This window comes from Rhineura floridana, chromosome 11 (assembly GCF_030035675.1).
Source record: "Rhineura floridana isolate rRhiFlo1 chromosome 11, rRhiFlo1.hap2, whole genome shotgun sequence".
Lineage (NCBI taxonomy): Eukaryota > Metazoa > Chordata > Lepidosauria > Squamata > Rhineuridae > Rhineura > Rhineura floridana.
In genome coordinates this window covers 45,611,646-45,721,186 of record NC_084490.1, presented here as the reverse complement: position 1 = coordinate 45,721,186, position 109,541 = coordinate 45,611,646, and the positions used below count along the sequence as shown (strand labels likewise).

Sequence of the window (109,541 nt, the reverse complement as noted above, 5' to 3'; positions counted from 1 at the left end):
TGCTTTGTGACCTTCCAAACCATCAGCCATGAATTGTAGCCTGCCAGGTGCTTTGAGGTTGAGGTGAGCTTGTAGACTCTTAATGTATAGGTTGTACACATCAGTCTCTAGAGAAGCTAGTGGGAGATATCCACGTGCATGCTTTGTTTAGAGCTCATACACTTTTACCAAACTTTAAATGCAAGCTTATTGTGAGTGGCTTCAAAAAGGCTTCTATATGCGTGATATGTCTGCTGCATTAATGTTTAGTGTAGGAACTGGGAATGAAGAAATCTGGCCTCTTTATTTAAAAGATTTGTGTCCAAGTTGCTCACCAAACTGGTGAGCAATCAAACTTGTTTCCTTCATTTAATATAGCATTAATACATTACTAAAAAGTGTTCCTGGGAAGAGTGCTTAAGGTTTTGACACTTAGCAGAATTTGTCTGCAAGTTTGCAGGATTCCTTTTGTGGCTAAGGCCTCGGAATCTTTCCTTACATAAAAAGTGGCATTTGTTGCAAGTGTGTTTTCAGATTCTTCTTGATAGAATTCTTCCTGGTTTCTAGTGGTATGAAAAAGGCTTGCACAAATTATCTTGAAATAAACCTTTAGCCTAAGTTTGAGCAGATCTTTAAAGTCTCCCAGGCTGTGGTCTGAAAGCACAAAAGGCTGTTGTCTTGCTGGATCAAGAGAGTCTGAGTCAGAGCCACACTGTACACCGCCTTGGGTTTCATGATAGAAAGGTGGAATATATTAAAATGTAAATACATGTAATTTATTAGGAGAATGTTAAATTATACCAGAATAAACAAAGGTCTTTTGGCTCAGTAAATTTGGGATAAACAACAGCTAAGATGTTATGCCTTACAAAAGCTTGCACACATACTTTCCTATCTGCATGGATATATATTCAGGCTGAGCAAGTTGATGCCACTGTATAAATCTTTTAACATTGCAGGATTCTTCCTCAATTCTAGAGGGGTAGCCATTTAGTTTATTGCAGAAACTTTTGGGGCACATTAAAAAGTATTTTGGCATAAGCTCTCATAGACTAGAGCCCACTTCATCAGATATATGAAGTGTATCACTGGTTGGCAAATATACTTCAACGCCCAAAGCATTTCTCCCAGGAACACTTTACTGGCCAAAGGTCCATGAAATGGCAAACAGCAAAAAATGCTTATTAATTGTGGGACTGTATATGGCCATAAGTACTGGAGTTCTTTTCTCTAAATAGAGTAGGCTGTTGTAGGAAACCCACTATCTCAATTCCCACACGCCAGCCAGAGCAGAGTGAGCAAGTGCTGTTCTCAACAGTTCAAGGTACCCATGCTTAATTTCTAAAAAGAGGTATCTGGGCTCAAACCTTCCTGGAAGTACTGCTGTTCAAATTCATTTGATTTATATCCTGCCCTTCCAGCAGGAGTCCAGTATGGGAGTATGTAGAGAACATGTGATGCCTCAGTAGTGAGGGAAAGGTGCGCTGCACGTGCTCAGGGTTTTTTGTTTTGCTTCACATTCCAGGTTTTACAAGTTGGATTGAACTCCTACTACAAATGCTTAGCTCTGCAGGTGGATTGTAAAGGCTTAGGTTATAGTGCCATGCCAGGTGCTTGTGTTCAGAAACAGAGCTTGGTTGTTGCTTCCCAGGCTTGGTATATAGAACTTCTATAAAACTATGGCCTGCGTAACACAACAACCAAATATAACCCACACTTGGCTGTAATAGACTCCTTTTTTCAAGCCTAATTTCAGTGGAGCGGGGACTAGGGCAGGCTCCAGGGTAGGCCTCTGTAAGCACCACGCTGGTAACCTCTGCCTTAGGTTATAGAAAAGAGTGGCCCAAAGTCATCTACTGAGCTTTCTTACTTGATTACATGTTATACCTTTTCAAGGAGTTTCCCCTCCCCCCCAAAAAAATCTTCACAATTCTGTGAGGTAGGATGTTGCTGGCTGAGCTATAGCCCAGTGCGTAGAGACCTTATTCACATGCAGAAGGTCCCGGGTTCAGTCCCTTGGTAGAACTAAGTAAGATATCTGGCTGAAACCCTGGTGAGTTGCTGCCAGTGAGGGCAGACTATATGGAGCTAAATGGGCCAATAGCATAACAAGGCAGCTTCCTATCTTCTTAATGAGCTTCATACATGAATGGGGGTCTCCCCTGTTCCATTCTGATACTAACCGCTTCATGGCACTTGCTGTCCTCCTGAATGAGTGGGGATTCAAAAGCAAGATCAATGCTGCTTATCCACAACACATCACTGGCTCTTACCTGGGATCCTTCAGAAAGGTTGCATTCAGACTTCAAAGTCAAGAGAGCTCTCACCATTATATAATTCACTCTGTATTGGTCTTCATGGGCGGGGAGAGTTAATGCTCAAGTGGCCACTCTGGTTAAACTAGTTAAGTGAAATGCTGAGGACTAGTCTACCCCATGCAGCAGAATGAGATAGAAAAATGGGCTGTACCTGTCAGCTGCAGGGAGAAGATACCAGATTTAATGCTTGGTTGTGCCCCGCTCATACGGCGGGTTATGTTCCAGACCTCCACCGAAAAGCAAAACCCACCAAAAAGCGGAACTCCATCAATAAAATGGTGCCCGAAGCCCGAAAAACGCTGTAAAAGTGGAACAAGCACCGTATAAGTGGGGCCTTACTCTAATTTTAGCCACCGTATTTGCGGAACGCCAAAAAGGAGGCCGCCAAAAAGCAGGGCCCTGCTGTATTAAGAAAAACCCTGTGGGGAAAAAAAAGCCAGGGTATAGGGGAAAGAGGTTCTAGCCTACCTGCTGTGCTAATTGTGTTGCAGCAAGTATGCTATGGAAGGGGTTCTATCACATAACCATACTAATTTGGCAAGGAGAGATACTAAATTATAAAAGAGAGGATAGGAAGAAGGGAAAATGTTTAAATATGAAATTACTTTGGCATGAAGTTGGGAAAGAATTTCTACCTCCTCAGGTTGGTTCCATGAGTATTAAATGTATTTTTATATACAAAAGTTATTTCTATCCTGCCTTTTGGCTCCCAAATTAGCATACCTCATCAATTAGAAAAAAATAATAATCTAAACCAGCGTTTCCCAACCTGGTGTCGTCCAGATATTTTGGACTACAGCTTCTTGTTAGCCCCAGCTAGCACAGTGGGGTCATGGGTGGACCTGCGAGACCAGAGTTCAAATCCCCACACAGCCTTGAAGCCCTGTGGGTGATCTTGGGGCAGTTGTTATTTCTCAGCCTATCCTATCTCACAGGGCTGTGAGGATAAAATGAAGAGGGAGATAACCACCTTTCAAGGAGGAAATTTGGAATATAAATATAATAGCAATAAATAAATAAACTGGAATTTGTAGCATTGAAAAGAGTATTTAGAGACAAGACCCTGACAGAAATGAAGACTTGAGCTCTACAGGCTTGTATGTGTTCAAATGTGTTTTGAACACTGCAGCATTGGAAGACTGCCCGTTAAGGGTTACCACTAGCCAGTAAATAGGTCTAAGTTGTATCAGGATACACAAAGACAAAGTACTAAAATTGGACCCACCTCTTGATCCTGTAGGTGTAAGAAGTGCTGAATCTAGAGTACAGTAGGGCTCCACTCATACAGCGGGTTACTTTCCAGACCCTCGATGCCTGAAAAATGCCATAAAAGCTGAACAAGCACCGTATGAGTGGGGCCTTTAATTACTCTAATTGAAAGCTGCCGTATTAGAGGGCCACCGAAAAGCAGGGCCCTACTGTACTGATTTTGGGTCCCAAAGGTAATGGTAACATAACATACAACCATCTACCACTAGAACTCTTTTGTTACTGATTTTTTTAGTGTCATGATCTACATTTTGGTTAACTACATATCTGTGTCTGGTTTTAGTGTAAATGGGTTTGGGAGGCTATAAAGCATCATAGGAGTGCTTAATATAAACAAGCCTCAACATATACAGCCACAACATGAAGGCTGCGGGGTTCTCCTAGGCCAGGAGTGGGGAGCCTTTGGCCCTCCAGCTGTTAAACTGCAGCTCTCACCAGTCCTAGCAAGCATAGTCAAAGGCCAGGGATTATGGGCAATATAATTAGCAAGGTCTGGAGGACCAAAAGTTTCCTATACCTGTCCCAGGCCAAGAAAGTGAGCTTGCTGCATTGTATGTCAAGAGATTGTATACCAAGTTGCCAACACATTAGGTTTGATCCTATTCCACCTGTCTCTCACTCCCACCTCTTTCCAGAGGCCAGTGTTATTACAATTAAAAGTTGATAGTATATCTCTGTGTTTCTCACCTTCCCCTGGAAGATGATAGGAAATCTAAAGTAGAGCTAAGTCTATGGCATTCCAGGTAGCTATAGTTGAAAAAGGCTTAGTTGAATCAGTACACTTGTATTTGGTTTGTACCATTTCAGACTGCAGATGGGGGAGTCCCATGTTTGCATGCTACTCCATGCAAAATATTCCTTGCACATAGAAAACCAACATGTCAAGGACAGGAATAGGTTATAACTTCCCCCCCTTCACATGCTAGTGTACTGCACAGAGAGACACTCAAACATGCAATTCCCCCCACCTGTCTCTGAAGGTAGTATAGCTCAGACACAGGGTTGCCACCTCAGTGAGGTATAGTAGGCCCCAAAAAGTAGGGCTAAGTGGAGTTTCCCTCCTTGCTTCTTGAGAAGAGGATGTTGTTTTCTGTATAGCTCCAGATGTTATGTTTTGCCTGATAATAGAACGCTTCTCTAGCTTCGTACAATAAAGCAAGGTAGGCTGGAGAAGTGCTCTCTCTGTGTGTGGTTTCTTTGTACATTTCATCTTGATTTTTTGCTTCCTTTCCATCAACTTTAATAGCAGAGCTGAAGGTGAATCCTAATTTGTACTTCAAAGTATTCTTCAGCAAATTGGAAAAACTTAGCAAAAAAAATCCTGGAAATAATGTCTGCCTCTCTTTCTTCTCGTTCCTTTCAGTTCCAACTTCTGTAGACCAATTTGTGAGGAAGAAATCTTACTTTTTAAATCCTGGGGGCAGAAAGGATTTCCCTTCCCCCACTCCTTGCTTGTTTGCATTAACATTTACTAGTGTACAACAATAGGGTGCCTGTCTCCCTCTACCAAAGGGCAAGAAATTGAAGGTTTAACAATCCAGAAATCTGAATTCTGCAAATCCAGACTTAATCATGGCCAATATGCTATTTTTGCTATTGTTAATTCAAAAGTTGTCTGCTCAAACCATCCCTAAAATATCTCTCATTTAACACCTCCTCTTCATTCTTTCCTTTATTTGATGCATCTTTATATAAAAGTGGGACATGAGGGGTACATCCCCAAGACAGGAATGTAAGTGGTATGGAATTTGGGGTTGGTTTTTCCCCCCCTTGAGCTCACATTCCAATTAAGCATGGCATGATTAAAGATTTTTGGAGGAACATCAAGGAGGAAATTAAATAATTCACACCAATTTACATTAGACCCCTCAACAATGCTTTTAGTTAATGTTGACCATCAGGTTCTGCAAAGCTTTTTTTGTTCTGGTTTTGCATATGCTTATACCTGTTTGAGTTCTAGCAGCAAAAATGTGGAAAACAGATACGGTACCAACAATAGCCTTCTTGAAGAAGAAAACTTGGGAAACAATGATGAATAAAATAAGATACAAGCAGTTATGGGAGGGAAGGATCCCTTCAGTGGAGATTTTTTAGGGGGGGGAAATACTTTTCTGTTTCGTTGGAATCAATATAAAACAAATAAGGCAGTAAATATGGATGCACTAAGTATGATTTAATTCAACTGGATGTTTTATGACTATTGTTTATTGTGGAACTAGAAAATCAAAGGATAAATACAAAAGAAAAAAAAGCAGCAAGACAGCCCCTAACAATAGGATTATAGTCTAATAGACATGACATAAAAGGACAAGGAAAGGGGAGAGGAATGCAAGAAAATTCCAGCACTAGTTCTTAAGGTTATATGCATTATTCTGTTTGGGCTGTATTCAACAAAGTCATACTCAGAGATGACCCAATGAAATCAACAAACTTGAATAACTTAAGTTACTGATTTCAGTGGGTCCATTCTGCGTATGACTAAGTTGGATACAACCCTAAATGGAGATAATTCAGGATGGAGAGAGCCAAATGGCAGCTGACCTCTCAGCTGAGCCTATGGGTTGGGCCCTGCTTTGTTATCTCTCCCTCCAGGTGGGATGGCTGCTAATAGATGTGTTCAAATCTCAACATAGTTCCATTAAATCTTCTAATACCAAAAAAGTCAGCGTCTCCTCTGTCCATATGATCTCCACAATGCTTTAAAAGTTTTTTTGGCAGGCCTTTCTTTTTGTTTCCATCTGAAGCTGGGCTAGAGGAAGGAAAGGAAGATCCAGAGAAGGGGCTCTCCTGAATTTAAGATATGCAGACGATACCATACTACTAGCAGAAAGGCTAGGACTGGGGAGGGCAGCTATGAGAGAACTAGAATTCAGACCATGGTATTCCCCATCTCTATGTATGGATGTGAAAGTTGGACAGTGAAAAAAGCAGATAAGAGAAAAATCTACTCATTTGAAATGTGGTGCTGGAGGAGAGCTTTGCGCATACCATGGGCTGCGAAAAAGACAAATAATTGGGTGTTAGAACAAATTAAACCAGAACTATCACTAGAAGCTAAAATGGTGAAACTGAGGTTATCATACTTTGGACACATAATGAGAAGACATGATTCACTAGAAAAGACAGTAACGCTGGGAACAACAGAAGGGAGTAGAAAAAGAGGAAGGCCAAACAAGAGATGGATTGATTCCATAAAGGAAGACACAGAGCTGAACAGGGTGGTTCACAACGGATGCTCTTGGAGGTCGCTGATTCATAGGGTCACCATAAGTCGAAATCAACTTGAAGGCAACATAACAACAACAACAAATATAAGTGCTCCTTTAGGTGCTTGGTAAAAAATATAGTTGGTTAGTTTGCCATTTGAGATACAGGTTTGTTTGTTTTATTGTCGCCTTGAACAGTTTCAATTGTGGTGTTACAATATCAGGGTTTATATGTGACTTTTTATTGTTAAAAGAAATCTAAAATATTATCATATAGTACTCATTACATATGAAAGAGAACATGGTGTAAGACTGTGTGTTATCTTGAAAATTAACATTCTGATAAGTATGATTGACATTTGAGGTTGAATTATTTTAATTTTGTTTATTAAATTTATATCCTGCCCTTCCCACAACGTGTCTAAGATGGCTAACAACATAAAATCTGATAAAACCATATCCAATATCTAGTTATTAAAATGACAGTGACTAAAACCTAAAGCCAACCTTTTTAGGCTCATGAGTACATTTGGATTCTTGAGTGAGTGTCGTGGGTGCCACACCCTCTGGTCACTTTCCCTCCTCCCACTTCCAGAGAGAGAGAGAAAGTGCACAAGCATATACAAACTTCACTTTAACAAGGAATCTGGGTAAAAGTCAGATCCAGTAGAATTAATGTGAGCATCCGAAAGAACTTAGAGCTGAAAGAGGACGTGGGAAAGAGTGTCCCTCTTCCAACTTCCTCCTCCAGTTTTCAAGGGGGAAAAGGTAACCACCCTCAGGACCAACAGGGCAGTAGGTGGGTAGGGCAGACTTCAAGGGCACCACTCTACCCACAAAGCCCTGTTGGTGGCATGTAGCCTAAATGAACCTATCCCCATCCAACGGCCTGGGGCGGCAAATAAAAGTGCTTTCAAATTCTGTCTGACCATGGCCAGGGAAGGGGCCTGTGTGATCTCACCTAGGAAGAAGTCCCTGATCGGGCTGAGGAGGGGCCTCTCTCGTAATTGCATCCTCCTTGCCATCCACAGCAGTGGTGCTGTAGGAAGGGCCTCTCCCTCTGATTATAAATGCCATCTTGGGGTGGCACAAATGGAGAAAAGTGCTCCTTTTAGGCATCATGTCCCACACTATTTAAAGCTTTGTATGCTAGTACCATTGCTTTTATGGCTGCCTTGAACAGTTTTAATTGTGGAATTACATGCATTTAGATTTCTTGTTCCTTTTATTTTGAACCATGCTGAAGTCCAGGTGTTTTAGTAGCCCTGTTTGTTATTTGATTTCTTACCCACTGAATTCAGAAATGCCAAAGCAGCTGTGATGAACTAAAATGGATGACATGTTTCTGTAGATGTTCTTAATGTTTTTAAATGTTTTAAATTCTTACTATTATCTTTTAAATAATGAGGAGAAAGATAACAGTTAGTTACTATGCAATAAGGGAAACCTTGCCATCCTGACACTTCTGCTTTCCCAAAGACAATGCAAAAGGGAGATAATAAAAGGAAATAATAAAAAGAGAACAAGTGAGTACCAAAAAAGATAATAATACTACAAATAAGCTCTTTTTAACCAAAACACAGATAGCTACATATAACTGTGGAACTCCAAGTCAACACCCCTCTAATGTTTTAAATATGCTTTTGTTTCATTTTTAATTGCATTGCTTTACCACTTGGGTGTTTGCTGCTTTCTGGACTCCTTTGGGAGGAAGGGCAGGATAGAAATTTCATAAATAATAATTGCAATGGCAGCAACAGAAAAAGTCTGGCTCAGTCCAAGTTGCTGGGAACATTTGCTGAAGCGAAATGCTGAGTGTGAAGACCTCGGCAGCTGGGCCAAATGATAAGGAGAAGAAAAGCATACCTGATAAGAGACAGAGAAGATCAATGGCACCCAGGTGGTGAAATCATAATGTACTGGAATGTTTTGGCAAGATGGTGATATGAAATGTGTCTGTGTGATTTCTGTGACAGCTGAAGGTGATGGCAAATGCCAGGAAAGCTGATGTTTACCCCTCCTCCCACCAGGAAGATTCTGAGTGTATGGAAAGTGGGAAAGTTCTAATGTCCACCACTGGGCCCAGTTACAAAATGACAAAAGGTTCTGGACTGATTCAGTCTCTGACCATTGAAAAGAGGAATTCACTCATTGTACTTGTGTGCTTTTTTACCTTAGTAGTATGTGAGGTAGATAAAGGGTCTCAGCTTTCCAAACCATGTGTTTAATGGTGTACAGTTCATACTTCTATAGGCTAGGGCATTGTTTTTTAAATTGAGATGGTGGGCAGCAACCACAGATGGGAGCCAACTTTAGCTTTCATTCAAAAGCAGCTCACTACTGAAATGCTGCCCAGGGAGTTATGGGTACAGCTGGGGAAGGGCCCCTCTGAACCCCTGGGGCTCTCAGCTAGTGCCCGACCCGACCAATCACTAGGGCTGGGTTTGTTCCTAGTCTGATGCTGTAATCACAACACCACATTGGCTCTTTTAACTTAATAACTTGGCTAGGAGGAAAATGGCATAACTTGCTCCTGTGCCCTTAACAAAGTTTTGATATACAGAGATTGGCAGATGTAAGATTTCATGGGATGGAGCTAGTCTCATCTAATAATTTCCACAGGGCAATCTGCTGGCAGAGGAGCAGCATCCCTTTAAAAGTCGGCAACCCTAGAGCTTGTGCACTGAGCTATAGGACCCCTCCAGGCTCACAGCCAGCTGAAAAGGTCAAGGGGGGCCACCAAAAAAGTAAGGGGCAGAAAAAATTTAGGGAGGCACCTCCCACCCCAGTCTATGGGTCTGGACCCCTCTCCCTCCCTTCTCTTATCTGGGCTCCTGCTGGAGGAAGGGCGGGATATAAAGCAAATAATAAATAAATAAGAACAGCTCTGTTGGATCAGGCCAATGGCCCATTTAGTCAGGCATCCTGTTTTCACAGTGGTCAACTAGATGCCTCTGGGAAGCCCACAAGTAGGACACGAGTGTAACAGTTCTATTCCCACTTGTGATTCCCAGGAACTGGCGACTGTAGCTAGTAGCCACTGATAGCCTAATCCTTCATTAATTTGTCTAATTCCCTCTTTAAAGCCATCTAAGTGGATAGCCATGGCTGCATCTTATAAGAGCAAATTCCACAGTATAACTATGTGCTGTGTGCAGAAGTATTTCCTCTGACTCTCCCACCATTCAGCTTAGTTGAATGCCTTTACAACCAACACCTTCGGGACCAGAAGGGAAGTCAATGGGAAACCTATCGTACTGGCCCTTAAGCAGGGCTGCATGTACCTCATGGTTAAAATTAAGAAACAAAAACTTTGCTAAGGAACTGGCAAACCTGGTTTGGAAGAGCTGCATAGGCCACCAAGCACCCAGTATTGCAAGATGGGGGGGGAACCCCCCCAACAATGGATAGTAGAATGACTAGTCTTTGCAGCAAAGGAAAGTCTCCCACTGCAGAAGAGGGATTGAAGCCATTTTGCTGCCATTTCATGAGCATTTTACACAAGATCACATTGCCCAGAGCATATCCTGGACAATCTTCAGGCTTTCCCCCTTTTTTCTTTTTAATTTCCATTTTCTTGTCTTTTCTTTTTCACTGAAACTGAAAGCAGATGCAGAAATTCTGCATCCTGCTGATCTCATCTCTCCCCCCCCCCTTTTTAAAGGACCAGTTTACAGTCCTTGAATAAGGATCAGCTTGCAAGTGTATGGGCAGTGCACTGCCTACTCACAATCTCAGAAGCAGCCAATTGAGGAGCAGGGTCACAATTTATCCTCAATGCTGGTGGCATTTTTCAGGTCACATGTGCTTATTACAAAGGACCATGTATTATTCTGGCTAATTCATCTTTTACAACACAACAGTCTGCTGCAAGATAGCTTAGCGCCTGTGAGAGGTTGTAAGTTGTGCAAGGCCACTGTAGCTAGGCAAAGATTTGAACCAGGCTGGCTCTATGACCCTATCCAAGGCAGTTTCTATGCTGCACAAATAATGACAAAAATTAGGAAGGACAGGAGCAAAAAGATCAAAGAGTCTTTTGTGAACCAGAGCCCCTTTGAAGTTCACATAAAAAATGAAAGCATCATGTTGGTCCATAAGAAAAATAAAAGATCTACAGTTGGCCAGTACAGTATTTGTTATTAAGACCAACAAAATGTCAAAATAGAGAACAAGCTTTTGTGTTCTCCAAAATTCTTCAACAGGCTACATATTTTACAAAGCAGAGGGTGAGGGACAAGGGAATAATAATAATAATAATAATAATAATAGGCAAAATTAGTTTGAATGTTGGAGCTGGGATGGAATCTACAGTCAGAGGAAGATTATTTTCTGCCACCTGAAGAGAGGGACTTTGCATTTTGAGAGTTACTGGAACTACTAATTAATACAATACAATTTGGCTTCAATTGACTCTTTTTACTGGTACACCATCCAAAATTAAATCTCCAGCTTTGCTAATATATAGGCTGCCATGTTTCTATTTATTTTTTTTTACTGTTATCTGCCTAACTAGGAACCCAAGTTTGCTTAAGCTTAAACATGAGACAGATCTGAGTAAAAAGCCGGACTTGGGTGTTTTTAAACATGGGGATCAGCCATTGCTTCTTTATCACAGAATCCTGGAAGTAACCTGACCTGCAGCACCTAGCAGAGAAGACTCATTAAATCACTCTGCCATCTCCATCTTGAGACTGAGTCTAAAATAAATGCAGATGTCATGGCTGTAACATCCACCTTAATTTTTGCACTTCATCATCATCATTATTATTATTATTATTATTATTCCTACTTCCTGCTTTGTTTAATATCCAGCCTGATGAAGAGTTCTCGTGAACTTGAAAGCTTGCTCACTGTTTTGTGACTTTTGGTTGGGTTTTGAAGCACAGAGTTAGTGCTTCCAATATTTTTATATGTTATGTATTTGCTGCTTTAGCAGTTAAACTTACAGTCTTCTCTATTGCCCTCTATACGATGATCCTAGGGGCAAATTCTTATCCCCTGTTCTTGCCCCCTTTACATCTTGCCCCACAGAGCAACAGGTGCTCATGTTACTGGCAAATAATTATAAAGTGATAACCCTAGCGGTGGCTAATTTTGCATTAGCAGCACAAAAACTCAGAGTGAAATTCTCTAATGAAATTTTCCAGTAGGTTTTTAAAATAGAGCTTGGGCTTAAATGGTTTTTAAATGACATTTGGTTTTTGTATGTTTGTATTCATTGTTTTTGCACATGGCCTATGGCTTCGATTGCAATAAAATTTTACTTACTTAGTTAAACTTACAGCTTTGTGGACAAGTGTGTAGCAGATGTTAGGGATAATAATAAGAAAATCCAAATGTTTCTCTCCCTGCTCCCTTCTCTAGGCATTTGATGTTAGTTTGTCATGACTGAATGATGTATATTTTATATGTTGTATGTCACGAAGGCTTCTAGCTTTACAATAAATTACTTACACACTTACTTTATAAATTCTGTTTAATCTCTGTGGCATCAAATACCACATATAGAATTTGTAGAAGGCTTCTTTCAGATTTCAACATAAAATATATAAATTGCTTGCAAAATAACTTTCCACCTCTTGAATAGATCATGTCTGATGTTCTGCCACTGAACTTTAAAATTAGCTTCTTCACCCTGAGCCATATCCAATAATATGCCAAAATTTTCTTAGCAGCGTCCATTAGTATTTTCAATGCCTTCAGTGAGTTTTTTTAATTGGATGTATGTATGTGTGTTTTAAAATTGTAATGGGAGCTGAGACAAGTTTAAATTTTGCATGCATTCAAAATGAGGCAATTTTTCAGAATTTGAATTCGTTTTTTAGCATTTGGGTATTTTCCTGTTTTTTGTTTTAAATTCATGTCTTCAAATGTTTTTCAAAAGTGGCTTTGAGGGACCCTTTCGAATCTGTAACTCATGCTGATGAATTTAACAGAATCCACTGCTTTCACATTTTCTTTTTTTCTGCCAGTAATAAACCCCACAAATCCAACAGCATCCAGAAATGGGAAATATTGGGAATGGGCTGGGGGTTAAGAAGAATGGGATGGAGCAAAGCTTCCGAGTCAGTGACAGCCTGTCTCCTGGCAAGGCTGAGCCTCTCGTTTGAAAAAGCAACCATTGGCTTGAAACCAGAAATTAACGTCCAGAATAGAAACGAGCCTTGCCCCCTGCATACCATTGTCTTTGTTATTTAGTTTGTGCTGTGATCAGTTTGATTTGAAGGACAGGAGGACGGGAGAGACGATTGTTATTGCAGGTTCTCTTTAAAAAAAAATCGCACAGGTACCTCTTTTGCTCAGTGACTGTTTCCTGCTTCTGGTATGTGAGTGTGTGTGTGCGCGCGCCTGTGTGTTATCAGGAGCAGGAAACAGGAGCTGGAAGAGCAAGTAAGGGGGAGGGGGGAGGCAATACCAGGCCAGCCAGCAACGGCGGAGGAGGGGGAAGAGGAACAGTTACAAACATTTCCTCCTCTTACCGAATTGTGAGCGCCCCCCCCTTTTTTAGGGGGGGGACGTGGAGGTGTGGCAAAGCTGCCTTAGGCCACAGAAGGTTATGCCACCACGTGGGGCGCGTTGTGGTTTTGCTAGCCTGATGATGGCACACTTTGTGGCGTGAGCCTGAGGAAGCGGGGGGAGAAGACAGAGATCGAGATCAGCTGGAGATCGAGGAGGGGCAGCGGGCTGAAGAAGCAAAAAAAAGAGAGGGAAACCCCTGAAGACTGCCTCCTCCTCCCCCCCACCCCCCAGCAAGCACCTCCCAAAGCTTCCACTTCTCCAGGCTCTTCAGCTGTCAAGGATGGATTATCATTCCCGATCCAGCTGGGAGGCAATGTAAGTCCAACCCCCGCACCCTAACCTCATCTCTCCCCTGCAAAAATGAGCTGGGAGGGGAAAGGACCGGGGGCGGAAGGGGTGGCATAAGGGCGGAGGGGAGCATCTGTGGGGGCAGCAAGGTGGTGCCTCTCTGGGAATGCGCTCCGATTGCTGTGCCCTGGGGGAGATGACGAGGCTGTTCCCGGACGAAGGGAGAAGGTCCACCCACATGGCTCTCCCGCCCCGTGTGTGTGTGTGCGTGCGGGGGGGACATCACAGGGCAGCCAGCCCAGCTGTGAGCTCTGTGGCCTCCTCGGCCCAGCGCCTGGCCGGGGGAGGCGCTTTCTTCCTCAGCAGCACACCGGATCGCCTTCCCTGAGCCAGGCTTTCCAGCCCAGTTATTCGTATGATGTACCCCCCGCCCCATCTAATGGTATGGTGGTGATCTCCCGTTGCTCCCTTCCTGAGATCTGCCCCTTTTAGCAGCCGCTCCGCCGCCGACCCCCGCCATCCTTGTGGCTTTCTCTCCAATTGCACGCTGACCACTATTAGCCCCCTAAAGGTCCGATGCCCCCCTCCCCCCACTCGGGCAATTCCCCAGATATGCTGAGTGACCAGCCTATCCCCGACTGCAGGTTCCCCGGTTAACGTCGCTCTCCACCTAATGTTTACGCTGCTTTCCGTACAAGCCAGACCTCCCTCTCACTCATCCCCCGGTCAGCCCCCATTGAACACTGAGAAGTGCATGCTGCCCCTTGGCCCAGATCCACATTGACTCTACTCTGGATTTCCTTCCCAACATATTGCTATTGTCCCACACTCAGACACGCAGAGCTCTTCCCCTTGCTCATTGTCCACCTGCTACCTTACTGTTTTCATAGGAAGCTGCCTTTACTGAGGCAGACCGTTGGTCCATCTAGCTCAGTATTGTCTACACTGACTGGCAGCAGCACTGCCGAGTTCAGACAGGGAACATTCCCAGCTCTTCCTGGAGATGCTGGGGGTTGAACCTGGGACCTTCAGATGCTCTGCCACTGAGCTAGGGCCCTTCCCTTTGCCTGACCCTCAGGATTTCTTACCTTCCCCCCACCTAGACTTTCCTTTCCACTTGCATTTCCTGGTCTCTGGATCTGTGCCCCCCTCAAAATTGAACAGTATTCTGCTCACTTTGTCCAACGCTTTCCCAATCTCTTACCATACCGACAACTAGGAATTATGTTCCCACATTCTGACAGTATTTGCTGACCATCTGCTCCCATTTCCTCCACTCTTAAACTGGGCACAATATCTTGGATCAGTGCCTCCTCCAGTCTCCTACCCTTATTTTCCATCCCTGGAGATGTTTTCTTTTCCAGCTCTACACCCGCATCCAAATCTAATTGCATTCTCTGTGACTCCCCACCCTTGCTGTATGCTGGCTGCCATCCTGTTTTGTCCCATAAACTGTATGTTAACCCCCCAACCCCAAATTGTTAATTGCTTGCTATTCTCCTGGCCCTAGAGACCCTTCTGGTCCCATGGGATTTCAGGGATCTTGTTGCCACTCCCCTCCCCCCCCCATGTAATTGCATGATGAATTGCAGGCTTGGTTGCTTCCATTGTCCCCTATCCTGCTGAATTGCTTCACTCCTAGGAACTTCCTACACTTCTCTTTTTAAAAAAATATTGACACTAGCCATATTCTCCACCTCTGACTAATTAGCTTATGCAAAATCTGAGTTTGAGGCTCACCTTTTTAAATCTGATTTGTGAAGCAGTATCTGAGAATAATGCATACATGCGAAATGCGTTTTCCTCACCAGTGAGTAGCCACTCCTTGCCTGTATGTATGTGGGATTATGAAATGGGGTCTCCCTTCCCAGCCCAAGTCAATTGGCCCGCTAGGTCCATGATGTTCTGTTTCTCTGTGGTTTTGCATTTGTTCCTTACTCTGACATATTGTTCAGCAGAGGTTATATTGCCTTGTAACAGAAATGGGAGGGGGAACTGAGCTAGCGTGGTCAAGGTCTGAGTGTTTTGTGTCTGGATTCTTCATACCTGTTTTCTCCCATTCCCAATCACCCAACTTCCTCTTCATATTCAACCTGAATTAAGATGTCTGTGATTCCCTTCACTTGCACTATGGCCTCTTGCTGGGTTTTAAGGTCAATGCCCCTTTCTCAGGAGGTGGCCTTACTATGAGGGTGCATTAGCCGCCTTGAGCCTCCTTGGATGGAAAGCCAGGATGCAAATTTAAAAAGAAAGAAAGAAATGGTTTATGAAAGCTTTTATGAAATGGTGGTGGTTCATTTATGTTCGCTACTCTGTTGCTGTTAAAGTTTGGCCAGAGAGGTCTGGCATTTGGGGCACAATCCACCAGGAACTTCTCTAGTGGAAGCCCCATTGAAAGGAACAGGAACTGTGCAAGAGCATCCCGTGGAATCTCTTTGCAGTGTCGGGTCTGTGCAACATGTAAAGCAATAGATGAGAATGCCTGTGTACATGTGCAGAGTGCCCAGGGAAGGCCTGGGGGACATCCTCCATGCACCTGCAGTCAAAGGGCAGCCATTCTAGATTGTAGGCATGACTCCCTCCTAAACTTTCAACATTGTCATTTTTTCTACGTTATATGTGAATGGATTCTTACCAGTTCGTTGGTTCCCAAACTGTGGCCTGAGGTGACCAGTGGGTTTCTTCCACATGCTTTCAGGGACCACTTGAAAGTGTTCCAAATAACAGAGGAAAATTTAGAAGGGTAAGAGGTGTCAGTTTTAATGTTTCTCTCGCATGCTTAAGAGGCAATCCACTTCCTGGTTTATATGTTTAAACTGAAAGACGGCTTGGTTCTTCAGCAGTGCAAGTGGTTGCGCTGGAAATGTTAATAGTTCTTACCCATGCACACATTGTGTTAACTTCATTAATCAGAAGGAAAATGAAGCATTTATGATTTAACATGGAATTCTCTTAAATGTATTCCCGCTTAGTGGCTATTAGTGGGATCTGCACCACAATGTTGCAGAGTATCCTCATCCCACAACAGGAGAGCTCCTGTTCTGGGTTCCAGTCAGCCAGACATGCCCTTGTCCGTTCCAGGACATTAAGCCATAATAGGCTCAAACAGGCCAATTCCCTTTCCCCCCATCCCCTTCAGTTTTCCTGTTTCCAGCTGACATTCAACATTACATGGCTCCTGGCTACACTGAGTTTTCTCAGTCCTCATTAGGCTTTTTGTTGGATTGCCTTCTTTGGGGCATTTTTCTTTGCACCTTTGCAAAACTTGTGGTTCCTCTGGAGATGCTGATACTACCCTATTGTTTCTCAGTGTCCCATTACAGATCCGTTCCTGTTGGCATGGGGGGCGGGGCGGGGCATGGAGTTTGCAGAATACTGATCCTCAGTGTAGCTGAACTGGTGCATGCAAAGAGGCAGCTGCCTTGCGTGATTTCAGATCACCTTCTCTTCTCTGTCCCAGTCTGATCTTCAATCTCTACCTTTTGACTGTGCCATCTGTGTACTGAGTTTGTACAATGGCATGCAGAAGAGGAATTCTCAGCACTTTTCTCTACAGTTGTGGAACTTCACATGTTGTACACTAGCAAATGCCTATTTGGTGCTGTGTAGACATGTGGATGGAGAGCTGTGGCCAGTCAAGACTCCCTGGCATGTGTGCATTGTGTGGGTTTGCAAAAACATTCCTTGCATAGTCTTTGTATATAGCTCGAAGTGCATAGTGCATATTTTTTGTACATAGCACATGATATATCCCTGAGTACAGACAGGTCTGTATGGTCCCTTCCATCACATTGCGCAAACTTGGAGTGTGATATTGACTGCACAAGCTAGCATTCTGAGAAAGCTAGTTCTCCTCTCTTTCTCTAATTGTAAAAATGTGACGTTTCTGAATCTTATGATTGCCGAGATAAACTTGAAGTATGAACAAAGCTTAGTGAAATCTTAGAAATATATGAAAATGGGACGGGGTGGTGTTCAGCTATTAGTAAAGCTCTTTTAATCTCTTTCTGGCAAGTAGAAGTAGAAGAAATTATGAAAAACTGGGCATATATATGCAGAAATGCTTTTTGTGTACTTTTATTTGAGGTTTCAGAATCCAGCTTTTCTTGGTGCAGAATTTTGCCCTGCCAAATTTCTGGGTACAGGACATCCTTTCTGGGCAAGGATTTTGGGGTTAGTCTAAATGGCCCCATGGGATCCTTTTCAATTCAATGATTCTAGGTAACATTATGTACCAGCTGCTCTTTAGAAAACAGTGCCCCTTCTGGCTCTGTTTCTTCCTGAAGGATCTAGAGCCTCGCTTTCCTGCTGCCAGTTACTTGGCTGTGACAAGGAAGGTTTTTGCCTAATTGCTTTCAATTTCCTGGCCACTTTTCTTTTCCATTCCATGACTGAATCAGCATTGGGCAGAAGGAATGGTGCCAATTCTGGGGGCAAGAGAAAACAGAAGCAAAAAAAAAAAAAAAGGATTTCACAGCCTCTAGGTGCCGATGTCACCTTCCCAGGTCTACTAGGAGGATTTATTGGCCACAGAGCAGACAAAGAAAAATGTCTGATTTTTTGCCCATCTAGTTTAATATTGTCTCCCTCCAGGAATAGGGTACCACCTGTGGCCCTCCAGTTGTTGCTGGACTATAAATCCAATCATTTGAGAACAGAGTGGTGCAGTGGTTAGAGCATTGGGCTAGGACCTGGGAGACCAGGGTTTAAATTCCCGGTCAGCCATGAAGCTAACTGGATGACTGGGCCAGCCACAGTTTCTCAGCCTAACCTACCTCACAGGGTTGGTGTGAGGATAAAGGGGGAGGATACAACCAAGTACGCTAACTTGAGCTCATTGGAGGAGAGGTGGGAAAGAAATGTAGCAAATAAATCATTCTTGACCATTGACCTGATGGCTGGTGTCAATGGGAGTTGGAGTCCTACAACATCTGGGGGGGCCATAGGTTCCTCATCTCTGGTCTGCTCTGACTGGCAGCAGCTCAGGAAAAAGGGAGGCCTTTCCTATCACCTGCTACCTGATTCTTTTAACTGGAGATGCAAAGCAGGTGGGCTTCTCCTGAGCTGTGATCACTCCCTGTCATATTTTGAAACAAGCTGGTAGTGTTTTGTGTCTGTCCTGGCTAGGAGCTTTTTATCACCGTCTGGCCTTTCCCGGATGTCTTGGTTCTATGCTTCCAACCCAATAGCAGTGGGCATGTTCATATTGGCAGTGCTAGTGTGCTGTAGTGGTTAGAGAATTGTAGTGGGACCTGGGAGATCAGGGTTCAAATCCCCACTCAGCCATGAAGTTCACTGGGTGATCTTGGGCTAGTCACTGCCTCTCAGCCTAACCTACCTCACAGGGTGGTTGTGAGGATACCATGTACACCATTTTGAGCTCCTTAGGGGAAAGGTGGTATATAAATGTAATAAATAATAATAATAATAATTTTACATTTGAAAACAGGGTGTGGGAGGATAGGGGACTTCTCTGTACTTTTAATATGCCTATATAGCACAGTGGGGAGGAGAACCTGGCTGGGAGTCCAGAGTCTGTGAGTTCAAATCCCCGCTCGTGTCTCCTGGGTGTCAAGGGCCAGCTAAAGATCACCCCACAGTGAGTGGCTCAGGGGTTACATGCCCTGCCACCTGTGCAGCCGTGGGCAAGCTGCATAGTCCCAAGGAGCCCAGTTGCCCCCCAGCTGGCAGTTGCGGACAAGGAAGGGGCTGGCTTGTGCAGCTGTGGCAAGCTGAGAAGGCCTTAGCCAGCTGGGGAGGACTAGCATCAGAGGGAGGCAATGGTAAACCCCCTCTGAATACCGCTTACCATGAAAACCCTATTCATAGGGTAGCCATAGGTCAGGATCGACTTGAAGGCAGTCAATTTCCATTTTCATTCTGCTGCAAAAGATCATGCCTTGATGCTGATGGCAGGCTATGCACCTCGTGTTACCTTATCCACCCAGACTTCAGAGATTTAACTTCCAGAGACCCCGAAGGGGGGACTGAAACCTTTGGTGACATGGGTACTCTTACAAGAGTTTCACAAGGTGTCCTCGAAAAGGGGGACTAATTTACCAGAAAATTTAGGAGTCTCCCTAGTAAACAGGAAGCTGTCACTGAGTCAGACCATTGGTCATCCAGCACGGTATGACCAACACCAGCCTTCCCCAACCTGGTGCTCTGGAGATATTTTGCACTACAACTCTCATCAGCCCCAGCCAGGACAGCTGTGCTGGCTGGGGCTGATGGGAGAGTCGCAGTCCCAAGTATATGGAGGGCACCAGCTTGGAGAAGACTGATCTACACTGAATGGCACAGAGAAAAAAGAGTTTGAGAGAGCGAGAGAGAGACACTATATATAGAGAGAAATAGGCCATAACTACAGTAAAGATCAAGGTAAAAATATTTAAAATGTTGTGATGTCACACATACATATGAAAATAAGAAGCGGCCGTATACATTGTATCCATCTAGCCTAGTATTTGTTGTCTCTGACAGACTTGGGCAGTGGCTGTTCAGGGTTCCCGGCAGAAGTCCTTCCTATCATTCTACCACCTGATCTTTTTCACTGGAGGTGCCAGGGATTGAAGCTGGCGCCTTTTGTAGGCAAAGCAGATGCTCTATTACTAGGGATGGATGGATCAGTCTGTTTATGCCTTTACTCATAAATTTGCTGTGTCCTGTTTCCACATTAATTTGCAATTTGAAAAAAAACATCTGCACAAAAATTTGCATTTCAGTATACAGTTTTGAGCATGGATTGTCTTAATATCCACATTTCTGAACATGTATCACATAATTAACATTTTAAATGCATTTTGATGTGATTTTTGAGATGAGAATTGCAAAATCTGATGAACAGCTGTACTCAGTTCTGCACATTAGTCTCTGGGAAGTGTGGATCAGGTCAGTTCCTTCTTTCTTTCCTTCCCTCGCTCCCTCCTTCCCTCCCAATTTAGATTTGAGCAAGCATCTTGTTCTGCTTTGTTCCTACTTCTTATTCCCCCATCTCCCTGTTTAGTGTTTTGTCTTCCACTTCCATGGGTGGTGTTCCTTTTTTGTGTTGTTAATGATGTGTTTCTCATATATGTACATGTGTGTGCTGTTATTTAATTGAATGCATTTAAATACTAATTCTTTTAGTAAGCACAAACCCCCCTAAAAAAAAAAAAGACACTAGTGAAAAGAAACAATGGGCTCCTACCGGGAGAAAGGGTGGGATATAAATCTAATAAATAAAATAATGGAATGTAGAAGGAAATAAGAATTTATCTGCAACAAGAAATTGTGTAGTGGGGAAACTCTCAAAACAAAGCAAAAAAATCCTCTTGTTTATCTGAATTTCATGTTTTCTTGCCTGGGATTAGCTGGGGAAAGTAGCTCATTATGATCTCGGGTTGTCAGGCATGCACGAGCTAGTTGGCCAATGGTTGGCTGTTGATTTAATTTGAACAGATTTAGTTTTTAGCATTAAGGCTTCTCACAGTTCACACCAGCCAGCCACCCATCCCTTGTATTTTGCCCATACCAGGAAGGAAGCCATGTGAATTGCAAGTGCTAAAGAGTTGGGCTGGGATCTGGGAAATGGGTGCATCTAAGACCTGTCTCTGCCGTGGAGTTGCAGGAGGGCCTTAGGCAAGTCACTTGGCCTTAGTCCCACTCCCCCCCCCAACAAAAGGCCATTTGTAACATGGTCATATTAGCAAACCAGCCCAAGTGATAATGAGAGCTGTAGACTAATTTGCCTTTTTATGGATTATTACAGTGGTTCCCCAACTTTTTTTCCCCCATGGACTACTTAAAAATTTGCTGATGGTCTTGGTGGACCACTAAATGATTTTTTTCTGTCTGTTGTAACAATTGTAAAGTGCTAAACACTGTATGATTTTTAACTGTATTTGCATTGTTTCTTTTATTTCTTATATTGCGTTTTATTGTATTTGCATTCCATAGAATTCAGATTGTCATAAAATAAAATGCGATAATAAGGAATAAGAGAAGTAATACAAATACAATTAAAAAACGATATGAATGTTTAATGCAGACATGCCATGGACCAGCTGAATGTAGCTCACAGACCACTGGTGGTCCAAGGACCACAGTTTGGGAACCCCTGGACTAATACATTTGCGGATAAGGATATCTACATATGAGGTGCCTTTAGAAATATTGAAAAGAAATGTTAAGATAATTTTCTATTGAAATCATGATGTATTTATAAATATATCAAGTAATATGCCCCCTTTCAGAATAGACATCTATCCAAGGTGGCTTAGAAGCAACACAGAAATATATATTTTAAAACCTGCAACAAACAGTATCAACTTAGAAAAAGGAATCTGGATCCTTCCTGCAGGGCGGTTGTTGGCAGATGCCCCTGTGATGATGGAGTGGGAAGAGAACAATCCACCTGGAACAGACTCTGGTGTCCTCTTCGCCTGCCTCCCTCGCTCTCCGTGAATCCTTCCCACAGAGGCAAATGGTGGTAGCTTTAATAAACAAAATGTACCACTCATAATTTAAAAGAAAAGGCCATTCTGATTTTTTGAAAAACCATTCCCTATTTACAGGGGTTGTCAGCCTTTTTAGGCACACTGGTACATATGGATTTTTGAGCAAGTGCTGTGATGCCACCCTCTCTGGTCACTTCTCTCCCCTCTGTCCTCCCCCCACCCCCTGCCAAGAGACAGAAAGAAGGGGCTCTCTCACAGACTTTGCTTTTCCAAGGGATGCAGTAGAATTAATCTGGGCCTTCAGAAACACACAGACCTGAAAGAGAAAGTGGGAAAGAGTGTCACTCTTCCAGCTTCCTCTTCCAGCTCTGTATACTTTGTAAGGGAGAAAAAGAGAACTACTGTCACGACTTCATGACCCTTGCCCTTTTACAATAACTGCAACTGAACTAAGAGTTAAGATTAGCTGTGATGCTAAGGGCCATCTCTGAAGCTTGTGCTTGGGACTCTCTCCTCCTCCTCCTAACTAACAGCAGCTGTGGGGGACATGGGGTGGGGAGCATTTATTCCTTTCTCCTGCTGAAAATCCCCCTCCCCACAAAACTGCTATTAGCAGCAAACAAAACGTGTGCCTTTCAACTCACTGCCCCTGTATGGTTGCCAGGAGAAGATGGATTTATTTGTTTGTTTGTTATTTGATTTATATCCCACCCTTCCTCCCAGCAGGAGCCCAGGGTGGCAAACAAAAGCACTAAAAACACTTTAAACATCATAAAAACAGACCTTAAAATACATTAAAACAAAACTTTAAAAACATTTTTTTTTAAGTTTTGAAGATTTTTTTAAAAGGTTAAAAAAACATATTGTTTTTTAAAAAAGGTTTAAACGCATATTGAAAAGCAAATCCAACACAGAAGCAGACTACCTTTAACCAAGCCATTACAAAGGGAGACCAGGATGTTTCTCCCATCCGCTCGTCTTAGGACCTTCTGCCTGCCTTCCCTGTCCTGTAGCAGTGAGCAGGACTCCGCATTTGCCCTGACAGCAGCAGTGCAGGCTAGTCCATTAGGGCAAATAGGGCACTGCCCCACCAACCTCAGTCTGCCCTCAGCCTTCTTACTTTTAACCAGCCCAGGGGATGGCACTGGCTGTTCGCTGCCTCCTCCTTAGTCTCAGTGTTGCCCTTGTAGAACTCAGCAGGGAGGAGGATGGGGACAAAGTAGAATGAGTGAGCTCCACCTGTCATTGGCTCCGGCTCCACCTACTCTTGGGCTCCCTGCCTTCCGCCCTACCAGTTCCAGTGGTCACCAACCGTCAGTGGACAGTGGTGGGAAAGGAGGGCTGACAAAATGGCTAGAAAAGAAACAGCTGTGAATAACCGAGGCTGGCTACTCATCTGTGCCAGTTGGGGCACTTACAAACTGTTGTTATTTTGCAAGGGGGATTCAGTCAAATACCGGCAAATTCAGGTTGTGCCATTAAACTGGATTTGGCACTCTTGCGCAACAAACCTGTTTCCAAAAACAAAAATAAAAAGCCACAGACTTTCTTGCAGGAAATGAAGTGATTGGAAAGTGTGGGATTAGAACTACTTGATGCGCTGTCATGTAACTTCCCTGCAAGCTTTGTATAACAAGTTAGGATGGAAGCTCAATAAACAGGTGGTTAGCAACCTTGTTTGTGGATTTAAAGCAGAGATCTCCAACTCCAGTCATCTCTGACCGCTGGCCATCCTAGTTGGGGCTGGTGTGTGCGTGTGCGTGCGCATGTGTGTGCAGTTTTCCTCCACTCAGGGAAGCAAGAAGCAGTATGTGAATTCAAGGAGACATTCAAGGTGTTGCCTGGAGAGAATTCCAAGAGCCGGATAGAGAGGCCTGGAGGGCCACATTCAATCCTTGAGCTTGAGTTTCCCCCCTTCTGATGCATCATAATTCCTTTCCTTCTCTGTTCCAAGGATTTAAGGAATCCTTAAATTGATCCTTATCTGATTTTCATTCTGTGAGGCTAGGTTTAGGCTTCAAGATAGTGACGTGATAGCAGCTCAGCCATCTGGTTAGTTTTGGAATTAATTTCAGATTTTTCTTTTTAATCCTGACCCTCTGTCCGTTTCAGGTGGCCAGTTTTTAACTGGCCCTATGCTTCTGCCTTCACTGGCTGCCTGACATGGAGGAATTTAGCAGGAGAAGCTGAACTACTGAAGTCCAGGATTAATTTCTACATTTCAGGTTGCTAAGGGCACAAGAGAGAGTGTGGCTACCAAACAGTTACAATGGAGTTGGCAACCCAATGTACCCTTGTTATGATGGGATGTGTGGCTCCTCTGCCCTGTGATTCTGGAGCTGGTGGGCATCTCTCTTTGTCCTGTGTTTGAGGCCTGCTTCAGATCGAACACACACCCTTTATCGTGCCCACAGCCCTTTCAGCTAAACGACCCCACTTATCCTTGCTTATTGCTCACCTCTTGGGCATCATGGGGACAGCAGTCTGCCTGGCCGTCCTGCCTTCTGACTTGGGAGGAAGTTGGTTTCATTTACTCATTGGAGAGGGAACAGAACCCTGCACATGCTCAGAGGCACTTTAGTTTTGTGATGTCATATATTTGTGGACTGAGTGCTGCCCATAAACCTGAATCAAACTCCTATTTAGCCAGCTCTGTCTCCCACCCCGCTGGACTCCTCAGCTGCCCCCACTTGCTGCCTTTTGAACCCCTTGCCCATCTCACTCTCAAACTCCCAAAGCTTCCAAGCAGTAAAAGCTTTGATATCAAAGTGTCACTGGATAGGGGAAGTCCTCTTTCCTCTTTGGAAAAGTCTGTAACTCAGAGGCCAAGCGCATCCTTTGTGTGAAGAAGGCCCCAGATTCAATCCTGGCAGTGGAGGCTGGACACCTTGGATAGCTCCTTGAAAGTTTGGGCTAAAACCCAGAGCGAATTCACTGCCCCGCTGACAGAGCCACCAGCCTCCGCTGATCCATGGGGTCCTCAGGAAGAGATGGGAAAGACCTCCATCTGAAACCCTGAGGCACCAATACCAGTCAGTGTAGGCACTGATGAACATAAGAAGAGCCCTGCTGGATCCAGCCAAAGGCCCATCTAGTCTAGCACTCTGTTCTCACAGTGACCGGCCAGTTGCCCATGGGAAGCCTGCAAGCAGAACCTGAGCACAGCAGCACCCTCCCCACCTGCAGTTCCCAGCAGCTGCTATTCAGAGGCATACAGCTTCCGACAGTGGGGGTAGAACATAGCCATCTTGGCTAACAGACACAGATCACCTGTGTTCCATGAATTTTTCTAATTCCTCTTTTAAAGCCATCCAGTTTGATGGCCAGCACTACCTCTTGTGGAGTGGATTTTGTAGTTTCACTGTGTGCTGTGTGAAGAAGTACTTTTTCACAAAATGTGCACGTTAGATGTGGCGCTGATTTGCTCTCAGTCGTGGACTGCATGTGGATAGTCCCAGGTTCAACCCCCAGTATCTCTAGGTAGGGAAAGACCCCCGCTTGAAACCCTGGAGAACCACTGCTAGTCAGTATGAACGAACAGCACTGAGCTAGAGGGAGCCATGCTCTGATTTGGTATAAGGCAGTTTCCCACCCTCCTGTCTGCCTTGATCAGGAGAACCCAGCCAGTAGCTGTCAGTTACTCTAAATTTTGTTTCACAGGTAACGAGGGGGTGTTATTGTGCATGCAGCCCAAAATTCATTCATTCATTCATCACTGATTGCAAAAATGTTCCAGCCTTTTCTGTTTTTTTGAGTGGCATCAGCAGCCTCATTTTTCTAACAAATACACCCACATCAGCCACCTTAAATGCGCTGCTACGCTGGCCAAGTTGCTGCGACACAGTTTGGACTCCCACTTTTTTCCTGTGTTTGGTGCTTTTCCCTAATACCAGATTTCCTTTTCTTTGCTGTTGAGCTTTTTTTAAAAAAAAAAAATTTAAACATGTCTGCGTGGTGTTTTGTTTTCCCATTTTGTAGCCATGACTGTTAAACTCTACGGTTCTCTGAGCTCGCCATCTGTGTGTTGGGTTGATTGATCCACCTTCTCCCTCAGTGTCGGATAGCTGGGAAGTCTCACTCAGCTGTCTCTTGTTTTAGCAGGAGGCAGACGGCGAAGGGTTATGTGTATATAAGAAAGTGTACAGAGGCAGTTCCCTGTCTCCCCATCCGGGAAAACAAGAGGCATTGCCATAGTCCAAAGACACATTCCAGCCAGGCAAAAACACTTGGGGAGGGTGCCAAGTAGAGGCAGTGAGGGGTGTGGCCTCGGGAGAATCCTGAGGGCCAGACAGACAGGCCTGGATGGCCATGTTCAGCCTCTGGACTTGAGGTTCCCCACCCCTGTGTTAAAGGCAGTATTAACTGTATTAACAGGGATTATTTACCAGTATTAACTGGTCTGGAAGCACAGCCTATGAGGAAGTTCTCTTGCATCAGCCTTTAGTGTAGTGGCACCAACCAACTCTTTGGAATTCCCTTCCCTTAACATTAGACAGGCGCCCTCTCTTGTCTTTTTGGTGCTTAATGAAGACCTTCGTTTTTCAACAAGCCATTTAAGTAGAGACCGACTTTATCCCAGTCTGCTTCTTTGTTGGAATTGCTTTTTAAGATGTTTTTAAAGATGTCTTGTTTTTAAGATGTTTTATAGATATGTTAGTGTTTTGTGTTTTATTGCCTGTTTGCTGCCTTGGGCTCCTTCTAGGAGGAGGGGTGGGATATAAATATAATAGTGGTGGTGACGATGATGATGAAATGTGGAAGAGCAATGTTTTCCAGGATGGGTTCTGGCTACCTTCTTGCATGTTGAAAGCGTGTGTGTGTGTGTATGGTTCATGCAATCACTCCAGCTAGCCCTGCCCCTGGCTGTGTGAGGGGGCCCTACATATACAATGATGTGTGCACACAGGACTCTTCCACATTAAGGGGAATCTTGATTGGGCCCGTATTCCCTCCCCTCATATGTGACGAATACATGCTCAGGCCCTTTCATGTAGCCATCAAGTGCAGCACTTAGGGACTTGGTACATTTGACAGGGGGACTAGCCAGTGCAAATCTTGCACATATTTTCAGTGTGAGAGGGGGCTTGGTGTGGAACCCCCCCTTCTGTCTGTGGCATCAATTTGTACAGGAGCAGGCTTTTAAGAGGTAGCTCAGGTGAGGCCTCCAGAAGAAAGAGGTTGTACTCCCACCAACAGAACAGGTATGCCGCTTGGTGATGATCCATCTCTGTTGCTGGAAGCCCAAGCAGTTGTAGTGGCACCAGCTGTGCCTGTTCCTGGACAGGGGTATAGCTTTGCCACTGCGACGTATGCATTGGTAACCTCAAGACTGGGCTACTGTAATATGCTTTATGTGGGACTGTCCTTAAGGCTGGTCTGGAAGCAGCAGCTAATGCAAAATGCAGCACCTAGGCTACTCAGTGGGGTATTCTATTGTGTCCACTGTACATCACTCTTAAAGGAGCTGCAGTGCCCGCTAATAAGCTATTGTTTATGGTTTATGCTGATGTTTATTTTATTATTTATTTATTAAAATATTTCTAAGCTGCACTTTTCATAAATGTATACCAAGGTGGCATTGCAACATACAAAAACATAGCAGAATTAAAAACATCATTAAAAACCATAATAAAAGCATGCATAAGTACTGCATTGGTTGGAAAATAAAATTTGTATTCAAAGGCCTGTTTAAAAAGTCCAGTTTTCTGAAAGAAAGAGGGGATGGTTCCTTTTTTTTTTTTTTTTTTTTCAATAATTTTTATTCAGATTTTCATAAAACATACAAGACAAAATCATAAAACATTCAAAGACAAAAAACAAAATCAAAAATAGTTAAACAAAAAGAAAAAAAGAAAAAAAAAACAAAAATAAAAAATAAAGAGTAAAATATTGACTTCCCATTTGTCAAAGATCAAATCAGTTATAAGTCTATAATATATAACAATCCTGTCTCTTAAGTCATATTATAAAATCACTTTCCTCCAGTAGTTATCTTACTTAATCATCAAATCTCATAAACATTACTTTATTCTTTCCACAAAAAGTCAAAGAGAGGTTTCAATTCTTTAAGAAATATATCTATCATTTTTTTTTTCCAGATAAGCATATCGATTAATCCATCTCATTACTAATTATGATAATCTTATTGTCATAACCATAGTCAAAATAAACATTTCAATTAATCCATCACATCAGAATCTGTTAGGTTCAATAATTTCAGTAGCCATTGTTCTATTATCTCTATTAGTTCCATTTTCCATCTTCCATCTTCAGTAGTCTTGTTAAGTCCAGTAATTTCAATATCCAATCTTCCATTATCAGTATTCCATAATAATCTTGCTGTCAAAGCCATAGTCATATAGTAAGAGTCTGATGGGGATTACCTCTATCCCAAATATTTTCTTGCCATCCATTCTGAATAGGTTGCTGAAATACTGCTGTAAAATCATATCTCTGTTCTTTTTTTCAAAATACACTGGGTCATCTCTTAAAAGTTTTTCCATTGTCACATGGCTGCAGTTAATTCCATAGATTTTCTCTATATTGGGCTCCATCACATCATTCCAGTCCAGAAGATTATCCATGCCATTGATAACTTTATCTCTAGAATCTTCATTCATTTCTTCAGAGATAACATTGAGTTCCAAACAATAGATTTTATTTCTAAAGTCCATAGACTCCAAATCTTGTTCCTGTTCCACGTTGGTTCCAATCTCCGGGATCTCCTCTCTCACAGGGACCCCTATTCCAGTCTCCAGGGTCACCTCTCTCACAGGGACCCCTGTTCCAATCTCCGGGATCTCCTCTCTCACAGGGACCAGAAAGAGGGGATGGTTCCTGATGAACCTCTATTGGTAGAGAGCTCCACAGAGAAGTGCCTGCCACACTAAAGGCTCAATCTCTGGTGGAGGCCAACTGAACCTCAGGGGCAGTGACGACCACGAAGAGTGCCCCATCAGAAGATCTCAGGGATTGAGATGGAACACAGGGAGTCAAGCAGTCTTTAAGGTACTTTGGGCCCCAGTTTTTCAGGGCTTTGTGAATTAACACAAGTACCTTGAACCTGGCCTGGTAGCAAAATGGCACCCAGTGCAGGTCTTTCAGCAGTGGGGTAACATGTTGCCAATAATCTGCTCCTGTGATCAGTCCGGCCACTACATTCTGCACTAGTTGCAACTTCTGGACTAGATACAAAGGGAGCCCCACATAAAGTGTGTTACAGTAATAATGTGTTCAGGTAACCAAGGCATGGACCACTGTGGTCAAGCTATCACAGTCCAGAAATGGTCACAGCTGGTATACCAGCTTAAGTTGACAGAAAACACTCCAGGCCACAGAGCTCACTTGAGCCCTAGTGACAAAGATGGATCAAGGAGCACCCCCAGACTGCATACCTGCTACTTCAGAGACAGTGCAACCACATCCAGGGCAGGCAGTTGACCTATCTCCTGGACACAGGAACCACCCACCCACAAAGCCTCCATCTTTCCAGAACTCAAGCTCAGTTTATTGACCCTCATTCAGTCCACCACTGCATCCAGGCACCGCTCCAGGACTTGCACAGCCTCTCCTGATTCAGATGTAATTGAGAAATAGAGCTGAGTATCATCACCGTACTGATTGCATCATGCTCCAAAGCTCCTGATGACTTCTCCCAATGGCTTCATGTTGCTGTTGAAAAGTACTGGGGACAAGGTAGTATCCTGTGGCACTCCACAGAGTAAACATCAGGGAGCCAAGTAATATTGTTCCAGTACTACTCTTTGGATATGACCCTGTAGGTATGAACAGAGCCACCACAGCACAGTGCCACCAGTGCCCATCAGAGCCAATCCAGAAGGATACCATGGTAAATGGTAAAGAAAAATTGCCATTGAGCAGGAGGAGCAGGGTTACACTCTCCTTGTCCTTCTCTCTGTAAAGGTCATTGTCCAATCAGTGACCAAGGCAGATTCGGCCCCAAACTAAGGCCTGAACCCAGACTGAAATGGATCCAGATAATCAGTCTCATCCAGGAATCTCATGCAGGAATGCCTACAGCTGTTCCTCCACAACCCTCTCCGTCACCTTTCCCAGGGAGTTGTTACAATCCATTGGGTCCACGGCTGTTTTTTCAGTAGTGGCCACACTACCGCCACTTTTAAGGCAGCAGGCACCCACCGCTCACGCAAAGAGGCGTTTACCACTACCTGGATCCACTCAGTCAGTCTTCCTTGGCTCAATATCAGTAGCCATGATGAGGATTGAGAGGGCATGTAGTTAGACGCATTTCTGCAAGCATCCAGTCCACATCATCAAGCCTTATAAACTGAAAGTGATTCCGCAAAGTCAGAGAAGACGTAGCATTGGACACCTCAGCTGGAACTGTAGTCATAATGGTAGCATCTAAATTGCTGCAGAGTCAAGCAACTTTATCCTCGAAATGATGGGCCAAATGTTTATAGGAGGTTTCTATTGCCTCCACAGACCCATCCCCACCAGCAGTTGAGACCAGATTCTGGGTGACCCAGAAGAGCTCTACTGGATGATTACTTGGGGATGCAATAGAGGCTGAGAAGTAAGCCTTTGCTTCGCTGCCCCTATTGCCACATGGTAGGTGTGATTATGCTTTCTGACCAGTGTTTGGTCAGCCTCAGAGTGAGTTCTACGCCATTGGTTTGGGTATTAACCTACAAAGCCCTAAACTTGGGGTCAGGAGTGCCTGAAGGAATGCCCCTTTCCTTATAGCCCTACTCAGTCATCACCATCAGCTGCTGAGGCCCTCTTGGTTGTGCCGCACCCTATGGAAGTTCGGTTAGTGGCGAGACCAGGGGGAGGGCCTTTTCTGCAGTGGGGCCCTCGTTATGGAAACAGTGAAACACCTCCCCTCTGACCTTAGCTGACCACCAACATTAACGAAGTTTTGGCACCTATTAAAAACACACCTGTTTTTAATCTGTTTTAAGCACAGGTCTTTGCCAGTGCTTAATTCCTGTTGGTTGATTATATCTTTATACTTTTGTATTTTTAAGTGTGCTCTGGATCAGCTACAGCTTATTCTTTATTGTTATTTTAATGCTGATCCTTATTTTAAAATTATTGTGTGCTGCCTTGAGATTTCATGTGGAAGGTAGTACAAAAATATATTTATTTATAAGTTTGGCTTACCCGCCCTTCAACTGCCCCTTCAAAACTTTCAGAGCAGACATACTGCTTCAATTCCAGTGCAAGTCCCATATCTTCCTGCTGAAACCCCATAACTTTTTATACCACGAACGTTATTTGCCGGGGGGGGCTGTCTCATCTTTGTTATGCTATAGCCCCTCCAGGCAGCAATAATGGGGCAGCACTGAGGAAGCACTAATAAATTAGTTGTTTATTAGAACAAGTAATAAAGCAAGAAAAAAAATCCACCACTAATGTACTAATATTGTGTCAAGAATATGTGGCGGAATACACACCGCCACAAAACACCAGTCTGGAGGGGCCCAAATCAAACAATTACAACTATAAGAACAAGTAAAACACATAAAACCTTTATAACAGAATGGTTTAGATTCACCAAAAGAGCTGGATTCCGCAGACCAATTGGTCCCACCTCTATGTTTACAAAGAAAGAAAGAAAGAAAGAAAGAAAGAAAGAAAGAAAGAAAGAAAGAAAGAAAGAAAAGCTGATTCTATGATAGCAACTTGAGGGACAGATGCATTTGGCCAAGGTATCCTTGGTATTGACTGGAGAAAGGAGAAAACTGGGGCATGGGCAAAAGTCTTGAGATGATGAGGCATCCTCCTTGGTACAACTGACTTAGCAGTGTTTCTTCCTTGTTTTGTTTTGTTTAATTTACTTGCAGCCACGTACCTGGCATTGCTCAGGAACTCTAAAAAACCAAAAACATCAGTGGCTGTTTTGATCTCAGGTTAAAATCAGTGCAATTTTGAAAAGTTCAGCCCACCATCTTGATTCAAAATGGCATCCAGTTGTATCCAAACATAGACGTGAACCATCATGCAGAATTTGGTTAAAATCAGTGCAGGTTTGAAAGGTTCAGTCTGCCATCTTGATTCAAAATGGCATCCAGTTGTATCCAAACATAGAGGAATAGCTGTCCAAACACATACAGAAAAGACAAAACAGCTTTCCAAAATGTATAATAGATTGAGTTGAATTCAACTAAATTCTGCTCAGAGTAGACCCTTTAAAATTAATGCGCCTAAGTTAGTCATGTTAATTAACTTCAGGGTAGTGGGTCTACCCTGAGTAGAACTAGCATTGAATACAACCCTATATTTTTATTCTCCTGCATTCCGGGTGACAAATGTCCCCAAAGGTGGCTCACAGCAGTTCACAGTGCCACTGGCAGAGGCTGTGCATAAGTGAAAATAAGGCACAGGCCTTTCATCTAGGCTTATAAACAAAAAACCCAAAGACTCCCAGGGGAGGGGGGGAAGGAAGGGAAAAGGCAGAGGAAGGAGGTATACTGTGCTATCTCTTTCTCCTGTTTCTTGCCATCTCCTACAGCTGGAGTTTGTCAGGCACTGGCGTTTCCTGCTAAATGCCCACCGGTTCCAGACTGCCATGGACTCCATGTTTGAGGATGACATCAGCATCCTTACCCAAGATGCTCTGGTCCAGGATGATGACTGGTTGGACAGCCCCAATACCGACCTTTCCAGTGAGATGTGCTCTGCCTCTCACTTTGCTCTCATCACAGCCTATGATGACATCAAGAACCGCCTGACAGGCCTGGAGCGGGAGAATGCCAGCCTCAAGCGGAAGCTGAAGATGTATGAGATCAAGGTGAGTGACAGTTTTTGGATGCATTTGCTCCCATTTGTAAGGATGAGATGGGATTTTCTGGTGATCTGTCAAGGGGAAGGCCTGGCCAAACCCAAACAGGTAGCACAAGTAGCAGAATTCAAGAATGAAACTAACCTGCCCTAAAAAAGTTCTGCTGTGGAAACTTGAAACAACAGAGTCAGTGTGGTGCAGGATATGGGAGACCAGGGTTCAAATGGCTACTTAGCTCTAAAGCTCACTGGATGACCTTGAGCCTGTGATAGTCTCTCAGTGTAACGTACCTCACAGGGTTGTTGTGAAGAGGCTTTTAGGAAAGGTGTCAAGACCCAACTTTTCAATTTGGTCTTTAAAATTGTGTTTAGTAGTGCTGTTGTTGGTAATGTTTTTATTATTGGTTTTAATGTTTTTATGATGTTGCTGTTTCTATTGTTTTGGTCTGTTGTACATTGCCATGGGGGGTTGCAGAAAAATAATATAAAATATTAAAATAAAATAAACATAAAATTGAAGAGGGTGGGGCCATGTATGCTATTTTAAGTTCCTTGGAGGAAATGTGGGATATCAATACATAAATACAATTTAACACTTTCTGTTGTGAGAGCCAGTGCAATGTAGTGGTTAGAATGTCAGATTTAGACCTGGGAGACCCAGGTTCAAATCCCCGCTCAGCCATGATGCTCTCTGGACAACCTTGGGCTGCTCACTATCTCTCAGCCTAATCTACCTCACAGGGTTGTTGTGAAAATGTTGGGTGAGTGTAGAAGAACCAAGTACACTGCCCTGAGCTCCTTGGTGGAAAGGAAGGATATCAGCGTAATATTAAACAGTTGTATTTTAGACTGTGCTATTCTTGTTCTGCCTGATATTTGGCCTGTGAACTCTCGTGCCACAGCATGTCATTTAGTCTTTAATGCTAACCCCCTAGTATTTAAGACCTCTACTTTCCATTTTGCATGCTCATCTTTCTATTGTTCCTCAAATTGCAGAAATATTTGGAAAAGCAAGCTAATTCATCACTTTTTAAAAATAAAAAGGAGTAAATGTTTGGTTTTCTTGTGCTCCTGCCCTGCAGTTCCCACTGATTAGTGAATTTGGAGAGGAGTGCATCTTCCCATCCTATGACTCCAAGGAGACTTCTCTTCTGAAGAGCGAGAAAGCCAACCTCCAGCAGCAGTTGAATCAATTCCAGCGCGAGGTGAGCGTGGCTTTCCAACGTGCTCAGAAGGAGCTTTTACAGAGCGAAGGCACTTGACTTGATCATCTTCGCTCATGGGTTTTTTGGTCTGCAGTAGGTAAGGTGTATTGAACTAATGCCTCATGAATTGTGGCACATTGCTCAAGAGCCAGGTGTCTACAATTTTTTTTTTTTGGCTGAATTGGTAGCTTAGCCAAAAGCTGGGTTTGGCAGGGTGCTACCCCTGCCCCATCCAGCAGCATCAATGGCTGGGAAGGCCCTCCCCCATAACCCTTTCATACAGAAAAGAGAGGTGGAAAGTGTGCCAGATTTGGCTGCTGGTGTGTGCAGGGACTCGGCACCTCTGCAGCAAAGGCCAAGGAAGCCTTCCAACTCTAAAGGAGAAGTCTTTTCTTTACTATGGCAGCCCCTGTGCTCTAGAACTCCTTGCCTGTTGACACTAGGCAGGTGCCTTCACTATACTGTTTTAGATGCCTGCTGAAAACTGTTCTCTTTCAGCAAGTCCATCCAGACATGTGGCTAGGACCACATCTGCACCATACATTTATAGCATTATTCCACTTTAACAGTCATGGCTTCCCCCAAAGAATCCTGAGGAGTATTGTTTGTTAAGGATGCTAAGGCTACATTGGACCATACATTTATTCCACTATTATTCCACTTTCAATAGTCATGGCTTGCCCCAAAGAATCCTGGGAAGTGTAGTTTGTATGGATACCAAGAGTTATTAGGAGACCCCTATTCCCCTCACAGAGTGACAGTTCCTTGAGTTCTCTGGGAATAGGACTGACTGTTAAACCATTCAGAGAATTGTAGCTCTGGGAGGGGAATAAGGGTCTCCTAATGACTCCCAGTACTCTTCACAAACTACACTTCCCAGGAGTCTGTGGGGGAAGCCATGACTGTTGAAAGTGGAATAATAGTGGAATAAATATGTAGTGTGAATGTTGCCTATGAGTTGTTAGGGGACCCCTATTCCCTTCACAGAGTGACAATTCTCAGAGTAGTTTACCATCAGTCCTTCTTTCTAGGGAACTCTGGGAATTGTAGCTCTGTGTGTGGAATAGGGGTCTCTTAACAACTCTCAGCACCCTTCATAAACTACAGTTCCCATTATTATTTGAGGAAGCCATGAGTGTTAAAGTGGCATAAGTACTTTAAATGTATGGTGTGGATTTGGCCTTGATTACATTTGTTTTAAATGTTTTATGAAGTTTATCTTTGTTTTTAATTAGGGTTTTATGTATATTTGTTTTTAATTGGTTTGTGTATTCTAGTCATGTTTTATATATAATTGGACTTGTACAACGCTTTGAGAATTTATTTTTAGCAAGTGGTTTATCCATTTTCTAAATAAAATGAATTAAAACTCCCTTTGCTGTTCTGGAGCAGAAAAAGCTAGGCATGCCAGTTTGGCCCTGCATGGCAGAAGTGTACCAGGTGTAGAGATGAAACTTGATTCAGTTTACATTTAAAGGTGGATCTGCTGGACGTGCACTTTCTAAAACTGCGCACAAACTGGAACACGCTCCTTCAAAATTTTCGCTTCTCTGAATTTTGCACTGCAGTTCTTCAGCCAAGTAATGTGTACAAAAATGCATCTACTAGGGTAATTAGTGAAAATAACATACAAAATACATTATAATAGGGGAAATTGCTTTGCAAAAATGTGTATATTAGGCAAAATTGCCTATTAAAATGTATATATAAGAAAAAATTCAAACTAAAATGCTGATGCATTTTCATGAGGACTTAAAACAATCGCAAACTGATGTGGAAATGTGGAGAACTGACCTTCTGGTTTGAAAAATGAGAAATGGAGGGAAATGGAAATTGCCAAGCCTTCCTCCCAAGCTTGGATCTGGGGAGGGGGCAGGATTATTGGGGAACTGGTAACAGCCCCTACCCACTTCTGCAACTTCAGGCTTGGGAGGAACGCTCCTCAGTAGCCAACGTGCCCTGGGATGCCTGAGGATCTTGTCTCATCCTTATTCTTTACGCTGATCAAACTGGCCTGATTCACACTACCCAGATTAATATGCAGATCAAAATGCAGTTATCATTTGGTTTTTACACATCTCCAAATTTTGCAATTCTGTTCTCAGCTCAAAATAAAGTACAAAAGTGTGTATTTTAGGATAAAATACAAAAAATTGGTATTTTAGGGTAAACTGCATAGAAAAAAATGTTAGGTTAAAAAAATATATGAATCATAGGCTGGTGTGGAAATGAGATGGAATGAACACATACAAAACTGACACAGCCCAGAAATAGACTGATCTGTCCACTACAAAATGTATGGTGAGCAAAATGGTTGGGGCTTGTTCAAGAGTAACTTTGATTATGGGAAAGCCCCCCAGTTTAAGTAAATTCCCTGGTGCTACTGCTAAGGGGATGTCACTTGCCTGTTGCTTCATCCCTTTCCCCAAGGAAAGCAGCCATTTCTGATGCTTTTCAGAGCAGGGAGTTTGCAGGTGTTTGTATGTATGCATCAGTGCCAGCGTGAGGCAGTGCACCCTACATACTTACAGTTTGTTAAAAGGTGAAATGGACAAAGCTTTGCCAACTGTACCTCTGTAGTTCCACTGCGTTTCAAGGCAAAATGAGGTGAAGGTGGGAAGTCTATAGTTTCAGCTTCAGAAATTCTGTAGCACAGAGCTGGCAATGGAGAACGGGTCATGGTAGCAAAGGGCAGGCAGGAAGATAGGGTTGCACTCGTCTCAAATCACACCTTCAAACTAGGCAAGACTGGCCTGGCTTGCACAATGAGTTCCTGGCTTATATGTATGAGTTGAGTGCAGATGCACAAAGATCCTTTGCAGCAGCTTTTCTCCACCCTTTGAGTGAGCAACTGAACAATGTAGGATTTAGCTCTTAATTGTAGATTCCCTTTATGTGCAAACCCAGAAACTATGGTTGATGGCTTATAAACAACAAATTATCCATAGTTTCGCAGTGTGCAAATAACAGGAAGCTATGGGTAAGAGCCGAATCCTGGCTTGTTCAGCCTCTTGCATGAAAGGTGGAGTAAAGCAGCAGGAAAAGGGCTGTGTGTGAGTGCACGCTATTTGATCAGGAAGGCCATAGCAAAGTGGCAGAGTCCCTGCTTTGTATGCAGAAGATCCCAGGGCCAATCCCCAGTATCTCTAGGTATGGCTGGGAGATACCCCCTCTGAAATCCTGGAGAGCTGCTGTGAGTCAGTGTAGTGAAAATACTGAACTAGAAGGAATGTTGGCCTGACACAGTATAAGGCAGCATCCTCTCTCCCTAACATATAGATTTGTTCACTGTAGTGCAACATAAGGTTAGATCTCGACAGTTTGTTTTGCATTTGCACTGGCAACTCCGCAAATTACAAAAATAATATTTAAGAATTCTAAATAAAAATACAGCATAAAAATCGGGGGGAATGGGAATGTAGCAACTTGAGAGAAGCTTGCCTGGATCCCTAGCTATTTAGGGAATTCACACTATGCTAGCAACAGTATACTACACTAGCCACACTATACTAGCTACTGGCTTGGGGGTCCTTCTTCCCACCCCCAGAATGACATCAGGTGCTAGAGAAGTGCCTACTGGACTCTGGCTTTATTTTTATTTGCTTTATGTTCTTATTTTTGTAGTGAAGGAGTATTTCGTGTACAAATAGAGATTCATTCTTCCTGTTCCCAAACCCTAGCATGCTAGCTGTCTTGTTCAAATCCACCAAGAAGGCAGCAAAAGAGTTTGACAGTTGACATTGCAACTGTCTCCTCCAGACAAACCTCACGCTGTAAACCAAAGAACAATCATGGTTACAGCTTGTGGTTTGTCTGGAGTGAGACAAACCACAAGCTTGGGTTGGACGATGCACTAAGCCAAACCAGGTGCAGAAGCATAAAAGTGGTCATGATCTTGGTCATGTCCACACACTATGGCTCCCTCCAAAGAATCCTGGGAACTGTAGTTTACCCCTCACTGAGCTACCATTCCCAACACCATTAACAAACTACAATTCCCAGGATTCTTTAGGGGAAGCCATGTGTTTTAAATATATGGTGTGGATATTATTCTCTGAGAATCCTCACATTTAGCATTATGTGTGAACCAAGTCACTGTCTCCTTATCTCTTTCTCTAAAGTTGTAGTAAAACAGGTGTCGAATATGCTTTAAGTTGGATTCCTGCATTGAGCAGGGGGTTGGACTCAATGGCCTTATAGGCCCCTTCCAACTCTACTATTCTGTGATTCTATGAAAACCAACACGGCTGCTTTACAAGTGTTTCTAAAGCCATTCTTTCAAGAATACTTTAAATTACCACAGATTTCTTTCTGAGTCTTGACTTGCAGATGAAGATATAAACCTGAGTCAGACCATTAGTCTGTGTAGGCCAGCATTATTTGACTGTGGCTCTCACAAGCTTCAGGAATTTCCTGTTTATACTGACATGTTTCCTGATAAGAATAGTTAATGGATAAATCCCCACTTCAGTCCTGAGCATTTTGGAACATTTGAGTAAGGGTTGAAAAATTCAGCAACTTTGTTGTTGCTGAATTTAATTTAAGTTTTAAAAAAACAAGAAAAGACTAAGTGATATTGTCACAAAATTGAAGGTGATTCACCAATTTTATCAAAACAGTAATAGATCTGTGTTTATATTTTGTCCATGCCTTTTTTCTGAAAATCTTCAGTTACTCTACTATTGAAAATGATTTTTTCTCTGCATTCCCTAAATCTAACTAGACGAGTTCACTTTATTACTGTTATTATATTTTATAAGCAATTTCAGAAATTCAGTTCCTTGGCAGAAATCAGAACTGCTTTAGAATTTAAGGGGGTGGCAGAGGACCAACTTTGGCTGGGAACAGTCAGTCATATATGTTTTTCAGGAGCTGAAGGCAGTTTGAAAAGAGGTATTTGATGCTTACAGAGTGAACATCCATCCCACCTTTCAACTCTGGTAAATAAGCTTGGCAGGTTTTTTTGTATTGTGTCAAAACCTGCAAGACCTATTAGATCAGAAGTAACAATGATAAAAAAAATCTATGTGGGAAAATGAAGCCTCTCTCACATGAAAACAGGCACATCTGTGGGCATTCTTTCACCTTGAGGCAAGCTCTGCTTTCCACTTCACTTTTCAAATGACACATGTACCTGGCTCTAAATTCAGTGTAGATTGTTGCCCCTTCTCCTCATGCTTCACGTGGGCTGTCCACCTTGTTTTGTTTTTAACTATCCACACAGTTATCTGCTCAAATGTTTGGCTCTTTTTAAAAAAAAACTATTTTAAAATTTTTAATCTATTCTGAGGAAGGATGTGCATGCACTCGTGGCTTCCTGATTGACACAAGGGTCAGGCAGTTTAGCCTTGCTCTAAGAAAGTAGCTTCATGATTTATTCAAGGGCTGGCAAATCAGGGCTGTTCAAATCAGATTTGATCCAAACTAAAAGAAAGGTTTCCCCTTGAGCTTAATCTGGGAGAGAAGATGGCATGAGTATCTAAAAATGGAGTGAGCATTTGAGATCAGGTAATCCCAGGATCAGATATTGCTTGCTCTTGCTGAGCCATGATTTTTGGGTTTTGCCTTTTTCTCTTTCCCGGCTCACCAGCTGCAGAAAAGCAAGGAGAGAGAAGAACAGCTGGGTGAGATGATCCAAGCCTATGAGAAGCTGTGTGTGGAGAAGACTGACCTTGAGTCGGAGCTGGGGCAGATGGTGGGTTTTGCTTATCATTCTTGCTCTGAGGCTGCGAGGCATGCTGCAGCCCCTGTTGCATGTACCTGTTTGCATGAGGAGTCTGTAAAATGAGATGATGCCCAGGTGTGCAGCTGCCCTGGCTTTCCGTGCAGCACACTTTGATCTAAAATGAACATTTGGACAGTTGGCAGAAAGTCCCGCCCGGGGGATTCACTTTCTGAATCACACAGAACATTTTTCTCATTTCAGCTGGGCTGGCGTTGCATGGCATGGTTAAAGCTTCGTAGGGAGTAAGAAAGTCTTTTGCCTTGTCTGATTTTACAGCATGTTTTTAATTGGTGTCCCCCCCCTAAAAACATCTGCCATGATTCCTAGGGGTGGAGAAGCCCCAAATAATTATAAAAACTTTAACTTCGGGTCACATTAATAATCCGTTTAGCCTCACCTCCTGTCCTCCAACCATGGTCAACCAGATGTTGCTGGGTTGTTTTAGGAGGGGTGTAATCTTTTGAGGGGAATGCAAAAGCAACCAGTTAAAACTGATTTCCACCCCTTTCACAAACCAGTTTATGAGTCAAAGGCCTGTGGAAATAAAAATGTATTTGCCTGCCTGCAGAAGATCATCAGAAACAAGGTTAGCCAGGTCTCCCTTAGCAAGGTGTTCCAGCGACTAGGAGTAGCCACTGAGACGGCACTGTCTTGAGTTTCTGCCATATGTACTTCAGATGTTAGCAGGCTTCCAAGAATCTTAACACCTGAGCAGGTTGGTATGGGAGAATGTGACTTCAGATAACTTGATCCTGTGGGGCTTTGTAATTCATAGCCAGCGCTTTGAATTGTACCTGGAAATAGACTGGTAGCCAGTGAAACTGTTGGCTGCAATCCTAACCCCACTTACCTGAGAATAAGCCCCATTGATTGCATTAGGACTTACTTCTGAGTAGACATGGTTTGGATTGCATTGTTAGGGGCCACATATTCCCTATAGCCAGCACCACTCAATACTCTAGTTGCATTACTTTGAACCAGACTTTCATGCAGTTGTTCAAGATGCAGAGGCCCTGCCAGAAGAAAAGTGGGAACTCCCCCTAACTCTGAGGTTGCAGCTTGGGGAGTTGACCCATAAGAGTCAGACCAATGATTACAATAGTGGCTCAGTATTGTTGACACTGACTGGCTGTAGCTCTCCATGGTTTCAGACAGGGCCCTGTCCTAGCTCTACTTGGAGAAGCTGGGGATCGAAACTGGGATCTTCTGCTCTGCCACTGAGTTCCAGGCTTTGGCCTGAAAGGAGGCAAATGCATTTTTGAGACAGATTCTTGACCTCTGGGAGTAAGACATCTTGTCCCTATGCAGAGCTTGTGCTTCTGGCTATTGTTGCTCACAAGCGCGCACACACACATCTTTAACATCACAATGATTTATTATTTGTAAAAGTGCTCTAGTGAAGAACATAACAATTGCCCTTGCTAGGTCAGGATCATCTAGTTTCCAAAAGCTCACAAGCAAGATGTAACTGAGGTAACTGTCCCCTAATGTGTATTAATCAAGGTAAACTGCTTCTGAATAAGAAGATTCAATCAGTGTTTTCCCATCTTGGCTAACATCCATGAATGTGTCTCATTTACTAGGCTCTGTACAATAGTAAAAATCATGAAGATGAAAGGGCAGAATAGGGAAGGGAAATTGAAGCTTGTTTAAAAAAAAAAAAAACCCATTCAGAAGAACAGGAAAAAGTAAGCTTGAGAGCAAGAGTCGGGGTAAAAAAAGAGAATCTGGTTATACAGAATGAATGAGAAAGACAAAGAGGCTGAAACAGAGAAGGAGAGAAAAGAGGCAACCTGGTAGATAAAATAACTGGGTTTTGCTTTGAACTGATTAGCTAAACTCTAGGAAAGTCAGTGACATGTTTAGGATCCCAGAGTGAAGAAGAAGCTGATCATGATCAAAGGATGTGAAGATTTCAGAGTGGGAGGACGGAAAATAGGCCTTAAATTCAGGAGCTGTCTAACGGCAGTTCGTTGACAAGACTTCAGGGCTGCAAAGTGCACGATTACTTCTTGCTATCTCTCTCTCTCCATCCTTTGTTGCCCTTTCCCTTCTGCAGAGAGCTCTGGTTGAGACGCATCTGAGTCGGATCCGAAGCTTGGAGCAGCAGCTGAGGCAGAGAGATGGCAACTCGTTCCAGAACCTCAACTCTCAGCTGCAAAATCAAGAAGTCCAGTACCTGTCGCTTCACGGCAGCCATGGTGAATCTTTTGATTTCTGGTCTCGGGACAGGGGCTGTCCCCCCCCCAACTCTTCCAATTCCCACTTTTGACAGGACATTTGTTCCATATATTGTCTAGATTGAGAGGAGGGTTGCAACTTTCACTCTTGAGAGAAGGGCTTGAATATGCTAAGGATACAGTGCAGTACACTGACAAAGATCCTAAATTGGGAGGGCTCCACTCAAATCTCATCTCAACCATGAATTTACTGGCTGCTTTTAGGTCATGTGCCATCTCTCAGCCATAGCTCCTCATCTACAAAATGAGTAATAAATAGCAGGAATTAGGGCCATAATGTTTAAATTAGGGGTAACCTTTTGAAATTTGTTTGCTGGTGTAGTAGTAGTAAGCAAAATCTGGTGCTAAGTTTGGCTAAGGTCTGAGAGTTATAGTAAGCAAAATATGATGCCATACTGGTATTCTGGAACTGCAACTTCCATCGTCCCCAGCCACCATAATAAATGGTCAGGGATGATGGGAGTTGTAGTCCTACAACATCTAGAAAGCACCAAGTTGGCTGCCCATGGTTTAATTGGTTAATTGGTTGGATTAATCAATTTAGCAACATTTTAGTTGACTAAAAAGGTGCCCAAAATAATTGAGCGACAGATTTAGTTAAAAATACAGATAGCAAGCATCATTGTAAAAGAGGGATCCCCTCTTTTCCCTCACACAGAATGGGAATAACCCTGGTAAGCCTTTGCCTGTCTATGACCTTTCGGGATTAGCCAAACTCTGATGCAGGCCACAGTTGAGGGGTCCTGGCTCCAGCAAACAAGGTTCAGAGTCGGTTGATATGGTTGAAGGCAGGCTGGTGATCAGGTTCTGGAGGAAGGGGCAGACCAGACCAAACAAGTTGCTCACACTGAGGAACTGACTCGGATCTGAAGATATTATACAGCCTGGTGTGCCCCCATTGGTCTGTGAAGTTACTTGCTCATGTTCAGGTTGGAACTGCAGCCTAAAGGGTATCCTAAGTACATAGGCCCAAATCTACCTATGGAATGGTCTTGCTAATTGAGGTTTGCTAGGGCCTGTTGCTTTGTTGTTTTAGGAGGCTAGGAACATCCTGGTTATTAACAAGGGATTTGGCTGAATATTTCCCTGTTTATCCCCCCCCCCCACATTTTAATTTTAAATTTTTTGACTGCTGTTGCTAGGTATTTATGATTGTTGTTGCTGTGCTATTGTGGTGACTTTTATTATTGTTTTAGCTTTTATTGATAGCTGCCTTGGATTTATTTTGTAAGTCAGGAAAATGATAACCTAAATAAAATAAATAATAATGTAACTCCAGTTACAATGACAAAGATATACATCATCTAAAAACAAAGCGAGTATGCTCTTTTCCCTCAGAGTGGTTTTTTTAGTCCTATGCAATTTTATTTATTTATTTATGGATTAGCTAAAACTAAACTGACACTGGGCTGTAGCTCAGTGGTAGAGCATCTATCTTGTATGCGGAAGGTCCCAGGTCCAAGTTCAATTCCCATCATCTCCAGGTAGGACTGGGAGAGACTCCCTGTCTGAAACCCTGCAGAGCTCCTAGTAGCCCTAGGAAGAATACTGGCCTATTACAAGGATGCCTACTCTACAGATCAGTCCTATACATACTTACCTGGGAGTAAGTCCCATTGAACTACCCACTGAGTAGTCATGCATAGGATTCTGCTGCCAAATAATATATGAGAAATGGCTTGAAATATGCTCTATAAATGCTTAGTGTCATTATTTATAGTAATTAAGGAGGATGGCTTCTGTGCAAATACCCCTAGCTGAATGGGAAATTGTGTGAGCAAATGAGTGTTATGCATGCAGCTCTCCTCCTGAATCCTGGAGCTAGGATTGCCCATGTTAGTTGAAAAACAATAAAACTGGATTCCTGCTGATTAACAGTCAAAGATGATCCCTAATCAGGAATAACGGGCTGGCTGAAATGATGACTGCATTAACTGTTTCCAAGGTGTCCTGGGGTATATTTCCAGGGGATTGGAAAAATGGGGTACATTTACATTCAGAGACAAGAACCTAATTAATCAGATTGGCATAATCCAGTTTGTCAATTTTCTATGAGTTTGATTGGGGATTGTCTGTGTTGAGGCACTGTTTTTTTTTCACCCAGTAGATGGCGCTGTGACTCTCTGTCTCTCTTTTTTTGTATGTGCAACATGGTTTATTTTCAGAAGGTTGCAGAAAAAACTCTTTGACCCTTATTTCCCTAGAATTCCCAAAATAAACTTTCTCCCTTTAAAAGAAAAAAAAAAAAACAGGCTGGAATGGTGGGAAATTTAAAAAATGAATATCCTATGACGGACCAAGATTACAAGGTTATTCTTTAGTGAAGGTACTGCACATTGACACCTTTTAGCAAGGTGAGTGGTTTTGCAGAGGCTCCCAAATTTGCTGTGATGGCAGCTTGCCAACTCCTGGGAGCATTGAAATGCATGTTGGCCTAGGTCAGGAGATACGGAGTCAAGTTCTTGTGGGTACATCAGAAGGGATGCTTAGTTTGTTAAATGAAAGATGCTGGAGCTCAAGCCTACTTAGCAGTGACACACCCTGGCTTGAATGCCCTATCCTCTAATCCAGCCTTTCTCAACCTTGTTGGGCTACAACTCCCATCAGCCCCAGCTAGCATCGCCAATGGTCAGGAATTATGGGAATTGTGGTCCATCAACATCTGGGAACCAAAAGGTTGGGAAAGGCTGCTCTAATCCACAGGTGAGGAAACAATCAGTGGTTACTTTGTGGCTGGAGAGGTTTTGAGGGACAGCGGAGAACAACCTTGCGGTATGTACCTTCTATAATGCAAGCAGCCACCTGTGCATGCAGGGCTAGTGTCAGCACCTGGCATACTTGGACAGCTGCCAGGACCTCAGTGTCCTTGCAGGGCGCACTGTTTAGGTCTGCCTTGGGCCCTCTTTTAAAAACAGATATTCCGCAGCATTCTGAGCAGTGCCAGGAGCTGGACCTCGCCATCCTTTTCATTTCCCAGAAAGCCTCTAACTTCCCTTCATTCTGGAGCACTGTCAGAAATGAAAGGGGTGGCTAGACCAAGCTGCCTATGGTCCCTTAAAATCTGGAGCTGGACTTGTTCACATTCCTTTTGATGTGGCAACACAGTGTGCCAGCTATATTCCAAGTGCAGTTCTCCCTCCATCACCAGCCTCCATGTGATCAAAACCAGACGAATTTTTCTCAGCATGGCACAGCTTTACGTTTTTCAACAAAAAAAGTAGACTCTGCCAGACCACCTCACCCATCTCAATCAAAGGATACACACATTTGTAGCAATGTCTTGTAAAGACTGAACATGGCAAGCATCCATGAACTCAGGTCTCCTCGTCCAATAATATCTCACAATGATAATGTGACGATTTTATCCTGTATGCCCCATTTTGACAATTAATGATGATTCTGTTAGTTTTGTTAATGTTTGTTTATTTTGTGGTATTTGTATGCTGCCCCATAACATAAAGTTCTCTGGCTGGCCTACAAATAAATAAGTTAAAAAAACAAAAACAAATTAAAGGCAAAACCTAAAACCATCAAATCAAAAGCAATGTAAATACAACAAAAACAAAAGTCACTGCACCTCCCCCAAAGATAAAACTCAGATTTAATAATTGAGAGTCCAAGATTACTTATTTAAAAGGCCTGGGTGAACAGAAAGTCTCCACCTGGCCCCAACAATATTACAAAAATGGTGCCAGGTGACCCTCTCTGGGAAGACTGTTCTTTAACTGGGGTGCCACTCCGGAAAAAGCCCTGTCCCTAGCAGTTACCCGCTTCACTTTATTTGACAGGAGCACCCACTAGGGCTTCCAAAGAGGATCCTAAGGCCCACGTAGGTTCATATGGGAGTGGCAGGATACATAGTGTAACACAGTTACAATGGAGTTTGTAACTATTTAGTTATTTCTATATTAATAATAATAATAATAATAATAAACTTTATTTCTACCCCGCCCTTTTTCCAATAGGACTCAGAGCGGCTTACAGCTAAAAGATAACACACCATTAAAACATAGAAATGTATAGAATTAAAAATAGAATTAAACTATGAGAAAAATTAAAAACTATAAAACGTACGTTTAAGAACAGCAGATAATTTAAAATAATAAGATCATAATGTAGTCACCCATCCTATGACACATAATCCTGGCCGTTCTCTATCCCAAATGCGCGTTGAAATAAAACAGTCTTTACTTGTCGCCGGAAAGACGACAAGGAGGGAGCTAATCGCACCTCACTCGGAAGGGAGTTCCATAGCCTAGGGGCGGCCACTGAAAAGGCCCTATCTCGTGTCCCTGTCATATGTACTTGTGAAGGTGTGGGGAGCACAAGAAGGGCCTCACCTGAAGATCTCAAATCCCGGGCAGATTCACATAGGGATATACGATCTGCCAAATAGCCTGGACCTGAGCCGTATAGGGCTTTGTAGGTCAAAACCAGCACTTTGAATTGTGACCGGAAACAAACTGGCAGCCAGTGGAGCTGTTGTAACAGGGGAGTTGTATGGTCCCTGTAACCAGCTCCGGTTAGCACTCTGGCTGCAGCTCTTTGTACCAATTTAAGTTTCTGAACAGTCTTCAAAGGCAGCCCCATGTAGAGCACATTACAGTAGTCTAAGCTGGATGTAACCAAGGTATGCATCACCCTAGTCAGATCAGGCAGCTCCAGGAATGGGTGCAGCTGGTGCACCAGTTTTAATTGGGCAAATGCACTCCTGGACACAGCAGTAATCTGGGCCTCCAAATTCAAAGCTGAGTCCAGTAGTACACCTAAACTGCGAACCTGAGACTTCAGGGGGAGTGCGACCCCATCCAGCACTGGTTGAATCCCTATTCCCTGATCTGCCCTCCGAATGACCAGGAGTACCTCTGTTTTATCAGGATTTAATCTCATGATACACCAGAGGGTCCACACAGGAGAGAAACCAAATAAATGCATAGAGTGTGGGAAATGTTTTTCTTTGAAATCGGCCCTTCTCAGACACCAAAGAGCCCATGTGGATAAGAAACCTTCTGAATGTTCCAAGACTTTTCCTATGCAGTAGAGAATGAAGCTTATACTCTTGATATCTGAGAATGTGCATGTGCAAGGTCTTTTAACTGTATAATATTAGCCCTCAGAAGACATATTTACTCATTTGTGGGCCCCAGATACTAAGCTAAAATAGGGGTGGGTGATGGATTGCAGGAGCCCACAAACAAGAATGGTGCACTCAATCTGTCTCTGGCTTCAGGAATGTTATAATTAATATGTAACTTTTTAAATTTAAAATATTTATATACTGTCTTCATGCCTGTAAAATACCTTCTTCCCACACCTTTGGGATGTTTCTGTTGGTGCTCTAACTACAAATTAAGGGCTTTACAATGCCACAGGAAAAAATATATTTTCTCCAGTCTTTTAATACTTCTGTTAAATTGGCTCCTCAGATGCCCAAGAGGCTATCCTAAGGCAGGAATGTTTAAAACATCTAAAAACAATGTAAAACATCTTAATTGCTGTAAACTGCCCAGAGAGCTTCGGCTATGAGGAGGTATATAAATGTAATCAATCAGTCAATCAATCAATCAATCAACTTGTTTGCCCTCATCCAGTCCATCACTGATGTCAGGCACTGGTTTAGGACCTGTACGGCTTCCTTGGCTTCAGGTGGAAAAGAGAAACAGAGTTGAGTGTCATCGGCATACTGATGGTACCGAACCCCAAAACCCCGGACAACCTCTCCCAGCGGTTTCATGTAGATGTTAAATAGCATAGGGGACAAAACTGAGCCCTGAGGGACCCCATAGGTCAATGGCCAAGGGGTCGAGCAGGAGTCCCCCAGTACCACCTTCTGGGTTCGGTCCTCCAAGAAGGACTGAAGCCACTGTAACACAGTGTCCCCAAGTCCCGTCTCAGCAAGGCGGCCCAGAAGGATACCATGATCGATGGTATCGAAAGCCACACACACCAAAATGGCTGCTTCATGATTTTCAAAATAGCATCAACTTAGATCTGAATGCCTGTCCTCCACTCTGTACATGCCCATTAACTTCATTTGTCTCCCCTCCCCCCGCATCTTTGTTTCCCTGTTCCTAGTACTGGATCGCTCAATGAACTGGCAGAGCCCCAGGGGCCTGGAACAGGTGGAAGGCTTGGAGGTGCAGAGGCTGGAAGTGGAGCTGGAGGAGACAAGGCAGGAAGTCCAAAACTCCCAGCACCGGGAAGAGCAGCTGAAGGCTGAATGTGAGAGACTGCAGGCAGAGGTGAAGCAGCTGCAGGAAACTCGGGCTCAGGTAACTTTCAAGCCATTTTTCTTGGGAGAAGGCAACGCGGTGGGAATATAAACAATGAAAATTATATAGTGGCCTCCTCAGCTCCATAGCCACTTGTCACATGGAGGATTGGAGAAAACAAAGGGGCCACAAAGTACTTCTGGAAAAAAAAACCCTGGGAGTGATGATGACAGCACTCCTAGCTTTTAAGAAGTGGACAGTCTTGGGAAGCATCTGCACTACCAACTTCGACCTCTTTTAGATTGACGCGGATGTTTTGGGCTCAGTGGAGAATCTGGGAGATTTGTGGTTTTGTGCGGGTGACTTCTCTGTTGGAAATGTTCAAGCCCTTGTAGAACCACAAATCCCAGAGTGCTGTTGGGAACATCAAGGCCAGATAACTCGGTGTAAGTCTGTTGCGCACATGTGGTTTTTGAGAAGGCTGTGAGACCCAGGACATCGGAAGCTTACTTTTACACCTTTCAGCTATATATACAGCTAACTTGTGATAAAGATCAGTTCACTGCAGCATAGTATTTTGTATGTATTATATATAAATTATTAAGAATGCGGGTTATAGTTTCAAGAGTGAAAACTGTTGCTTTGACTACAAAACAAGAATAAGCTAATGTATTAATAGACAGAGGCTTTCATTTAACAGATTCTAGAAATACAGATTATTGTCAGGTTATATTCTAATATGTGAGCTCCAAGTTGAAGTTGGGATGTTATTAATTTGAATAAAATACATGCTGTGGTTGAAATAATGCATTTCTGGATTAATTGCCCAATACTCATGCAAAACAGGTGATTGGTAAAATTAAAGCTGCTCTTGTTTAGTAGCTTTGCTTCTTTCTCAGGAATTAATGCCTAATATATCTAATCTGGGATATACCTGCAAGTGAATGTTTGGTGAGAGATGATATACTTCAGGGATGGGGAACCTGTGGCCCTGCAGGTGTTCTGGACTATAGCTCCCATTGTCCCTGACCCTTGGCCATGCTGTCTAGAGCTGATGGGAGTTGCAGGCCAGCAACATGGGGAATAAAAATGGATTCCTGCTGAATACAAGGGAGATTGTTGAAAAGCAGGTGAAGCCAACACTTCATCTGTCTGAAGAAGACTTTGGATTCAAAAAGCCCCCAGCTACACCCTAGCCAAGGACAAATTTAGACTGGAAATCAGAATATTTGATTGGCAGTTAAATTATGGAATAATCTCTTTGCAGATTCTGGTTTTCCCAAGCCTCTTTGCTAAGAAGGACCAGAAGATGGCATATTCTCAGCAAATTAATATAAGTATAAAAATATCAGAATGGTCTCTTTGGCGGGGGGGGGGGAGCACCCTAGGATTGAAGACATTTTCATCAATTGATTAAGGATATATTTGTGCATCTCAAATCTGGTGGAGTCGGGGACTTCCGGGAAGGGTGACTTAGCCTGTGCCTGCTTTTGGGACGGGCTCCCGCCGCAAAAGAAGCTTATTCAGATATAAATCAGTCAAAACTTTTTTTTTTTGACTGATGAAACTTCTCCCGGGCAGGGAGAAACGAAGAGATTAACCTCAAAGCCTATTTTTGTTGGGAGGACTAGATTTCATTGATTTATGAGACGAAGTCCAGCCGACAAAGAAGGACGGATTTTCAACAAGCTCTATCTGATAAAGCGACACGTTCATCTTTTCTTTAGAGAGAGAACGGACTAACAGGCAAGCACCCTTCTTTCTATATTTTTTTATTTGACTTAAACTGTTGCAGTAAAAGGAGATTTGCCAGATTGATCGGCTTTGGACATCTTTTCGGTGAGCTATAACTCTTCTCTGCTATGCACTAATTAACAGCTTATCTCTGTTTTTGTTGCAAAAAGCTGTCCTGGATTTGCATTCTAAAGATATACACAGAAGAGAGATTTCTATTCCTGATTTCTATTCTGAAGAATATTATATTGTCTGAGACTACTCTCTTTTTGGTTTATTTTATTTTGACGAATCTGTTTCCTGACGACGCCATTAATTGTTTCGATCCTGGGAACTACATTTTGTTTTCCTAAGCATAGTGAGATAAGGCTGGCTGCTCTGTTTATACTGTGATGTCATCAAGTTTGGAGTATTAACCCAATTGTTGCTGAAATAAGAAGTGGGTCTCTTATATTTTTCTTTTAAAATGGCAATCAAGAAAGTGGCTGAGAATCGGGAAGTAACTAGGTTTCAGAAAATAATGGATGAGATTGAGATAACGAAACGAACCCTGCGACAGGGTTGTAAGGAGCTGAAAATTGAATTGTGCAAAATGATCCAGGAGTTTAAAGAAATAGGGGTCCCTGTGAGAGAGGAGACCCTGGAGCCTGGAACAAACGTGGAACAGGAAAAAGATTTGGAATTTATGGATTTTAGAAATAAAATCTACTGTTTGGAATTCAATGTTATCTCTGAAGAAATTAATGAAGATATTAGAGATAAAGTTATCAATGGCATGGACAATCTTCTGGACTGGAATGATGTGATGGAGCCTAATATAGAGAAAACCTATGGAATTAACTGCAGCCATGTGACAAGGGAAAAACTTTCAAGAGATGAGCCAGTACATTTTGTAAAAAAGAACAGAGATATGATTTTACTGCAGTATTCCAGCAACCTATTCAGAATGGATGGCAAGAAAATATTTGGGATAGAGGGAATTCCCATTAGACTCTTACTATATGACTATGGTTATGACAGCAAGATTATTACGGAATACTGATAATGGAAGATTGGACACTGAAATTACTGGAGTTAACAAGACTATTGAAGATGGAAGATGGAAGATGGAACTAATAGGGATAATAGAATAATGGCTATTGAAATTATTGAACCTAACAGATTCTGATGAGATGGATTAATCGAAATGTTTATTTTGACTATGGTTATGACAATAAGATTATTATAATTATTAATGAGATGGATTAATCGACATGCTTATCTGGAGAAAAATTGATAGATATATTTCTTAAAGAATTGAAACCTCTCTTTGACTTTTTGTGGAAAGAATAAAGTAATGTTTATGAGATTTGATGATTAAGTAAGATAACTACTGGAGGAAAGTGATTTTATAATATGATTTAAGAGACAGGATTGTTATACATTGTAGACCTATAACTGATTTGATCTGTGACAAATGGGAAGTTAATATTTCTATGGTTATGACAGCAAGATTATTACGGAATACTGATAATGGAAGATTGGACACTGAAATTACTGGACTTAACAAGACTATTGAAGATGGAAGATGGAAGATGGAACTAATAGGGATAATAGAATAATGGCTATTGAAATTATTGAACCTAACAGATTCTGATGAGATGGATTAATCGAAATGTTTATTTTGACTATGGTTATGACAATAAGATTATTATAATTATTAATGAGATGGATTAATCGACATGCTTTTCTGGAGAAAAATTGATAGATATATTTCTTAAAGAATTGAAACCTCTCTTTGACTTTTTGTGGAAAGAATAAAGTAATGTTTATGAGATTTGATGATTAAGTAAGATAACTACTGGAGGAAAGTGATTTTATAATATGATTTAAGAGACAGGATTGTTATACATTGTAGACCTATAACTGATTTGATCTGTGACAAATGGGAAGTCAATATTTTACTTTTTATTTTTTTTTTGTCTAACTATTTTTGATTTTGTTTTTTGTCTTTGAATGTTTTATGGTTTTGTTTTGTATGTTTTATGAAATCTGAATAAAAATTATTGTAAAAAAAAAAAAATCTGGTGGAGTCAAAATTGCCCCCATGCAATGTGTTCTGATTATCACAGGGAGCACAGTCACATAAAGTACATAATATATGATTGGTTTGTCCATGGATATTGCTAAAACAACCCAGAACTAATTCTGGTGGCGATGGTAACTTAAAATATGCTACTGTAATTGAGGAGCTAGCTGTCAGATCACTGTGGCTGTATCCATCCATGAAAGACCCAGGTCACATCTTCCATCTTCCAAATAATCACTAGATTGTGTGGTGGCTGAGGATGGCTTGGGAGCCGATATAACCACATGAACTGTTGTGGCTTGGTTGAAGCTGGAGTGAGATGATAGTTCTGGCATGGTATTTTTTTCAAAAGAACTAGAGATGGACACTCACACAGTATACTCATTCTGTATTTCAACAATCTGTATTGCTGCCCGGGGCTCCTGCTGGGAGGAAGGGCAGGGTATAAATCAAATAATAAATAAATAAATTCCTGTTTCACCTCTGGTAAATAGGTTTCACAGGTTTGTATTTCAAAAACCTGTTTGATGAAAGTTGACTCTGTGGCCCCATCTGCACTATACATTTAAAGCAATATCATACCACTTTAAACAGTCATGGCTTCCCCCAAAGAATCTTGGGAATTGTAGTTTGTTAAAGGTGCTGAGAATTGTTAGGAGACCTCCCTATTCCCCTCACACAGCTGCAGCTCCCAGAGTTCCCTGGAAAGGGGTTGACTTTTAAACCACTCTGCAAATTGTAGTTCTGTGAGGTGGAAAGGGGGGTCTCCTTACAACTCTCAGCACCCTTAACAAACTACAGTTCCCAGGATACTTTGGAGGGAGCCATGATGGTTTAAAGTATTTGATATTGCTTTAAATGTATAGTGCAGATGGGGCTTTGGTTAAAAGAAATAAGTGCGTGTACACTAGGGGGTATAAAGCTTCTCTCAAGGTGCTTTCAGTACTGTTGTCTGTCTCCAGCCCAAGATTGTTTTGGCTTTCTTTGGGGAATTGGGTCCTGTCACAACTTGAGATTGGATATGGGATGGTGTTGACTCATGCCCCTGTGCAATTTCTATGATAAGAGTTGATAGGTTTGTGGACATTGAGGGTCTGAGCCAGTCAGGGCCAGCGCCAGACCACTGTGAGCCCGTGGGCACCAGACTGCCATGGCTCCCCCCGCACATGCATGTGTGCACTTTAAAAACCCAGTCGCATTACCTCTTGCGTCACCATGTCAGTGTGCATGCCTGCCATCACCTAAGTTGGCAGCAGGGGTGTCAACACCACCTCATTGCCATTTTCAGTGACGACAAGTACGCATGCTGACATGTTGCCGCCCCCGATACCGTCTTGGGTGATGGCAGGCGTGCAATGATGCAAAAGGTGATGCGGCTAGGCATAATTAAGCACACGCTGGGGTGGTATCGCCTGGGAGAGTGGACCTCCTGCTCTGCGATCCGTGCTACTGTCTGGTTGTGACTTGCAACCCGATGCTGGTGGAGATTGCAGAGCGGAAGCTCCACCCTCCGAGCCACAAGGGCCCTCATCCAGTCCACCTGGCTGGCACCGGGCCGGAGCCAAATGTGACTGGCACCTGTTGGGACTGGTAGGGCAGAAGACAGAGAAACCAACAGTAGGTGGGGTTAGAGCCAATGACAGGCAGGGCCAACAAATTCTAGTTCTGCCCCCATCCTCCTCCCTGCTGTATTCTACACGGGCAACACTGAGACTAAGGAGGAGGCAGCTGATAACCAGTGCCACCCCCTGGTCAGTCTGTAGGCAGGGAGGCAGGCAGGCAGGCAGGGGCTGGCTGAGAACAGACTGAGGGTGGTGGGGCTATGCACCATGTGCCCTAAAGGACTGGCTTCCACTGCACTGAGCGCTGTATGTGTGGAGTCAAGAAGGAATCTCCCCCTTCAAAGTTTTGTTTCCCCTTACATTGGCCTGATTCATGAACTTGAGTCATTCAGACAATGCTGTGCAGGCACTGTTTATTCAGGGCACCAGGTCTCTGCTTATTGGTCTGAGCTGAACAGCTCAGAGCCAGTGTGGTGTAGTGGTTAAGGTGTTGGACTACGACCTGGGAGACCAGGGTTTGAATCCCCACATAGCCATGAAGCTCACTGGGTGACCTTGGGCCAGTCACTGCCTCTCAGCCTCGTGAAAACCCTAGTCATAGGGTCCCCATAAGTCAGAATCGACTTGAAGGCAGTACATTTACGTTTTGAATGGCTTGATCAGTGAGGGGCTAGTGTGGACAAGCCTCCCTGAGGCCTCAGAGATATACTGGATAGCTTTGCAGTATATCCTGCTGGAAACCCACATCATCTGGCTCTGCTTGCTGTTATGCTCCATATCTTTGTATTGCCCTCTATGGTGATTTTGTATTTTACTTTCTGTTGTGAGCCACCTTTCAGGCCTTATGGGCAATTGGCAGGATGGAGATGGCTTAACTAAATAATACATTCCAGTTGCAGAACTGATCTTCCTTCTGATGGGCTTCCCTTGTTGAATTGGGGGATTATGGAAATATGGGATTGTGCTTCCTTCTTCTTCCCACTGCTCCCACCCCATTATAACAGGGACTGTCTTAATGTTTCATAGGACCTCGCAACTAGTCAGTCGGAGAGGGATATGGCCTGGGTGAAGAAAGTTGGAGATGACCAGTAAGTGTCCATCCATATAAATGGATGTTCATGTTTGGTGGGGATGAATTACGTGTGTGTGTGTGTGTGTGTGTGTGTGTGTGTGCATGTGTGCATGTGCATGCAGCGCTGTGAGCCTGTGAGATGCAGTGTAGTGAGATCTTGTGGAGGTGGTGTAACCTGTGGAGAAAGTTTGACTGTTGCAGGCAGATGCCTTTTGGAATTAGTATCATCTAATCTGAAATGGAAGGATATCTGGAAAAATAGCAGTTGTGCAACTTGTGGTGTAGGAATTTTTTTTGGGGGGGAGGAGTTAAATAAGGTGGAAGGAACAGCAGATTAAGATAATCTGTACTTTAAGAACTGACGGAAGGATATCTCATAGGATGAGGGTTATGGGATGTGGCAATGGAAGAATATCTCCTTGAACGGGTTGTCATTTTGCCTGTGGTGTAAAGTTACCTTGGATGGATGGGATGTCACAGAAGGATGCCTCATTCAAAAAGGGTCAAGAAGTCTGGTGTAATACTGGATGACTTAGAAAAGCTGTGGACTTTGTGGAAGGATATAATCCGTTGTGTTTTTTAGGTACTCACAATGCATACACGTGACAACGATGTGGAGGGTGAGAAAGGCCCAGCTTGGATTTGCTATTAGAGCAGCAGGGTGCTCTCATTCAGCCGAGAGTTGCAGGAAGTCCTCAAAGAAGATGCTTGTACTCCTTGGGGTCATGTGCCCTGCTTTATAAATGACAATGCTTTATTTGAAGGAATGTCCAATCCAAGTTCAGTGTAAAGATAAAAAAACATAAGAAGGGAGGACAAAAGCTGAGGCTAGCACCAGACTTCAGAGACCATGCCACCAACTGGCCTTCACACCCCATCCCATGGCCATGTCCGCAATCTCCTGCTGCCCCCCCACAACATTTTAGTTGCGTGGTGGTGCCAATTTTGAGTGGAAGTGAGACAAAGTTCCCATCTATGGTGGCCACCCACCATCTTCGTTTATCTAAATTCCAATCCCCCACCCCATAGAACTATGATGGCTATAGATTTTATAGATCTGTAGTTTTAATAGGTGTATAGGCTGGGTTTTATAGGTTGTATTGATCAATAGGCCAGGGCATTGCATTTTGGATAAATTAGGACGGGAAACGGCTAGCATAGATGGGAGCCAAGCTTTGGTTCCATTCTAAAGCATCACCACCACCATCTGCCCACTGCTGAGACAGCCATCTGGTGCCCTGTTGGGGAGGGCAGTGAGTGGCAGCGCAGCCAGGTCAGGCCAGTGTGGGGCCCTTCTGAGCCTCTGGGACCAATGCCCGACCTGGCTGACCACTGTCCTGGGCTTGGCAGAGGCCTTGAAGTTAACCTCATCCACAGCACCTGCACAGCAAACTGAGCAGGCTCAACGCAGGTCACCTGGTTCCAGTCTTCCCCACTATGGTGAGATGCATTGTATTTCTATTGAAATTATAGTAACAACGTCTATATGTGTGCCTATGCATATAAATTACTACATGCAAATTTTATGCAAATCTATGCCCTCTTTTGACCTCTCTTTTGGAGACTTGTTTCCTTTTTTTTTTTGGCTATGCATAAGCGACCACCCTACTTGTACCCGAGCACCAGAGCTTTCTATGAGAAGCTGGCTGCGTGCCTATGTACGCGTGTATATATTTGGAATGTTTTTAATTTCACATTTCTGCTTGACAATACACCTCCAAGGTGGCTGAGAATAAGGACACATTAATACATAACAAGAATTTGTGTAAGTAGAGACAGATGAAGGCTCATTCTGTGGGGGGGGGAGGAGGGGAGGGAATGAGGCTGTAAAATGTGCTCCCCAGGCCATAAACTCTGGGCTTAATGGTCTTACAGGGCCCCCCTCTTTAGATGGTAATGTGCATTACTTTACCAACTTCAAAAGGTGATAAGTTACTGCTTTTGAGGACACTCTTGCTTGTTCTGCTGAATGGGGCCCTGGACTTCTGCCCCCAAGTCCTACCCTGATGGCACTACTGATTGCAAAGCAAACTCTGGTTCTACCCTAGTTTCTCTAAGATTCCCATATGTGTCCAGATTCATCATCCTCTGTTCCCAGAATTAAATCTGCTTGGACAATTTGTAGCAAGACAACAAAAAGTCCTTTAGCAACTTAAAGACTGACTGATTTTATATATATATATATATATATATATATATATATATATATATATATATATATATATATATAGCATAAGCTTTGTGGACTACAGCCTGCTACATCAGATGCATCCAATGAGGTAGACATTAATCCATGAAAGCTTCTACCATATTAAACTTCTTAAAGATGCTACATGTCTGTGTTGTTTTTGCTGCAGCAGACTAACACAAGGCTATCCTTCTGGAAATTTGGACAACTTGGCGAGATTTGTTTCGATTTGCTAGACAATGGCCCCCTGTTAGATGCTACCTTCTGTGGCCAGAGAATCACACAAAATGGAAAAGGGGGGTGCATATCTAGAGAGTGGCAGAGCAGTTTGCATTGTGTTTTTATACTAGGCATGCACATTAGCAGCTCATATGATAAACCCCTGATAAAGGAGGTTTGGGGAGAGGTGAAGTTTTGGCTTTTGATTCTTTTTAAAAATCTGGCATTTCGGTTTGCATGTTCTTTTTAATTAGTTGAGGTTTAAGGAAGGAGGGGGAAGAAGGATTGCAGAAAGGGGTGTGAAGTGTGAATTTAAAATGTGTCGGAGGGAGCTGATGTGACACCTACCTCGCTCTTTATTTGTGCTGAGTGAGAAAAGAAGCCTCTGAGCCATAGATCTTTGAACTCTGCACAGAGGCAAGAAGGGAGAAGAGGGGCCATGGTTTGGAATGAACAGTAAGTATCTTGCTTCCACTGATCACCTCTTTTGTAAAACAAGAACTACTTAGTCATCATCCTGACTCAGCTGAAATCCAACTAAGGCTGTTATCTGCTGACCAAAAATCATTTTCGATTCTCCCTCTTCCGGTCATTCTCCTTTACTGGTCTGTGCAGTGAGATATGGTTCACTTCATAAGGTTCCCTTGGTGCATTAGCATTTATGACCTCTGGCTTGCTAACAAGCACATTAACGGGTAATTGGTTGATGATGCTTGTTTTGAGCTTGCTGTCTCAGAATTTACAACTCTGTCCTTACCCCCCAAATTAATTCAGCCACTCAAGGGAACCTCTCTCCACCCCACCCAAGGCAGGTCTTCTTAGCAGGTTGCAGTCTAGTCTGTCACTGCCTTGGCAGTCCTGCAGCTTCCTTTCTGTCCCCCTCCAAGAAAAAATAAAACAGCAGTAGAGAAGTGGCAAGGCAGCTAGAGTGGCAGCTTTCTTTGCTCTCAAATGATAAAGAGGAGGGTGGCAAGAGGTAATTGAATGAGAGGAGAGAACAAGGGGGCAGTGGAATTGTGGGTGTGTGAGGGAGGGGACAATGGGAGGACAAATGTCATAAGAGCATAGTATAAAAGGGCAAGAGGAAAGAGGAAAGGAGGAGTGAGGGAAATGGATGGTGCTGCCTTCTGATCATAGTTGCTCTCCTTCCCTGCCTATGTCAAATTTCACAAGCCTTCATCTAAGAAACAAATTATATTTGTATAGCTCTGATTTCCTTTTTTTTTTGTAAATAAAGTGTTTTGCTTATGTTATTACCTCAGCAATCCTTACAGTTGTCTGAGGCAAGACAGAATTTATAAAGCTATATAATTTATGTACATAGTGAACCAATGGAATCTACTTCCATGAGAAGTAGCGATGGTCCTCAGCTTGGATGACTTTAAAAAAGGATTAGACAAATTCATGAGGGATAAGGTTATAATTGGCTACTCAACACAATGGCTGTGTTCTACCATCACTGTCAGAGGCAGCTGCTGGGAATCACGAGTGAGGAGAGAGTGCTGTTGCATTTAGGTCCTGCTTTTGGGCTAACTATGGTTGGCCACTGTGAGAACAGGATGCTGAACTAGATGGGCCTTTTGTCTTTTCTTATGTTCCTTATTATATGCAGATCGGGGGGGGTGCCAACTGGGAAGGAGGGAGCTGAAACTGAGATAACAATTTGTCATAATTTGAACTAGGGACTTTCAGCTCAAAGCACACAAGATTATCCACAATGGTATGTAAGGCCAGGATTTGTGGACCTGTTCTAACTCTCCTTGTCTTACTTGTTTTAATCCCTTTTCCCTCTCCCTACCTCCCAGTTCTATATTAAACTTCACATATGATGAGAACATATATCTGTTGGACATTTATATTCGCAAGATGGAACAAGTATTGGTTATCCAGTAGCCTTGTTTTTACAAATTTCACTCCAGCATTTGTTTCACTCTGCAAAATCCTTCAAAAGAGATGGAACCTTTACATTGAACTCAAGCCAGTCTAAAACCATTTAAGGAGTCAAATCTTTTGCTGGGTTGCACACTGCTCTCGTGGTTTGCAGACTGCCGTTTCTTTCATTACAGTTGCTACTTGAGAGGTTGTTGTGCCAGGCACCTGAATGAAAACTCAGTTCCCTCCAAACTGATGCAGCTGTACCAGACTCATTGTACCAGCTGTACCAGACTCATCCAGAAAACTGGAGGCCTTAGCAAGCACATATTGTTAAATTTATGTATGCTCCGTATCACTGTGAACAGTGAAAGATGTTTGTTTTCAGGGAACAAGTACTTTGGCTGAGAAATATCTCAGTGACATGGCAAGTGCCCAGACAAAACAATGCCTACCCACTTCTCCTTTCCCCTGCGCATTTAGGACAGTTGCATAGTAATGATGATGATGATTTATTACATTTATACCCCGCCTTTCTTTTCATGATAGAAACCCAAGGCGGCTTACATATGGTTCCCAGGCGGTCTCCTGTCCAGGCACTGACCAGACCTGACCCTGCTTAGCTTCAGCAGGGAGCTGGCCTCATGTGACTTCAGATCATAGGCTGGGAGTGATATGATGATGATGATGAAAATAATAGTAAAAATACAGTTAAAAGGTAAAGTAGTCCCTACTTGCAAGCTCACAATCTAATACACATGATGCAATAGAATGAATGGGGAGGAAAGAAAAAAGCTAGCAGTGGAGCAGCTGCTCCTTCATTGGCCTCACTCTTGCCACTATGTTCTTCCTTGAAGGCAGAGGGTGCAGCTTTCCAGGTGCCATAAGTCACTTCACAGTGGCAGAGGCCAGAATGTGCTTCCCTTCACATCAGGACAGCTTGCAAAACTAAATGGAAAATACAATAAAAAACACGTTTTAAAAACACTACTGATTAAAAGCAGCAGGATCCAAAATCTTAAAAAGAACAGTGTAAAAACCGCATGAAGATCAAAACAATTTAGATGGAAAAGCTTGATAAAGTACAAGTTCTTTCACTGGTGAATGGTCTGTCTTTCTTCAGATGGCAAGGGAATGCAGAAAAGGGCCTCTGATCTTATTGATCACTGAGAGAACCACTTCTGAAAGTCTGACACAGCCTTCAGTTTGCCCAGTTTCAATTCTGCACAGCAACTGGGAACATAGGAAGCTGCCTTAAATAGAGTCAGACCATTAGTCCATCTTGCTTACTGACTGGCAGCGGCTTTCCATGATTTCACACTGGATTCTTTCCTGGCTGTACCTGGAGATGCCAGGGATTGAACCTAGGACCACCTTCTGCATGTAAAACACATGCTCTACCATTGAGCTACAGCCCTTCCCCTGTAGGTAGTTGATTACCTAACATACTGGGAGAATTTGACAGTGTAGATACGTTCTCTTCCCCCCTCCCCTTTTGACCCTGAAGACACAAAGGATCCCATCAGTCTTAACTCAAGCCAAGTTGGGTTTCACACTTTGTGTCTGGGTGTTTGTTTGTTTGTTTGTTTCTTGATTGCCAGCACATCAAATTTGGCCTTGTTTAGATTACTCACAAGTTGTGAGACGGTCCTTGACAACCACGTGTTATTCAAAGAGAACACAATGACTTTTCATCAAACTGGATCAAATGTGCCACACTGTGTGTAGCAAAATAAAACAAAATGAAGGAGGCAAAGACATCTCTAGCCTGTGGACAGACAGATGACATAGCGTGGAGGGGCTCATGCAGAAGTGTTGGAGTGTAGATGACAGAGAGGTGCTAGAGGGCTTAAGGGGGTTCTGATTCTCTTTGTTTCTGTTTTCACCAACAAGGAGACAGCAGTCCGTATGGCGATCCATTGATTTAATGGAGATTTACAAAAAGATGACAGCTGCAGAGTCATATAATGCAACTTAGGGGAAATGAGGTCACTTGCTGTACTGTTGTAAGAACTAGATCCATCAGCTGTAAAAAAAAGGGGGGGGGAGTGCTCCAACAAGGTCTACACTTAATCTTCTAGCACTAGCCAGCCAGAGGAACCTTTGTAAGTAAGCAAGGGTAGCTTTTGAGTCAGAGTGCAACAGAATGTGGTCCCAGAATGTGTTTGGTCTCCCAGATTGCCCCAAGAATATGTGAAGTAATAACAGTCTGTTATGAAGCATGAGAAGAGTGTGTTTCCCTCACCACTGAATAGCCACAGCTTACCTGCCATGTACTGTGAGACAATACATAATAAAGAGGTTAATACATGGGTTTTCTTGATCACGTAGTGTTGCAAGTGAAAATGCAAATGATATAAGACACAGAGCTCAGTAAGTATCAGGCTGACATAGGACTAAAGCACAATATTTAGGGACTCTTTCTGACATTAAAAAGTGGAGTGTTTAACTGGAGGACAATATCAGGTACTGGTTACTTACAACTAGCAAACATCAGTTTATTGGACTTCTGGTGTGATAAGTCACTATAATTTGGCCAGTGCCACGGTTGTTAGGGAATAGCGCAGAGGATGGGAAACAGCAGCCTAGTTTTGATATTTGTTAGGATTGTATTTGTTTTATCTGGTTAGTTTGAATAGAGACTTGTGGAGTCCATTGGATTTCCCGGTGTTTTTGGGTGGTGGTGGGGAAGGTTCCACTAATATTGATAACTGTGCAGTAGCTGACCCAGGGAAAAACTGGTTTAACCAGAGCCATTGACATACAACAACCTCTCTCCCCCCTTTGTGTTACTCTGTTTTATTCTTCCCAGGTCCTGGAGTCTGTTTTTTTAACAGTTTGTTTATATTTTGTGGTTGGCCAATCTTGCCATGGTAGGGAATGGGATATGGGTGAGGGGTAATCTTTTTAAGATTCCATTGCTCCCTGCATATTTTTACCAGGAGTCCATGGTATGCTTTGATTCAGCATGACTGCTAAATCATAAAACCTTCGATCAGGAAGCATGTTTAGTCCTTGGGGGCAGAACCCTTGTAATGCACACAGTTAGAGGCTAATTGGTTTAGGAAACTTGTTATTGATATTAAATTTGCTTCTACAGTATCTAAAGTTTACTTGATGTTATACAACAGCAAAATCAAAGGCCACCTGTGCTGTCAGGCATACAGTCTAAAAAAATTGCACAAAGATATTAGGAGTTGTGGATTGTACTGTGGGACTTGAACCAAGAGCCCTTCAGGGCAGGCATTGATTCCTTATTCCCTGCCGCCACCAAGGCTATTTATTAGAGTTAAGCAGTTTGAGCCAGAACACTAGTACCACAACCCAGAGTCCTAATCCCGGGAATCTGATGATCGCAGAGAGCCAGTCCTGTGACAATGCAGGGTCAAAGTGGATGTATTATACAGCCACAAGAGTGGCTGTTTACCATAGTAAGCATGGATTTTTTGCGTTCCACAAAGTTAAATTGAAAATACCTCCCATGCCATTCTGATGCTTCCTATAAGCTCATTTCAAAACAAAACCTTACAAAATTTATCATCCTGAACTCAGAAATGCTTGCTTAACAACCCTCTAAATTTTCATGGTGATACACAAAACAGTCAGAGAGAATTGAGAGTTCAAAGTGTAAAAAGAGAGAAAAAAACCAGATCCCTTTTGGACTTTTTTCTGTCAGAGTTCTCATAATCTGTTGAAATTTGGACTTTTTTCTGTCAGAGTTCTCATAATCTGTTGAAATTAATTAAAAATTAACCATGTTCACAGAGTACTTGTAATCCTATTACTGACCTTGCCCCCAAAAATGCCTGGCTGATTTTTAATTAATTTAAGAAATTTTGGCTTGAACTCAGTGATAATGTCGGGCATGCTCAGTAAGAACCAACTGTCAATGTTCTAAAAGCCAGACTCACAGCTGCTTGGCTTGGCTAATCAGGGGGCCACACCCACACCAGACCTTGATTTCACTTTAGACAGTCATGGCTTCCCCCAAAGAATCCTGGGAAGTGTAGTTTGTGAAGCGGACTGAGAGGAGACTTCTATTCCCCTGACAGAGCTCCAGTGGCCAGAGTAGTTTAACAGTCTGATTGAAGGTCTGTGAGGGGAACAGGGCATCTCCTAGCAACTCTCAGCACCCTTCACTAACTACACTTCCCAGGATTCTTTGGGAGAAGCCATGACTGTCTAAAGTGGAATAAAGGTCTGGTGTGGATGTGGCCAGGGACAGCTTTGGTTTAAATTTGGGTGGGAGAATACATATCCCTGTTGTAGAATAAAAAGATGGGGACAACCCTGAAAAAGAATGATACTGTTCACAATGTTTTCCTTTTGGAATGGAAAGGGGCTTCCCCTCTGCCCAGTGCCCACCCACCCACCCACCCTCCTCCCCTTCCCTTCCTCCCTTCCTCATCCCCCCTGCCTCTCCCGCAGGTCAGTTTCACCTATCCTGAGCATGATTGCACAGGGGTAAATCCCACTGAACTCAAAAAGCATGCAAATGATCAAGCCTGCCCTCCCCTCCTCCTCCCTCCTATCCCCTCCCTCTTGCCCCTTTCTCTCCCTACCTTCACCCCTTCCTTTCCCTCCCCCATCCCCTTCCAATCGCCTCCTTCCCCCTCCTCCTCCTCCCCTCCCCCTCCCCCCATCCTAGAACTATGACCTGGGAGACCAGGGTTCAAATCCCCACACAGCCATGAAGCTCACTAGGCGACCTTGGGCCAGTCACTGCCTCTCAGCCTCAGAGGAAGGCAATGGTAAACTACCTCTGAATACAGCTTACCATGAAAACCCTATTCAAAGGCTCACCATAAGTCGGGATCGACTTGAAGGCAGTCCATTTTATTTTCAAGCATGATTGCACAGGAGTAAATCTCATTGAACTCAATAAGTATTCAAATGATCAAACCTGCCCTTCTCCTCCCTCCCATCACCTCCCTTTTGCCCCTTCCCTCCCCTCCTCTGTCTATTCCCTCCTTCCCCCTCCCACTCTTGCTCCCTTCTCCCCCCTTCTTCCTTTCCCCTACTCTCCCCTCCCCCTCCCCCATGGTCAGGTTTTACCTATCCTAGCCATGATTGTACAGGAGTAAATCCCATTGAGCTCAATAAGCATGCAAATGATCCGACCTGCCTTTCCCCTCTCCTCCCCTCCCCTCCCCTCTTCCTCCTCCCCTGCCCATTCCAGGCTTACCTCCCCATGGTCAGTTTCACCTATCCTAAGCATGACTGCAGGGGAGTAAATCCCACTGAACTCAATAAGCATGCCAATGATCAATCCATTCTCAGCAAACTTGCATAGGATCCTACTTCTTACCTCCCGGATTAAAAAGCAGGGAAATTAATTAATAGGCAAAAAACCTTGCGGTTTAAGAACGTACCTATAGCCCACAGATATTTCTATCAAACTTTAAAAAGCAGGGAAATTGGACAGCTATAGTGAATATACCAGGGGAGCAGGCCTCCTCTCTGAGATATTGGACTGCCCTACAAATTTGTCAAAATGCAAACACAATTTGGGTTGGTCTTTCACAGTCCTATCCACTTGCTGTGTAGCTTGAAAGAATTTGGTAACATGTGCCTCTGAGCATATGGTGAGTGGTGGCAACACCTGCAATCAGCCCAAATAACAGAAACAAGACATTATTATTGTTATTATTATTATCTTTATTTATTTATTTATTTATTTATTTAATTTGTATCCCACCCTTCCTCCCAGCAGGAGCCCAGGGCGGCAAACAAGGCACTAAAAACACTTTAAAACATCATAAAAACAAATCTTAAAATACATTAAGACAAAACAGCGTTAAAACATTTTAAAAACTTTTTTAAAAAAGGGTTAAAACATTATTAAATATTAAGCAATTCTGACACAGACATGTGCTGTGCTGATCTTGTTTTAGCAGGGAGGAAGCAACAATATTAAGACAGTTGATATAGTTCAGATAGTCACTTTAAATATGTTTGATTTAATTTGCAATTTTAGTGAAGCTTCCTGTATTAAATCATTTTATTTTGCTTCTGTTTCTGTGAGTATGTGAAGTACAGCAACACTTTGCAACACTAAAAAAAAAAAGCTCCAAACACAATTGTGGAATAATGGCACTGACTGTTCTGCAGAATAGTTTCCAATGGACATGAGGTGTGTCTCAGTTTGCACAAGATAAAACAATGGGAGGTGAAATATATTATAGCAAAATTCTAGGTGTGCTCTATGTTTCTAACTGACCATGTCCACCTTTCCTTAAGAGGTTTAAGCATAGCAGGCTGAAAACATGCATCTTGGGCAGGCCAAGATTGTTTTTTCCAACAGCTAGAGTTATTGCTTAAATAGCAACATATTGTAATCAGTCTGATTTTACATCAAACTGCAGTTTCCAATTCAACTGTTAATGCGCCCAAAATAGAAATCACCTCCAGAGCATAACCTCCAGTTTGAAACACAAAAGACTGTCTTCACCATCATATGACACTGACCAATAAAAAGACTTTGAAATCAATAAAAATAAATTTGACACAGATTTCTAGGATGACTAATGAGAGAATTATAATTTTCTAGGTTAGATTCTTTGTAGAAATAGTAGTAACACAGAAAAGAAGCAAAGTAAGAAGAATACCAACATACAAAAATGTAATTCTCTATCTTTGGAGGTGGCAGGTGTTGCCACCACTCCCCATATACTCAGAGGCACATGTTACCAAATTCTTCCAAGCTACACAGGAAGTGGATTGGACTGTGAAAGACCAACCCAAATTGTGTTTGCATTTTGACAAATTTGTAGGGCAGTCCAATATCTCAGAGAGGAGGTCAGGCCTCCTGCTTTCCTGGTGCATTCACTATTCCCTGCTTTTTAAAGTTTGATAGAAATATCTGTTGGCTATAGGTACATTCTTAAACCACAACTTTGCCTATTAGTGAATTTATTTCTAATAATAATAATAATATTTGGGTTGGGGCATAGCAGCAGGACAGCAGGCAAGGGAGTAATGGAAGCAAGGACAGCAGGCAGGTGAGTGCGGGGAGTGAGTGGGCAAGGGCAGGGGAGTGGGTAGCAGCTACAATGTAGGAGGCCTGTAAGCTGCTTAACTTTAAGATGGGAGGCTGCCTAAATGGGGCAGTGGCAAGTGACTGGGGTGCCATTTTGGGAGTTGCGTGGGGGTGGGGGGCATTTTGGAAGTTTCTTGTGGGGTAGGGGAAGATTGGGGGAGTTACCTCTCTGTGTGCATGTGTGTGTATGGTTTTGGGAGTGCCTGGTGTGTGTGTATGTGCGTTTGGGAGTCCCTGTAGGGGGTGGTGGTGCGCAAAGTGCACAAGGTGCAAATATTTTCCTAGTATGAAAATATTTATATACACCCCACTCATGTAAAGTATCAAAGCCATGTACAACAGAATATACAAATACAATACGACATAAAATACCATTAAAAAAAAAAAAGAATCATTAAAATGAAACAGCTGAATAGGCCTGTCGGGCATTTAAAAAGAACTCTCTTCAAGAAACATCTGAAAGTTAGCAGCAAGGATGCCTGTTGAATCTCTGCTGGAAGAATATTTCACAGGGTGGGACAAGCAACACAAAATGCCCAACTTCTAGTGGAAGCAAATTGGATTTCTGAGACCGGGGGCGGGGGGGGGGCACACCTATCAGTTCTCCTCCAGATGATCTCAGTGTTCAAGCTGGAATATAAGGGCTCAGGCAGGCCTTATAGGTACCCTGGATCCAAGTTGTTCAGGGCTTTGTATATTAATATAGTGATGGGATAGCATCCCTCACCACCTTGAGGCAGCAGGTCAAATTAGGGGACTCAGGAGAGGCCTTGTGGCAACAGAGGGGACTGGCTGGGGACTCGGGGAGAATAATCTGGGGCTGCTCCTGCTGTCCCTGAACATCTGCCCCCTGAAGTGATTGCCCCACTCTGCCTAATGGTGGGGTCAGGCATGGACAATGCCTGCTGTAAATCTCCCCAGATTTGCTACACACCTTCAGTGCCTGAGGGAGACCAGCAGGCTGCCCATACTACTGCTTGACTAAGCAGCTAGATTGCCATCTGCCCTCTCTTGGAACTATGCGCCTGGGAACAGGCAAGGTTCATCTGTGCCACCTCCTTTGAAGGATCTAAATGTATTTATTAATACAAAACTTTGTCCCCGTATTAACAAACTGAACATACCGTTTTGACCTCAGCTTAACAACCTCTGTACACATAACTTATTGTAGTTGCCTGTTTATAACTCTGTATTCCAAGTGCCCATTTTCATGCAAAGATTGCTGTCTCTTCCACCTGCCTGCTTCTGGTTCAGGCACTGAAGTTCCTGAAGCGTGTAGCTGCTGGGGTTAACTTTTCTTCAGTTCACCCTATTACAAAGGGCCCCGGGGGCACAACAGACAGTTGTGGTCTTTTCTCTCATTTCCGATGGCACAAGTCGGGCAGCTGATTGGTAGGTATTTTACTTCCATAACTGGCTTTCATTTTCCTCTCCTCATTATTCACCCCATTTATTTATTTATGCATTTGTACCTTTTAAAAATTGAGTCATTATTTTGTTTTTTTACACAGAACAGATAAGGGCATAAATTATAAAAATACGGGGGGGGGTGTTAAATGGAAGGTTCAGTCTGGAAAGTGGAAGGGGAATGTTGGGCTGTTGGTCACACAGATAAATTAACACTTATCCCCAATTTGACCTGGGCAAAAGTGCAAGTCATGTCACACATCAGCATATTGTTTAATCCATGTACGCTTCGTAAGACACCCACAGCTGTGCCAACCCTTGAGAAGAAGGAAAAAACACCAGTGGTTTTAGCTTTCTTGTAATTGGCTTTCTTGTAGTTGCAGTTCTGTTTTTTGTAAGCTCTGCTTTTCCATCGCTTGGCAGTACGGAGTGTGTGATTTTATTTTTTAAAGAAACGTTTTCTTTCCTTTGGTCTTCTAAACTTCCTGAACTAGTCACTTCTCCCCAAAACCTTGCCCACAGAAAGGCAGAGGGTACTGTAGGTTTTAATCACATCCTCATTCATTCATTCATTATTTTTTCCCCTTTCATTTCTCTCATTTGAAAATGAATGCTACAAGTGGGGAGGGAAATTCCTCCTGCGTACCTGAAATCAACTGCCCGGGCTGTGCTAACTGTGCCAGCTTTGAGCCAAAGCTCCAACATAGCTTCTTCACCCACTTGAGGAAGAAACTTGGAGAAAATATTTTCATTTATTTTTATTTTCCTTGAAGACCTAAAATTGTTATGATTTCAGGCAGTGGTGGGGAACCTCAGACTCGGGGGGCAAATGTGGCCCTGCAGGCCTCTCTGTCTAGCCCATGGGACTCTCCCCAGGCCATGCCCCTCATCAGTGTCCGTAAATGCTTTCACCTGGCTGGGATGTGTCCTTGAATTGTAATAATGCTGGGATGGAGGGATGTATGAATGGGAGGGTCTGTAGAAATCTCTGACTTTTGTGAAGCCTATTGCACAAAGAAAGAGTTACATCTGTTATTCCCCCCACTTTTGCATCTGGTTCCTCCCCCATGAGGGAATGTGGCCTGCTGACTGGAAAAAGTTTCCTACACATGATTGCAAGCATTGATAAGCTGTATTCTCTGTCAGACTGACACACAAGGCACTCTTCAAGAAAGCAAAATGAGACAAAGAATACAAAGTTCAGAAAAGATTAAAACCTAAACAATCCTAAAAAGCCAAAAAGAGGACGCTAGACAAAAACAGTGATAGACTAACCGCAACACAAAGCTCTGTCCTGAATCTCCTTGTCAAAGTTGCAGTGGGTGCAAAACTGGCCCTGCACCGTGCCTCTTGATGGCCCAACTTTGTAACAGGGATCCAGCAGGGGAAGCAGGGTGTCTAAGTTCAGAGACCACTGAATACCCCCACCCTCACCCAGGGATCCATGCATTATGCAGACCTTCCTTTCGGCACATACTTCACCTGTCGTAACAAAAGGCATTTTGCTTAGAATTAAACCAGGGGCCAAGAGACAATGCCAGTGGACCCCTTTAGTTGCCAGTGTATTACTACGAAGTTGTCCCTGAAGGGACTGCTAGAGTGCACAAATCAATTTGCTTAATACCAGATTCTGATTTTATAAATAAGGGGGACCACTTTTTAATTAACTTCACGGCGAAATGTTATTCATTAGGTCTAATGTATAAGTGAGACCAACACAGAGTCAGACTGTTGCATATTTGTAAATCAGGTGAGAGAGCACAATTATCCTTGTAAAGCATCCCCAATCCTAAGCAGGCCTGGTCTTCAGATGGAATCCTGTATTACCCATAAACCCAATTTGGAAAGCAAAAACTAAGTGAGCATGTATTTTGATCGCTGAGTGGGAGACTTCAGCTGAGACTTCCCAGCTCCAAAGCCAACTCACCACCTACTTGTCTTCCCTGAAAACCTACTTAGGAGGGCCCTTCTTTTTAAACTTGATAAACTGCTCTAAGGCTTAAGGTGAGTAGTAGCATGTTTAAAAACAGAAAGGCCTCAAAAATAATAAAACTGGATTACCCTATTCATTAATTTTTTAAAAAAGAAACCCCAACATTAATAAACAAATTCTTATGCCACACTTGGAAGATGCTCTGAGTAACTTTGCACTTTTCCAGGAAGCACAAGTGAGTCACAATTTCCCTCCCTCTCTTTTTGCATTTCTAAGGAAATCCAGTTATGTTTTTATTATATGTTCAATTGCATTGTTTTTAACCTTTTTATTATAAGCTACCTATAAGGACTTTCCTAAAAAGGTGGAGCAGAACTAGATGATGAGGAGGAGGATAATGGTGGAAGTGTGAAATTGTACATTCCTGAGGAAATTCAAAAGAACTCTCTTGGTCCCAGACAATTTTTGTACCTTCCATTAATCTCTATGGGGCGTGATCTTCTAGGAAATACTGTTGAAGCTCCATTGCAATGAAGGGGGACTGTAAAATACACCTGTTAATTTCAGTGGGACTTTTGTAGGTGAATTTCATGGTGGTTCGAGCCCCATGGGTCTAATTCTATCTCATTCTGACTCCTGTGATGCCTTTCTTTGAAGACGCAGAAATTCCCCCCTTCACACATTCCCCCGGAACTGTCAAAAAAGGAAATGTGACTCATATATTCTTCCTCTTTCAGTGTTTAGGTTTTAAAATCCAAGGGGAACTATAGTCCACTGCTGAAGAGCAACCACTAAAACCCTTCACTGTGCATCCCCACAACCTTCCTTCCTTGGTGCCATAGAAACTAAACTCAAGATGGGGAATCTTTGACCCTCCAGTTACTGTGGGACTAGAAGTCCCATCATCCCTGGCCCATTAGCTGGGGCTAATGGGAGGTGGAATCCAACAATAGCCGGAGGGCCACAAGTTCCCCATCCCTTCTTAAGAAGATGTGCTTGATTGAGGTTGTGATGCAACACAGGAATGGAAATGGAGTCTCAGGAATGCATAGTCAACTCAAGGTATTTGCTACCCTAGGCAAGGTGAGGGCACTGGGAGAAATTAGAGTGAGCCCCAGAAGTCCCCACATAACAATCATATTCTAGGGCATTCTTACTTCATAGAGGGTTGCACTGGAAGCAGTACAAGAGCTACACCTGTCAGTCTCCTAAGGCTCACACCTGGAGATGCAGGGAACAGAGCTTGGGAGCGAAGGGGTGGTGCCTGGCAGATTAGGCTCCTGCTGGGAGAAAGGGTGGGATATAAACCAAATAATAAATAAATAAATAAAATTAGAAGGAGGAGCCTGTTGGGACATAGAGAGTCGAAAGTTGCCCAGTGGGGCAGGGGATGGCATCTAGGTGGGCAGAGGAAGAGCCTGGCTGGTGCTTCTAATGAAGATGGGAAGTGGCCCCTCACTGTGAGATTTGACGTCTTTCCCCTTCAGGCCCTGAGAAGAAGGCTTAACTCCTGAAGCTTCAGGTCATATCCTGAATGTAGCATCCACAATGGTTACCATCTTGTGTGAATGGAGAATGTGCCTCAGAACCCCTTGCAACATCAGAGAGGACCCCAAACCACCTTTAGAATTCTGTGGAGAACCAGCTTTGTTGAAAGTGGCGCAAGAGGTTGCACTTGTGCACTGTCTCCAGTGTACCACCCCCTTAATTTCTGCCTGGCCAGGTGCCTCACACCATGCCAGGCTGCTGCCTAGGCTGTGTCGTAGAGACTTCCCAGGCATGTTTGGCCCAAACTATTTAAATAACATGAAGAATTATTTATTACATGTCTCTTTCAAAATGATGCTCTTTCCTCCTCCATGCCCCCCCCAACCAGTTCTGCAGATAGGGTGGCCGTGTGTCTTGCTTTGCAGAGGACAGTCCTCTATTGGAAGACGTCCTCTGCTGGAAGAGCTGTTTGGTCTAAATCTGGTTTAAAAGGAAATACTCATAGGGAGGGGAGCAAGTGTGTTGAAGCTGCTCTTCAGCGGGTAGCACTTGGACAGCAAATTGAGCAGGCCTACATGTCACCTAGTCACACCCTTCCCCCACTATGATGAGATGTCTTTTTAAATTGTTATTTATTTATAAATTTGCATCTGTACATATATATCTTAGCATGTGCAAATTTTATGCCAAGCTGAATCCCCCTTTGTCCTCATTTTTGGCGATTGAAAAGTAGCCACTCCACCTGCAGAGACTGGTTTGAGTTCAAGTCCTTCCACTGAGAAGAGCCTACTTCTTTATTTCATAGAAGAGAAGAAAATAGTCTTGTGGTACTTTTAAAGACTAGCAGATTTATTGAGGCACAAACATTCATGAATTTCACACCATGCATTAAGTGTTACCCTCCAGTTGGTGTGTGTGTGTGTATGTTGAGAGAGAGAGAGAGAGATGGTAAAGTTGGGGGCCAAAAATGGACTATACTCCATAAAAGCCTATTGTGGTGCAATAGATTTGTTAGTCTTCAAGGTGTCGGGGGCATTTCTGTGTGCTTGCCGTAGCAGACTAACACATCGACTCCTCTGCGATTTTTTTTTCACAGAAGCATGTTTGAATTTGCAACCCTGTTTTGTTGCTCTGAGTTCACCCGTGCAAACCTGTTGCTTGAAAACTAAACAGCACACAGCAAGGCCAAATGAACTGCTGTTGGATATCTCATCTGCCCCCAGTTGCATTTGGGAGATGGGAGTGGCGGCGGGGAAAGTGGTGACAAAGCTTTGTCCAAATTTCTGAAGTCTGGTGGCTGAGGTGGGAGAAAAGAATATAGACGGTTTATTGTGATTGAGGCTTCACCGGGACCTCTTTCCAAAGCAGCAGCTCAGCCCTGGAAAATGTAAAGCAGTAATAAATAAGAATTTGTTCTTGAGGATGTGTAGGGGTTTTCTTCCCTACCTGCTTGTCCACCCTGAGCGACCACGCTCAGCTCCCACATATGCAGGCTCAGGTGTCCAAGAGAGAAGGTGAGGCACTGAGGCTGTGCTTGCTTAGAGTGGCTGAGAAGGTAAGGAGAGGTCCTCTGCCCATGCTCAGAGGCATAATTTCATTTCTGCTTTACATATCTCAGGGTTGAGCTTTGGAATGAAGTTCTGTTGAGCCCCCTCTTGTATTAAGATTGTATGTTCATTTTGGCTACCTAAGCCACCAGTCCTAAGAAATTCAGCCAATGTTTTGCTGAAATCAGTGATCTGGGGCTTCTTGTGTTCCTGCTCCTCACCTTCCAAATGCACATTAGAGGAGCCTCATTTTTAAAACTGAGCTCCGGGTAAAAAGCAGTCTCTCTCCGCCCTGCTCTCTTCCCCCCACCCCCCACTTTATGAATGTGTATGCAAGCGCTGATGCTTAATATATTTTTTAAAGCAGTGGGAGTCTCTGTAGCTAATGGGGCGTATTGTGGCCCCATCTGTGCTTTGTGTCTTTTTTTAAATGGGTGGTATCTTAGTTCTGCCTGGCCATTTCCTTTCCCCACCCAGCTCGGCTCCTCTGCCCATCCAGCCATGCTGAGATGGTAGATAACGCTGTGGTTTTATGCTTGTATTGTTTGATTGTGTATGGGCTGATTATCCTGTTTACGAGGCTCGCTCTTCGCTCCTTCCACCCGCAATGGCTATAGATTTAGACTCCCCCTGCCCCAGCCACATAGAAACCACACCAAGAACCCTGTGTTCCATTACACTGCTGGGGAGAATTGGCGAGAGGCGGCTGAGGAAGGAGCAAGCTCTTATGAGGGGCATTCTTTGCTCAGCCTTTATGTGCAAAGGGGAAATGCATTGAAATACGCTTTGATGCATGCCACCCATTTCCAAGAGCGATGAGAACTTCCAGGAGTAGCAATGCAGTTGTTATTATTTTGGTGGCATTTTGTGTGTGTGTGTGTGATACGTGTTTGGTTTCAGATGTATACGCTGAGTATAAAAGACCAAACGGCAGGCATGGGGGAGGAATTAGATTCAGTTTGTATTTAAAAGTGAATCTACGTAATTTGCACTTTCTGAAACAATACGTGAACCGAAACACAGCCGTTCTTTGAAATTCGCACTTCTGTGAATTTTGTAGTGCAGTTCTCCAGCCAAGTAATGTGCAGGCAGTGGCAATCTGTAAAGCAGTGACAGTGATTCCCCACCCCTGAAAAGCAAATGTTTACTTGCCACTCCCTCCCCCAGGCTCCTTCTCCCTGCAAAACCTAGACCTATTTCTCTCTTTCATGAGTACATTGCATCTCCACAGCCTGTTTTCTCTCTTGACACTCACATGCTGCGCAAAACACTGGCCTCAGTCCTAATTGGACTGGTTGGAGTGTCTCGTCTTGCCCGATTATTAAGATCTTCATAGCAGACATCACCTTGAGTTTAGATGGGTGTCTGCCAAAGACAGGGGCTTCTTCTGTGGTGGCACCTTGCATCCCATTTCTGGTACCCACTTTGATGAATTTTAGGTGCCAAGTAAAAACTACCTAGACATTTAATGGCATTTAGTGGGCTTTGATTAATTGCATTTTGCTGCTTTTGTTGAGAGTGACCTTTGCTTATTAGCATTTTACATATGTTTTAGGATTGTCCCAGTTTCATAGCAATTGATTTTATGATGATATTGTTTTAAATAATTGTTTTGGGCCTCCTGGAGGACTGTTGTCAACAGGCAGAATGGATTATAGGACAGAACCGTACTGGGCCATTCAGCAACCTACTTCCAGATATTAGTGCCCTAGTGACAAAGCAGCCAGCCATGATCAACAAAAATCACACATACAATAAAATTATCACTTCACAGCTTTAGAGGACTTAGGCATCTTTTCTGTACTCAGCAATAATAAAATCTTGACAGTTATTCTGATGATGGCTTCAGTGTACCTGGCACCTGAGAGAGTACAGTTCCCAGCCCAAGGACCTTATAATGTAACATTCGTCAGAAAGGAGACAGCAGAGGAAAGGGGAGGGGAATGGAGGCAGTGAGGTAAAAATAATATATGTTGTTTCAGTTATACGTACAGTGCCTTGCAAAAGTACTGAGACCCCTGAGCAATTAATTTATGCTCTCATATTACTGAATTACAAATAGTACATTGTAATTACGTTCTATATAATATTTTATTTTGAAACACTGAAACTCAAAATCAATTATTGTAAGGTGACATTGGTTTTATGTTGGGAAATGTTTGTAAGAAACATAAAAAACTGAAACATGTTGCTTGCATAAGGATTCAACCCCTGTGCTGTGGAAGCTCCCAGTTTACACAGATGAAAGAAATTGCCCTATTGAGGATACAGTTACCTTATCATTGGCCTCCACCTGTGAACCATTAAAGCTGCTGTCACACTGTCAGGATAAAACCCCCACTGTTGAAGGATCATTGGTCAGGCTGTGGATCTGAAGGAAAATGAAGACCAAAGAGCATTCTACAGAACTGAGAGATAATGTAATACAAATCCATAGATTAGGAAAAGGGTACAAAATAATATTCAAGTGTTTGGATATCCCAGTGAGCACAGTTGGATCAATAATCAGGAAGTGGAAGCTGCATCACACCACCCAGGCACTGCCAGGAAAAGGCCATCCCTCAAAACTCAGCACTCAAACAAGGAGACTTGTGAGAGAAGCCACAGAGAGGCCAACAATCACTTTGAAGGAGCAACAGAGTTCAGTGGCTGGAAGTGGAGTAATGGTACACCTGTCAACCATATCAAGAGCTCTGCATAACACTAGCCTGTATGGGAGGGTGGCAAGAAAGAAGCTGTTACTCAAAAAGTACCATCTGAAAGCACATCTGGAGTTTGCCAGAAAGCATGAGACTGCCCCAGCTGTGATGTGGGAAAAGGTTTTGTGGTCAGGGGAGACCAAAACAGAGCTTTTTGGCCAAAACTCAAAGTGCTGTGTGTGATGCAAACCTAACACTGCCCATGCCTCAAGACACACCATCCCTATAGTGAAGTATGGTGGTGGCAGCATCAAGCTGTGGGGATGCTTCTCATCAGCAGGGACTGGGCATCTTGTTAAAATTGAAAGAAGAATGGATGGAGCAAAATAGAGGGAAATACAGCAAGAGAACCTGCTTCAGTCCACTAAAAAACTGAAGCTTGGGAGGAAGTGCACTTTTCAGTAGGACCATGATCCCAAGCACAAGGCCAAAGCAACATTGGAGTGGCTCAAGAACAAAAAGGTGAATTTCCTACAGTGGCCCGATCAAAGTCCTGATCTCAAACCCATTGAGAATCTGTGGTGTTCTTTGAAAATTGCAGTCCACAAGCAACGTTCGACCAACTTGAGCAACATGGAGGGAATCTGCCAAGAAGAATGGGCCAAAACCCCTCGGACAGTGTGTGCAAAGCTGGTACATACCTACCCCAAAAGACTTAAAGCTGTTATTGCAGCTAAAGGTGGCTCTACCTAATATTAATGTTTGGGGTTGAATACAGCATGTTTGTTTTTCATGTTTCTTACAAGCATTTCCCAACATAAAACCAATGTCACCTTACAATAATTGATTTTGAGTTTCAGTGTTTCAAAATAAAATATCATACAGAATGAAATTACAATGTAGCATTTGTAATTCAGTAATATGAGAGCATTGGTCAGGGGTCTCATTACTTTTGCAAGGCACTGTATTTAGGTTTAAAAGTAGGGCAGGGGTAGACAGTGTGGTGCCCTCCAGATGTTGCTGGACTACAACTCCCACCCATTCCCACCATTGGCTATACTGGCTGGGAGCTGATGAAATCCAAATCCAAGTCCAACAACATCTAGTGCCGCCCTGGGCTCCCCCTGGGAGGAAGGGCGGGATATAAATCAAATAATAAATAATAGAAGGCAGCTACATTGGCTACCCTTGTAGTAAGGTATGATGATCTGGAGGTTGTGCCAAAGGCTTCACAGAAAAGGTGAAGCCTTTAAGGAGGGATTTGAAAGGGGGGAGAGAGAGAGAGAAGTGGCATCATGCAGGTGTTCAGCAAAGCTATTCTAAGCATACGAGACAGCAAAGAGAGGGCGGAGTCATTTGACAGAGCTAGGCACCTTTAATTTTAATTCTTGCCATATATATGTTTGGTTAATTTTTATTTTATTGTTTTGGGGTTGTTTTTTTGTTTTGTTTTTGAAGCTCTAGGTGAGTGGTCACCATTTTGTATTCCGTTACAATTTAATTCCAATCTTTTATCTATTTTCTGGTTTGCATTTGTGTGTGTGTGTGTGTGTGTGTGTGTGTTTTCACCTGACTACTGAAGATCACAGTCCATGCATCTTATGACATGGACTCTAGTCCACCAAACCTTATACCATAATAAAATTGGTTAGTCTTTAAGATGCTGCTACTGTTATTTTGTATTGTGGACCACTAAGACAGTAAGTCAGCATTATCTATATTTGCTTAACTTGGTATCGTTGTTCCACTTGTGCTAATGATGGGGAGGGATGAGATAATATGCAGATTAGGGTAAAACCTACTTAGTACCCCTCATGTCTGAGATTTCACGAGCTGCATACTTTCAAGCCTCTCTTTAGAGCCATAAGGATTAGAAACTTCTTCAGAAAAATATTAAAAAGTAAGATTCTCAGGCTACTAAGTTCTGAGGTTATGTGGTACATGAGAAGAGTTGCTTTTTGTCGCTTGTCCTGGTCCTTTTTACATATGTGCTATTTTCTCTTGAGATGGTGGGTGGTTCTTGAGTTCAGGTTAATGAATATAATGCTGAATAAACAAAATGGGCATCTTTGCTGGAGGTATTTAAAAACAACAACCAACCACCTCTGATGCAATCCTCGAACAAGGTTACAAAAAATAAAGAGGTGTGTTTTTAAGTTTTAGGAGGTTTTGATTATGGAAAACTCAAGCTGAAATTGATGGAGTCAAGGTAGAAGGTGACCAGTTTCTCACATTTTGTTTTCCTTTCATTTATTATACAGATTGCACCCCTGAAAGAGGAATACATAAACCAGAAAGATATAGGTCGCTATACATTTATTGAAAATGTTTTAAGCAGCAGTCAGATTCATTGCCTAGCAGAAAAAGTTGTAATGTCTAAGTGTGTGTGATTTCATTTAAAAAGGTTTAGGGTTGCTTTGCTCCCCCACCCTTTAATTTCTTTGTCATGAAGTATGGAGTAAGTCTCAACTGGTGTGTTTCTCATATAAGTTTTAGTATGGATATAAAGACTGATATGTCATTGCATTTCTGCATGCACTCCCAATGACTACAAGGTTTTGTTTTGTTTTCTTAAAAATTTTGAAGTGAACATTGCTTTTTAAAAAAAAGTAACAATAGTGGATTTCAGTGACATGACATAGTAATTGAGGTTAGCTGAATTTAAATGTGGACTCAAGTTAGTTCTCATTTAGAAGCAACACATCCAAATAAAGAGATTTGGGGGGTGTATGTATGTATTTTTATTTCTTATGTATGCAGTTTTGAAGTTTGTGCTACTTGCGTTTGGGAAGTTTTAATTAACAGTGTGTGTGTGTGTGTGAATTATTAATGTATTTTTATTAACTGATTATGATATTTTCCCACAGCACCTTGCAAAAATTAAAAAAGACTTCAAAAAGCTAATTGAAAAACAGGCAAAAATAGATTAAAAATATATTTTTTGCCACAATGGAAGTGGTCAAAGAATTGCTTGTAAATGTCATGATTTCCTCTCCCCAACATGAAAATAATATTTTCAGATGGCTTCCATTACAGATTGTTTTTTGGAAATGTGTGATTGCCTATATGCATGGAATTTGTCAAGCATAAATGAATACAAATATGTGCCATTGGAAGTCCACAAATTTGTATTTAATTTGGGAAGTAAGTTGGCCTATTCCTTATTAGCTTTATGGTATCTGGTAAATTTCTATTTCCACAAACATTAAGTTTTTTGACTTGCTTTGCTTTCTCAGGCCCTGCTGTAGAATTGTGTTCCAGTTGGCTTTATGTATTTTAATAGAGGATATAAGCTATCTTGGGATACCCCTTTTGGGGGCCAAAGAGTTGGATAGAAATGATTTCATAAGTCAATTGGGGCTGCGTACACACCATATATTTAAAGCACACAACTTCCACAAAAATCCTGGGAACTGTTGTTCATTAAACGTGCTGGAAATTGTAGCTCTGGGAGGGGTTAACTACAGTTCCCAGGATTCTTTGGGGGAGGCCATGTCCTTTAAATGTGCTTTAAACATACGATATGTGCACAGCCATAATTTTGACCTAGTGACAGTGAGAGAATTTGAATGGAGTATAAGATTCAGTATTGCGGATTCAGTACTGCGAACCTCACTGGGGAGCGTATTCCACAGATGGGGAGCCACAATTGAAAAGGCCCTCCTCCTTGTACCTCCCTCTGAGCCTCCCTCATAATAAAATGTGTCAGGTTTAAAATTCCACAAGACATTTTGATGTTTTTCGTACAACAGACTTAACAGAGTTACTCCTTTGGAAACGGAATGTTCTAACGTCTGAAAGCACAAGTCAGTGTCACTAAGAGACATCAGGAAAAAAATGTAGCTGCAGCTTTCACTATTTAAACATTCTAGAGGTTTGCAAACTGCTACAGTGAGAGAGTCCCTCAGCTTCAAGTCTGGTTTATGCATGTACATTCTTCATCAGTTGATGACTGCAGGATCCAGTGATGAATGCCATGTGTGAATGGATCATCAGAGATAAAATGTTTTGAGTCACCAACATGAGAAGGTTCTTACCATTGAAAGGCAGTATAAAAATCGTTTAAATAAATAGAATAATGAAACCTTTGACCCACAATCGGCCCAGTTTCTCTCTGAAGGAAACAAATCACCCTAGTTCACCCTAGACATATTCTGTTCAACAATAAATCTAATTTTGTTGTTGTTGTTGTTATTGAATAAATTATTATTGAAATAACAATAACAACAACTTTCTGTAATTTCTCCTTTACCCTCCTTGGGAACACACACCACCATTTTAATGAAAAGCTCTTGTTCTGCTTTTGAATCTAATTGCAAAAGCTTATTTGTTTTTCTTTAATTTCCTGCAAAATATCTGGGGTGTGAAATGCACAAGCTTCTTCTGCCATGGCTGCCCATTTTAATACTGTTCCCCCCCTTCCTCCTGTTATTGCAACTACCTCTTTGCTGACAGTAACATTTTTGTGGCATATAGCTGGGGCTGTGATGAGAAAGAGTTACGTATTTCTTGTTGTTTTTGCAAGGCTTTATTTTTTTTAAGCGCTGGACTTATGTCTGCTAGTGTTCCATATGATCTCCACAGAGCTCACCTTCTTAATCCTAAGAGGCTATGGCTCCTTGACAGTTTGGGGGGAGGGAAGAAATTCCATTCTGCACATGCTCACAGGTGTTCTTATTACTTTCCATATTCCACAGCTGATGCTTCGCTTTGAACAAGCAATTTGGCATGTAACGCCTGTGCCTGCCTTTTAGCAATGCTATACTTGTATGAACCAATCCAGCTAACACAACCTGCACCAGGAAGCAGGATCTGTGCACAGATGGAAGAGATTGCAAGTGTTCAGAAGCTGCAGCATGCAACCGCACAGTGCGCAATATAAGTTCCCTGCACACTCCCTCATTCAATTTCCACATGAATAATCTTGTGAGCTACACAAAGCTTTATCAAGAAATGGTATAGTATAGGTGTTAAGGGCATAAATCAGCACCAGGAAGTCCCTGGTTCACATCACATTTCACATGCTGAGTGGCCTTAAGCAAGCTGCTATCTCACAGCTCCACCCCCTCGTCCCATCTGATATATGTAATATAGGCATTAATGTAAATGTAAATGTAATCTATGACCGTAAATAAAGTATTTACATTTACATTTATAGGCATTAATAATACCAGTCTGTTTTACAGAGCTGTTTATAAGGATTCCTAAGATAATGTATGTGAAGTAGTCTGAGTATCATGCATGCCTCCTTCTCTATCCCTGTGGGTTCCCAGGATCGGGGCCCTGAAATGCAAAGTCTGTGGTTTCATCAGTTTCCAGGTGAATTTTAGTTTAACCAACCATGTAGCTAGATCACAGAGTTATATATTCAGAGATGACTGCTGGTGGTTGCAGTTGGGTCTATGAAACCACAGGTGCAGCAGTTCCACTCCCTAAATATGGCATAAATAGTTAAAGCTTCTCTCTTTTTTTCCTGTGATCATAAGGGCTAGAAACCTATTCTTTATAATATATAAAAAAACAACAGGTTTCTATCTTTTTTTTTTAAGCAAGCATGTACAGATGATTGTATGGGGGTGCCTCCAGGCTGTCAGTATTTTGCAGGAGGGATTCAAGCACATACCACAATTTTAGGCTTCCACATTTAAAACAGAGCAAAATGCACTGTTGCCCTAGTGCAAGAAATCTACTTTTGAAAAAGCAGACTTCTTGAGGTTTGGAAAGTGACAGGGAAATGCATTGAAAGGTGTGGGATGAACAAATTATTAATGGAAAGACGTGTAACTTAACACACACACTCTTAAACCACCCTTGAAACTGTAGCTCTATAAGGAGAATAGCAATCCCCTAATAGCTCTCAGCCCCAGAATCTTGGGAACTATAGTTTGTTAAGGGTACAGAGAGTTGTTAGGAGTTCCCTATGCCCCTCACAGAAGTATAATCCTGGGAAGAGGGACTGACTGTCAAACCACTTAGGACAGTGGCAAGGGCAGGGCTGCGCAGATGTACTGCGGAGCCAATCCAGTACTTTCACTGCTGTGTCTGCAAAGCCCCAGCCTCACCACCACCCTGTACGGGTAAACTCCAGTGACACCAGTGATGGGAAGGCAGCTCTGTGGCCCTGCCCCACCATACTGGCTGATACTGCGTAGTATGATTGCATGGGGTGGGGTTCGAGTGTCTGCCCTCCTCTTCTAACTTGTCTTGCGACATTAACCCTCATGCAGATTTGTGGGGTACTTTGCGACTGCAGGTGCACTTTTCATTATGTCTTGGCATTATTGAAGATATCATCGCAGCCACTGGAGAGGGCTAATAATTATCAGGAGAGCAGCAGGCAAGGAAGGGGAGTTTATTTATTTCCGTTGCATTAATTGTTTTACCAAATAACATCAACAAGCATGGCTCCATGTCGGTGGGGCAGTGGAATCCGCTCTGGGTTTTAGTCTGAACTTTCAAGAAGCTGTCAGCACCTTGAACAAGAAGCTGTCAGCACCAGCTGCTGCTATCAACAAGAACGCATAGTTCCCAAAGTCCTCGTGCAGAGCCTTTTGTGGGTTTTTAAAAAAAAAATATTAAGGTGTGGCAGTTTAACTTTGCTGTTTATTATTATTATGTTTATATTTATTGATTTAATAAATATTTATTTATTAAATTTATATCCCACCCTTCCTCCTAGAAGGAGTCCAGGGCAGCAAATCCCTCCTCCACAGCTGCTGTTTATTTGTATGGGTAGGAAAGCTCCCATTGTCGCCTGTTTTGCTCCTTTCTCAGTGCTTCCAAAGTTGGGGCAAGAGGAGGAAGATCTGTGCTCTGGAGAAGGGCAAGACACTGCTGAGCCTCTCAGAGACACTCAGAATTCAGTGGGAAGTCTCTTCTGAGCTAAGGTCTCCCAAGTCAGGATGGTGTGAGGGAGTCCCCCCCCTTCTGTACGCTCTGGAGATGGGTAGGGAGCCACCGGCAAGTGCATATTTTGCACTTGATGTTTTGTTTTCTTGATAAATCTGCCATTTTGTTAAGCTGCTTTGAGCCCCATATGAATGAATAAATGGAATTAATCTGCTGGCCATTTCAAGACAAAAAAAAAACATTTAAAACTTAAAAACACACACACAGGGTAATAGTCAATGACAGTACCACCCAGAGCAGACCCACTGAAGTTAAAAGACATGACTACGGTGCATTAATTTCAGTGGGTCTACTCTGAGTAGGTCTTAATTGAATACTATCCATAATAGACATAGTTGCATTGTCTTCAACTGTTCTACTCAGAATATGCCCACTGAAATGAATGAACCTAAGCTAGTCACGTCTATTACCTGCAATGAGTCTACTCTGAGTAGGTCTTAATTGAATACAATTCATAATAGACATAGTTTTATACTAAGCATTGTCTTCAACTAAGTCCTACTCAGAGTAGACCCACTGAAATTTATGAACCTAAGCTAGTCACGTCTGTTGCCTGCAATAGGTCTACTCCAAGTAGGACTGAATACCACCCTAAGTCTCTTTATGAAAACAAAACAAAACTAATAGATTACGCACCTATACAATTCTATGCCCTCAGACCTTGGAATCTCCAAATATCTTTTCCTGAGACTGGAAGCTTTTACTGCAAAAGAAGCTACCTTCCAAATCAAATATTTATTAAGTCCTTACAACAGACAGCTTACTTTTCCCCCCCCAATACTTCATTTTCTTTAAAAAGAACTCTAAATAGAGTTCTCTAACAAAGAATAAAGCTAACATTCAAGAATATAGTGGGTGAAATAATATTTTATACTTCTTAACTGCCCTTCCTCCTGTGGCATCCCAGGGCAGTATACAGTTAAAACACAATCCACAACGTGATAACATTACATTAAAACCAATGAAACAGTTAAAGAAAAGTTAAGAAAAGAAAACCATTCAACAATTCAGCAGATCCTTCAATGCATTCATAATTTGTTTTGCGCTATGAGCCCCAGATTTGGGGGTGGGAGTGGCATATAAATAAAAAAAATGTGGAGATCAGGGTTGAAAGGAGAAGGAAGGTTAGTGAGCAGTCTTGGTAGGGTGCAGTAAAAGTGCATCTTTGATTAGTAGCTACAGAAGTGATTCTAGGTGGAACACTTTGCCATGTTTAGAGGTGGACATGCCACATCTGGCAATAGGACAAATCATCTGCCCCTACGTGGAGCTGCTTGCCTTATATGTGTGTAAGTGTGTGTGTGTTGCATGTTGCTTGTCAGACTCTGACAGTCATTTGTAATTGGATCTTTCAAGACATTTCATTTCATTCCCTATCACAGCCCTTCAGTGAAAGCTTCTGATTGCTGGGGTAAACAATTGTACCCTTGGAAGGAATTTTGTTGTCCTGTTTGACTCAAGAGTGAAAAAAAATACAATTTAATTTTCTTTTGGCAGAACTGAATAATCCCCCCCCTCAGGAAAATTGAAGAGACAATTGGCAACAAATCCATGGAAAGAGAATAGCTGTCTGGTATAGTCAGGTGCACCCCGTCTCCTGTGTCCCCCCCCCCTTCACAGCCATTCAATCGCTTTCTCAGTGCAAGATGTCTGGCTGCTGATATGCTTCATCAGACAGGTTCTCCATTCTCATAAACCTAGCTAATATGTTATTTCAAGGTGACACGGAAGTTCAAGGCAAGACTTTTGTGAGAGTGGATGGTTTTGTCAGGGTGTTGATGGGCAGTGGGTCAACCCCTCAAGGGAGGAAGAGTTTCCACAACACCTCTTTGTTCAGATGGTATTGTGTTCATAGGGCTGGACTTCTCCATCCATCTCTTAGCACTGCCATACCTGAACTCATGCTGGAAGCTCTACTTTGATTTATGTCCTCATTTCTGGTTATAGTGCAAGGTAGGGTGGCCAGGTGGCCAGTTTTCACCGAGACTCTGTTTTTTTGGGATCCTCTCCAGGTCTCAGGGTGAGTCAGCTTAATCTCCAGATTCTCAGCTTTTATTTAAAAAAATTTAAGTTTCTAGGTGGTCTGGTTCATGAGATATACACCCAAACATCAGCAGCCATCTCTCCCCCCCACAACTGCCATGAAATGATCTCTTCGCTGGCTGCTCTAATCCCCCCCTTTCAGGTTTGTAGCCAATAAATGAAGTTAGGGTTGTGATTGACAAGGGATCGCTGGGCCTCCAGGCAGTACCTAGACTCCATTGCAAATGTAGAAAATTGTTGTTTTTTTCCTATTTATCTGAACATGTCATAAATTGGGGGAGTATATAGCTTTTAGTCTTTTTCTCTCTTGTGTGGAGGAGTCAAACAAGTTTAAATTTTCCTGAGCTATTGACAGGGCCGGCTCCAGGCATACTTGCCCTGGGCCCTGGTGTGCGTGCGTGCGTGCATGCACACACGCACGCATGCACACACGCACGCATGCACACACGCACGTATGCATGGCTGTCTTCAGCAGCCCCCCGTGCCCCCCTGCGATCCGCGCCCCCCCACTTACCTGTCTGCTGTCTTTTAGCATTGCCCTTAACAAAGATGGTGGCCGCGGTTTCCCTAAGTGGATGATGCCTCTGCTGCCATCTTTGTTGATGGCACGCACGCGTGCTATGCGCGTGCATCTCTGCCATCAACTAAGGTGGCAGCAGGGGCTTCAGTACTTTAGGGAAACCGCAGCCGCCATCTTCGTTAAGGGCAATGGTAAAAGACAGCAGACAGGTAAGTGGGGGGGGTGCGGATCGCGGGGGGCGTGCGGAGGGGCTGCTGAGGGCCCCCCTGTAGCTCCAGCCTCCAGGGGCCCTCGGGCCAGTGCCCAACCTGGCCACCCTTTAGAACCGGCCCTGGCTATTGAAGAGGGCAGTGTTTTGAAAACCTTCCCAATATGAAGCTTTAATCCAATACTTGCTTTTCTGGGAGTAAAGCTGCAGTGCTAATCACACATACCCGGAGTAAACCCCACTGAATTCAGTAGGACTTACTTTTGAGTAGACATGGTTAAGATTGTGCTGTAAATTAATGGGACTTTTGAGTGAACATAACAAAGGATTGTGTTTGTATTGTAAATCTTTCTCTCCCTCTCCAATCCTATTTTTAAAGCAATTAGGCAGGGCTTACATAGATATCACTGCTTTTATTATGTAGGAAACTAATACTGATTTTTAAAAAAATGTTCTGCAATGACCAACTCATTTTGACAATAAACTATTATATGGGGTGTATGTATTTTTACATCTCCTGTGTGTGTATATATATATATATGGAGTCTTCCCAACAACCCTGTGAGGTAGGATTGCCGATTGGAAACGAAGGCGGCTTTCAACAAGAAATAAATCCCTTTAAAATCCAATGACCATAAAAAGTATAAACAGTTGCAAAACAGCTTAAAGTGGCATGATTCTGAGTTTTGGGTTGGGTGAGTGTTCCTCATCACTTGAGGCTGCAGTACTGTGCGTGCTTCCCTGTTTGAGTAAGCCGCATTGCATACATTGGGACTTGTTTCTGAGTAAACAATCATAGGATTGCCCTACAGGTTGTGTAAATAATAAACATCTTTGACAGTCATGTTTATATAAATATTACTTCATACCAGGTCCCGATAAGTATTTGATTTCACACTATGATTGCACAGTATTATGTCCTCTACATTTTAAGTGTGCCCTTCTTCCTTGGGGTTGTCATGGTTCCCGTCTATTGTTTTCATCCTGAGGGGCAGATTAGGCTAAGAGATAGTGACTAGCCCATGGTCACCCAGTAAACTTTATAGCTCATTTCCATTTTTAAAAATTAATTAAAACGATTTTAAAAGTTTATTAAGTAGATCCACACAGTACATTTTAAGCACATCCAACTTGCATTTAAAGCACATGACTTCCCCTAAAGAATCCTGGGAAGTGTAGTTTCCCCCTCACAGTTATAGTTCCTACCACCCTTAACAAACTACAGTTCCCATGATTCTGTGGTGAGATTAATGTGATTAAAATGTGTGTTTAATGTGCTTTAAATGAATGGTGTGGATCTGCCCTAGGTATGCTGTGCATTCATTACTGAATTGAAAAGAATAATTTTAAAAGATACTTTTTTAAACAGGGGAAGGGTGTAGCTTAGTGGCAGGGCATATGCTTTGCATGCACAGGTCCAAAATTCAATTTATGGAAAAGGCTATTGCCTGGAATCCTGGACAGCCAATGCTAGTCCACGTCATCAGTACTGAGCTGAATTAGCTAGATGGTATCAAATGGCCTGAGTCAGTATAAGATAGATTCCTTTGTTCCTAAAAGTGAAAAGAGAGCCAAGGGCCACAGTGTCTCCAAATTTTATTTATGCATTTTATTTACAACATTTATATACCGTTGTATTGTAAAAAAAATCTCAAAGTGATTTACAGAAGGAATTAAAACAATAAAATTATTGGCAAAAACACTTAAAGACAGATATTTAAAAACATTCAAAATAATAAAAGCAACATTGAGTTAAAAACAGATAAAAAACACAACAGCTTCTACCTGCCTGGGTAGGCTTGCCTAAACAAGAATGTTTTTAGCACGTGCTGAAAAGAGTACAGTGAATGTCAATAGGCAGGGAGTTCCAACGTAGGTGCTGCCACAGTAAAGGGCTGATTTCTTACAAGAGCAGAACAAGTACTATGTGGCACCCGTAGCATGGAAAGCACACCTTGAACTTGGCCTGGTAGCAAATCGGCAAGCAGTGTAGAGGTATTATGTGCTGATAGGGTCTCACTCTTGTCAGTCATTGTGCCACAGCATTCTGCACTAACTGCAGCCGTCAGGTCAGGCTGTGCTGCATGGAGATTTCTGTGATCTTGGCTGAATGGCTGCCAGGATTTTTTTAGTTTTGGTTTTTGGTTAGGAACCCTGACTGGTTGTGGGATGCTGAGTTTTCTGCCATCTTCATGGGAATTTTGTTGTGGTTGGTATGGTATTGCATTTAGGAAATCATCATTGTCTTTTACTTTTTCTATTTGCATTTCATTTACCTTTAAGCTCACTCCCTTACATTCATAGAAGCAACAGTAGATCCATGCACTCAGCTCAACCCCCTTAAACCCACTGATGATGCACCTTGTTGGTTGCTTGACGGTTTGTTTCTTGCCCAATAGTGGTAAAAGAGAATTCACATACTGGGAAGTGTGGCTGCAATTGTTGTTGTTCCCAAGCTACTGTCTGTGAAGGTAGATCAAACCGTGTGTTTTTTCTCTGTCAATTATTACTCACTGGAATTGGGTTGGCTGTCAAAGAGAGTTTATAGCAGCCCACCAGGTAGGCAGAAAAGGGTAGAGAATCTTTTTACTCTTACTCATTTTTCAGACCTTTTTCTGAAGTGAAGAATCAAATCTGTAAAGAAGTTTGGAGCAGCCATGTTAAAAGGTACAGGCAGGGCACTCCAGGCAGGGGGTTGCCAACCCTGCTTTGATATGGATATCTTTGTAGAGCAGCCTTTCCCAACCAGTGTGCCTCCAGATGTTGTTGGACCACTACTCCCATCAGCCTCAGCCAGCATTGCCAATGGCTGAGGCTGATGGAAGTTGTGGTCCAACAATATCTGGAGGCACACCGGTTGGGAAAGGCTGTTGTAGAGGATCCTTAGTCAAACTTTACCAACAGCACAATCCAAATGATATCTACTCAGAAGTAAGTCCTACTGAGTTCTATGGGGCTTAGTAAGTGTGTTTAGAATTGCAGTCTTCATGAGCATCCATCTTTACTCCTGAGTGCTGCTATCTAACATCTCCACAACACTAGGCTCCTTTCTTCCTACAATGGTCTTCTGGTGACTAGGATGGCCTGAGGGCATTTAAATCCTTCTTGCCAGAATCAAGTAGACAAGATTAAATGTTCCCTACCCAGGCTCTATTGTTTAGCTAAGATTTCTATCTTAATTTCCAATCAGAGAAAAGTTTTTGTTTGAATTGTATGCTCCAAGCAACTGTGCTTGATGCTTAATGTATCATGCTTAATGACATCACTAGGGCCTGCCCCTGAAATCTCAGGCTTTGGGATGCTTCTGACCTGGCAACCCTAGAAGGCCCCATCTATATATAGGACACTATAGATTTAAAGCAATATCATACTAATTTGAACAGTCATGGCTTCCCCAAAGATTCCTGAGAACTGTAGTTTGTGGTGCTGAGAGTTGTTAGGAGACCCCTATTCTTCTGACAGAGCTACAATTTCCAGAGTTCCCTGGAAAAAAGATTGACTGTTAAACCACTCTAAATACTCTAAATAATAAATAAATAGAAATGGGAAAAGGAACCTGAGTGGGATTTTCTTTATTTGTGGTGAGGGAGCTGAACAAAAAGATCCTATGATCAGTCTCAAAGGCAAGAGAAGGGAACCTACCAAATCTTGCCTCCATCCTGACCCTACAGGCTTCAAGCTCCTAGGCCAGGGATAAGGAACCTGTAGCCTTCCAGATGTTGCTGTACTACAACATTTTCATCATACTTGACCACTGGCCATTTTGGCTGGTGCTGATGGGGGTTGGAGTCCAACAACACCTGGACTCAGGTTCCCCATCCGTGGCCTCCACTGAGTGATCTCTTCAATTTTGCTTGTTTTTTACCACAGCTGATTGCAGATTCTCTGAGTCTCTTGGTGGGTTGTCTCTTAGTTCCACTGGTGAATTTGGGGAGGTGAGGAACCACAGTGCTCTGAAAGGTTAGGGTGCTATTTCCTTCCCTAGAAATGGTGTGCGTAAAGGTCCGTTTTACACTTTGCACTAGAGCACTGCATGAGAAATGGGAAAACAAAACCAAAGATGATGTTCTTCTTGTGCAACTTCTTGCAGAAGCAAAAGCCTGAGAACAACTTGAGAAACCTGTGCATGATAGCACTGCGAGCAATGTGCACAAACTGCTGGTTATTGGATGGTTCTTTGGATCCAGCCCTGTCATTTGGATCAAAAGCATTTTTGGGGTATTCTTCCAATCACAACAAAGCATGCATTTAGATTAAAACTGTGATTGTGACTGAGGCTGTGAAGCTATTGTGAGATCATGCCCAGGGATGGGATTGGAGACCATTGTTACCATTGAATATTGTTACCGTGGCAGCTCTCCACCACCTCCTTGAATCTCTTTGTGGCCCAATATGGTGTGTGACATTCCCTGCAGCTTCTTCCCACGCTGATCTAGTAATGAACAGAGGAAGCAACCACATGGGTGGGCCAAAATATGTGGCTCCTTTCCACGTAAAAGTTGCCTGCTGATGTTTGTGTAGAAGCAACCACATAATGACCTAGTTGACACAAACAACAGATAAGATGACGAACTTGTTTGCGTACCATGGCCGCATCTGCACTGTACATTTAAAGCAGTATCATGACACTTTAAACAGTTATGGCTTCCCCCAAAGAATCCTCAGAATTGTGCTGGAAGGAGACCCCTGTTCCCATCACAGAGCTTGTCAGTTCCTTGGGAAGAGGGATTGGTTGGGGAATTGTAGCTCTGTGAGGGGAACAGGGGTTTCCTCTCAGCACCCTTAACAAACTACAGTTCCCAGGATTCTTTGTGGGAAGCCATGGCTATTTAAAGTGGTATAATACTGCTTTAAAAGTATACTGCAGATGGGCCCTAAACCTCTTTGAACATACACTGAGTCAGATTATTGATCCATTTAGCTCAGGGGTTGGGAAACTGTGGCCCTCCATATGTTGTTAGGCTAAAACTTCCATCAACCCTGATTGTTTGCCATGTTGCGGGGCTGATGGGACATGAAGTCTAACAGCATCTGGGTGGCCACAAGTTCCCCAAGACTGATTTAGCTCTATATTGTCTTCTCTGACTGGCAGCTGCTCTCTTAGGTGCTCTGCTCTCTCCAGGCAGTGACCTTTCCAATGCTGCTACCTGATATTCTTTTAAGTGAAGATTTGTGGATTAAATCTGTGGCCTTCTGCAAGTAATGGAAGTGCTAATCCACTGAGCTATGGTCCTTGCAGGATGTAGGTAAGGGGTTGAATGACTGAATGCTCCTCTGTTTAAAAAAGCTAGGGCCAGCCCTACCATTAGGAAGGATGAGACATTTTGCTAATGTTTAAGGGTATCCAACAATCTTCTTGAACCAGATTTGGAACACCATTAAAGGACAGTCAAAATTTCAACTTAGTTTGGTAGTACTGAATAATAGTAGTTATTATATTGAGTTTATCATTATATTTTTACCACTGGGTGCATCATCTGGGTTTTTTATTTTTGAATTGGGTACAAAAATGTCTTGAGTAGAGTCCACAAATTTGGGCTGGCCTTGATAGCCAACCAAAATTTGTAATCACCAGATGTGGGGTCTTGACTCTTACCTTTCTTTCACTGTACCTCTGAAGTCTGAAGATTGGACTAATATCTTACTTTCCACTCTACCTCCAAGCTTGGAACTGGGGCAGAGTGCAGAAATTGTTCCCACAGTTGTGACTCACTTGAAATGTGCTTGGGGGACTTGAAAGCCCAGAAGAAAAACAGGGATGATTTATTCCTGCCTCCTTCTCCAATAGCTTGGAGTTCCTTGGAAATGGAATTCTAACATAACAAGCCCAAGCTTTCTTTTCTGGTGCTGGAGCATGCAGCACGCTGCTTCTGAGGTGCTTCGGCCTGTCAAGAAGAAACCAGAAGGACAAGCTCCAGCCTTCTTTTCCAGCTCTGGAGAGCAGGGTTGAAGTAGGTGCTGTGTTTCTGAGGGGTTTGAAATCTTCTGAAGCCCAGCACTAGAGCTTTCCTCCGAAGCTTGGAGCTGGAGAGCGAGGAGGAGGGGATTGTCCCTGCAGTTGTGCTGTGCTGCAGTTTTGAAAGGTTTCAAAGCCCAGGTTAAGTGCAGTAACTTCTCTCCAGCCCTCCCCCAGCTCCAAGCTTGGGAGGTAGGCTGAGGCTCACCACCTTTGCCCAAAGGTGGTGGCGCACTCCACATGGTGAGAGTAGCAAGGGGAATCACCTTGGGTTGCCATTGAAAGTACCCCTTGCTCATAGAAAAACAGCAAGTCATGGGAAAGGCTAGGTCAGAAGTCATAGCCTCAACATCTAGCTTTCTGTGTGTGTGGGTTTGGTTTGGTTTAAATATGGACGAGCAATCAAATGTGTGATTCCTCCACCTTAAGTGGTAGGTTCCAGTTTTGCTTCATCTGCCAGTTTCTGTGAACTAGGCCTCCCACATGGTTCCGTAATCGTTACTGTAACGGTGTTACTAAGTGGCTCCCATGCTGGTATGATATCTGAATCAGCTGCCTGGGACAGGGCCTGCATCATTGGGCAGCTGCTTGGGACCCAGCACAGTCCACCACTGATCATCTCCTATTCCTGCTGCCCCCTCCCTTTATATTTTTTTCTCAGGCTGGTGCTAGCTACCATTTTAATTTCCCACAAAGCCGCAGACATAGCATCCATCTGAGGCATTGTGGGTAGTTTAAAAGGCAGCTAGGCACATACTCCTGCTGCTGTTCAGAGTACTGCTTCTGCTGTCATTACTTCCTGGTGCCACAGTCACCAGATAAGTCCACTATGGTCTCTACTGTGAGGGGGCAGAGGGCACTTTGCCCAGGGCCCTCTCAAACTTGGAGCTGTGCGATGAGCCAGGATTTGATAAGTTGTGCTGTAACCACCTGCCTATGAAACACAAAATAGGGTTACTCAAAATATTGCTCCATATGAAAGCCCAATTCATGTGATCTCTGCCCTCCCCCTTTTTGCACAAGGAATAACCACTTAACATAGGCAGCCTGCTTCATACATTACACTATGGGCATGGTAGGAATGAGGGGTATGTGCCTGCTCCTTCATCAGACTGCTGTTGCCCAGGTAAGTGTCTGAACCATGCCACAGAGTGATGAGACATTAGCTGGTGACTTAAAACATGGCTGAATCACCTCCTTTTCCTAACTGCAGAGTGCTGAGATAATATCAAAGCACAGCACTGAGGACAGGCCCAGTTAGGTTGGGAACTGGGCTGAGGGTCACAGAGACTCAGTAAGGCCCCTCACTAGACTGATCTAGCTGTGCCAGCTTACCACCCTCCTTGGTGGATCCCCAAGTGGCTGTTTTAGTGCTGAATGGACACCACGGCCACTTTCGAATGTGAGTCAAGCTCTGCAGTGACCAGCTGCCATTTTGATTTTCATAAAATGCAGTGCCCTAGCCCATGGATGTATGAAATGGATTTTAGAGAGATGAGTTTGGCCCTCATTCAAAAGTTGCACGACCACCTGTCCAATGCTAAAATGGCCACCCAGTGGCCCAGCAAGGAGGGTGATAAGTGGTGCAACTGCTGCTACCATAGCAACAGCAGAGCAGCAAGGAACCAGATGCATTGGTGGGATGTGGGCCCATCAGCAGTACCAGGGCCGGTTCTAAAGGGTGGCCAGGTGGGACACTGGCCCGAGGGCCCCTGGAGCTACAGGGGGGCCCTCAGCAGCCCCTCTGCTCCCCTTTTGTGACCATCTGCGGATCACAGGGCAGGAGCTTCCGCCTGCCCGCCATTCCCTTGCCACACCTACCTTTCTCCTGCCTTTTAGCATTGCCCTTAATGAAGATGGCAGCCACGGTTTCCCTAAGGTACTGAAGCTGCTGCTGCCATCTTAGTTGATAGCAGAGATGTGCACACGCAGCATGCACACATAGCACGCACGCATGCCATCAACAAAGATGGTGGTGGAGGCTTCATCCCCTTAGGGAAACCGCGGCCGCCATCTTCATTAAGGGCAATGGTAAAAAACAGCAGACAGGTAGGTAGGTGGGAGGGGGGGGCACGCAAATTGATGCCCAAGGGCCCCGGCATACCTGGAGCCAGCCATGCAGTACCATGCCAAAGGCCCCTGAAAACTGACTAGGGCCCCAGATCCCACTTTAGTGGACACTGCTAGAAAGATAGACTCCATCTGTACTATACATTTAAAGTGGTATACTTCTTTAAACAGTCGTGGCTTCCCCCAAAGAATCTTAGGAACGGTCATTTTTTTTTTTTCTTCATTAATTTTTTTTATTCAAAATTTCAAAAAACAAAACAAAACAAAACAAAAACAAATTAATAACGAATACAATAAAATAAAATGTTGACTTCCGATTTGTCGCAGATCAGTTATAGGTCTATAATATATAACAAACCTGTCTCTTAATATATTACAAAATCACTTTCCTCCAGTAGTTATCTTAATTAATCATCAAATCTCATTAACATCACTTTATTCTTTCCGCAAAAAGTCAAAGAGAGGTTTCCAGTCCTTGAGAAATATATCCATCGATTTTTCTCCAAATAAACATGTCGATTAATCCATCTCATCAAGTCTACTAGGTCCAGTAATTTCAATAGCCATTCTTCCATTATCAGTATTAATTCCATCTTCCATCTTCCATCCTTGCATCCATAATAATCTTGCTGTCATAGTCATAGTCATATAATAAGAGTCTGATGGGAATTTCCTTCCTCACAAATATTTCCTTGCCATCAATTCTGAATGTGTTACTGAAATGTTGTTGTAAAGTCATATCTCTGTTCCTCTTTTTTACGAAATGCACTAGCACATCTCTTGAGAGTTTTTCCATTGTCACATATCTGTAATTAATTCTATAAATTTTCTCTATTTCAAGCTCCATCACATCATTCCAGTCCAGAAATTTTTTCGAAACATTGATAGCTTTATCTCTGATATCTTCATCAATTTCTTCAGGGACAACGCTGAATTCCAAATAGTAATCTTTATCTCTAAGGTCCATAAACTCCAAATCTTTTTCCAGTTCCACATTTGATATATCTGTTCCAATCTCCAGGACTTGCATCTTCCCTTTAATTTTTCTTTCTTCTTCTATTGCTTGTCTAGTTATATGTTTGATCTCATCAACCTCCTCTCTCATAAAATCCCCTATTTCTTTCAGCTCCTGCTTCATTTTGCCAAATTCAATTTTCATCTTTTGTTTGCCATGTCTAAGTTCTTGTTTCGTTATCTCAATCTCATCCATTATTTTCTGAAACATATTTACTTCCAGGGTCTCAGCCACTTTCTTAATTGTCATTTTTAAAACCAAGAAGAAGAAAAAAACCCTTCAATTTCCAATATAGCACTATTCCCAAGCAAAGAGCAATTTATTTCTTTTTCCAGCAACAAAGGAGTTAATATTCCAAACCTGATGACATCATAATGTAGACAGCACAAACTGCCTTATCTCTTATGTGTCCAAGAATGCAAAACAAATTTAGTTCACAGCATCCAAATAGTTAGTGGCATAAAGAACAAGCAGATTCGTCAAAATGAAGTAGACCAGAAAAAATAGTCCCAGACATATAATACTCAAAAGTTCATATAAATCAAAAATTTTCTCCTCAGATTAGATATCTCTCATCCATTTGAATCTTTATAATTCTCAATTCCAGGCCAGCTTTTTGCAATAAAAACAAAGATAAGCTATTTCGATTTCCTTCCGCCTTAATTCCGTGTATAAAAGAGAAAAGTTATAACTCACCCAGGGATTCTTTACTGCTGATTCTTTTAACAAATCTCTTTTACTGCAACAATTTAAGCCAAATGATAAGGATAGAAAGAAGAATGCTTGCCTGTTAAAATCTGTTTTTCTTTGAAGAAAAGAAAAACGTCTCGCTTAATCAGTTTGAGCTTGCTTGAAATTCCTTGGCTCCGTCCGACGTTGCTGGCTGGTCCTTCGTTCATAGGCAATCCTAATGAATTCAAGTCCCCCAACAAACACAACGAAGCTTGTGGATGATCTCTTCGTTTCTCCCTTGCCTGGGAGAAAGTTTTTACCAGTCAAAAAAAACCTTTTGACTGGTTTTAAAACTGAAAAAGCTTCCTCTGAGACAAGAGCTCGTCTCAGAGGCAGGCACAAGCGAAGCAATCCTTCCCAGAAGTCCAGGAACGGTCATTTGTTAAGGATGCTGAAAGTTGTTAGGAGACCCCATTCCCCTCAGAGCTATAATCTCCTGAGTTCCCTGGGGACAGGGATTGGTTGTTGAACCACTCTGGTAATTGTTGCTCTGTGTAAGGAAGTATGAGTCTCCTAACAACTCTCAGCACCTTTCACAAACTACAGTTCCCAGGATTCTTTGGGGGAAGCCATGACTGTTTAAAGAAGTATGACACTGCTTTAAATGTATAGTGCAGATGGGGCCATAGTTTTGCTATGACATTCTTATTTGGAAGCTTGGTTTGTAGAGGACAGCTCAGAAAGACGGCCTTTCCGCTTTTACTTTCTGTCATTTGGATGGCCTACTAAAGATCACAACAGATGGAAAAGATGCCCGCAAAGCAGTTATATAAATCATCTCATTTTCCACCCTCCAGAGAAATTATCTCCTATTGCAGAAGCTACCATATATATGCCTTCAGGCCTTTCCCCACTTTTCCTCTTTTGTCAGGGTGAACCTGGCACTTGCCTACACAGAGCTAACCGAGGAGTTGTGCCGCTTGAGGAACCTGAGCTCTCTTCAAAGCCAGATTCTCCGGACGCTTATGCAAGAGCAGGCCATCAATGGTGGTGAGTGGGGCATGGGAGAGGGAGAAGGCAAGGAATGGGCAGGATTTTGCAGCAGTTCAGAGAAAGATGGAGCTTTGGTAACATGCAGTTCCTAAAAGGAGACGTGTGTGTGTGAGAGGGGAGGGGAGGGGGGGACTGGAAAGTGCCAAAGGCAAGGCAATCTGCCTACCAGCCCCCTTAAAAATATAAGAAGAGCCCTGCTGCATCAGGCTAAAGGTCCTTCTAGCTGAGATAGGAATGGCACCCTTCTGGTGTTTGTTAGACTTCAACTCTCATTGTCATGCCTCCATCGGACGAGTCCTCAGAGGAGGATGGGGAGCAGGTGATTGGCACAGCAGACCCAGGAGAGGGAACAGGCAGACCCACCTCAGAAGCAGCGCCAGACCTCCCACCATTGGGAGATGTTCAGGACACAGCTGGAGCCCCTCAGTCAGACTCAGAGAGTGAACAGGAGTCCACTCCCTGCAGAGCAGAAGACACCTGTGAGTAGCAAAGCAGTGCAGGCATTCTGGCTGTTTTAACGCTACAAGCTCCCAGGAGTCAGAGGGCTGACTGTTAGCACCTGAACCAGGGAGGGGAGCTTAAAAGACAGTGAGACACTGTTTACTCTTTGCTGGCAGCAACATCAAGATGCCAGAGTCAGACCCTCACCAGCTGTGCCTTGAAACCTGGGTTACCTTAGAATATTGAACCTTGCCGTGTTAACTGACTTTGCCTTTTGGAAGATGACCTAGTATGTGCACTGAGACCCCTTGACCCTCTACTTTCTTATCTGCTGTACAACCAAGCCCCTGTTTAGGCAGCTGCCGGCTAATTGTTTTACAGCACCATATATCACCTCGGTGCAGCTGGCAGAGACTGACACTCATCATGGCCAATGGCCAGTGGACCTGGAGGGTACCACATCAGCTGTCTCTGCTCTAGTTCATTATCCTGTTTCCCACATAGACCAACCAGAAGCCCCAGTGAAGCCCACAAGCAGGGCGTGAAGGCAATAGCCCTTTCCTGCTGTTGCTCCCAGCAGCTGATATTCAGTGATGGCCTCTGATGCTGGAGGTAGTATATAGCTATCCTGTCTGGTAGCCATTGATAGTCTAAGCCAGCCTTTCCCAACCGGTGTGCCTCCAGATGTTGTTGGACCACAACTCCCATCAGCCTCAGCCATTGGCAATGCTGGCTGAGGCTGATGGGAGTTGTGGTCCAACAACATCTGGAGGCACACTGGTTGGGAAAGGCTTGTCTAAGCTAATGACCATCCCTACATTTTGTAGCCACAAATGTCATAAATGTGTGGTATGAAGAATCACCTGCAAGTCAACTTCATTGGATGACCCCAAGTTGATGAGACAGGGAGAGAAACTTCAGCCTATCCACTTTCTCCACCCTATGTGTAATTCCGTGCACCTCTATCACATCCCTGCTTTATTCACCTTTTTTTTCTGCAGAACTAAAGAGCCCCAAAGGTTTTAACTTTTCCTCAGAAGAAAGGATCTCCCCAGCCCACTGATTTGGCTGCCCCTTTTCCAGTTCTACAATATTCTTTCTGAAATGCAGTGACCAGAAGTAATATTCCAAGTGAGGCTGCACCATAGATTTTGCATAAGTGCATTACAATACTGAGAGTTTTATTTTCAAACCCTTTCTTAAGGCACAGGGTTTGCCTTTTTCATTGCTGCCACATGCTAACACTGTGAGCACACTAGTTGCCTACAGCAAAGTGTTTCCATTGGCTACACCTGGAGGAGGACTGGGTTGATCTGCTGATGAGTTGTGAAATCTCTTTGAAGTTGCATTAAAAAACACACACTCAAGCTGCTCCTACCAGGTTGTATAGTAAAAAGAGGTGGGGTTTGGTTAGCGTCCTGTGCCCCTGTTTTCAGAAAAGAGAGGTGGAGACTCACTGGAGAACAGTGAGTGTGTCTCTGCCCTCAGCTGATATTTTCCTTGAGCTTTCCTGCATGATTCCAAGATCTCTTTTCTGGTTAGCTGCTGCCAGTTGAGACTCCATCAATGTATATGCATATAAAGTTTGGATTTTTTGCTCCAATGTGCACCACTTTCCCCTTATGTTAATTTGAGTTTGCCATTTTGTTGCCTGTTCACCCAATTTAAAGAGATCATTTGGAGCTTTTCACAGTTGGCTTGGGTTTTCACCATCCACTAAAGATGGACTACACAGCAAGTAGCTTAAAGGAACTTGAACAAGAGAGCCAAGCCACATGCTGCAGACACAGGCCATTATTTCATATTTCACCCCATCCCACTCTGCTAATCAGTTTGGCTTGGTGATCATTAAAACGTCAATCATGACAAAGTCTAAAGTCGCAGGTATTGAGAGGCCCCTCCTGTGACTTTAAATGGGAAATCCACTATGAATCTAAGGAGTCAGTGGGTAGAGCCAACGTTGCTTTAGTCTTGGCTGCGTACAAAATATGATTCCTCTTAACGTCCCTTGTTGGCTTCTAGTAAGTATTGCTTCTGGGCCATCTGTTTTCAAGTGACTTCTTATTGGTACAAATTAGGTGGGTCATTTTGGAGTTGTTCGCTACCAGGTGATTTGTGGAAGACAGACAGACAGACAGCCATTTAGGGGAGGGGGTCTTCTGCAGCCTCAGAACATCTATTCCTTCTCAGAGCTGAAGTATGATTCTTCTCTTTCTTGTGCTCCATTCCAGGTCAACGGCACTCTCCCCATTCACAGCGCCACTCTCCTGCACAGCAATGCCGCTCTCCTGCTCCTCACTGCACTTCCCCTGCTCAGCAAGGGAGATCTTCTTCTGTCCCGCAATGCCAGTCTCCAGCCCTGCAAAGACGGTCGCCAGCACCGCCTTGTCAATCCCCTGCGCATCAGCATCGTTCCCCAGCTCCTTGCCAGTCTCCTGCCTCACAGCGTCGTTCCCCAGCCCCACTGCCCCCCCAGTCTTCTGCCCAGCAGCGCTGCTCACCGGGCCCAAACTGCTCATCTTCTGCCATTGCCTCACAGCACAGATCACCAGGTGGCGAGAGAAGCATTCTGGATCTGGGCTACTCCAAACCCTTGAGCCACCACATCAAAGCAAGCTTCCAAGGCCGCCGGAGCTACTCAGAGGTGAGCGATGCAGCTATGTACCAGCAGAACCGCTCTCTCTGGCTGCAGCCAGAAGCTTCCACCTTACCAAAGCACCGTCCCTACGGCGAAGTTTATGCCAGAGATGCCGCCTTCGAAGAGCACTTGCGCTTTGAGAAGCAGTCCTCAGATGAAGATGACTGGGCCCTTCCAAGTCCCCCCAGCCCTGAAGCAGGGGGCATCCGCTGCGCCTCCTTCTGTGCAGGGTTTCCCATCCCTGACACCTCCACACACCGGACCGATGCCTCATACTCCAGGGCTGAGCATGCCCAGTCCTGGCCCTCAATCAATGTAAGCAACACCACAGTGCTGTGCATATTCTGCACCCTTCCATCACTCCCATTCAAATGCATGATCCAGAATCACTTAAGCAAATCTGCATAAATAATCTTATACTGCTTACTTTATTTTAAGTATAAACTGTTTCCATAACTAACATTCCCAATTTTTTTCATGCATCTTCCCAGGTTTTATTTTTCACCCCCTTATTAGCCATTCTCAGAGCTTGCGTCGCAATTATAACATTATTCCTTGATATGTGGGCTGATGTGGTGCTATTGCACCACCTGGTTTATGGATGGTTGATGACACTGTAGGTAAGTGGAAATGCTCTGCTTTTGCTAGCCCTTCTGTTCTAGGGTGCTTCCAGGCAAGGCACTTGATGCTGTAAATAGGTTGATGAGATATTGCAAATTGATGGTTAGCAGTGTGGGTTTTTCTTTTTAATTTATAAGGTTTTCCCGAGGAAGAATAAATCCAGATTAAATGAGGAAATAAAGGCTGGCATTTCGATGACAATGCCATGTGGATACGACATTTGTTCATTTGTATGGTTGAGTGTATAGGAAATAGTCTCACCAGGAAAACACACCTGTCAGCAATGCACCACCTAGTACGGCACCATCTAATTTTAATCGTGACTGTGGAGAAAGACATTGCCATAGTTTAAAGAGAATGATATCACACTGATAATTGTGTTAGGAATTAACAGGTGCAAAACCAATAGCAACTGATCATGTTGAAGCTACGTTTTCTGGAATAGTGAAATGTTAAGATATCAAAATATTGTTTTATATTTTTATTGCCAACTTGCCTTGAGTGCAGATGCTCTTGTTTCCAAAAGTCATTCATAGTCATAAACTTTTGATACAAATTCACAAGTAGCTGCTATGTTTGGTAGCATATGAAACACACACCATTTGAATGTTTACTGTCTACCATTTATCCCTGCAGTCGATATGGCAAGCAATGTGTGATGCTACCAGTATTACTTTTTTACTCCCACCGGATTGTCCAGAGGATTCTACAAATTACCATTCACAGTGCTGTACATCCCCTGTGGGAGTTTCCCAGAGCTTGTCATGTATTTTCCCTGTTACACCATGCTCCCTTTTCTGTGACAGAAGCCTATCAGTTTTAACAATGAAACAGTTTCACCTGCACTCTTTGTGACCAGCCAAGCCCTTCCACAGAGTCATTGCTGATCAAGAGGATCAACGATTGAAGGATTCAGGGTGTTTTTCCAGAACACTTACTTTTTTTTGTTATTTAATTTTTAATTAAATTACAATTTTTATGTTAATATACTATAAGCGCTTACAAACACAGCAAAAAGGAGAACGATAAAGGCTCCAAAAATACATAAAAGAAGGTTGACTTATCTGACACAAATTATGTTACAAAAACGTTGAGAGAAATACTGGGGGGGGGGGAAATACAGGGGGGGAAACTTTGAAAGGTAAAACAAACTCTTATATATATATTTGTTTTTTAACCGTACTGGTAGTTTATTATATTAATGTAAATGAATTAAATGGGTCAATTTCATCTGTTACCTTTTCATTCCAAAAATGTATACACAAGGCCCATCTCTCCGAAAATGTATTTTGATAATTAATTTTTTATTAACTTTGATTTTTTTAAAAAATGACACCTTCTATCATTTTAATTTCCCTTTCTTCCCTGACCTGTATCCCTTAGTTGCTGATGGAGACGGTGGACTCCGACATCCGAAGCTGCCCTCTCTGCCAGGTGGCCTTTCCCATCGGTTACCCAGATGATGCTTTGATAAAACACATTGATTCACACCTGGAGAACAGTAAGATCTGAGGCCTGCACTGCCGTCCTTCCTCTTCCGGCTTCTTTAATGAGTCCCGTCCACCTCACCTCACCCCACCCCACCCCACCCTGCTTGGATGCTGCATGAAAAGCGGTGGCGCAGCAGGGGCTCCCTCTCTGAAATACCTCCAAGTCTCCAGTGGGCTGAACTGAAAGAAGAATTTTGCCTCTCCCTCATCCTCTTCTCTTTGCCTTGGTTTTTAAAGTGGGTTTCCTCTCCTTCCTGCTCGATGAGTAGGACCTGCAATATTTGTCCAATGCTTGAACCAGCCATGGAGGTGGGGAAAGGAGGCAAGAAATATACTTGGACCAGGCTTAGCAGAGCACAACACCAACACCACGCCTCCCCCACATCTGAATGCGTAGAACTGTGGGGGTGCGTATGACTCTGTCTACATGATTCTGTTTTGGTGTCTGGAAGATCTCAGGGTAGGATGAGTGAGAAACCTCTCGGGGTTGTGTGTTTTCGGGTTGGGGCAGGGATGAACTATGATTTATTGAGGGCACAGCCTGACACTCAGGTGAAAGAAATTGAAAGGTTTCATTTTTGTGTGCCCCTCTCATGTGCAGGAATGTCCCAAGTGGGTCCAATCTCCTCGCCTTTTCTGCTACCAAGAAGGGTGTTCAGGTCCTTGTTGATCATTTATCGGACGTAGAAAGCCTTGGCCTCCAACCACTGGTCCAAGTGTCTTCGTCTTGGTCTTTTACATTAAAAGCCCACTTTTAACGATGCTGCTGAGAAATAGAGCCAACTTCCAGAGGTGTAGCATGGATGTTCTTATGTTTATTGCACTGGACATTATAACACACAAAGCTTTTTGTTTGTTTTCCACAAAAGGAGCTCCTCCTCCTCCTCCTCTATGCTAGTTTCTTGTCAGTTGTGCTGGAGGAAACATGCCCTGCTGACTTGGGTAGAACTCCAAGAAGCATTTCCACGTGACTGTCCCGTGTTCTCTTTTGACGACTGTTCTTCCACCTTTCTCACAGACAACTTCTCACCTTGCTTTAGATAGTTAGTTCCAGTATAACAAGGATTGTATTCGCCACATTCCGCATCATTATTCTCCTGCAATGATCGCATGTTGACACTGTTTTTGACAACGGCATAAATGTAAACACCCTTCCCATATCTGACATCCACTGTTTCTCTTTCTCAATCTCTCTCTCTTTGGCCTTACTGAGCATAACCTTTGCTATACTGATCTAAAACAACGGGCATGTTCTGGTTGATCTTTTGCTTCCAGACATGAGGTGCCTCCATATTGTGAGAACTGTCTCCTTGAAAAAAGCCTGTCCATATATCAGGCTTTGGTAAAAAAAAAAAAAAAAAAGAGCTGTATGACATTTCTCCTCTTGAGGCAACTGTCTTCCTATTACCAGGTTCTTTACTAACAAATGTATGTGTTGAGATTTATAGCCTGTCTTATCCCAAGGGCTCAGGATGGCCAGTGGCAGACAGGCATGCGTCTTTGTGGCTCACTGTCTAATCCATGTGGGAACTAAGGGGAGAATAGAATTTTTAAAATGAAATTAGAATAGAAAGGTTTTTTTAAAAAAATTGTCGTTCCTTTATTCTCACTCCCTTATTCCTGTAAAACCAATAGCACTTCACCCAATTTCATTTTTTCAAAGACTTGAAACTATCATTAACATATCACTTTCCTCCTCCTCCCCATCTTTATTATGATCTGTCAATATTGTCAAAGTTACCCCTGCCCACTTCCGTCCACCTTCCACTCCCCACTCCATATGTCAGCATTATATCCATCCTTTTACTGAGTCTCTCCTCGATACACTAGACATGACAGCAACAGACCTGTGTCTTCAGCTGGGAATTGTCACCATACCACTGTCAAATGAGTGGCAGCCAGGTGATTTCAAGTAGGGAAATAGACAGGCTTTTGCCCAGTGCTTCCCTTCTGTGTCCCCTCTAGAAACACGCACACCCAATGCCTATTCCAGGTTTTGGGGGACCCTTGGGCAAGATGCCTTGAGTGGGCCCACTTTCTCACTTTTGTCCCTGCTGCCCATTCATTTGTCCTCTCCCTCTGGGCCCAATCTATACAGGTGCCCAGAAGAAGAAGAAAAGGAGAGGAAGAGGAGGAAGATGCTCTATCTCCTCACTCATGCCCCTGCTTACATGCTCAGAGAGAGTAGATAAACAGGCAGCACAAAGGAGCAGCACTCCAGGAGACTCCAGGCATTAACAGTGGGCCCTATGCAAGGATGTGGGCTTTGGCAGGTGTCCAACAATGCCTATCCCTGATCTCCCATTTGAATTTCTCCTAGCCAGGCTTATCTTCAGTCTTGGAGAGCTTGTGAAGAGGGACGCAAACCCTCAACTGAAGAAAATAGGTCAGGGTATTATGGGAGGAGACAGTTAATCTCAGCCTTTAGTTAATCTTGGCTCTTGTTCTTCTGCAAGATGCATGTGAAGTTTGGAAGGAACTCGCCAGATGCAAACTCATCCCTTCTAAGACTCAAGGCCAGTTTTAGGGTAAAGTGAAGGCCCTTGGCATGGCTGTCACTGTAAGCCAGAAGGATTGGGCAATCGCTGTGGCCTCGACCCATTCAAGAGCCAGAACCACTGTCTCATTGGAAGACTAGCCTTCCTACCTGGTCAGGCAGCCTGCTGAATGAGAACAGACCCATGTCCCTTGTAAATACAACTGGTATTCTGGGACACTGGTGCAGTCCTGCACTCCTCGCTGGCCTCTGCCCCTCTCATCCCAGGATTGTTATGGGACTCTCCTAGGCCAAGCTGTTTGAGGGCCCTCAAAAAGCCAGAGCTGGCCTTGTTCCCCTAGGATGTGGTAAAAGGAAAGGGACAGGATGTTCCTCTTGACTAGGAATCATGGATATTGGCACTTTCACCCTTAACTAAGTTATTGGTGATTCACAACACATCTCTTCCTGCCTGTCCCAAATGGGAGGTTTGGCAAGGAAAAGTGTTTCATCGGAAGTTGAACTTGGTCCGCAGACCATTTGTTCCCTGCTTTCCTTCAGCCTCCTTAGAATCTGACCTCAGTGGCTGAACCCAGCTCTACCTCCAGCTGGCAAGTAGCAGCATCAAGGGACATTTGGGATATATCTTCCATTCATTGCAATGGAACTTGCACAGGAGAACTTCCAGTGGGTCAGTTCTGCCTGTCTCTCAGTCTGCCACCCTTTAATTGTGCCCTAAATCAGCCAGAGGCAAGTCTCCCTCTTTCCCTCATGGCAGGGCTGCCTTTGCACAAGTCAGTTCAAGCGCATGCTCTGTGCCATGATACTCCCACATATGTCATAACAAAGGGCTGTTGCACCCCATACAGCTGCCACATGGAGCTGTCCACTTTAAATTTCTCCTGGTGAGTTGTCACCACAGTGTGGATCACTGCAAAGATCAAGCAGTTCTTTCAATGCTGCTGCAAATGGTCCCAAATCGCAGAATTGAGTTTGTATATCTAGGTCTGAAAAATATAATGCCAAAGTTAATCAAATAGACAAAAATAGCCAACTTTAATCTCTTCAGACAATTAATATGTATGTAACAATACAGGGAAATATATCAATACAGGAAAAAATACTGATGAATAAAATGTTTAAAAACTCTATGTTACTGACATATGTGGAATATATCCAAATATCAACTGATTAGCCAACAATGTTGTGACAAGCCAAATATTACATAACAATTATATTATAATTATATAATTTTAAATTATAGACAAAACACATTTCTACCCTAAACAGGTCTTCTTCAGTGGTCAAAATAGATATATGGTTCAATTTTGTCACTACATACTTTGCTGTTGATCAAAACATATACTGACCTATTTTCTCCTGAAATATATATTTATATTCTTTGATGGATAATATTAATATATTTCTATCTTGGAGTAAGCGCTGTAATTAGGAATGATTGGGCAACCCACACAACAATTCAAGATCCATCACTATAGTGCTTGTATGTAATATTTAGTTGTCACAACATTGTTGGCTATATCGATATTTAGATATATTTCACATAACATAAGAGTTTTTAGACATTTTATTCATTGGTATTTTCCCCTGTATTTTTATATTCATATTAATTGTTTGAGGAGATAGAAGATATTTTTCTCTATTTTATTAATTTTGGCACGATACTTTTCAGACTTAGGTATACAAAACCAATTCTGTATTGCTATCCATCTCTGTACGTTGGGTTTATATTTCCTTATACTTTCATCCCAAATCACAAAGTCTGCAATGGCATGGTAAAAGTCCCCTGACAAATGCAGGAGGCCATTACACATACTTGCACAACTCACCAAATGGAGCTCTTTAAAGAGGCCTCTAATCGGCAACCATGTTGTGTGAACTTTCCCTCACACAGTCCCTGAAAATTAGCCACGGAAAAATTCCATCTACATAAATCACATTATTTCACTGATTATTTGGGGATTTTCTGAGTGGGAAAAGAGCCAAGTTCTGTGAGACAAGGCTGAAAATGCATTTCTTCCAACTTGTCACCATTCTTCCGTTTCTCTATGTGTAATCTACCTCAGACTTAATGAGAGGCAGGAGTGATAAACAAGCAAAAAAGGGGGGTTGGGTGATGGGAAGGGAATTTATTATTATTTATTATTGATGGGAATTTATTATTATTATTTATTCCATAGCCTGCCATATCTTAAGGGCTCAAATATCATCCAAATCCTTTTTCTTTGTCCTGGAACTTCACAATCTTTATAAATACCCCGTACGAACCCAAAAACTCAAGCAGAAATGAGAGAAGGGAAAGCAACGCCCATGAAGATGTAAAGGTAATTAGCTATCAAGGACCCTCACACCTGTTCAAGCTAGCAGTGTGATGGCTAAGCAACCGAACTGTGATCCAGAAGGTCCCTAGTTTAGATAAAAATAAAATGAACTGCACAGGGAACAGCTTTAGAAAAATGGAAACCTGAGACTGGCAGAGTCCATGTCTCTTGTCAGACACTGTTATGCATCATGGTTCATTCTGTAAATCTGTTGGACAATACCACCCCTACTTCCCACATAAAAATTATGTCTTAGGCTCTACAGATAGTTATAATGCACAGTTGAGGTGTTGTAGTGACATAACCACAGTCATGTACTCCAGAATGATTCTCCCAGGGTATGGTAAAATAAACTGGTTCTGTTCTCGCAGTTGGTAGCATAAGCTGGACGTTGGAAATATCTATAACTACTAGGGGTGCTTCTTGACTGTCAATATTTTGCAGGAGGGATTCAAGCGAAGCGCATACCACAACTTTCGTTTTGCATGTTTAAAGCAGCTTAAATGGCTCTGTCACCCTAACTCAACAAATACACTTTTTTTAACAAAAATAAAAAAGTGCAATTTGGAAAGAGACAGGGAAATGCTTTCCAAAGTGTGGGGTGAATGAATGACTATCAGGAACTAAACACTCTGCAAACAAAGCAGGATGAAAGCAGGATGAATGTTCTTTGTAACTGCCCCATAAACAAATCGGAACAAATGCTCAATAAAGACCGGCATAGTTTAAACCACCATGTAAGCTTTGTGCAAGCAAACCAGGATGAATGCTGAATAAACAGATCATTTGGAGAAGTCCCAGGTCTATCAGGGACTCTTAGCCATGTTAGCTAAACTTCCATTATCACTATTTTGCAAGTGGAATTCAGTTGTATAGGGGTAAATTCAGGTTGCACAAAGTGGATTTGGCACTCTTGCACAACAAACTCACTTTCAAAAACTTTTTTGTGGTAAGGTAAGTAATGGGAAAATGCACTGGAAAGTGTGGGATAACAATTGCTTGATTCAACATCATATGACCTCCCTATAAACTAATCAAAATGACTGCTTAATAAATGCCTGGCATTGTCTAACTTTCCCTCAAACTATGTGCACACAAATCAGTAAACAGGTCCTCTGGAAGTGACCCTGGACTAGATAGATCTTTTGGGCCAAAGCAGCAGGGCTGCTTTTATGTGCTTAGAATGATTAGAGTGACCTTTGGGACAGGTTTTCATCTTAACTTAATGTATTGACCTTTAACAAAGGACCATAGAGTTGGAAGGGACCTTGGACGTCACCTAGACTCGTTTTATCCCTTTCTTGTTCTCAGCATGGTCAAAGTATGGGTGGCTTATTCCACACGCTTCACAATGCATGTTTATGGGAGTGTTCTTCCAGCCCTCTGTTAATGTCTTTTAGCCTGTATTAACTAACACAGAGAATTCTCACAATTGTTAATATAGATTAGAATTCCCACTCCACATGCCTTTTGAAAGAATAGCCCATTGCTTGTCACTATTTTAAAGCTGCTTATGAAATAAATATAAAGGTGAGTGAGTGCATAAAGGGGTAACTAATCCATGTTAAGTGCTCTTGTGAACAACCTCCCTATTTGCTACAGCCTTTCCTTACAACCCCTCCTCTTTTTCCTTAGTAACTTTTCTTAAACAAACACATTATTTGTTAGTCAGAAAATCGACGTCTCTGCTCTAACCCCCATCTCTCTAGCTTGCTTGTGCCAAATATGAAGAAGCAAGGAAGGCCTTCTTAGCTAGCTGGCTGAGGAAAACCCTGGGGAGAGAGATTGGTCTGTCTGTATTGTTCTGATCCCTTTCTTTGGTTTATGTGTGTGTGTGTGTTTTTCTTCTGAAGAGACTCTGTGATACAAAATAACTCCAATAAAAGTTGCCAACTGATGGATTATTTCATTTATGGCTGTGTTTGTTTGGGTGGGCAGTGGAAAATAAGAACATTGGAAGCTGCGTTATATCAAGTCAAACCACTGGTCCATCCAGCTCAGTATTGTCAGTACCAGTGTTCTTCAGCCTTGGGCTCCTAGAATGTTGTGGGGCTACAACTCCCATCACCCACAGCCAGCTTAGTCAATGGTCAGGCAGAATGGGAGCTGTAGCCCACCGACATCTGGGGACCCAAGGTGGAAGAATACTAGTCTATACCGACAGGCATTGGCTTTCCAGGGTTTTGGGGGAGGCATTCCCAGCCCTACCTGGAGATGCTGGGAATTGAACCTGGGTCCTTCTGCATGCAAAACAGATGCTCTACCACTAAGCTAGGGCCTTTCCCCAGGGCATGCTTTGTTTTGTTGTTGGCAATGCTTTTGGAAGGATTCAGGCATGTCACAGACAGGAAACGCTTATTTTCTAAGCAGGCCCTGCAACAGCACTCAGTATCCCTGGGTAGCTGCCCTGGGCCCAGCTGTGGTAACACCTGCTCTTGGCCCTCCCAACCACCTGGACCCTGTCTTACTGAGAGGCACTAGTGTGTTTACAGGAGAGTGCTCTGGGGTGACGCTATGTCAGGGTGGATTGTTACAATGGCGAGTGGCTTGCAGTGCTGCTGCCCACTGCTGGAGCTAAACTTCCAGCAGGCTCCTATCAGAGGGGACTTTGCTAGGGAGGGGCCTTCATATGTAGAGCTTAACTTTGTCTCTAAGGACTGCATGCATGAGTATTTCCACCCAGATACTGTATTCTGAAGCAACACTTATTCTCCCTAGGAGTATATTCAGTAATTAAATAATAATTGGTAGTTAGTAATAGGTTGAAGTAACTACAACTTCCTGTTACAATACTTGGTAGTGGAATCTGCAGCAAAATGTTGCAGCATGGTATATTTCCGTACATGGTTCCTGCCAGCTTGAGCCTCCCACTCTCCCACTTTTCAATCTTCCCTGCCCTCCACAACAAGAGTGTCCACTGAGCATCTCCATATTGTCTTTTCTGCAAACCTTGGGGTTTCCCCAAGCTTGCTCATACCCCATCTTCTGCATGGATGCTGCTGTTTTGGCTACAAGATGTTAAAAAGACATCAGTGTTGGTCCAGGTGAGTTTTTATGGGGAAGATATTCCCTGTCCAAGGTGCCACCATTGAGAAGTCCCATTCTACAGCCCAATGTCAGAGTGTGTGGGGATCGCAGATTAAGAATATAAGGGTTCTGCCAGGCTCATGTGGAAGTAGACAGTCCTCTAAGTACTGTCTTTATGTTTACAGATAACTAATACATATCAAGTCTGGAGCAGCACTGGCACAAGGTATTCTGGTGCATTCTATACAGAACCCTCTCCTACTCATTAATAAGGGCCACAATCCGCTAGGAAATTCTCCTGCACAAGCCTAATTGAAATGAACAGGAGCTGTGCAAGAAAAAAGCAATTTCAGTGGGACTTGCTAGTAGAGATGCGCGTAGCTAGTAGAGATGGGCAAATCTATTAATTTCTGTTTCAGTTTCTCATTTTTACCAATCTTAAATTCAGTTATCAACATTTCCACATCAGTTTGTGAATGTCTTTTTTAAGACATCCTCATGAACTTTCATCAGATTTTAGTGTGAATTTCTCCTAACATACACGTTTGTACGTAATTTTCCCTAATATAAAACATTTTGTATGTTATTTTATGCTAATACAAATGCTAATCTATGCACTTTTATAAACACTTTACATTACTTGGCTGGAGAATTGCATTGCAAAATTCAGAGTGTGAATTTCAAAGGAATTCGGTTTTGGTTTGCATGTTTTGAAAACTCAGTTTCAGTTTGCATATTTTTTTTTGGAAAGTGCAAATTGGGAAGGTTTGCCTTTAAATGTGAACTGAATTTCTCCCCTATTCCTATCCACAGGTGAACTTGCAAGTGAATTTTTGCCCCTGTTGTCTCCCACTCTGCTGCTATTATTGGCACAACAGATCTACTGCCTGAGGCAGGGCCACCTCTGGTCTAGACAGTTTGTAACAAATATGTTTGGCCTGATGTGCAATTGCCTTCTTGGCTTCTGATCACTGAGGTAACCATCTCGGAAAACAAAATGGGGCCGTTCTTCTGAGGTTAAGAAGTTTATAATAAGTATACCCACAAAACCTCCTTGTTAGTTTCAAGCATTGTTTTTAAAAGTTCAAAAGAAGACTTGAGGTTTTGGTGAAAATCAGAAGTATGG

General features: G+C 43.0%; 1 protein-coding gene across 6 annotated transcripts; it reads left to right on the top strand.

The window, feature by feature from the left end:
* Positions 1 to 13,132: 13,132 nt before the first annotated feature.
* On the top strand, positions 13,133 to 107,279 carry TBKBP1 (TBK1 binding protein 1). Of its 6 annotated transcripts, XM_061589572.1 has the most exons (11): positions 13,133 to 13,606; positions 30,484 to 30,609; positions 32,516 to 32,794; positions 33,867 to 33,989; positions 39,580 to 39,684; positions 41,774 to 41,915; positions 48,030 to 48,226; positions 54,557 to 54,618; positions 95,259 to 95,377; positions 98,053 to 98,774; positions 100,464 to 107,279. In XM_061589572.1, exons 2-11 carry the CDS (start codon positions 30,607 to 30,609, stop codon positions 100,590 to 100,592), a joined length of 1,881 nt encoding a protein of 626 aa, XP_061445556.1. In that variant the 5' UTR covers positions 13,133 to 13,606; positions 30,484 to 30,606; the 3' UTR covers positions 100,593 to 107,279. The 6 variants fall into 6 exon arrangements, with proteins under 6 accessions (XP_061445556.1, XP_061445557.1, XP_061445559.1 ...); XM_061589573.1 differs by lacking the exon at positions 30,484 to 30,609; XM_061589571.1 differs by lacking the exons at positions 13,133 to 13,606; positions 30,484 to 30,609 and adding an exon at positions 13,941 to 14,021.
* Positions 107,280 to 109,541: the final 2,262 nt, after the last annotated feature.

Coding starts and splice junctions, on each gene's coding strand:
- TBKBP1 (XM_061589571.1), top strand. CDS start 13,995: ATGATGTACCCCCCGCCCCATCTAATG. Junction 32,795..33,866: donor TGAAGATGTATGAGATCAAG/GTGAGTGACAGT, acceptor CCTGCCCTGCAG/TTCCCACTGATTAGTGAATT. Junction 95,378..98,052: donor AGAGCAGGCCATCAATGGTG/GTGAGTGGGGCA, acceptor GCTCCATTCCAG/GTCAACGGCACTCTCCCCAT.